This window comes from Balaenoptera physalus, assembly GCF_965194825.1.
Source record: "Balaenoptera physalus genome assembly, chromosome: 15".
NCBI lineage: Eukaryota > Metazoa > Chordata > Mammalia > Artiodactyla > Balaenopteridae > Balaenoptera > Balaenoptera physalus.
Genome location: NC_138894.1, coordinates 16,433,071 through 16,576,091, shown reverse-complemented (window position 1 = coordinate 16,576,091; position 143,021 = coordinate 16,433,071). Strand labels below are relative to the sequence as shown.

The following is a 143,021-nucleotide window of genomic DNA, read 5'->3' as shown; positions in this document are numbered from 1 at the left end:
TTTTAAACATAAGAATTTTGGAGGGACACAAAGAGTCCATAATAGATACATAGACTCCCTTAGAAACAAATTTACTGAAGGAAAAAATATCAGTTGCTCTAAAGAAAAATCTTAAGTAAACGATAGTACATGTGGTACTCAGATACGGCAAAAAATGCAACGACAGTGCTCAGAGTTTGGGAAATACCAGACTGTGAGTTCTTTACCGTCATATATGGCTTGTCTACATGTCCACTCTACTTGCTGCATCAGCCTCCCTCAGCCCTTCCTTTAGGGGCAGCCAATGCTGAATGAATGAATAAGCAAATCAACCAATGGAAACTTGGACACCCAGAGCTGGAGCCTCTCCTTTGAAATTTTCATTTGCATGACTTATTCTGATTAGTCAACTTGCACAGTATTCATTTCTACACATTTTAGAAAAAATTGCTAAAGAAATTAATTCCTTTAAAATATACAGAGCTTGTTTTGGGATAACCTGCCTGCCTTCCTTTTTTGGGTCTTCTCCATGACCACCAAGTTCAGAAACTTGGTGACATTCACAGCATGATGCAAAGTGCCATGGGCTCCCAGTTACCCTGGAGGCTGTGTCCTGTGTGTGGTCTGAGATGACACTTTGTGATGTGTATTTCCCCGGGAGTTTACCTTGTAGGGATATCAGGACAGAAAAAATGTCAGTTGATACCCTTGGGAGATCCTCAATGAACAAGTGGCCAAAACGTTATCACCAAAAAGTTGTCAGCCCTTAGAGAAATGGTCTCCAGCTTCACCTTTCAACCAAATTTCACCTTATTAAACAGCTACTAAATTTTTTAAAGGACAAAGACTGAAATGTCACTCACAGCAAACATTTTGGAAGCAAGGTTTTCAAAAACAGAGAAAAAGGAGAAACACGTACTTAATGGTTATAGGCCAAAGTCACCACTTGCAGCTTCACTGCTGCAGGTGCTCTCTTTGCCAGGTGGCCTTTTTTTTCCTTGAATAATCATTAATATATGTTTATTTGGGTAATTTTCTGTCTATGTTTAATCAATGACAAAAAAGGACATCGCTGGCATGCTGTTTTCAACCTACTGGAATATATCACTAGTGCTCTTGATTTTTTAATTTTGAAGTTTCGAGGTAAGCATCTTGAGTGAACTGACATATTTCAGGACTTATCACATAAATCAGGAGATGGATTTACATGTTCATTGTGAAAATTCAAACATCACAGATATGGGTGACTTAGAAAGTGAAAGTTCCCCCATAATTATGATTTCTAGATATAATCAGTGTTTCTAGTCCTTGGTGCATTCTTCCAGATATGTCTGTGCTTGTGTGTACACACACACACACACACACACACACACACACACACACACACACTGCAGGATGCTACTACTCACTGTGCTAAGATTTGCCTCTTTCACTTGGCTTGCCTTGGACATCTCTTCACATCAGCTCGTAAAGATCTACCATGTGAGAGGACTTTTTAAAATGATTCATCAGGGGACTTCCCTGGCGGTCCAGTGGTTGGGACTCCGTACTTCCACAGCAGGGGACGAGGGTTCGATGCCTGGTCAGGGAACTAGGACCCTGCGTGCCACGAGCCTTGGTTATATAAATAAATATATAAATAAATAAATAAATAAATAAATAAAATGATTCATCAGACTCATATTTTCGGTCAGACTCAATAGCACGCCATGATTCCGAGGGTCTGCTAAACTTGACTTTCTCCTCATCACCACAGGAGAGAAAAGACGACTTTCACCAACTCTTGGGAAATGGCCAGCTCTTCTCTGAGACCATCCCATGCTCACTGCCCACAACCCACAACCTGTCTGCCCACCCCAGCTGTGGGGTCTGCTGTTGATCCCCATGCGCCTGACCAGGCCCACCCACCTGGCCCAAAAGGTAAGCCCAGGCAGACCCAGTTTATCCACTGACTGCTATCCACACAGGAAAAGTTTGAGTTCCAGGGAAAAAATTAATTTGCTCCAAAATATACAAAGAAAAACTGCATAATCAAAATGAATACATGTTTAATTAAATGTCTACAAAGTGGACCATTATGTCAGTTACATTAATTGGTAAATTTAGTATTTATAATAATTTCGTTACATTTGAAAAATGAATTGAAAGTAACATTTTCTCTTCTGCAAGAGTGCGTGGAGATGGCCCAGAAATAACATGTGTTGTTTGTTCATATCCTATTATTTTAAAAAGCAAAATTATTAAAGCCAGTTAAAAATACTTGGCAATAAAAAAATATATATACACACACATATATGTGAGTATGCTATATGTATATATACATACATCTATCATAGTCAGTGCAGGTTGTGTTTAACGTGTTTGATATGTTGTTGGAATAGAGTCTTTAAAAGTAAGCAGAGGGCCCAGGGCCAACCCAGTTTTTCAGGAGGCCCAGACCACCCCAAGGAGCCCTGCACTCAGCCAGCATCCCCTTCTGCAGGCATGAGATAGGAGTCGTGCTGAGTCCAGAGGAAGTTTTTCTTGAATCATCTCTAAAAATAGTCCCTATCATGTGAGGCAGGATATTAGTGGCCTGGGAACCAGGAGATTCAGAGGCAGAATTTAGAGAGCTGACGAAAATGGAATCCCACAGCCTAGAAGGTGTCTTCAAGGTTCCATTGGCCCTCTAGAAAAATGTAACGTTCTATCATTAGAGCCAATGTCTTTTTTGGCCTAGATCCCCACTGAACTTCAGTGCAAATAACTTCATGAGAAAATTGTTCTTTTTTATTTATTTTATTTTTTTATTTTTATTTTTAAAAATTTTTATTGGAGTATAGTTGCTTTACAATGTTATGTTAGTTTCTACGGTACAGCAAAGTGAATCAGTTATACATATACATATATGTACTCTTCTTTAGATTTCCTTCCCCTTTAGGTCACCACAAATCATTGAGTAGGGTTCCCTGTGCTAAACAGCAGGTTCTCATTAGTTATCTATTTCATACACAGTAGTTTATACAAGTCAATCCCAATCACCCAGTTCATCCCACCCTCCCTTCCCCCCTTGGTAGCCATAAGTTTGTTCTCTACATCCGTGACTCTATTTCTGCTTTGCCAATAAGTTCATCTGTACCATTTTTCTAGATTCCACATATGTGATATTATACGATATTTGTTTTTCTCTTTCTGACTTACTTCACTCTGTATGGCAATCTCTAGGTCCATCCACGTCTCTGCAAGTGGCACTATTTCGTTTCTTCTTATGGCTGAGCAGAAAGTTGCTCTTTTATTGTTTTTTCAAAAAATTCCAATGTAACGTGTAATAAAGAGCACACATCTTAAGAGTATGGCCTAATGACTTATTACATAGATGATGTTAGATAGATGATAGATGATAGATAGATAGATAGATAGATGATAGATAGATAGATGGATAGATAGATAGAGAGATAGATAGATGATAGATATATAGATAGATAGATAGATGGATAGATGGATAGATAGATGATAGATAGATAGATAGATGGATAGATAGATAGATGATAGATAGATGATAGATAGATAGATAGATAGATAGATAGATAGATAGATGATAGATAGATAGATAATAGATAGATAGATAGATAGATAGATAGATAGATAGATAGATGATAGATAGATAGATGGATAGATAGATAGATGATAGATAGATAGATGATAGATAGATAGATAGATAGATAGATAGATAGATAGATAGATGATAGATAGATAGATGATAGATAGATAGATAGATAGATTGATAGATAGATAGATAGATAGATGATAGATAGATAGATAGATTGATAGATAGATAGATAGATGATAGATAGATAGATAGATGATAGATAGATAGATAGATAGATAGATAGATAGATAGATAGATAGATGATAGATAGATAGATAGATGATAGATAGACAGATGATAGATAGACAGATCTCCCCAGGTTAGCGCCATCCAGATCACCACAGACTACTTCTATCTCCCCAGAAGTCTCCCTCTGTTCCCTCCCAGGTCAAATCCTCCCCTCCAAGGTAAGCACCGTTCTGATTTCTGTCACCATAGATTAGTTTTGCCTGTTTTTGAATTGCATATAAATGGAATCATGCAGGATGTATGTACTCTTTTGGCATCTCTTGTTCAACATAGCATCTGCAAGATTCCTCTCTCTGGCTGAGACTCATAGGGCTTTGGGGTGTTCGCAGTCATAGGTTTGCATGTGGCCACGCAAGCCTATTCCTGCTTGTCCCTTCCTAGACCATGCACTTATCTCTCACCTTCCTCCCTCACGACACACAGCTGTATAAATGCACAAATAAAAGTCCATTTTTTACAACGTAAATGTATTTTTTTTTCCTGACTACAAAACTTACACCTACTTGTTTCTTTTTAATAGATCTTTATTGGAGTATAATTGCGTCACAATACTGTGTTAGTTCCTGTCGTACATACTTGTTTTTAAAAAAAGAAAGAAAGAAATTCTAGTTTTGAGAATCTCGCATGGCTTACCCAAACACAGCCAGTCCATGGGCCGGTCAGTGGCCTTTGACCTGTGTATCCTGGCTCCGAAAAACAAACTGGGTCAGTCACATCCTCTGTCTCAGGAATGTGACCTCTGGAACTCAGAGGGAAGTTGCATTTGCTGGAGACATTGGTCCCACTTGGACTGTGTGTAGTGCTGCTCAGACCCTCCTCCAGGACTGAGGGGACTATTTCCCCAGATGCCAGCCTTCTTGTCCCAACTCAGGACAGCTCTCAGAGGCCATCCCAGCTCCAGAGCGCCTTGTGGCTTGGGCTGAGGCACTTGTTGAGACCGCTTGGCCGCCCGATTTCTCCTGTTGCTCACTTCTGCTTCTCCCCACCATGCCTCCACCTCCCTGTCCCAGGGGCATTAACCCCAGGGCACAGCACAATGAACTTCCTGCCCACTAATCTCCACCTCAGAGTCTGTTTCCTGGGGGACCACTCTGCCACCAGTAGAAAGAAAGGATGATGCAGAAGAATCAAGTGTGCCCCCCAGGTCTTTCCCTTCTGACCCTGCTGAGCCCTGTATCTTCTTTAGTGGGGTTGCGGGGGGTGGGGGGGAAAGAAGTTCGCCCACCTCTCATACGTGCCCCCCCCACCACCATGCTCCTGTACATCTGTCCTCCTGGAGAATTGCTTACCTGACACTCAGGGTCTCCAAAGGAAAAAGACAAGTTTTGCAGAGAGGCAAGGCCAGATCTAGTATTACCTATCTGAGTTTTAGTTTCTTCATTTGTAAAAGAGGCCTTTGCCAAGGTTACTGCACCCCCTGTGTCTTTCCTATCACCCTCCATTTCCTTCCACGATCCCTACTTCCACCGTCCCTTATTTGGTCTCCCCTCCCCAATCTGTTACCGAGTCCAAGCTCTGCTTGCCACACAACAGGACAATAAATCAGGAGACAAGGTGTTGAAACAAAGAATAGTGACTTTATTCAGAAAGCCAGTAGACCAAGAAGATGGCGGACTAAGGTCCCCAAATAACCGTCTTATGCGGTCTGGATGCCAGATTCTTTTATAGAACCGGGGGAGGGGGAGGGGAGGAAGTAAAGTAAAAAGGCCATCAGTCTTGCAAAGCATCTCGAATGGCCTGCATGGGGGAGGGGATGTGTTAATTTCTTCTTTCCTACAGCCATTCACACGTGGGCAGGGTCAGAATGCCTCCCTGTGAGCTGAACAAAGGCCCTTTAGTTTAACCTTCAGGCAGAGGGGCAGGGTTCTCTGTGGCAGGCCATTATGTATGATTATAGTAAGAAAAGCAACGAAAAGCAAAGGTTAACCTAAAAGAAACAGATCCAATATGGGGTCAGATTTGTCTCTTCCCTATTACAAATCCACCCTCTACACTTCACCCAACAGCACTCACCAGTGCTGTGAAGGTGATACAGCAGGGCACGGATTCATATGGGGTGGACATTTTACTGGGGAAAATGGGATTGATGATTGCTTTCACAATTAGCCATTTCATGACAATTATGTGAGAGCATTGTTCCTGATCAGAGCTCTTTATCAGAGCGGGCTTTCAGAAGCCCCATTTAAAAAATTTTTTTCATATTGGAGCATAGTTGATTAGAAATGTTGTGTTAGGGGACTTCCCTGACTGTCAGTCCAGTGGTTAAGACTCTGTGCTCCCACTGCAGGGGGCGTGGTTTCAATCCCTGGTCAAGGAACTAAGATCCTGCATGCCACGTAGCCAAAAAAAAAAAAAAAAAAGAAATGTTGTGTTAGTTTCAGGTGTACAGCAAAGTGATTCAGTTATACATATACAGATATCTATTCTTTTTCAAACTCTTTTCCCATTTAGGTTATTACAGAGTATTGAGTAGAGTTCCCTGTGCTATACAGTAGGTCCTTGTTGGTTACCTATTTTAAATATAGCCGTGTGTACATGTCAATCCCAAACTCCTAACCTATCCCTCCCCCCCAACCCTTCCCCCCCTGGTAATCATAAGTTTGTAACCAAGCTGGACCCTATGGGGCCTTCCAGGGACAGGCCTTCCCCCATATCCTCTGCTTTAGCTCCTCTCTGAAGTACATAGATAACAGTATTTGATGCACATTTCCTGAGTTGTTTTACAGATGTGAAAACCCCCCACCAAATGGAAGATGTTAACTACTTGTTGACCATGAGCATGGAGCCCCAGGCCTCCTGGAGCCTAAGGGTTGATAATGTTAACCCCTGTGACACCACCCTGCTACCTCACCATCAGCCAATCAGAGAATTGTGCACGAGCTGATCACATACCCTGCAACCTGCCCCCGCCCCAAACCTGGCTTTTAAAAATGCTTTGCCAGTGCTCACTCGGCAGCACATATACTAAAATCGGAACGATACAGAGAAGACTAGCATGGCCCCTGCACAAGGATGACACGCAAATTCGTGAAGCATTCCATATTTTTTTGAAAAAAAAAAAAGAATATCAATGCATATACAATCAGAATAAAAGTAAATATCAAGTACAATAAAAAAATAATAAATGCTTTGCCAAAACCCTTCAGGGAGCTCGGGATTTTTAGAGCATGAGCCACCCATCTCTTTGCATGGCCCTGCAATAAACCTTTTTCTGTTCCAGACTCTGAAGTTTTGGTTTGTTTGGCCTCACTGTGTATCAGGCACATGAATTTGTGCTAACAAGTTCATTCTCTAAGTTTGTGAGTCTGTTTCTGTTTTGTAAATAAGTTAATTTATATCACTTTTTTAGATTCCACATATAAGCAATATCATATGATATTTGTCCTTCTCTGTCTGACTGACTTCACTTAGTATGCTAATCTCCAGGTCCATCCATGTTGCTGCAAATGGCATTATTTCATTCTTTTTAATGGCTGAGTAATATTCCATTGTAAATATGTACCACATGTTCTTTGTCCATTCACCTGTCGATGGACATTTAGGTTGCTTCCATGTCTTGGCTATTGTAAACAGTGCTGCAATGAACATTGGGTTGCATGTATCCTTTCAAACCATGGTTTTCTCCCATTATATGTCCAGGAGTGGGATTGCTGGATCATATGATAGCTCTATTTTTAGTTTTGTTTTTTGTTTTTGGTTTTTAAAAATATTTATTTACTTATTTATTTATTTTGGCTGAGCCGGGTCTTAGTTGTGGCATGCAGGATCTTCATTGCAGCATGCGGACTTCTTAGCTGCACATGTGGACTCTTAGTTGCGGCATGCATGTGCAATCTAGTTCCCCGACCAGGGATCGAACCTGGGTCCTGTGAATTGGGAGTGTGAAGTCTTACCCACCAACAGGGAAGTCCCTCTATTTTTAGTTTTTTAAGGAAACTCCATACTGTTCTCCATAGTGGCTGCACCAATTTACATTCCCACCAACAGTGCAAGAGGGTTCCCTTTTCTTGACATCCTCTCCAGCATTTATTGTTTGTAGATTTTTTGATGATGGCCTTTCTGACCAGTGTGAGGTGATACCTCATTGTAGTTTTAACTTGTATTTCTCTAATAATTAGCGATGTTGAGCATCCTTTCATGTGCCTCTTGGCCATCTGTATGTCTTCTTTGGAGAAATGTCTATTTAGATCTTCTGCCCATTTTTTGATTGGGTTGTTTGGGGTTTTTTTGATATTGAGCCGCATGAGCTGTGTGTAAATTTTGGAGACTAATCTCTTGTCAGTCACATCGTTTGCAAATATTTTCTCCCATTCTGTGGGTTGTCTTTTCATTTTGTTTATGGTTTCCTTTGCTGTGCAAAAGCTTTTGAGTTTAATTAGGTCCCATTTGTTTATTTTTGTTTTTATTTCCATTACGCTAGGAGACGGCTCAAAAAAGATATTGCTGTGATTTATGTCAAAGTGTGTTCTGCCTATGATTTCCTCTAAGAGTTTTATAGTATCTGGTCTTGCATTTAGGTCTTTAATCCATTTTGAGTTTATTTTTGAGTATGATGTTAAAGAATGTTCTAATTTCATTTTTTTACATGTAGCTGTCCAGTTTTCGCAGCACCATTTATTGAAGAGACTGTCTTTCCTCCATTGTATAGTCTTGCCTCCTTTGTCGTAGATTAACTGACCACAGGTGCATGGGTTTATTTCTGTGAAGACACATTTTTTTTTTTTTTAAGATATTCGCCATGTATTTCTTCTTTTAGGTCTTTTTTTTTTTTTAATTTATTTTTATATTAATTTTTGGCCGTGTTGGGTCTTCGTTTCTGTGCGAGGGCTTTCTCCAGTTGCGGCAAGCGGGGGCCACTCTTCATCGCGGTGCGCGGGCCTCTCACTATTGCGGCCTCTCTCATTGCGGAGCACAGGCTCCAGACACGCAGGCTCAGTAGTTGTGGCTCACGGGCCCAGTTGCTCCGCGGCATGTGGGATCTTCCCAGACCAGGGCTCAAACCCGTGTCCCCTGCATTGGCAGGCAGATTCTCAATGACTGCGCCACCAGAGAAGCCCTGAAGACCCATTCTAATTAAATAGTGTCTCCCCCACCTGCCCAACAAAGTCTAGATTCGTGAGCCCAATCCAGGGTCATGTGATCTGTGGGAACCTCATCTCCCATTACCTGGTACCATGTGCCTGTCAACTAAAAAAATATATGCACAACCTACAAGTTGAGAGTTAAGTTTTAGTTGGTGGGAATTTTTAGGACTTCAAGCCCGGGAGGCAGTATCTCAAGTAACCCTGAGAGAACTGCTCCGAGGAGGCTAGGCGGGGAGCTAGGATATATAGCAGTTTTGCAACAAAGGGCAGGTAGTAGGAAGAAAAGATTACTGTTAAGAAAACTAGATATCTCAGTTAAGGAATTTCGTGCTTTTCTATGTATGGAAAGATGCAAGAATCTGGGCTCACCTAAATCATTCCTTTGATTTGCACCTCAGCTATCTGGGGCCAGCATCCTGTGTTTTCCCATCCTGAGTTTCCTCAGGGCTCACAGTGGGGAGTGGCTGCAGTCTAATGGCTGCTAGATGGCAGGTATTCCTTCCTTCCTGAATTCCCTCAGGGCTCACCAGCTCACCAGCGGTGGCTGCAATGGCTGACGACTGAGACATCCTTTGTTTACTGATATGGTAGGCCATATTCCATTACTCACTCCCATGCCCCGAGATGCCCTAAACATTCCCACCTCTTCACCTTTGCTCCTACTGACTGTACCTGCTGAGGCCCAGCTCCTATACCAGCTCTTCTACAAACCCTTCCTAGAACCTCCAGGCCACCGTGGCAGCATTTTGTTTGTACATTAATGATAGCATTTGCCATTGGCTACCTTGTGCTAAGTCTTAACTAGGTTAACTAGCTACAATGCTTCCTTCTTTAAAAAAAAAAAGAGTGGCATGTCCTCATGGCTTGCTAATTTGTGAAATGCCTCCCATTTCTCCAAACTTGGCACCAAAATTTATCCTTCCTACAGATGAGTCAGTAGAAGGGAGAGTTCATTCATCAGCTTAGGTTTGGGAAAAATGCACAAGAAGGATACGTGTCACCTGGCTGCCCCCTTCCCGGGATGAGCAGGCCTCAGTGGAGACCCCACACAGTCCCCTCCCAGGAAAACCCCCAACATCTTCCCCGTTTTCCTGGGTGGGGGAGACCGGCCCTCTGCACGGCGCTAGGGGCCATTTGCAGGCCTAGGGCGGGTTCTCCCCGCCACTCCCACCCCCCAGAGAGGGGCTGGGAGTCAAGGACTCCCACACAATGTCTCCATTGACACTTGTGTCCAAGTCGGGTCTGGGTGCCATGGAAACCTCTCTTGGGAGCAGAGAGGGAAAGCAACAGCCCAGGCCTCCCACACTAAGCCCATTGTCCCCTGAGCTGGCCCCCCTCAGAAGGCCCTTATCACCGTCCCCCTGCCAGGCCTCAGCTCCAGGCTCCCCACCCCACCAGAGGCACCCGCTTTCCCCCTGCTGGCCCTGCCTAGCTGCAGGAATCCCAGTGCCCGGCAAACAGAGGCCCGAGACCTCTGAGCCCCGTGCCCCTCCCCCTCTCCATCCCCATTTACCATTTTACAGAGAGGAAGCTGAGGCTGGAGAGAGGCCGGGCCCTGCCCACGCCCGTTTCACCACGTGGGCCGCTTAGCCCTTCTGGGAACCAGGGGTTCAACAGATCCCGGAAGCAGCAAAACCCTCCAGGGGCTGGAAGGCCCCAAGCCAACCCAGTCCAAAGTGAGGGTGTCAAAATCAGAAGGCAGGGCTTGTGATTACAGCACCGCCTCTCACCATCTGTCACCCAGGTGTCCCCAGGGCACTCCCTTGACAACAATATAACCAACAAGGACACCGCCTTTAAGCCGAGCCCCTGAAGCCCCCCAAGCTGGGGGAGGGGTGGGATGTCCAGATGGGCAGCAAGAGGAGCCTGGGCTTCGGACCAGCGCTTGGGGGGCTTCAGTCCCAGCTGGGTGACCTGGGAGAAGTTAGGTAACCTCCCCAAGCCTCAGCTTTACCATCTGTAAAAAGGGAGCAGTAAACACTTTTGACACACCTTCCTGGGATGTGGTAAGGACTGGACAGGACAGTAAACGATGAATTCAGCAGGGCACGGAGAGAGCGCTGGATGAACAGAGCAGGTGCGGCTATTACCCATTTGACGACCTTTCCCCACAACTCTGGGCACCAAGTCAGGCTCTCGGGGATAAAGGAACCACAGGGAGCAAAGGGAGAGCCCTCAAGTGACCCCCAGAGAGGCCCGACCCCGCCTGAGGCAGGAGTCCCTGGCCTGAGGGAGAACGAGGCAGCAAATGTTTGAGTTGCAAGGGGGCCCCCCTAACATTCCTGTTGGGGTTTTACACGGGGTGGCCAGTTAGTTCCTGGAATGTCCAAGAAAAACAAACTGGTTATTCTGAGTGAAATTGCAGCCTGGCTAAGGCAGGTGGGTCTGCTTTAAATTTAACACAGTGCTTCTGAGATTCTTTTCATCTCCTGGCCACCGCTGGTCTGTGGAGACATTACCTCACTTCACCTTCCGGCTCTGAGGCGGGGCAGCTGACAGGGAGTGGGCCTGGGTGGGGGGGGATGAGATGGGGGGCTGAGAGCCCCACCCCGGGCTCCTGGGGGCCGGAGTGAGCAGGCCGCCTTCCTCCAACAACTCGGTCTACCTCTGGGGCTGGGGGTTCTGGAATTGGGGGATGCGGGGATGCTCCCATCCTTGGTATTTAGCTGAGGAATTATGGCATTTGCAAATACACTGCTTTCCCAGGAGTACTTGAAAAAAAACTCGGCTGCAGTTTTCCAAGTCCAAGGTTGGTCCCTTTCAAACATTTAGGCGCTGGGTGGCCGTGCCTGCTGGCTCCTCCCAGAATTCCAGCTGCTTTAGCTGGCAAACTGACGGAGAGGCCAGCGTCCCCGCGGGGTGCCTTGGTCAAAGGTGGAGTTCCCTTCTGGTTTTGGAAATTGCTTTTGGCCGGGCTTGCCAGCTTGCGGAGTCCTTGAAAATTCCAGAGCGTTGGAGGCAGACCCGAGTGTGTGAGTCCCTGACCCCTAGACAAAGATTGCCTGATCTGACTCAGACCTTGAATAGCCTATCTTTAAAATGGGGATGAGGGAGGACTTCCCTGGCGGTCCAGTGGTTAGGACTCCGCGCTTTCACTGCCGGGGCCTGGGTTCAGTCCCTGGTCAGGGAACTAAGATCCCGCAAGTCGCGTGGCCAAAAAAGTAGTAATAATAAAAATAAAATAAGATAGAATGGGAATAAGGGGACCTACCTTCCATCAGGGCTGTTACGTGGATTAAATGAAATCGTGTGCTCAAGGTTCCTTTGTTTCAAACGAAGCGGACCTCAAGTCCTTTGGTTGTAACACACAGAAACTTCCTCAAGCTGCTCTTTGTAAAAGGGGAATTTTTTCTATGGAATTAAGGTACTTTCATGAAAACAGGCCACCAGTCCTCTCAGAAAACTGAAACCAGGACCCTGAAAAGGGATTTGCAGTGTCCCTCATCCTGCCCTGTCTCCATGTGCTCTTGGGTGCCTGCTTCTTGGGGCCTCAACTCATCTCCTCTCCCTGCAGACCAGCTTCCAAAGAGAAAGACCCCTTCACTCACCAAGTAAAGCCTTGGCTTTACATCATTTCCTCAAGCTAGGTCCATAGTTTGTGCTCTGTAAAGGATAGGCCAGTTTCTACTGGGTTGCTTTGATTTGTATGTCAATATTAACTTGCTGAATATTCCGTTCATCCCTCCGGATCTGCTCCCCTTTCTCCTCCACCTTGCTCTGTCCCCAGGGGCTGACCTGTGTGAACTGTCCCTGGAGCTCCCCCCCCTTCTGGGTTCTGGCTGACTTCAGCCCATAGTAGACATCAGCAGGAAATAGGAGGGCAGGAGGAAAGAGCCTGCAGGGCGTTGATTGTTCTAGCGCCTTGCCAGTGGGGATGGGCTGGCAGCAGTGTGTCTGGTTCCTACACTGAAGGCCACAGCAGCTTTAGAGCGACCCCATCCTTCAGCTACAGGCCTCTCTGGGTTCTCGTAACCACTTCCTCTCCTGGTCCCTTCAAGCTGACCATGCTGATGGTTCTCCACATTACTATCCCGGAGGTGCTCTACCATCTTGGTTGGTTTCCTTTCATCTTGTCCACAGCTCTGTAAAAGTCTCTACACGTGGTCCATTTATTATGTTCTTTCAGGTAACAAGGCTGTAACTTTGTTGCCATCTCTCTCCTGACGGGACTCTGGTGATTCAATGAGATCAAGGGAGAAGTTTGTCTCCCTGCTCCACCTCCCACTCTGGCTCCCGCAGGAAGTGGATAAAGAGCTAGAAGGCCATTGAGATAAAAATTATAAATAAGATACCCAGAACCGAGAAGATAGCCGGGTTTCTTTTGGTAGGGAAAAATAACACATGTGCACTGCAGGGGGAGTTACTTCTCTTGAAAGAAACTCTCCATTTTCCTGGGAGAGTGTGACCCACATAAAAGAGTTGGAAATAGGAATATGCTACCAATTCACTTAGGGCCCTCTCTCTTTCTTAGGGCACAGCTGTCTACGAGCAAGCATCATACAGGTTGTGAACAGAGGATATTTTTAATTTGTCAACTTCTCTGTATTTTTCACTCCCAAGTTCATTGGATTGGTCACCAGAATCTCTGTCTTTTCCTTTCCTTTTCCAGTTTGGCCCATGCACATCTCACTTTGGGCTTTGACCATGACCATAGCCTAGGTCAGACCTCCCTGTCTCCAGTCCCTCTTGCCCAGTGTGTTCCACAGCTCACTGTCAGATTTGTCTTGGTTTCATGCAGGCCTGTGCATGTCGTCGAGTCCCACATCAGAAGCATTCCACGGCTTCCTGGTGAAACATCTGAAAGCTTCAGCCCGACGACATTCAAGGCCTCTACAGTTGGTCCCCGACTCAACTTTCTGGCCTAACTCCCTTTCCAGGAACTTCCCGCTCCTGATGAATCAGCTTCCTCACTGACCTGCCAATCCTCCTTCCCCACCCGCTCCATCTTTTCATCAACGTGCAGCCCAGGAACTTCCCTGCTGGTCCAGTGGTAAAGAATCCACCTTATAGCGCAGGGGACGTCGGTTTGATCCCTGGTCAGGGAACTAAGATCCCACATGCCGTGGGGCAACTAAGCCTGCGTGTGCCACAAACTACAGAGCCCACGCACTCTGGAGACGGTGTGCCACAACTAGAGAGAGAATAAAAATAAAAAAAAACCCTGCACGCCACAACTAGAGAGAAGCCCGTGCTCCACAACGAAGGGCCCGCGTGCCGCAACTAAAGACCCGATGCAGCCAAAAATAACAATAATAATAATTAATAAAAATAAATGTGCAGTCCAAATCCCACTTCCAGGTAAGGCCTGCCCTGCCCTCTCAGCCACAGGTGACTGCTCACGTTGAACTCCTACCATTCCGAAGAGGACTGCTGAGGGTCCAGGAGGAAGGGTTGAGGGAAGGATAGCTGAGTTCAGGCCAGTTAAAGAGTCTGTGCTTGCCCACTTGGATATCACTCGTGGTCACTCAGGGGACCTTGTGTGTGCCTCCCCGTGAGCTAACTCCATCCCAGAGGAGCTGAGGGGATGACCCTTTGGTGTCATCTCCTCTTCAGGCCTCTCCATTCTCTGATTTCACTCTCTGGTTTCATCAGGTGGTGGTGCTAGTTGCTTCTCTCTTCACAGACAGTCCTGGGACCCCTGGTTGTCTCATTTAAATGCTTGGGTCAAAGGTTACATCAGAGTCTTGTGGATTCCTGGACACTGGGTTGCTCTTAGCTCCCTGGGAATCTTAAGCACGTACCAGGAAGGGCTTCCCCCGGGAGGTGCATTCACGGCACATTCTGCTTATCTTCAGATGGCGTGTCCCAGCCTGGCCTGTCAATGCCAGGACACCCCATGTCTTCTTAGAAAACCCAAGTCTTCTGTTGCATTTGAGGTTAAGCCTCAGTTGGTTTCAACCATCTTTGGTTACACACACACAGGGCTTTGAGGATCCATACTACTTTTGATCATTCATTCCAGACTTTGTAATTGCCTTGACTGTATAAAAAAAAGGCCTTTACGACACTGTAACAATGAATATCATGCAATTACTTTTTCGGCAATTGATTATGCATGACTTAAGAAACCATAGATTTGTAAGTTTCGTTTATCCCTGAGAGAATGTCAGAACAATTAGCTACACATTAGATTGTCATCACTTAGAACAGGGTCTGCAGCCTGTTCGGAACCGGGCTGCACGGCAGGAGGTGAGCGGTGGGAGAGTGAGCGCAGCTTCATCTGCCGCTCCCCATGGCTCCCCATCGCTCGCACTACCGCCTGAACCAACCCCCCACCACCCCATCCGTGGAAAAATCGTCTCCCATGAAACCGGTCCCTGGTGCCAGAAAGGTTGGTGATGGCTGACTTAGAATATTGATTGGAAACAAAAAGAATTTAAATATCGTCACTACTCGCCTATTAGAATGGCCAAAACACAGAACAAGACAATGTCAAATGCTGGTGAGGGTGTTCTATGAATGAGCAGACGTTCTCATTCATCGCTGGTGGGAATGCAAAACGTACAACACTTTGGAAGACAAGTTGACAGTTTCTGGATTTTCGTTACAGGGAACTGCTCCATGTGTAGCTGTATATTCGGTGTGTCCATGAGAGGAGGGAAATTCAAGAGCCTCCTATGTCCTTATCCTGGTGACATTGTGCATTAGCTTTTTTTAAGAGCATTATGCTTATTCATTAGTGGTCTCGTGTCATCACCAGGCATTACTAATCCTAGATCTGTGATCTTCAAAATAACATATTCAGGATAAAGATAAAAATTAAGCAGGACTAAATAATTTATATCATCAAAAAAAAAAGAATTTAAATTGGAATATTTTTTAAGTTTAAAAAAAAAGATAGAGAAAATACTGGTCTTTGGAGCCAGTGTGAGCTTTTCTTCTTTTTTTTTTTTTTTTTTTTTGGCCATGCACCATGTGGGATCTTTGTTCCCCGACCGGGGTTTGAACCTGCATTCCTGCATTGGAAGCATGGCATCTTAACCACTGGACCACCAGGGAAGTCCCATGAGCCAGTGTAAGTTTACTAGGAATAAATCGTGCCAAACTAATTTCATATTCTTTCTTTGTAGAGTCACCAGGCTGATAGATGAGAGAGCTACTAAAGAGATAAGAGTCAAAGAATGCTAGGTGAAGTGCATTGGTTTCCACTGGCAGATAATGAAGCCCCTCATAGTAGCTGGGATAGTCATTAGCTCTGTGCACAAAGATTCTATCTATCTCTCCTCCTCTCACTCACATAGTGGAGCTGAATCCGGCCTCTGTATCCCAACACCGAATTAAATCTCGGAGACAGAGTTTTGGGTGAAGTAGAAAAGAATAGCTTCATTGCTTTGTCAGGCAAAGGGGGCCACAGAGGGCTAGTGCCCCATTCTTCTGATTGGTTGGTGGTGACGTAAGTGGGAGTCAGCATCATCAACCTTCTGGTTCCAACTGGTCTAGTGTCTAGTGCTTGTGGGCAGCATACCATCATTAACCTTTAACTTCTCCCACCTGGTGAGGGTTTCAGTCTCTGCAAAACAGCTCAAAGATATTGTTGTCTGTATCCCTTGATGGGGAACCAGGACGTTGCCCCAAGGCTGCACTATTGTTTCTTTTGACTGTTCCTCCCCTGTCTCTGCATCCCCTCCCTTCCCTAATTAGCAACTATTTGAACCTGCTCAAGGAACTCAGGGAAGGTATGGAGGCTGAAGGAAGCCTATTTCCTGTAATCAAGAAATGGGGGACACAGAAAGGGTTTTGTGCCCAGGAGCCCCACAGGGTCCTGCTCGGTATTAATAGCAGGGCTGCATTGTCTTGTCTTCTTTGAAGTTAGGTGTTGTCATGTAAACAGCTTCGGCCAATGAAACGTGAGTGGGAGGACACTCCATGATGAGTCCTTGGATGAGCACTCACAGACAGTAGACACCTTGACTGCAGCCTTGTGGCACCTTGAGCAGAAGACTCAGCTTAGTCACACCCAGACTCTTGACCCATGGAAACTGTGAGATTATACATGTGTGTTCTTTTAAGTTATTAAGTTTGTGGTAATTTTGTTATGCAGCCAAAAGGAATTAATATACCATGCTATGGATTTAAGATCTTATCCTGTGTCCAAGGAGAATCTATGGGTTGCTTTAAGGATGGGAGTGCCAGGATCATATGTATATTTTTTAGAGATCACTCTGGCTGGTTCAAGAGGATGAGTGTGGGAGCAGCGAGACCATTTGGGAGGCTACTGAGGTGACATAGCAGAGGCAGGAGGTGACATAATTGCTGGGATTCCACTAATGGCAAAGAATAGAAAGAGATGGGCTGATTCAAAATATACTTGGGAAGTAGGTGATAGATTGGGAGGGTGGAGGGTAGTGAAGGAAAGATCAACAACGTCTTCCAGGCTTTGGGTGTGAGTAGCTGTGACAGGGAACCCTAGAAGGGAAAACTTGTCTGCAGGAAACACCTCCTTGGAATCCTTCCTGCAAATTCTCTGTGCTAGTCAGGAATGCAATGGCTGCTAGTGACAGAAAACCCAAATGCCTGGGCTTTAATGATAAAGATGTTTAATTACATGACATAAAAAGGGCCTGGAGGTAGGAGTTCCAAGTTGGTTCAGGAGTTTGTGTAAACAGGAAACTATATGAGCCACATATTCTTTAATTCAGCCCAGGCTAGAAAAGTCTAATCCAAGTTCAAGGCTGCAAGCCTGAGGTTAATGAAGAAATTTGACAGAATGGGAGTCAATGACACAGCTGCCTAAGGAAGAAAGGTCCTGAGGTAGCCATTATATCTCATCAGATAAAGAAAAAGCAAATATTTAAATACCTATTACCATACAATGTAAGTTAAAACTATACTTTTTTGGTATAGTTTCATCATAAAATTCAGTTTCTGCCTATTCACTTATTAATAAAGAAGGACAAAGAGTTTTCCTGAAATAGTGAAAGTTTGCTATCATAGTTCTAAGAATCATTGACTTACAAAATCTTGAGACCAGGGACTTCCTTGGTGGTCCAGAGGTTAAGAATCCACCTTCCAACGCAGGGGACACTGGTTCGATCCCTGGCAGGGGAACTAAGATCCCACATGCCGCGGGGCAACTAAGCCCACGTGCTGCAACTACTGAGCACGCTCGGGCCAGAAGCTGAGAGCCCACGCTCCTCAACAAAAGCTCCCGCGTGCTGCAACTAAGACCCGACCAGCCAAATTAATTAATTAATTAATTAAAATAAAAAAAAAAAAAACCTTGAGACCAGAATATGTCTGTTCCAAAAAAAAAAAAAAAGAATATGTCTGTTCCAGTAACATTTACCAGAACGTTTGTTGTAGAAAACTGAGTTTGTTCACATAAAGTTGAAAATTCTATTTGAATAGGCCTTTGATCTTATCCACCGGTCCAGGTGACAGTGAACTTCCCTTGACCTCATTGATCTCATTCTCATTTACTCAACTTACATAGGAAGACTGTGCAGATTTTCTTAAAATTAGGAAAACAGTGAAAGGCATGGTCCTCTTTGTAAAATGTAAGACTGATGACAATAGGTGAACTTTAAAATACAATGCAGAATTGAAATTGGTCACAGTGTTACTGAACCAAACTTGGGTCCACTTGCTTTCATGTAGTAAAGCCAATCTACTGACACCGGGTTGTGGTGAAGGAAAGTGCAGCGTTTATTGTAAGGTGTCAAGCAAGGAGAACGGGTGGCTCATGCTCAAAAATCCTAAACTCCCTGAAGGATTTCAGCAAAGCATTTTTAAAGGCCAGGTGAGGGAGGGGCCTCCCAGGGTCTGTGATCAGCTCGTGCACAATTCTCTGATTGGCTGATGGTGAGGTCACAGGGTGGTGTCACAGGGGTTAACATTATCCACCCTTAGGCACCAGTAGGTCCGGGCCTACGTGCTCATGGTCATCAATTAGTTAATTTCTTCCATTTGATTGGGGTTTTAGCATCTGTAAAGCAACTCTGAAAATGTGCATCAGATACGACTATCTAGGGACTTCAGAGAGGAGCTACAGTAGAGGATATGGGGGAGGGGTCTGTCCCAGGAAGGCCCAATAGGGTCCTGCTCGGTTACGACAACAGGCTCTGCCATGTCAGCCGGAAGTGGCCCTCTGGCCACTTCCCAGGGGTTCCCTGGTCTTCCCAGTGGCAGCAGGACGTCTGTCTCAGCTCTGCACCCTCGCAGGACCATGCACAGCAGGAAGGGAAGGACGAGGACAGCCCTCCTCCGTATGGAAAACATGGATCTTCCCAGAAGCCACTTACTTGTCATTGTCGGCCAGGGTCAAGAGCAAAGGGGGTGGGGTTACTCTTGGCTTAGACTAATCAGAGGCTGGGTGTACTGCAGCCTGGTTGAAAGTGGGGCTCTCTTAGTAAGGGAAGCAGGGGCCGAGGGTGCACAGCCCTGACCCCCTTCTGGGGGCCCACAGTAGAAGACACAAAATGCGCAGAAAATGGCTGTGAAAAGATTCTATTTTTACAATGCAATAAACATCAAACAACTTTGCTGGGGAGTAAGGAGCCTCGTAGAGAGTGAGCCACCCAGGATTCTTGTCATGGGACTCGGGTTTGTCCACAGGCGGGCTTCGAACAGAGACCTTCTCAAAGTGCTTCTAAGGGCGCCGAGCATTTAGCAGGGAGGTCGCTCCCCCAGAGCACAGATGCCTCACCTTCTCCCTGTGACTCCACCCCCAGGGACTCGACTGCCTTCTTGGCTGGACTCGTGGGACCTCCAGGAAGATGCTGAGGAAGTGGAAAGGTCAGCGCCCTCTGGGTGGGTCTCCTGGGAAGGCCTGTGAGGGGCCTGGGAAATGATCACAGGCTTTATCCAGCCTTGGGAAACTCACTGGAGGCCAGGTCCTGGTTGAGAGCTGGGCCCTGGGCCCCCCTTGGGCCCTAAGCAGAGCTGGGCTTGGCTTCCTTCTCTCCCAGAAGTAAATACATGAGACAGTGGCCACGGTGAGGAGACAGAACCCGGAGTGAACCAGCTGCAGGAAGTCCTGGCTTTGTTCTCGAGGCTGTGAGGCCCAGAGAGCAGGCGCTGGTGCTAGCTCTTCGCTGTCCGGTGTGGCTCCAGCAATCCCTCCTGATATGGTCTCCTCTCCTCAGCCCCGTGCTCCCCCCTTCGACTGCAGGCAAACAGGGGGATGCACTGGCCTAAACACGCCCACCCAGCCCTGTGCCTGCTCACCTGCCTTCCCCAGCCAACGAGAAGGGGGCACGGCCTCTGGCCTTCCCAACACATGGCTCAGGGTGGTCCTGCTGCTGAGACGGGCCACGAACTCCTCACGGGCTGGAGCACGTTTCACAGGGCTAAGCACGGCGCTGGCTGAGAACTAGTGCTCAGTGGGGAGAGGCCACAGCAGACAGAGCAGGAGCAGTGCCAGGGCAGTAGGTCCATCTGCAGCCCTCAAGGGGCTCAAGCACGTGGCACATGGCAGGGGCAGCACAGCTGAGCCTGGGAACAGGGGTGACAGGCAGGGGAGAGGCAGCCCCCCAACACACACACACTCAGACACACGTTCACAATTACATGAGCTGCGTTCTAACAGGTATACTGGAGACTTGAATCCATTTCCCCTTTAACCGTGGCAACCTCTCCCCATCACATACACCCTTACCTGCTCTTGATTGCCTGTGTCACAGAAATGGTTAACACGTGCCCCTTGTCTCCCATCAGAAGACAAATCAATCCCTCCCTTGCTCTACCGGGCTTGGAGGCCACAGAATGTATTTGCTTCTCATTCAAAGTGACGTCAGCCAGAGGATGGGGTTGGCAGTGCTGGGATAAGTGGAGGTGCAAGGGTGGTGGGGCAGAAGGAAGGGCAAAGGCCTCAGCAGCTCTAGGAGACAATGGCAGCAAGAGCCACCTTGTGATCTGGACAGACCCTGGTCCAGGCATCCATGTAGCCTCTAGGAAAAATGCAGCATCTCCAGTAAAGATGTAGCATCTCCAGTATGGGGTAAGAGAGAGAGGGGTGAACACTTTCAAGGAGATTTCCAAGCATCTTTGATCGTTCTGCCGTACCTCACAGCCGGCTGTGAAACTTCAATGAGATCATAGATGTGAAATGCGCTTTGAGACAACTACTCACTTGTTGACTCATTCATCGAAAATGTGTTGAGAGCCTAGAATGTGTCAGGCATTGTGCTTGAGCCAAGATAGAGGGTAGAAAAGATAAACACATAAAACAGAGAAATAAAATATACAGTACATGAGCCACCACAGTCCCTCCTTTCTAAGCCCCAGGCAGACATGACTAATCAAGCATAGCTCTCTTTATCACAGAACCTGGGAAGGACCTCAGAATTCTTCTCAACACAGTTCTCTAGGCATCTACTCCTAATTGAATGTTATGGATTGAATATTTGTTTCCCTCCTAAATTCATATGTTGAAGCCCTAACCTCCAGCGTGGCTGTATTTAGAGATTGGGCCCCTATGGAGCAATTATGATTAAATGCAGTCTTAAGGGTGGGGTCCTGATCTTATAGGATTAGTGTCCTTATAAGAAGAGATGCCAGAGAGCTCACTCCCTCTCTCCCTGTTCTCACATGTGAGGACATGTGAGCACATAGCAAGATTGCAGCTGCCTATAAGCCAAGAAAATAAGCCTCAGAATGAAACCTACCTTGCAGGCACCTTGATCTTGGACTTCCAGCCTCCAGAACTGTGAAAATAAATTTCTGTTGTTCAAACTACCCAGTCTGTGGTATTCTGTTATAGCAGCCTGAGCAGACCAAGACACTGAGTCAACATGAAGGTTGAAGTTTGTCATTCCTGGGGCAAAGACATGGAGGTATTGATAGGTGAAGTTGGTATCAGAAACAGGGAGCAGCATGGTATGTCCAGGGCCCATGATGTTTAGAGAGGGGAGTGGACAGAGATGGGACTGGAGAGCGAGGCAGCCACTATAGCACATGTGGATGTGTAGGCCATGCCAGGGCCTTGGGACTTACCCTAAAAGCATTGGGGGATGATCTTCAGGTCCGCATTTAGAAAGATCAATCTGGGACTTCCCTGGTGGCGCAGTGGTTGGGAATCCACCTGCCAATGCAGGGGACATGGGTTCGTTCCCTGGTCTTGGGGGTGGGTCCCACATGCCATGGAGTAGCTAAACCCGTGAGCCACAACTACTGAGCCTGCGTGTTGCAACTACTGAAGCCCGTGTGCCTAGAGCCGGTGCTCTGCAACAAGAGAAGCCACCTCAATGTTGTGTGCCATGCCTGTGCACCGCAACAAAGAGTAGCCCCCACTCGCCGCAACTAGAGAAAGCCCGCGTGCAGCAACGAAGACCCAATGCAGCAAAAAATCAATCAATCAATCAATCAATCAATCAATCAATCTGACGACAATCCATCTATGTGCAGGCTTGATAGCAGGCAGGCAGGGATGGAGGCGGGAGGTCGGTAGATAGCTGCCCCATGGATCAAGCCTGGGATGGACCTGAGCCATGTGAGAGGACAGGCTTGGTGACCATTTGGCTGCAGATTAAGAGGAAGAGGTGAGGTGAGTCCCGGGTTTCAGGTTTGGACGATGGGTTGGATGGATGTCCCTCCCTTTGACAGGAATGTGGTCTCCTATGGGGAGAGCTCCTGTAGGCAGGCCCCAGGTTGAGAGCAGAAGTCCCTGAACCTCACTGCAGCCACATGCTATTGGTCAGAGTTAGGCTCAGGCCAGCCCAGATTCAACGTGGGTGGGGATTGCCCGAGAGTGTGAATAGAGGGAGGTGTGATTCCTTGGAGCCACTGGGTAACAATGTGCCACCATATCCAAGTAACAGGCAAGAAGGAAGGGGAAGGACAAGTCCCAAAGCCAGAGACACCTGCCGCCTGGGCCTGTGGCCTTTGACGAGCTCTCCCTGAAGCCCCGCTCTGACTTCCTCTGGGCCAGAAAAGAACCAGGTCACGTGAACACCCTTAGCTGCAAGGGAGTCTGGGAAACTGAATGTTTTCACCTGAGCACATTCTCATCCCCTCAAAAACCTGAATTCTCAGTAGGGAGAAGGGGAGCACGGCTTTGAGTAGGCCACTAGCAGAGTCTTCTGTGGAAGTCTCAGGGGTGGGGGGGGGGAAATAACAGCCACTGAACACCTTTACGGGAGAGAAGCCATGCTTAGCGCTTTACACAGAATTTGGTTCAGTAGGTCGAGGGTGGGGCCCAAGAATTTGCATCTCTAACCAGCGCCCAGGGGATGTCAAGGCTGCGGAAGTGAAACCACGCTTTGAGTGGCCCTGAGCTGGGTAACACAGAGGAAACAAGCAACTCCCAAATCTCAGAAGCTTAAGTGACAAAGGCTTGTTTCTTACTCATGTGATCTGTCCACTGTGAGTTGCTGGGGCTTTGCTCCCAGGAACCAGGTGGCCAGAGCAGGGGGAGAGAAGTCACGGCAAAGCACCATCTGGCTCCTTCGAGTTGCATGGCTGTGCCCGATATCAGACGTCAGACAGGGAGGAGGAGCTGCTTTGGTGAATGGTCCTGTGGGCTACCACAGGCTTCATAGAAGCAGTGGGATTTGAGCTGGCTGGGCTTTGAAGGATGAACAGGAGCTTACCCTGCAGAGAAGGGGGAAAACATTCCAGGCTGAGGAAACACCAAAAATTAACTACCACTGATGGAGCACTGGTTATGTGCTAGAAGCTTTCAGATCGCTTCCTTCTTAGCCCTCACAAGAACCCCGAGATAGTACTGGTCCCTTTCATGAAAGAGGAGACTGCGAGTTTGAGATCAAGTCACAGCTCCAGAACATGGGAGCCCAGGAAATTGAACCCAATGTCCAAGGCTTTCTTACCCTTGTCACCATGGTGTCAGGGAGGTGGTATGGCTGTGTAGGAGATTTGCAGAATGATCTGTGTGATGATGTTTCCTGGAACTTGGTTCCAACATCCAGAGGATTTGGGGGGTGGGGACAGTGGGACTCATTAACGGATAGCAATTTTTATTGTGGTTAAATATATATGACATGAAATTTACCATTTTTAAGTGTACAGTTCAGTGGCATTAAGTACATTCACATTGTTGGGCACCATCACCACCATCCATCTCCAGAGCTTTCTCATCTTGCAAAACTGAAACTCTGTACCCATTAAACACTAACTCCCCAATACCCCTCCCACCAGCCTCTGGCAACAACCGTTCTACTTTCTGTCTCTATGACACTGACAATTCTATTCCATATAAGTGGAATCATACAGTATTTGTCCTTGTGTGTCTGGCTTATTTCACTTAGCATAATGTCTTCACTGTTCATCCATTTTGTACCATGTATTGAAACATCATTCCTTTTTACAGCTCAGTAATATTCCATTGCATGCATGAACCCCATTTTGTTTATTCATTCATCCATTGATGGATATTTGGGTTGTCTCCACCTTTTGGCTATTGTGACTAATGCTGCTATGAACATGGGTATGCAAATATCTCTTGGAGTCCCTGCTCTGAATTCTTTTGTGTATATACCCAGAAGTGGGACTGCTGTGTCCAGAGGAATTTTTAACATAAAGGACTTTATATGGGTCAGAGGTGCTGGTGGGCTTCGTTGGGGTCCAGGGGAAAATGCTGCCCACCAGCAAAGTAGGAGGAGGCCCAAGACCCCCCAGGTTCCTCACTGCTCTCCCCTCCCCACCAGGATGTCCTGGTTAGGCACCCCTCACCTGCTGTGGGGGGAGGTGGGGCTGTGGGAGCCCCGACCCACCACCCAGGTGCAGAAAGTCTCTCTGCCCGGTTATTTAACTGTTTATCAGGCATAGATCTTGCCCCCCAAGGAGTTGGGAATTTCTCCAGGGAGAACAGCCCTTCACCTCTCTAAGCCTCTCTTTTCCTGGCTATAAAACTGAGGTGCTGGTACTGGCCCGCCTACCTCACAGATTGTCAGGAGGTTCAAGTGAACTAATGGACGTGAGGGACACGGAGATGCTGCTTCCTGCTGGAGACCCACCCCCCATTCCCGGGCTGCCCTCCACGCACCCCTCTTGGTGGGTCAAACAGGGGCACTGCTGGGGTGACGGTCTGCAAAGGCTGAGGCTGCTTCCACAAGGCCGGAAGAGCCCCCGGGGCTGAAATAGCTAAAAAGAGGACAGCTCAGTAAGATCACTTCCTCAAGACAGTTCTGGGGCAGTGGTTTGCAAATTAGAACATGACTGAGAATCCTCCAGAGGGCTTGTTAGCACAGAGAACGGACCCACCCCAGAGTTTCTGATTCAGGAAGGCTAGGGTGGGCCCCAAGAATTTGCTCTCCTGCAAGTTCTGAGGCTGCTGAGGTGATTCTGAGGCTGCTGGTGTGGGGACTGCATTCTGAGAACCACGGCTCTAGAAAATGGAGGAAAAAAGATGCTTATTTTGAAGACCACGGACACATGAGTTCCCGCCATCCCTCCTTTCCTCTCCCCTCCCTTTCTTGTTTCTTTCCTTCCTCCTTTGTCCAACATTTATTATTAGAGCACAGAGTCTGGCCTGGGTTGACCAGATGATCCTTGGCTGCCCAGGGCCCGAGGCCTGTGCTGTGACCGGATGCAGAGGAGTCTGCATGAGTCAAGCTGCTGGGGGGAGGGAAAATACCATGTTCTGGGCGAGGGCCCAGGCAGCCTTCCAGGCCCTGCAAGAGCCCAGGGCACTGTGCAAGGCCGGGGCAGCCTTCCCCCGGGGTCAGGTGGTGCCCACACAGCAGGACACTGGGTGAGGAGCTGGTCTTGGGAGAGGCATCTGATATGGTGCCGTGCCAGGCCCGGCAGCCCAGCCCTAAGGCGCTTGCCAGGCTAGGTCTTCCGAGGCAGGGCTGGAGGAATCCCCTGGCGGTCCAGTGGTTAGGACTCCATGCTTCCACTGCAGGGGCACAGGTTCAATCCCTGGTTGGGGAACTAAGATCCCGCAGATTGAGGGCTGGAAAGCAGGCTGAGAGGCTCAGTGAATAGGGGCAGAGGTCCACGGGCACTAGGGGCAGGCAGCCCTTGGCCCTTAGATGGCCAGCTTGTGACATTTTTCTTTGAAGGCTCCAGCGTCCTTGTGTCCCACCCCGTGACCCATGGTGGACCCTGCAGTCCACCTTCCCAGAGACCCATCCATCAGGCTTCCCTGGACCTTCCCTCTCCTCCCTAACGGACCAGGGTCTCATTCCTCAGGGCCCCCTTTTCTATTTTCAAAGGAGATCACAAACCAATCCGATCAATGGAACCTAATATGGTCCCCTGTGTCCATCATCAGAACCCAACAAAAGCGCCAGGAGATGAACTGCAGAGGCTCAGCTCCAAGAGGGACGCCAAACCTGGGCGTCTTCCCTGGAATTTGATCTGACCCCAGGGCATTGCTTTCACCTTCTCCAGACCTATTTCTTCAATCAAGAAATGGGGCCAATAGGACGAGTGCCGAAGGGCTGAGGGGATCATACCAGCTAGTATCACGGGAATCCTGGGTAACTGGTACCTCTCTCCTCTGCAGCCAAGGGCTGGCCCCCAGGTTCTGAGATTCTTTCTGGTAACACACATGACATATTTCTCAAACTCTTCAAAATTTACCTCCGCTTTGATTGGGGCCATAGGTTGGGGTTCTTAGTTCCTTAAGGCGGCTGCTTGCTGTTTATTTGTTCCAGTTTCATCTCGTGAGCTGCCAGCTCCCTAGCCAGGCAAAACACAGGACCCCCTCCCGTCACCTGGCTGTCCCATCCTGTACCTCTGGAAGGCACACTCGGAAGGGATGCTCCCTGGCCGGGGGAGACATTTGGTACCCTCCCGTCTGCCAGCCATGCTCCACATAGGCGGCCTCTGATGCGAAAGCCCCTTCCCTGGGGTCTGAGCAGAGGGGGTGGGCACAGTGCGGAGACCCAGAGCCCAGGCTCTGGAGCCCACGGTCGGGCTGCAGATCCTCGCTCGTGCCTCCACATGTTGACTGTGTCCACGCGTTCCCGGGGAAGGAGGAGTGTAACCGTATCCCCCGCTGCCCTGGGTGAGCCGCAGGGGAGGGTGGGTGTCTGCACCTGGGACCCAGCTAAGAACAGCTGTGCAGGAGCGCAGGGCTCCTCTCCGTGCTCTGCTGCTGACTTCGGGAACTTTCTGCTGTTACCACGGTCCCTGCAGCACTATGGAGATGCAGTGTGCAGACCTCCTGTTGGTCCCTCACAAGGGGGAGCTTGCTCTGTCAGTCAATCTCCGGACCTCAGAAGATGCCCAGCTGCCCTAACTAGAGTCTAGGGGTGAGCAGGGCCAGCAGCGAACCTCCTTAGCCACAGTGTGGGCTCTGCACTGAATTTTTGGCCTGTATTATCTCATTTAATTTGGGAAGGGATGGAAGTATTTAATGCGGATGACACAAGGTTATCTATATCTGTAAGAAATAAGAGCTCTTAAAAATTGACAGTAAAGGTCAATAGAAACCAACCAATAGAAAATGGGCAAAGGATACAAATAGACAATTCTCGTTTAAGTGCAAATCAGACTAGCCAATACACGTCTGAAAAGAGGCTCAGAAGTATGAATAGGGAATTGCAAATTAAAGTAACAATGAGAGGCGTTGTTTACCTCTCAGAGTGGCTAAAATTTCGATGATTCCATTTTGTAAAAGAAACAATGTTCCTCCCCCCTCCCCCCGCCCCCATAGATGTGTATGTGGCAGGGTTTTCTCAACTCCGGCACTACTGACATTTAGGGCCAGATAATTCTTTTTTTTTTTTTTTTCTTAATGAATAAGGCAGCTTATTAACCCAGCATCATTTGTCGTAATGCTTCTTGTTGGCAGCTGCCACCTGTCCAGTGATTCTGTCCAGATCTCTCTGTCCCGAACATGTCAGTTTGCAGCCCCCATCTTGGTCCTTTCCCACCACCTTCAGCCCCTCTGGGGCTCAGAGGACCTGGCGGGCCCCGCTCTTGGAGCCCGTGCTGAAATGGCTGGGCAGGACACTTTCTCTGCCGTCCCCCCAGAGATCTCGGTCATGGAGCCGCCCCAGCGCCACGCCGGAGGGACAGGTGCAGTGCTGTGGAGCAGCTCGTGTGTAGAGCCACAGGGCGTGAGCTCTTTGTGCTTGGCCAGCTTGACTGTGTCCACCCATTCAGGGCCTTTCAAGCTTCCCGGACTTTCTGAGGAAGGCTGCCAGAACTCTGACGAACTCCCGCTGGTTCACGTCTTTTACAGTAACTCCAGGCGTCGTGGGCCCTCCACACTGCCAGCCAGGGGAAAGGAGGGGACAATTCTTGATTGCAGGGGCTGTCCTTGTATTGTAGGGTATGTAGCAGCATCTCTGGCCTCTACCCACTAGATGACAGTCGCACACCCCCTGCTCTCCAGTTGTGATGACCAAGGACGACACTGCCAAATGTCCAGGGGGCAAAACTGTCCCCCACCTCTGCTTGAAAACCACTTGGTATATAGGTAAACATTTATAGCTGCGTATGCTTTAATGAACACTTATTTAATTTTAATCACTATTTTACAGATAAGGAAACTGAGGCACACAGAGGCCAAGTAACTGTCAGCTGAGGACCTGAGATTCCAAGAGGAGTCTGATTTCATAGCTCAGTTTCTTGCCTGAATTGCAGCCACGCTGCTCAACTACATTTTTGAGGTTCGACTGGTTGAATGTACCGGGACTTCAGATTCACGTTTCCAGGCAAGAACCACGGGTCAGGGAAGGGGAACCCAGGCCTGTGGTGTCTGAAACTGTCACATATGAGGCCACAGCCCCAGGGCTGGCTTGGCTCCCTGAGATGACAGTGCTGGGCGGCCAGTCCAAAAAGCATCAGCCAGCAGGGCCGCCTGACCTCTGAGCAGGGCTGACCACCATTTGCAGAGAAAGGCCTAGAGGCTGAACCCCGGGGCTGGGGGGGAGAAGGTGGAGGAGCTTGGATGGGGCAGGTGCAGGAGGTGGGTGCTGATGACTGGACTCCTGATTCTTTCTCATTTCCCTCCCTTCTGGCCTCTGAGCACCCAAGTGCCTCCTCACTGTCCTTCCCACACTGCCCTCTCCCCAGAGCCCCGCTACAGCCAGCTGGGTGGGTAACAGCCCTACCGGGAGCGGCAGGGGAGGTGGGCGGGTGCATGTTCACATGATGCCTGGTGGCTTCCTCAACCTGTGGCCGGGTCACAGTGGGCTGAATTTCCCGTTGGCTCGTCTGTTTGGGGCCCTAGACCATGAGCTCTGTGAAGGCAGAGCCTGGGTAGTTCTTGCATCCTTGGGGGTCTGGTGCAGTGGGCATCAAGATTGGGTGGGTGCAGGATGAGGGAAGGAGGTGGGAGAGGGGCAATTGCTCAAGGGCTGAGCAGCTCCAGTGACACCCAAGCCCAGCCCTGGTGAGCTGAGGTGCTCAGCTCTGCCCCCTGGGACTAGGTTCTGGCCTTTCCCTGGATCTGTGAACAAAGCAGAGCTGTGAGGAGTTTTCAACTGAACAGGGCTCCTGATTACCTCTCCTGGGAGGAGACAAGAGCTGCTTAAAGAACTTGAGGCATGGTCCTCATTCAGTAATTCAAGCTTAGCTTCTTAAATGGAAACTTCTCTTGGAGCTGCTTCTAGAAACACTTGCTGGTTGTGTCCCCTCCTCCTGCCCCTGCAGGTCCCCTGCTGGTAGGAACGTGTAAGTTGAAAAAGCCGTTGCCCCTGATGTTCTGGGCTGGGAAGCAGCATCACCACCTCTTTCTTTGCTGAGCCCCCAGGTAGAGCTGATCAAGGCGTCCTTTGAACCCCACTGTATTCTTGGCACCATGAGAACTTTAGCACACACACGCACTCCTGCTTTCTGAAGACAGGGATCAGACCTTAAGATCTCTGTGGAGAAACCTGGCGTCCATGACTCACTTGTCGAGAAGTCAACACACCAATAGGAGGGGATAGTGGCCGTGACTCGGCACAACTTAGGGCTTATTCTAAGTCGGTGATTCTTAACCCTGCTCACATTAGACTCATGCCCCAGGCTCGTTAAATCAGAATCTCTGGGACAGTGGTCCTGTAATCACAGGTTTTATAAGCTCTCCAGGTGTTTCCAATGCGCAGAGTTGAGGACCTCCGTTCTAAGTGGACTTTGGCAAAAGGGGGGCTTGATGGTGTAGAAATATTGAAATTTTAGACTGTAGCTATTTTGGCGCTTGTGACTGAACTAAGAGCCCTATGTAAGCGAGGCAGGAGAAAGAAGATCACACCAGGTTTGGGATACCTGCCGAGTCCAGCAAATCCATCACCTGAACTGCGTGGCCGCAAACACGAGAGGCAACTGGTTCGCTCATGCTGCGGTCCAGCGCCACCCACTCATGAGTGGGTGAAGTCACAGAGCAGAGAAGTCACTGATGGATGACTTGTCACCTAGCCAGCTTTTGAGGACCAGTCTTTCCTATTTCAAGAGCATTCTCTGGACTCCTACAGCCCCCAAATCAATCGTAAACTCAAAATTTTAGGGTTGGCAAGCAACAAAGAGACACTTCTTAAGTGGTTCCTAATTCTCTGTAGGTGCAGACCACCTAAGGGCCCCAACATCTTATTGGGTCCTGCAACCCAAATCAAATCCACGATGAAATGCCACCTCACACCCATCAGGATGGCCAATATATATATATATGGTATTTCATCATGGATTTTATTATGTATATAAAACATATAAAACAAAACAGGAAATAACAAGTATTGGCAAGGGTGTGGAGAACCCTTGCGCACTGTTGGTAGGAATGTGAAACGGTTCAGTCACTGTGGAAAATAGTATGGCAGCTCTTCAAAACATTAAAATAGAACTGCTGTGTGATTCAACAATTCTACTTCTGGGTCTAAACCCAAAATAATTGAAAGCAGGTGCTTCAACAGATATTTGTACACCTATGTTCATAGCAGCATCATTCATAGGAGCCAAAAGGTGGAAGCAACCCCAAAGTCCACTGACAGGTAAACGGATAAACAAAATATGGTACATACATACAATGGAGTATTATTCAGCCTTAAAAACAGGGAAATTCTGACACATGCTACAACATAGATGAACATTGTGGATATTATGTTAAGTAAGCCAATCACAGAAGGACAAATACTGTATCATTCCACCTATATCAGGCAGTAGTCAGATTCAGAGACAGAAAGTAGGATGGTGGTTATCAAGGGCTGGTGGGAGGGAGGAATGGGGAGTTATCGTTGAATGGGTACAGTTTTAGTTTTGCGATGAAGGTAACTGTGATGGTTATGCAACAATGCAACTACTTAATGTCACTGCACTGCACACTTAAAAATGGTTAAGATGGTAAATTTTATGTTATTTTTACCAAAGTTAAAAAAAAACAAAAAACCCCACAGCCTAGTTCTGGGGTGGGCACACATGAAGGAGCCCACATTTTCACCAGAAGTGGTTTATCAGAGTAATGGCCTGTACCAGCTCTGAAAGGCCCAGGGAGGCCCATGGGAACCTACATGTATTTTGGCACCTGTATTTTGGGGGAAGGGGACAGACTGGGAATGGGACAGGGGGCTTTATCCATTCCTTGGTTTTCTTCTCGATTCAGGTAGAAAATGTCTCAAAGACTCACTGGGGTACCTGTGGGGATGCTGGTAGTGTTTTTGATGAGAATCTAGAGAGGGGAGATTTTTTAAAAATTTAACTGTTGTTAGAAGCAAGCAAGTAGGTAGAAATTGATACACGAAGGGGCAGGGTGGGGAGGGCATCCAGGAGCAGCGTCTGGTCCAGCACCTTGGGGTTCTGCAAGAACTCGTAGCTTCTGTGGAGTTTGGTAACCCCGCCAATCACAATCCATTCCACTTTGATTAAAAAAAAAAAAAAAAAGATCATTCAGGGGAATTCCCTGGCGGGCCAGTGGTTAGGACTCCGTGCTTTCACTGCTGAGGGTGTGGGCGCACTAAGATCCCATAAGCCACGTGGCACAGCCAAAATAATAAAAAAATTAAAAAAATAATAAAGAAATGAAGTTGGTAAATATTAAAAAAAAAAAAATCATGCAGCTTGATCTATTCTCTTCATCAGATTTGACTTGGACCTACTTGTGGCTCTCTCCAAAAATCAACTTTGCCCTCAGAGAGGAGCCTTTACAATACTGAGAATATTCCAAAGGACATGCCATCTTAAATGGCAAAGGAGGCCACCCCCAGAGGCTCTGAACAAAGAGTGGCACTGAAGTGAGCATGTAAATCCCATAGGGGAGAAAGGGAGTCCTGGTCTGCCAAGATGTGCAAGCCTGGAACGTCTGCTTACAAACCAGGGGTAGGTCTCCCAGGAGAGAAACACGCATAGAACGGAGCTGCCCAGGACACGCATGGATGCTCGGGCAGGAAGGGCAGGGGGCCGTCACCCACCTCCCAACGCAGGTCAGGGGTCTGATTTCAGCAAGCACGTCAGCCCTGCCCACGTCTGGGGCTCGCTTCTTCACCTCCGCACCCTCAGCTCCCAGGTGGGGCTGAGCCATGACACTCAAGTGCTTATGCCGAGCCCTAGGGCCAGGTAACCACATGCTTATTTGTCCAATGGGTACCTTGTGACCTCCTCTGAAGACCCTCTCCCACAGTCCAGTATGAGTGGAAATCATCAGGTTATACATTGGGCCTTTAACACCCAGAGTGCACATCTTCACCTGTGGTGCGGATTCCATCCTGACCCTTCTTCCTGCGCCCCTCAGAAGCTGTCCATAATCCTCTGTCCCCAAGCCCTGGTTGAACCCTATTTCTTCTTTTTTTTTTTTTGGCCACGCTGTGCAGCACGCGGGATCTTAGTTCACCAACCAGGGAGCGAACCTGCGCCCCCTGCAGTGGAAGCACGGAGTCCTAACCACTGGACCACCAGGGAAGTCCCAGGTGAACCCTGTTTCTGCCAGGTTTTCTCCAGTGTGGGCACAGGACACACAGGCTGGGTCCCGTCGTCACGTACCTGGAGCGAGCTGCATGGTGACTCTCCCCAGGCGAGGCCTCCCTTCCCAGCCCAGACACACATAGCTAGCTCCTTCCCACTGGCTTCTGCTCTCCTGGCCTCAGGGCCAGAAGCTGGCTGTGGAAGGGGGACACCACAGGGCCAGGCTGGGGTCAGAGTGGGAGGTTGCCAGGGCTGAGCTCTCTCCCTCCACGTCCTCTGCCAAAAAAACAGGAAGAGGAATCCGAGATGTGACTGCGCTGAGTAATTCCAGTCCCAGGCTCTCAAGTCACAGGCGTAGAAACCACAAACCAAAGAGTAAAGAACAAAACCAAAAAGCCCGCAGTCTTGTAGATTTTTTGCCTCCCAACAGCTAGTTCCAGTGATGTTTATTACTCAGCCTGAGTTGGAATAACATTAGACAAAAATAGAAACAGCCTCTGGTTTTACAAAGCCTCGGTACAAGTCCTCTGACTTTTCTGTCCATGCCAAGGCCCCTTGCTGCGGGTACCAGAGGTCAAGGGAGCCCGGATGACCCCGGATGGGGCAGAGCCTGCACAGGGACGCAGGCCTCAGTGCTGGCTTGAGAGCAGAGCTAGGGAAAGACAGCCGGGCAACTTGCTCAAGCGGTACAGCCCGGCTGGGGATCCAGGGTTTTATGTCTGGGGGTGAGCTGCTGGGGCCCTGAAGAGACCAGCCCCGGACTCAGGGCTGATCCGGTTCAGAAGGACACGCAGCCACATGCCAGCAGGGCCAGGGCTCTGCCCCAGGCACAGAAGCTGGGTGGGTGGAGGTCTCCACCATCCTGTGCTTGTTCCAGAGAAAGGGCCTTAGCGGGGGACTCTTTGGGGACTCTGTCCCCAGGGGCTGGCGTAGCCAGAAGGAGCAGGTCACGGAGCAGCAGGAAGCCTGCCTGCAGTCACTGGCTGCTCGCAGCACTGAGACCTCGCGCCCCTACCCTGGGGGCGCCAGGGGTTCCACCTCCAAGGCCTCCTGCAGCACAGGGGGAGGTCCGGCCGCCTCGGAGGGGCTCGGGGGACTTGGTGAACCTCGTGTGCATCCTGAGATGGGAGGGGCGAGGATGAGCAATGTGGCCACTTTCCAGGTGAAGCCGGTCCAGCCCAGAGGCCGGCTGCTTTTTGGACCCCCCAAAGTCACTGCCGGGCTCTGCACCGTCACCACGAACCGCCCGGGACTCCGGTCTCCCGGTCCTCTCCTGTGACGGGCAGGCCAGGTGGCCAGTGCGCAGGGGCTGCTATCTCAGGGGCTGCTTGAGCTCGAAGAGGCCTGTCCCGCCCTTGACGACCTTCCCGACCACAAGGCAGGCTGACGGGGACCTCAGCTCATCGCGGGATCCTGGGAGAGACACAAAAGTGCTCGTTAGGTGGCTGAGGGAGAAGTCGGGGGTGGTGGAAGGTGATGGGGGGCGGCACTCAACACTGAGGCTGGGCGGATGGGGCACCTCCGAGGCCACGACGGGTGGTGCTGAGGCTCGGGGGCTGACGGGAATGAGGCCGCGCTGCTCCTGCGTTTCAAAGAGAGGAAGACCCTCTCCCTCTCCTCCAAAAGGCAGAGGCAGCTCTCCCATCTGCTGCCCGCCCCTGCCAGCTGCTTCCCGCAGTGAGATGCCAAGATCTCCCCTGCATGCGAGGCGTGTGGAGAGGTGCCTGAGGGACGAGCCCGTCTGCCCAGAGCAGACTCAGGAGAGGGGGGGCCAAGGGCACGTGTCCACGACTGACCCATCATGGTGGCCTGCTTCAGAAACTGGAAGCTGGTCTCAAACGTCATCTGCTGCAGCGGGGAGGAGTTCGACCGGATCCCAAAGCGGTTCAGTGGCTTGTAAACACCCTCGAAGCACATGTAGTCAGCGACCAGGGAGAGATGGCGGGGGTCGACGGCGATGCCTGTCACACGGGCGGCGACCGAAGGGAGGGTTAAGCAGTGACGAGGGGACGGTGGGAGCAGCGCCACCCGACACAAGGGCGCCCCCTCCAGCTCCGTCACCTGCTCACTCAGCTCCCCAACCCCTGACCTCGGCGGGCAGCCCTCCCTCCCCGGTCACCAGTACTACGTCTCTCTCCACTTCCATCCGGCAGCGCGGGAAGCAGCCTCGCAGGACGCGAGACCCTAAAGCACTGTTTGCACTTGGGAATTGAAACCCTGAAGGCAGGATGAGGAAGCAGACTCTCCCTCAGAGGCCAGCAGACGAGAAACACGCTAGGAGGCCTCGGGGACGGGACTGACAAGACTGACCCACAAGGGACTCCCTCTGCACGGTGGCCCTGAGGATCCCCTACGGGCTCCACGCTCACCGTGTCCCTATTTCAGTTCCCTGCGGAGCGGGACTGACACCCCGGGATCTCCCGAGCGCCGCCCACAGCCCCTCTTACCGTACACGGCGAACACATCCTTGATCTCCTTCTCGATCACCCGCAGCGCGGCCTCGATGCCGTACGTGCTGGCCATGGCATGGATGTCATTGGAATAGAGGCGGCGCAAATCCAGGACCTGGGGGAGGCGGGAGGGGTTGGTTAGGAGGGCCTGGCCTTCTGCCCCTTCCTGCGGACACATCGCGCCCAGGCCGCCCTCCCTCCTTGGCTGGCGCTCAAGCGCAGCTGATGACAAAGTGGTCGCGAGGTGGCCCAGGACTAGCGAAAGGAAACAGTGTAGGCAGAGCTGCCAACAAGCATGCTGGCCGGGCCCCAAGGTCTGTCTCATCATCACCAGGGCCAGAGAAAGACTTGGTACCCGCTTTAGAGTCAACAGGAAGAAAGGTGTTTGTTTATTTAACAGAGAGACCTGTTTCCTAGGATGGAGGCTTCCCCTGGTAGGCGAGGCAAGTTCCCCAGCAGAGACCCAAACGCCTCCCCCAGGCACGGGGAGCAGGGCTGGGCCCGCTGCATGGGGGTCAGCCGGGCCCCATCAGGGGCCTGGGGCTCCAGGTCGGCTGCCCCGGGGGGCCCACGGTGGCTCTGCACCGTGGCAGGTCACCCCCAGAGGCAACAGCAGAGACCCTGGCGGCCTGCCTGGCCTCGTCTGGACAAATCCCACGAGCACGACGCGGAGCTTGGCCTGTCAGTGGCTGGCTCTCGGGAGGCCTGAGCCCGGCCTGCTCCGTCCTCTGGGAAAGCAGCCTGTGAGAGGCTCCGGGGCACAAGGGGGCCTTTGTGGGGCGGTGCTGTGCGGGGTGGGGGGGTGGGGTGGGCATGTGAGGCCGGAGAGCCTCGCCAGCTTGGTGCGCGCGGACTAGGGAAGAGTGAGCTGGTCCCGGCAACTCAGAATTCTGTGGGGAAAACTCGCGCCCACGGGTCGAGAGCACCTCGGAAGGTTCTGGGAGGCTCAGTGAAGCGGGTGGGAAGCAGGAGAGAGCCCAGAGGAGAGGTGGGTGAGCTGGTGGAGCAGGCGGAACAGGGCGCACAGGCCTCTGCCGGGCGTGGGGGGTGGGGCGGGGCCCCCTCTGCACCCAGGGCCTCCTTCACCCGGTGAAGTGAGCAGCCCCCAGGCCAGCGACTCAGAAAACTACTTCTTACAAGTCTACTTCGGGAAGGTTTTAATTTCAAGGAGAAGAAACTGTACTCAAAGTAATTTGGGAAACTCTGGGTTCCGTAAAATTAAGCAGGTTCTGTACTGCAAGCCTTACCAGGCTCACGTGCATCGGGGATCCCTGAGAGGTGGGCCGGGAGATGCAGACTCGGTTTGGGGACCCTGGGCTAGGAGCGCGAATGGCCCAGGAGGGAGCCTGAGCCGGCGTGAGGACCCGGAGGGGCCAGCAGACGACCCGGAGGGGCCACGCACCTCGGCGTACTTGAACAGCTCCGGGAGGTTGATGCCTTCTGTGTTTAAGACGAGCTCCTTCTCGTTCTTACTGTTGGTGGTTTCGTTCAGGAGGCACCTCGTGATGCCCTTGGTCGCGTAGACGACGGCGCCTTGGGCCAGGGACACTACCAGGGAGCTCATGTCAAAGTTGACCTTGATGAGAGGGAGTTTCACCATCACCTGCAAGAGAAGGGAGAGCTGGGGCGGGGGAGAGGGCCGCCCCAGACCCACCACCCGGGCTCCCCGGGAGACGCCTCTGGAGCCCCACTAGGGAACACCACGGCCATGCTGGGGCGAGCGGGTGGCGGGCCGGGCCTGTGAACGCTGGGTGCCTTCGTGGCCACACAGCAGCCATTTCCAGTCACACAGGCTGAGGTGAAAACAGCAGAGCAACGTTTTCACGGATGTCGGTGAGAACAGTGAAAATCACATCCACTCACATCACCCTTGATATCCTTTCAATTACCACAAAGCATAACACGTGTCCTTTCATGTGTGTAATCCCGGTCAAGGCTTCGTACCCACACTACCATTTAGGAACCAATGAATCGGATCAAAGGAAAGGACTAAAAAGCCAGTCTGTGTGTAGACGTCCAGGCATTCAAGCCACCGAGCCTCTCAGGGAACACTGCAATGCTGAGGTTGGGGACCAGGAACAAAGACGGTGTGAGGAGTGAAGTGTCTCTGCTGGTCTCTATGACAACTGATACACGTTAACGCACGTGTTGTATCGAGGCCTGAAGTACAACGTGAAAGCGCCCGTAGGGTCTGGTGGCTCAGATCCCCGCGCAGCGAGAGGACTGGCCCACGAGGGTGTGAAAGTCGAATGTGCGAGGCCATGACCGGGGGCAGCAGGTGCGCAGCTGTCACCAGCCTCTTTAAGGGACCTGGGGTTGAGACGAGAGCAGCCGGCGGCCACCCCGGCACTGACCTGGCACCACAGGCCGCCCTGGGTGTCGTACTGGTAGTCCTCTATGAACGGGTGGCACTCGCGCACCGCCTGCACCCGGCGCTCCACCGCCTCGGCGCCCTGGGGCTCCCGGCTGTGGGCGGGCTTCCACGGCTGCGTCAGGGGGGCGGCGGGGAGCGAGTCCTCCTCGGGGCCTGAGCCCCCCTCCTCCTCCTGCGCCGGGGCCTGGGGAACGCCTTCCCCGAGGACGGTCCCTTCCTCCTGCAGGTCGTCGTCGTCCTTGTCCTTCTCCTCCTCCTCCTCCTCACTCTCATAATCGACCTGGAGGGGGGCGGAGCGCAGGCCGTGTCACTCGGGCCCCACCAGCCGTTTGGGCCTGGCCTGCACAACAGGCACCCCTGCAGAGGCCTCAGCCGCTGGCTGATCCCAGCCCCGCCTGCTCCGTCGGCCCGGCCGCCGTCCTCCCCTCTTCCCCTGGGGATGCCAGCCCCTCAGTCCCAGGGCCCCCTCCTCTGAGCTGAACCCCGCCCCCCGCCTCTAGCTCTCTCACCCGTGAACCCACTCAGCCCTGCCTCACCGCCCTCTGTCCTGGCAGCAATTGTGGCAGTGGAGGACCAGTAACGGGGAGGAGAAGGAGGTATTTTCATGGCAAAGACAGGAGGCGGCCTGACTTCCTCTCCCTGCCCAAGGCCTCTGGGTCCTCGAATCTGATTCAGACGCAGGGACAGCCAGCCCTTGCCCACTCGCCACCCCATGAACAGCGCCTTGTCAATCGAGTGGTGCGCTGGGCAGACTGCCTTGCTTCAAGGCCCCTGATGGTTCCAGCACGACACAGAGGTGTGGCCTTATGCACCAGGGGGTGAGCCCTCATGTGTGACGAAAGTGTCACCTCAGAGTCCCCTCACCTCCTCCTCTTGCTTCTCCTTGCGTTTGGCGTCCGAGGCATCAGCGTCTCCCTCCTCAGCTTCGGCGTCCACAATGTGCCCCTCCTCTTCCTCATCTCCTTCCTGCTCTCCCTGGGGTTTGGGGACAAGAAAGAGAAAAATGAGCTCTAATACCCAGTGCTTGGTGAATCCATCTCTCCACCCCCCACACTCGCCCATCCACCTGCCTTTCTCCTTACTCACCCAGCCACCCACCTGCCCACCCACCCATCCACTCATCGTTCAGCCACCTATCACCTTCCCAACTATCCATCGACCTACCTTCCACCCCCCTACCCACCCCTGGATTCCACGCTTCCTTCTCTGCAGCCTAAATCTTTACACGTACCACCCGCAAAATCTTGCATTTAAAAAAAAAAAAAAAGAAAGAAAGTGCCAAGGCTTTTCAAGTCATTAAAAGAAAATGGTGCTAGTGTCATTCCAAGTATTTTTGTTATGGGTGGAGATGAAGAGAAAGAGTTGTCTTGGTATTTTAAAAACCAAATATTTATACCTTTCTCCTGGCCTTGGCTCTTAGTTCCTTATAGTCTCCTTCTGGGTGATTTGAGAATTAAGACTGGGCAGCCTTTCAAAGACATCCGGTGCCCATTTGTGCTTGAGTTAGCCAACTGGTAGACCCCGGGGCAGGAGACCTGGCACTCTGTCTGTCTAGGTAGGCCAGGCCCTCATCTTAGGGATGAGGAGACAGGCCCAGAGAGAGGAGGTGACATAGCTGAGGTCACCGAGCCAGGAAGGGACAGGACCAGTCTTCGTTGTGGCCCTGTCCAAGCACAGCACAGCCCTACCAACTGCCGGCTCAGATGACACCCAGGGACCTGCCCCACACTGCTCCTGGGCCTCTTGGCAGATGAGGTACCATCATTCCTGGACTGTTTTGCCTCCAGTGGTTTTTCCCTGGCTCTATCCTTTTTCGTCACTGTAGCCCAACTTCCCTGCTTCAAAATGCCTCTCTGGTCCTTTCCTAGTACTCTGTGGGCCTCAATTCATCTGGCCTAGGGAAGTCAAAGGCAGACTGAACAAAACCAGAAAAAGAACTTCCAAGACCTCGGTGGGTACCATTACTTTGAGTCTAACCTCAGGATAAAAAAAATCACTGACAGAGGGGTCCCTGAGAGCAGAGAGATGGATGACCTGGGGCCCTCACCCAGGGCCAGGCAGACTATGCTGCCCGACATGGCCTGCCACACTCAAGAAGAAGAAAATGTTGCTTTTTGGCTCTCTCAGAACAGTGGATAAATGCTAAGGTAAGCGGAGAGATGGGCCAACAGCAGGAAGGGGCTCGAGGAGCACCGAGGATAGTCACAGAGCCGTCCTAGGAGAACTGACTCAGTGAGCCGCCACCCGATGTGCTTCCCAGCCCTGGACCCTCCCCAAGGGGCCCTCAGGGGACTCGCTCACCCGACTCCTCTCCAACTCGCCTGCGTTGTCTAGATCCCGCTGGGTAGCTCTCCGCGTGTTTACGCTTCTGAAAGCTGATGCTTTACTATTCTTCTTTCTGATGGATTCCATCAGAATTTTAAAGAATCTGAAACGAGAAGAAAGCCACGCAGCCCCGTTCAGTACCAGCACCTCCATTCTCCCCTCCCTGTGGGGACAGGATGCTGTAAGGATCTCACACCACCGAAGGTGATGTCGGGGATTTCTACAGGAGACGGAGACCCTGCCTCTCCCTTCAGCTCACTTTTCCCCCTCCTGCTGTTTCTGGGTGGTATATGGCGCATCAGAAGGAACACTGCTCCACGCCCAACAGGCCCGGACTGAACACGTGCCCTGCCACTCCCAGGGTGCGTGGCCTCGATCACCACAGATGGTCTCCTGAGCTTTACCTCTGTCTTCCGGAAAACGCGGGTATTAATAGATACCATGCAGTCTTGCTTTAGGGATTAGAAACAACACCACATCCGATACCTGTCATGGGGCCTGGCAGGCTGGCTGCTCAGCAAGTGACAGTTTTTGGTGCTGTGTGGTGGCCGTCTAACTGGGGTGGCAGGGCCTGCAGCGGGAGAGGGGAGGCCAGGCCGGGACGAGGGCCGCCCCCAGCCCGCCGCCTACCACATCTCCAGGAAGTGGCACTGCTCAGGGCTGGCAACTCCTGTCTCCTCGGTGTGGGACCCCCGACAATTTGATGAGAGAAATAAGATGTGGAAGAGCTTATCGGGATCTCCAAGGCGGTGACAACTTACTTTGTGGCAGTAAATCATGTCGACAGGTTAGAACGAAAGCAATTTAAAAGGACCAACTTGAGGCAGAGCCCAGAGGACCTTTCCTGGCCCCTGGGCCCTTCCTCCTAAGTTATCTATTTAATTCTTCCTCTGGGCCTCACTCTGTCTCCCGCCCCCTGCTCCTTTCTTCATATAACCTCTCGCCTGTCTTCTGCATCAGGCCATAGCAGCACACCAGACAGCCTTCTTTTAATTATATAAAGTATCAGTTCCTCATCTGCCCAGCCAGCCATCCTGTGTTCTCCGAGCGCCTATGACGGGCCCACCATGTGCCAGCCCTGAGGGCAAAGCAAGGCTGAAAAGACAGGCACTTAAGAGCTTTAACTGGAGAAACAGGCAGGTCAGATGTTTACTATTTTGTTCATTAAAAACAAAAGACTGCTACTCTCCCTCCCTACCATTTTTTTTTCCCCCAACTTTTTAAAGTTGTACAGGGTTTTGGCTGAGTTTCTGCCCTTGGCAGAAAAAAGCCTCCTCACCACCGATCCAAGGAAGAGCCTGGTCACCAGGTGCTGTGGACAGGGACCAGAGGGCCAGACAGGGGGGAAGCCTGGCTTGACTTTAGAAAGACACAGTCCACCCGGGAGGAGGGGGCGGAAGAGATGTTTCCGAAAGGACAGGCTCTGGTTCAAGTCTCTGTTCTGCCAGAGTCTGGAGACAGAGACAGACGAGGGCCTTGACCCCGTCTGTAAGTCTTGGGACCGCCCCTGCCCCATGCCTGAGCCTGCAGCGCAGACTGCAGGGCGTGAAATGACACGGACGGGGTGTGAAGCTGGGCCGCCCCGCACACACAAGCTGCTTGTCGCCTCCCTCTGCGGTGGGGCTGCTGCCCTGGCCTGTCCCTTCAGGTGACATCACCCCTCTGAGGCTCCCCCACCAGCACTTCAATCCCCGCAACTGGCCTCAACCCGTCACCCACCTGCTCTCACCCCCTGCACGAGCATCGCTGGGCTTCTGTTCGGGCCATGTGCACCGCCATCAATTTCCCCAGCCTCCCATTGACCTGTCGGAGCCGCGCCCACGCCCACGGTGGGGTCTAAGCGCAGATGGAACCCCCCAAGAGACCTTCCCTAATCCCCCCGGTGCAAATCCTTTCTACCCTGCCTGCCTCTTCTGGTGAACAGGACCAGTGCAGAACGTGACAGAAGGTGAGAAAGGAGAATAACACCCTGAACGGTAAGTGGCAGGCATGTCACCTGTGTGCCAGAAGTTCTCCCGGGGGTACAAAGAGTCTGCCCTTCTGTGATTTTGCCCAGAGCCAGGAAACCGGAGGCCCACAGTGACTGCTCTGTGAAGGTCGTGCTGTTTGTCAGAATGTGGCAACTGAGGGGGAACTGGAGGGGGGCAGCTGCAGAGAAACCTCCGTCCCACATAAATAATTACCAACAGGGAACATGACCCCCGGCTGTTTCCAAAAGTGCCTGCCAACAGCTCCACCACCTGCTGTTTGCAGAGTCAGACTCACAGAAGCTCTCGCTGCAGACTGCCGACTCGGGTGGTACACGGCTGGGGACCGGAGGCCCGAACTCACACCCCTGCCTCCTAGCTCAGTACTCCTGCCACCTCACCACCCCGGCCCACCTTCCAGATCATTTACACACATATCCAAAGGGATGGGCACCAGGACAGATATTTAGGGGAGCTTCACGGCTTATACACCTCCATCTAGGGAAGTGCCTCTGTGTGTCTGTTTTTTTTTTCTCCAATCTGTGTCAAAAGAGTCTCAAGATCCCACAGCTGGGAAAGAAGAAGGGAAGAAAGGGAGGGAAAAGGGGAAGAGAGAGAAAAGGGGGCGGAGATGAGAGAGGAGAGAGGGGAAAAGGGAGAAAGGAAAAAGAAAACGCTCCCGGTGTGGGGGGGGGGGTCCCCTCTTCTGAAGGCACACACCCATCCCCGTGCGGTCTCCAGGGGGCCTGCGTGAGGCTGCTTCGCTGCCCAGGCCTGGCAAAGGCAGCCCGACCACAACCCCTTCCACGAGCTGCTCCCTCTCTGGCCCCCCTGCCCAAGTCACAGGGCAGCTCCACCAAGCGCGACTACACATGGCTTTGTTCATCACAGCTTTTCAAGTGCACAAGCCAAATACAAAGAAGGAGTTGACTAAGTCTTTCACCACTGGGAAAAAGCCAGGGCTCTTCCTTACCAAGAAGAAATTTTTAAAAAGTGATGAATTCTCAATTCCCCAAGGCAATGTAAAGAGGAAGAACTCTGAGCACAGCCTGGGGCACGCCTCATGCGACCTACCTGCTTGGCAGGCCCACACCTGAGATGCATAGAAATGGGGCAGATCGCCGACCCCGCCTGCTCTCGGTAATTCTCAGGAGGCCACGTGATCCGAATTCCTATTTCTCAGAAAAGGGCCGCCTGGCCAGCACCAACAGCAGCACGCTTGGGAGTGACGTTCCTCCCGGTTAATTAATGAGCTGGCAGCTGGGACACAGACAGGTCTCCTGTGACGTGACCCAGCACCCCGACAGCACTGGGCCTGCCTGATAAAACGAGCCTCCTCCACCCAGGCGAAGAGCGACATAGGTGCTTCCGAGGCCCAGCAAGCTCCCCCGTCCAAAGGGCTGAGTTCACGTCCAAGCTCATCTACCACAGCACCCGCCATCCTACGTGCCACCTGCTCAGGGGGCCAGGCTGCAGCCAGTCCACATCTTCAGGTGAGGGCAGGACAGTCACTCCCTCCCAGCCACACTGCCCTGGGGCCCAGCCTGTCAGTGGGCATCACTCAGTGAATATTTGTGGGATGACTGAGTGCACGGACGTCCTGCCTCAACTCTGCCATCAGTTCTCTACTTCCAAGCAGCTCCGGAAGACCTGAGGGCTGTTCTAGACTGAAGACAGTGGTTGGTGGTCCGTGGCCAAATCCTGCTGACATATGGGATCTATTTCAGCCTCACCAGGCTTTTTTTTTTTTTTTTTTTAATTAATTTAGTTAGTTAGTTAGTTTTTTGGCTGTGCTGCGTGGCATGTGGGATCTTAGTTCCCTGACCAGGGATCGAACCTGTGCCCCCTGCATTGGAAGCGGAGAGTCTTAACCACTGGACCACCAGGAAGTCCCCTCACCAGGCTTTTAAAAAGATATGAATTAGTTGCCAATGCTTACAAATTAGAGGAGATTTATCTATAAAAAGTAAAAGCAAGCAAACAGCCAAAGAAAGAAAAAAGACAGGCGGTTTTCTTCTTATTTTTCTGAATCAGAAGGTCTGGCCACCCTGGCCCACACCCCCGCCCGCTTGAGGCCGGTGGCGTGCTCTCCAGCCGGACGGGGGCCCCCAACCTGCCTCACCGGCCTTCTCACCTGCCGGCCCCGCAGCCATCTGAGTCTGCGCACCACGATCCAGGGTCAGGTGGCCGGTCAGAAGTGCCTCGCTGGCTCTTCCTGGCTTCCCCAGCCCCAGTATGACCACCCTCCTACTCCTGTGCACTCAGCACTGTGGGCCGTGCTTTCCAATGTCCAACAGTGACTTGAACTGGAGAGAAAATGGACGTTCCTTCTCCCCACCAGAAGGGAACCCGAATTTCTCTAAGCAGCTGAAGGTAACCCCAGTTATAGACCTGTGTTTAGGAGCAGCATGCTGGCAGTACACTGCTCCTTCCTCACAGAATATAAACGTATCAGGAACCACATCATGACAGGAATTAACACCACGTGTCTGACGTCACAGCAGCACCACTGCGACGGAGCACTGTTCTCTTTACGGTACATGAACTCCTCCATCTCAAAGCCTACAAACCCGAGTACACGAGACTCATGGGCCAGAGAGAAGAATAGGGGGCAGAGGTGGGAATGTAGTTAACGCAGTCATACCCACAAGCCAGATTAGGCTGCAGGACCTGTTCTTTTTCTAAACACCTCCTTTGAAGGAATCATTCGGGCAAAAGCACCCAGTCTCTGGGAGTCCTGTGGCCAGAAGCCCTCAAGGTCCATGACAAAGTCAAGCAATAAGCACAGCCTGAGTCCTGACCTTGTTTCCATGAAATGCAGGATGTCCTCGGGTCTCAGGCACTTTTCCTGCTGGTAGTACGCGTGTGGCAGGAACTGAAACCGCAGCTGGTACACCCGGAACTTGTTCTGTCTCTCCCCCATAGAGAAGGACTCCTGGACATCAATTTTCTCCAACACCTAGAACCAGATTGACAGACAGAAACTAATTTTGCCCAAAGCCTGGGACTGAGCATTACAAGTGGGTTATGGGAAAACTGAGAGTTTGCAGGGACAGGGGCTGGGACCACAGGCCAAAATCCCAAAGAAACTCCAACAAGCTCTGCTGCTGTAGATCCCTGGAGGGGTGGGGAGAGAGACCCCCCCACCCTGTAGGCACACCTCCAGAGAACGGCCTGAGGCTGTAGGGCGCAGGCTCCAGCGGGGCCGGTAAGCTGACCCAGAAAGTGCCCTTATTCTTAAGGCACGGAAGAATGCTGCAGACCAGTGATTACCTTTAAAGCTTCCTGATCCATCCCTGCTTAGCAGCTGCAGAGAAAGCCTCCCTCTCGCTGGGTGGAGTTGAGCAGGGTCTGAACAGCTGGCAAAGGCTGTTCTGCCCGGATGGGAGGACAGGTGGGAGGATGGGTGGGAGGATGCAGGAAAACGCCTGCAGCCAGCCTGCACTGGGTCCCAGGGAGACAATTACCTCCCCGAGGCACACCCTGGTGAGCTGCTTCTTCAGGCTTTTCACTTTCTTCAGCGCTTTCTTGGTGCTGAATACAGGCACGCTCATCATGGGCGTCTTGATGTTGGCGCTGGCCACCATGAGAATCTCCCTCAGCCTGGCACAGAACAAGGGCGCATCTGATCGTAAGAGGCACCCGGATTCTGTATTGTTGCGAGGCCTTTCTCATAAAGATGTCACAGTTCTTTCAGGATCTGCCAGAGACCACAGGATCTCGTGGGGGAGATATGCTGATCAGGGAGTCCCAGCTCTGGCCCCGCGTGTGACAGCAAGGGACTCTTCTGTCAGCTTCCTCCACCGGAGCACGAGCTCCTCAAGGACAGGGCTGTGTCTTCTTCCTGTTTCCTACCACCTGTGCCTCGCATTACAGCATGGGTGCTTACTGAACCAATGAGAGATGCAGGGAAGGGAAGCAGCGTCTGCGGCGCTCCCACTGGGCACAGGGACCACGGCTAGACCTCGGCCATGGCTCAGTCAGCCTGCAGGGCCCGACTGCACGGTGCCCCCCGCCCTCCTCCCCACCACGGGAAGCTGAGGTGCCTGAGTCACTCTGCTAGAAAGTAGCCGGGCCAGGCAGGTGAGCCTGATCTCTGTTCTTTCCCCTCGCCCAGCGGCCATCGTCCTGCAAGGTGCATACTTTTACCTGAAGGGCCAGGGCCCCTTTGGGTCATGTTCTAGGTGAGTGGTGCCCCCGAAGGTGGGCAACCAGACGGCCTGACCCCAGGAGTATGTAGTTTCACAAGCATCCCGGGTAACTTGGATACAGGAGTTGGTGGAGAGATAATGGAGATGCTAAGAGGCCTGGGCTTGGATCCAACCACTGCAGCCACTGGGCTCTGGAGACTCCAACCCTGACCCCCGCTTTGATGAGACCCTGCCCCCCCCGCCCCCCCCCCAACACACACTCTCTCTCTCTCTCTCTCTCTCTCTCTAATGAAATGACCTCCTCCCCAGGAGCAGGCTAGGACAGACCTAGCCCCTGCCCCCTCGCAGTGCCCCACCTGGGAATGCCCAGGGTGACATTCATCTCGCCTCTGCCGGCAAAGTGGAAGGTGTTCAGGGTCATCTGTGTGGAGGGCTCCCCGATGCTCTGTGCGGCCAGCAGGCCCACGGCCTCTCCCGGGTCACACAGCGAGCGCTGCCACTTCAGCTGCAGAAGAGTCCTCAGCCTGGAGATGGGGCAGGGGAAAGCAGGAGTCGGGGGCACAGACACTACCTGCCCGTCAGGAGCTGTCGATGTCACCCGCAAGCAGGGTACATGGACCTGTTACCTCTCCCTCTTTCTAGGCTTGTTTTTTCCTAAGCAAATGGTCCTTCTAAGCCTTAAATTCCAGCCAGTGACCCTGAAATGTCCTAAATGACACAGCACAGAGCCCAGCTGGGTAGCTGAAGCTCTAGATGTCCATGCTCGGACTGTTCACGTTCACCCTGAGAATGTCATGGAACTAGTGAGCTCACTATTCACGTTTCCCTTTGTTAATTCTTTTTTGCCCACTGGTTGTGACAGCTTGGAGAGGGCTTACACCTCCCTCTGTACAAACTAGGAAGAGGTTCACTGAGCACTTATGGGGATATTGGGGGGGAGGCGGGAAGGGGTGCTTACTTTCCTAATTAGTGCAAATGGCTACAGGCCACATTGGAAATGTGCGCACTCTACAATTCCGTAATTTACTAACCCTTCTTCCTATGAATGCCGGCCCTTTTAGAACAGCCAAGGAACACTGTATTACCCCGGAACATAGGACAAGGAAGTGGCGCAACAAACAGAGACTAAACGGGACATTACGTTTGAACACAGAGGAAGGTAATAAAACTACGTTTCTATGCAAGTTCTTTTCAAAAGTCAGACTTTCTGTGGCCCTGATGTGTCTTCTCTCCCTATCACTTCAAACCAGTGAGGTTTGACTGCCTATCAGTATTCCCGACAGGAAAAACCTTTAAATACTTCCAGAACTTTGGAGTTGCACCCAGAGCTTGCTGCTTGCTAACAGGTCCCCTGTGAGAGCCACTGCAGCATACGCTGCCTCCCTATCTCGGCCCTCTGAACCCAAGAGATGCTCCCCAGGGCCAAGCTTGCCCCACTCCGGATGCAGCACAGCTGGAGGGAGGACCCACATGGTCCTTCTGAAGGTAAAGGGCAGCATCCTGAGCTGTAGGGAGGCAGGCGAAGGGGGCTGGGGAGCAGGGTCTTGCTCTTTCAGGGAAAGCCCGGCTGGTAGCTAAATCACAACCCAGCATGATTTACTCCATCTTCGGATCTCTGAGGCCTGGCTGGAGAAAGTACTTCAAAGGATAAAAAGTAAGAGCCCTGTCTCTGCCCTCCAGGTCCTCCACCCAAGTGTTCTTCTTTGCTCATCCCCCTGCTGCAGTCCTACTCCCTGGACCCTCAGCCTCTCCGTGCACCTGGCTGGGTTCCACCGGGTGCAGCACAAGCAGCCAGGCTACAGCGGATGATCTCAGGCTTCCGGCTCTGCAGGCCAGGCTTAGTGAGCGGAGTGGGAAGGATCCCTGGATGACTGCTCTGAGACCGACGCCCCAGCAGGCATTCCCTGGGGGCAGTTTTGATGTTTTAACTCACTGTGGCTCAGTGCTGGTCCAAGCCTGGCTTCCCACTTGCCTAGGCCACGAGATTTCTTTTTCCTGTCTTATTTCTTTGTGAATAAGTCTAAGCTCAGGACTCCATGGGGTCCTTCTTCCTTGACGCTTCGAAACCCAAAACTCAAAGGATCGCTGGACTATTCAGACCAAACTCCTTAGGAAAGGCTAGACTGTGGTGTCACAGGGGAGAGAATGGTCTGTCCCGGGTCACAGGGTTGGCAGCTGCTGACCATATTCCCCGATTCTCACATAACCGTGCCCACCACACCACACTCAAGAGAGGCGCCACCTGTGCAGGGCTCTGTCCCCACAGAGCGCTCTTCTCTGTCGTGGCCCAGGTGGGGGGTGCACTCCTGCCTACCTGCTCTCATCCGTCCCACAACCCTCAGGGCCTGCAAGGTGCCCTCTGTTTCACTTCCCTCCTTCTTGCTGGAGTCTTGAACCCAGGAGGCTGCCAGAGTGGGCAGGGAAGGGCCTGAGAAGCAGATTCTCCCTCTGCCTGTGCTGTGCAATAAATCAATGTCATTACCTGTCCAGAGAGAGCTCCGATTTCTCGTAACTCTTCTCTGCTTGAGCTGCCCACTCGCGACTGTAGCCATCCACCTTCTTTTCAAACGTTTCTGACACTGATGCAAGGTAGATGTCTGGGCGCCAGACAGACAGACTGGGGTCAGGACAAGGAGCCGCCTTCTTCTGGTATTTCCTCCGGCTTTGCTCGTCTAACTCAGCCCACATCCTCAACATCTGAAAGGAAGGATGGGCCTCAGCTACGCTGGAGGACACCAGGAATAGGCTTCTCTTCCTGGGAGGTCCAGTAGGATAAGGAGGATCAAAGGCACTGGCTTCAAATGAGAATAGGGGAAAGAGACAGAAACCTGACGGCAATGAGAAAGCCATCTCGACATCTGAAACACGGAGAAACCGAACCCATCCCAGGGCGCACTGCGTGACCGTGACTCTACAAGCGATTCGTCCTGGCCCTTCAAGCACGGGCAGGGTGACCACGTAAGTTACTGTCCAAACTGAGTGTCTTCTAGCGTAAAATGGGGCACTATTAATAATAATACTGGGATGAGAGGCAAAGCCAGGGCTGTCTCAGGTCAACAAGGACACAGTCACCACAAGCCAGGTGACTGGGCCGGATCCCTGTTTGTCCCCCACCCAGGCTTTCACACGCTCGATGCCCCAAAGCGGTCCCACAGCAACTGCTTCAAAGCGCTCCCCTGCCTCCCGGCTCCCAGCTGTGCTGGGCTGATGGGAGGTCCCAGAAGCAGAAGGGCATGTGGGAGGAGAGTGAGGCTGGGCATTCATCCCCCGCCCTCTCTAACGGACCTCGGAGCCCAGAACTCTTTGCTGAGGGCTCCTGTCAGCTGGCCTCTGCCCACGGCCACCCTCTCCACTCCTGGTGACTGTTCATGCCTGTGGGGGGCGGGTGGAAACCCAACTTACCAGCCCTAGTTCGTTTCCTGGAACCCTGTCCACACCTCTGTAAAGATTCCCTTCCTTAAATCCCTATTTGAGCGCCATGTTTCCTGACCAGCACCGAATGAAGCCAGATTTCATGACTGCACCTTCCACCGGGAAAACAACTCCTCATCCCCTCAACCCCTGACTGATCGCCCACCCCCACCCCACCCCCCCGCCCCAACCCCAGCACTACCTGGTGAGTCTCAGGGCTGCGGCCGTTCTGGTTTGTGCCCTCGAGGTTCAAGGCTTTCACAGCTGCTTGAATTTTCTGGGAATAATTCAAGAAGGCGCCTTTTCTCAGCAGGGTGTTGGAATGCTTGCTTTGCCATTTTTTGATGGCTTTGAAGTGGCGGAGAGCTTTCTGGGGATCTGCTCTGGATAAAACTTCATGGAGGTGCTTCGACTTCATTATCACCTAAACAAACAGACCACACAGACAAAACCGAAGAGATGAGGGCGTAACACAAGGGCCATGTCACACAACTTCACAGGACGGAGGTGGCCCGTGTGGAGCCCTCACGATGCCCCTGGGGGGTCTGAGCACCCACTGCTAACCAGGGCCCTCACTCTGTGCCAGTCAGACTTGGCAGCTGGCGGTCTCAGGAGCTGAGGTCACGAGGGAGAGACCGTGACACTCAGAGTCCCTCCCGAACATGGCGCCAGGATGGGAAGGAGCCAACCCCAGAGCACAACCTTCGATTCGACCACCTGCTTCATGACCTTGGACAGGCCATGTCAGTGTCAGTTTCCCAATCTGCAAAACAGGGTGACTGCTGAGCCAACGGTGACGATCGCTCTCGGGGCAGTAAGGTGTGGTATGAAAACCGCGGGCTAGTGTGTCAGAGGGCCTGGGTGCAGACACAAGCCCTGCCACTCACCAGCTCGTCACTTAAACCCTGACACTCAGCTGCCTTGGCTGTAAAATGGGCAGAGGGCCACCTGTGTCCCCAGGCTGCAGGGAGGAGGAAGGGAGACAGCAGCCATGGTGCGCTCTAGTTTAGGGCCCAGCACAAGGCAAATGCCCCACGGTGCAGTTTTCCTAGACGTATGCGTGCCTCTCTGCCATCTCACGGGACGAAGCACGCAGAGGGAGGGGCTCTGACATTGTCAGGCGTTCCAAGGCACCGCCTGGTGCTTTTGCACTCTTCCCACTCTAGTTTTCAGCGGCCACTCTGAGTGGCAAGGCTCAGGGCGGGAGGCCCACCGCACGGCCCCCGCCCCACGACCCACAGGCGCCGGGGGCCGGCACACTACCTCATAGTTGCTGGCGAGGAAGGGGAACTGCTTGGGCTGCAGGAACTGTGTCTTGGGGATGTCCAGGCCGTCCTCCCCGTACAGGAACTGCACCACGCTGCCGTCGCTGTCGCGGACCGTCAGGTCGTACTGGACGACCAGCCCCTCCAGGTGCTTGATGATGCACCTGTACAGAGACCACTGGCTCAGCGCCCACCGCGCTTACCACCTCCCAGGGCAGCCTCTGATGGAGCGGATGGAGGGCAGAAAAGGGGACTGCTGTTCTGCAGCCAGGCAAGCCCCCAGCACAGGCTGGCTCCCATGCCCAGGCTCTGAGCTACAGCACCTCGAGGCCAGGGGCTGCAGCCACGTGTCTGAGGAGGTTGGCTGCCCCGCTCGACCCTGGCTCCCATCTCCAGCCCCAGCTGCTGGGACCACTGCCTGCTTTGTCGCTCCCTGGCATGGCAGAGCTCCCCAGGGACCAGTGTCCTTAGACCCAGGAGGCAGGCAAAGCAGCGGGGCTGTCTCCCCACCCAATGCTTCTCTCACGCCATTAGTCCAGAGACTGTCAGGGACAAAGGGGACCTTAGGAACTACATGCTGATGTGATAGCCCTAACCCGGTGCCTTTTTTCCTCAGTGCTCCCAGCAGTCAGCTGCCTCCCTCAACCTGCCCCCTCTGCTGCCTTGGTGTTGGCCTTAGCTTACTTCTCTGGCCACCCTGCCTTGGTTTCTCCTCCTGCCACCTTCAGAGGGGGTTTCCTAGGAGCCACTGTTCCCCTGAGCTCCAAGGACAGAGCTCGGCACTATCTTCTTGGCACCCAGCCCAGGGCCTGGCAAGGCTGGAGCTGAGCACTCATGTCCCTTTGCTGAAGATGCTGAGGTGCCACTCACCTCACAGGGCCGCAGCTCTCAGCACCAGCCACGGCCCCGGAGGCTGCATCTCCAGGCCTCTCCCGAGCTTCAGGCCCCCTCCCTGGAACGTGTCCCCTTGATTATCCTGCCGCTGCCCCCTCACGCCAGCCACACTTTCTCTCTCCCCTCTGCAGCGTCTTTCTTTCTGTCCACCGTGCCACTGTGCTGCCACTCAGGCCTGACGCCTCCTGCCTCTTGTGCATTTCAGCAGGTTGCCCCACGTCTTTGCCGCGTCGGCTTCTCCCTTTCCGTCGCCACCCACAAGAGGCAGCCTTCCATCCAGCCTACAGCCCCTGCTGTCTGAAGGAAGGCACGCGCCCTTTCTGCCATGACCCTCCACGGGCAGAGGGGTCCTGCGGACCTTTGTGCCCTTTGCCCCAGCGGCCGCCGCTCTTCACTCCAGCCGGGATCCCTGACACCCTCCTCTTCCCTGCCCTGCATTCAGATGGCTCCACACAGATCCCCCCACCCCAAGACTTGCGTGATCACTCGTTTCCTAGCTTTTTCTACACTCCACAGGTATCCTTGAATGATTTAAGAGGATGGAGGTGGCGTGTAACCCCTGCTCACAGGTGGATCTGGCCCTGTAATCCATGCCGGATGCAGGAACTCAGGGCGCCCCAGCCCAGACCTGCTTGTGTAATCTCCTCTCTGGGAGGAAAGGGAACACGTAGCTTCTCTGACTGACCTGTTTGGGCAGGTGGAAGGTTGAAGCTTAAAACTGAGACCGGCCTGGCTCCGAGTGCCAGACTCAGGGGGCCTGGAATCCTCTCTGCCCCAACCGCAGAGCCCTCCCGGGGCGGGGCGGGGGACCAACTCATCACCACCCAGGACCTTTCCCCCTGGGAAAGGCGCACACGCCGACGCACGGGCCCTTCCTATAAACCTCTGAGCTCACACTTTACCAGTCCTCTAGGAGGGGAAGAATATCTGCTATTTTCTGTCTTGGGCCACCCATGGGCATTTTTTTCTAGCAGTTTTTTCATCCAAAGGGATCTTAAGTGAATTGTCAATGAAAATGTGAAAAAAATGACAGAGGTGAATGGACCTGCGACGCTGATGCCACCTAAAGGTGGCAGAGCAGGTGCTCTTTACCTTTGGAGGTAGCCGGAGCGGCTGGTCTTCACAGCGGTGTCCACCAGACCCTCTCGCCCGGCCATGCAGTGGAAGAAGAACTCCTGTGGGAGAAGCGGGGACCCAGGTCCCAGGGGTGGCAGTGAGGACAGTGTGCTTCCTAAAGGGTGGCTCAAGCCAGTGCCCCTGGCAGCTGTGACGTCTCCCACGGCCCCAGGGACTTCTGCCCTCCCCTGGGGTTGCCTCTGTCTTATTCTGCCCGAGCGCAGAGGGACAAGTGGAACAGAAGTGCCAGCTCCCATTCCCAGGAGTCCGTCCTCAGTGCCATGTCCCACACTCCACACGCACCCCACTTTCCAAACAGAAATGGCACTGGTGCCTTCATCATGTAGTAGTGTTTTCCAAAATTCCACAACGAGAAATGGGTTTATCACAGTAATCAGCAAACACGTACATACATACACACACGTGCCGATAAAGATAACATGACTCGAGCTAAAACTCTATGAAATGACCCCATCCCTCACCCTGATGCTTTCTTTACCACCCTACTCTGTTTCATCCCATGACGTCAATCACTGCCTATTACAATGATTTCATGGTTCACTAAGGGGTCGCAACCAGAGTTCAGAACTCTCTGGTCTACGCCAGCTCTCCACCACCCTCTGCCAGAGGCCACGGATGACCACTGGAGGGTCCGCGTGGGACTGAGGGAGGAGCCCTGGGAGCAGCTGGTGGCCCTGACACGAAGGGTCGCTCCCGTTCACAACCTGGACTTAGTTGTCTGACCACAAGAGGCGTCCTCGCAGAGACGCACTAGACCAGGGAACAGGAGGTACTAACAGTCGAAAAGCCATTTCTGCCAAGTGTGAGGAGAAAAACCTCTCTCTTAAGGGAGAGTTTTGTCGCTGACCGAGGAAAAACTAGACATTCGCTACAGCTGGTCAATTTCCCCAAGGTCAGGGAGGAGGCGGGGAGGCTCTCTTAGGGAAGCGGGGAGGCTCTCTTAGGGAAGCGGTACAGCTGGTCAATTTCCCCAAGGTCAGGGAGGAGGCGGGGAGGCTCTCTTAGGGAAGCGGGGAGGCTCTCTTAGGGAAGCGGTACAGCTGGTCAATTTCCCCAAGGTCAGGGAGGAGGCGGGGAGGCTCTCTTAGGGAGGCGGGGAGGCTCTCTTAGGGAAGCGGTACAGCTGGTCAATTTCCCCAAGGTCAGGGAGGAGGCGGGGAGGCTCTCTTAGGGAGGCGGGGAGGCTCTCTTAGGGAAGCGGTACAGCTGGTCAATTTCCCCAAGGTCAGGGAGGAGGCGGGGAGGCTCTCTTAGGGAGGCGGGGAGGCTCTCTTAGGGAAGCGGTACAGCTGGTCAATTTCCCCAAGGTCAGGGAGGAGGCGGGGAGGCTCTCTTAGGGAGGCGGGGAGGCTCTCTTAGGGAAGCGGTACAGCTGGTCAATTTCCCCAAGGTCAGGGAGGAGGCGGGGAGGCTCTCTTAGGGAGGCGGGGAGGCTCTCTTAGGGAAGCGGTACAGCTGGTCAATTTCCCCAAGGTCAGGGAGGAGGCGGGGAGGCTCTCTTAGGGAGGCGGGGAGGCTCTCTTAGGGAAGCGGTACAGCTGGTCAATTTCCCCAAGGTCAGGGAGGAGGCGGGGAGGCTCTCTTAGGGAGGCGGGGAGGCTCTCTTAGGGAAGCGGTACAGCTGGTCAATTTCCCCAAGGTCAGGGAGGAGGCGGGGAGGCTCTCTTAGGGAGGCGGGGAGGCTCTCTTAGGGAAGCGGTACAGCTGGTCAATTTCCCCAAGGTCAGGGAGGAGGCGGGGAGGCTCTCTTAGGGAGGCGGGGAGGCTCTCTTAGGGAAGCGGTACAGCTGGTCAATTTCCCCAAGGTCAGGGAGGAGGCGGGGAGGCTCTCTTAGGGAGGCGGGGAGGCTCTCTTAGGGAAGCGGTACAGCTGGTCAATTTCCCCAAGGTCAGGGAGGAGGCGGGGAGGCTCTCTTAGGGAGGCGGGGAGGCTCTCTTAGGGAAGCGGTACAGCTGGTCAATTTCCCCAAGGTCAGGGAGGAGGCGGGGAGGCTCTCTTAGGGAGGCGGGGAGGCTCTCTTAGGGAAGCGGTACAGCTGGTCAATTTCCCCAAGGTCAGGGAGGAGGCGGGGAGGCTCTCTTAGGGAGGCGGGGAGGCTCTCTTAGGGAAGCGGTACAGCTGGTCAATTTCCCCAAGGTCAGGGAGGAGGCGGGGAGGCTCTCTTAGGGAGGCGGGGAGGCTCTCTTAGGGAAGCGGTACAGCTGGTCAATTTCCCCAAGGTCAGGGAGGAGGCGGGGAGGCTCTCTTAGGGAAGCGGTACAGCTGGTCAATTTCCCCAAGGTCAGGGAGGAGGCGGGGAGGCTCTCTTAGGGAAGCTTTGCGAAGTAACTCTCTGTGATGCTCCTTCCGGCGACACAGTACCCTGGTGAGGGGCCTCCCCGTCCCCAGCTGCCCTCAGGTGCGGGGAGAACCGGCTGAGGAAGGGCACACAGCAGGAAGAGGCAGAGCTGGGGCTGCTCTTATTCATCTTGCCATTCATCAGCAATCCTCCCCGAGCACCCACGATGCGCCAGGCACCGTGCTGGGCTCTGGCATTATGATGGTAAGCACGACATGGCTGCGTCCTTCTGGTCCTTGCAGGCCCCAGGGTCTAGTGGGTAAGCAGGGATAGCCTGGCACTTATTACTTGGCTGTCTTTGCTTAAAGCTGCTGGTGAAGGTCATAGGCCTCTTACTGTTGAGCCTAAGAGATGAGGAGAACAGCCCTAAGGGAAAACCAAAGTACATACAGGAGGCTTGATGCCGGTGAGGAATCTGCCAGTGACGAAGCCGCCAGCCCTGGGGGTGAACTCATAAGCCTCGAAGCAGGGCAGTGACTTGCCAGATGCCATCAGCGGGGGTCTCCGACCTTCCAGTTCGATCTGGCCCAGCAGGCACGAGATCTGGGAGAAAGGAAACCCAAAGGCAACTGAAGACCCACATGCTCGTTAAATGATGCTCTGTCCCAGCAGGGGATGGGGGGCCTGCTCTTCCAGAAAAACTGCATGGGATCCAAGTTCCTGAAGGCCAACCCAGATTGCTGAACGAGCCAAGACAGCTGACCTTTCAGGAAGATAACTACGTCTTCCTTTCCATGACGGCAATTTTCGCATTTGGACTCAGTTGAAATGGACGGTGTTTGTAAAAGCAGCCATGTTTCAGAAGCATCACGTGTTATACTTGGACAGGGCCCCCAGGTCCTAACAGGGAAACTGAGACTAGCAGAAAAAGTAGTTTACTGTGATCTTTAACATTCTCAGGTCAAAAGAGAATAAAACTGCCTATTAATGTTCTTGGGGGGAAAAGAGCAGCGGGTCTGGATTTTACTTAGTCAAAAGGGCTTTCTGATGGCCTCCAGCCTTTTAAGCCCATTCCTATTGCTCTCTACTCACCAGAGAATGAGATGGTCCTTAAGACCCACTCAAGGTCATCAAGATTTTTTTAAAAAGTTGCTAAAATTTGTGAAAATGCTGTGATAGCACTGCAGTAATTGGAGGAGATAACGAGCCAAAAATTAAAGGTTAAGAAACCTCTAGGACAATGCCTACAATGTAATACTAAATGAAAAAAGCAGATCATGCAAAATTTCAGGATCTCAGCTAAGATTATAAATACACACACACCGTGTTTATATATAATATGACTATGTATAATAATACAGTATGTAAGTTTACAATATGTATCTGTTTGATACAGATCAGTATCTGGATACTAATATCGGTATCTGCCTATAACACTTAACAGTGGTTAGCACCTGCACTGATTTCTACATACTTTAGTATTTTTCATTACTTGCCACATTTTGTACGGAATGTGGATCCTTTTAAAAATAGAAACAAATCTGAAAAGTGCCTCCTGCAACTACCTCACCCTTCTGCAAACCAGCCAGCACCCGCCTTTGCTCACACCTGCATGGTATTCACAGTTGAACCTTTGGCTCCAGACTGTACCATCATCTGCAAGTTGTTCTCTGGGAACTGTCTGTGCAGGCCGAAAGGCATGCATGCCTGCGGATAGAACACACGCACTGGTCAGTGACTCACCCTCTTGGGAATCCCAGGTTCAGAAGGTAAATCCAGGATGCAGGAGCCAACACAGACTATTTATCTAGAGAGAAGCGCCAGATCCCACGCGAGGTAAGAAATCTCATCCGGCATCAACCCTTTAGCTAGAAGCCCTAGAGAGAAGTCTAAAGGATGGCCCAGTACAGCAGAAACTTACACATTTTAAATCAACTATACTCCAATAGAAACTAAAAAAAAAGAAAAAAAAGAGGATGGCCCAGGGCGCTGCGTTCTCTTGACACCTCTGCCAGGAAGCTGGAAAGGAGATGCAGAGGGGCCAGCATCTCCAGTTCGTGATTCTGAAAAGCAGCTGGTTAAAAATAAAACCTAAGGTGGTGCCCTTGGGAACCTGTCCAGCAGAGCATGGCCTGGCCCTGGACAGTAGCCATGATGACCAACGTCTGTGTCACATTCACGTTTCCCAACATGCTGCCCAAGTACCAAGCAGGAGGCTCACCTTGGCTCCTGGGCCAGCGGAAGCGGGCAAAGCCCCCAGGGGGACCAGGGAGATGCTGAGGTGGGGGGAGCTCTGAGTCTGTCTAAGCTTCTGCGTAGGGTTGCAGAGACCCAGCCCCACACAGGAGAGGCAGAGTGGATGGGAAGAGATGGAGGAACAAGAAATAACCCTAAGATGCTTCTGAGACAACGCCCCACCCAGTATCCCCACGCAGCATCCCCAGTCAGCCCTAGAAGCTGAGCCTCCTGGTTTTCATGCGGTGCTGGAGGGCTCCTCTGAATCACGCCTCTCAAGGACGGAACTGTACCAACAGGGTCTGCATTCTTGGCAGCTGAGGGGATGCTGACAGCCAGTCAGAGGGCTCCACGAGCAAACACTGACTTCTGCTGGGCACCGGCCACGCCTCCCTTTCTCCTCCTCAGGTGGGGCCTCAAGGCCCAGGAGGCAGGGTGAGGGCCAGGTGGGCTCCTTCAAGCCGCAGGACTGGGAGCCCCAGCTCTGGGCTGAGAAGGCGAGAGAACCGGGCTGCCATCCTGGCTTGTGCGGGGACGTCCCTCTCCTTTCTCAGCTGCGCAGGAAGGGGCTTTGGAGGACTGGCAGGGCGCTCACCTCACCCAGGGCACTGTGCAGATTCGCTCCTGAATCCTCCCTGCAAGCCCACGAGGCCGGTGCTCTTCCCATCCCCGCGCCCCTGGGGGAGGACACCTGGCTCAGACCGCTCACATCACACAAGGCCCGAGATCTCAGAGCAAGTCCGCAACGGAGCCGGGATTCGAGCCCAGGCCTTCACCCCTGGGTCCCCCATACAAGCAGCACTGGTGGTTTTTGATCCTTCATTCTGCCCCTCCACCCTGCAGTGGCCCCTGGGAAAGATTTTCTTCTGTCCCCTTTAATGCAGTTACCCCAAAATACAAACATTTAAAATGAAAACTAGTGGGGAATTCCCTGGAGGTCCAGTGGTTAGGACTCGGCGTTTTCACTGCCAAGGACCTGGGTTCAATCCCTGGTCGGGGAACTAAGATCCTACAAGCTGTGTGTGGTCAAAAAAAAAACAAAAAAGGAAAAAAGAAAAATAGTGCAATGCCTTCTTTCTCAGCATTAATCAAAGACCTTTCCAGACTCCAACCGGGTGAGGGAATGAAGTCCTTGGCTTTTCAAAACGATCAATTCTACTCGCCCCACCTCACATCTCACCTAGTCAGCTATTAAACAGCCAAATTGCTCCAAAGGGCCCAGAGTGAGAATCAAAATGTAATTTTTTAAAAAACCAGCATTCAAAATGGTGGTGGTTAAGTGCACACACTGCTGGACTAACCTTGTTAATTTCATTGCTGTAATGGTTCACTTCCTCCTTGAACTTCAGATCAATCATGTTAAAATCCCTCTGGTCTTTGCCCAGATGGGCATCCTGCCACTTCCCTCGGACCTCATCACACGATGCCGCTTCTGGAAGGTTTAACGCAGCCCTGACAGCCTAGAATGAGAAAAGGAAAACGTCGGAGGCTGCAGCCAAGTGAGGAGGGTGTGGGCTTCATCTCGTTGGAGCCCGGCCAACCCCCTGCGGCAGGCAGTAGCCGCCCAGGCCCTCCTCACCCGGGGCCCACAGTGGGTGGACTCTTCAATGACCCTGTGTCTCCTGACATCTGCCTTCGGCTTGACCAAAATGTCTTCCACGCCTGTGAAGTGAAATAGACAAGCTTGGATGCAACCGGGCCTGACTTCTCACCAGGCCGTGAACTTGGTGAGGTCAGGGCACGGAGCACGGTGCCACGCATGCAGGGAGCAGCTGAATAATGATGGTGACATTCGTACCATCTCTTAAGGGCTTACCATTTTACAAATGACAAAACTAAGGCTCGAACTTGAGCCCAGAGTTACAGAGGCAGAAAGTAAATCCAAGCCCACGTCCCAAACTTGTGCTCTTAGCCACCAGCTATACTCCCTCTGTTCAATAAAAACATGTTGGATGGATGGGCTAGAGGTGAAGATGACGTTTTGGGTGAAAAACTGAGTTTGAGGAAAGAAGAGAGGGAGGGAGAGGACATCCTAGTTTTGACTCCCAGAAGTCACACGTCATAGGGACCAGCCTATATGGTTGTGAGAATGCGTGTGCAGGCACACACACAGACATGCTCAAGCCTGGGCGACAGGGACCACCACCGCAGGGTCCCCTTTATTGCCCTGGAAGGAGGAAAGCCTGGGTCACTTCAGTTAAGCCTGTCCTTCTGGCTTCAAAGGGCTGAGGAATTCCTCACCTTGGGCAAGAAGTCTTCCCACTTTCTCTTTCAATGAACTATTTTCTGTCTACATCTGAGAGCTACTGGACTCCAAAGTCCCTCGGCCAAGGTCTGAGTGGGAAGGGAGACAAAGGTTGCACTGTTCCAAAGCTGGGCTAAGATGGCTGGGACTCCCATATGCAACGTCCTGGAAGCTTGAGAGCCTCTAAAGAACTTGTACGAGCGGGAGGGGAAAGAAACTGTCCCTCTGTGAGGAAGCCACAACCATGAAAGTGGGCCCTTCCATGGGGTCAGCTCCAGACCGCCTTGCTGTCCCTCCAGTGACCTCCAGCTGCGAGGGCTAGAAGGCACCGTGGCTAGCCCGGCCTTCCCTCCGAGCTCGACGCCCAGCTTGGCCCTGCGCCCTCTCAGTCTCTCGGCACCAGATGGTCTTTGCACTTTGGTCAGTTTCTCCTCGTACCATGTGCTAAGCAGAGCTGCTTGTTCGGTTTGGTCCTCGTCACTGTCTGGGTGTGGGATCTTCCTCTACTTTCCGTTTTTAAAGATATTTGTTCAAGGGTGTTCATCCCAGCAGTATCGTGAAAACCAGGCAAGAGCTTAAATGTCTAATAACAGGAACTGGTTAAATAAGCTACGGTACATCTACACAAGTAGAAGAGTCTGTAGCCACAGACCTGAGGATGTCGGTTTATATTTGCTCACCCAAGAGGACATTTATAAAACACATCTGCAAATGGAGGGAGGGGAGATTACAAAACACTAGGTAGTGTAGGATCCCCTTTTTTCTGAATGTGTTTGCACTTGGAAAGTCTAGAAAGACACACATCAAATCGACATTGGTGGTTATCTCTGGCAGTGGAATGCTGGGTGATTTTAAATTATTTTCACACCTGTACTACATTATTTTGACTTTTCCACACTTAATATAAATTATACAGTTATGCAGGCCCCGCTGCAGGCCGACGAGCAAACTCCAGCTGCGGCAGGCCCACCGGCCCTGTGTCTGCATGCCAGCCAGACCACGGACACACAGTCTCAGTCCCACCGCTGCTGGTCTTGTCGGCTGGACGATTCCCACGCTCACTGGGGCCCCTGCTCAGCACGCAGCCCATCACCCATTCCTCACAGGGAACTGCCGAAGGGCTCGGGCTCCGCTCTGCGCACCTGGAGACGCGCTGCCCTGAATGAGCTCAGGGCACGGAAAGTATCTGCACACTTGTTTCCTTTACCAAAGCCCACTTCTTAAAACAGCGGGCTCTCATTTCCAGGGAGGAAACCAGAGAGTTCCTCCTTCTATCTTAGGATCACCTGACAGGTCGGCCCCAACATGGTGTTTCCAACCTCACCTGCTGCGTCGGGAGGTGTAGGCAGTTCTGACAACAGGGAGGACCCTAGATGGAGTGCGGAGTGCCTGGAAGATTCTGCAAGGGCACTTGCAAGAGAGAATGGAGGCGAGTGTGAGTGTGAGAACATCGGTCTCAGGGACCGAAAACCAGAAAGGGTGGGGTTGAGAAAGGGACAGAATGGAAATGGAGATGAAGGTGCAGGGGGGTGTCATTCTGTGCTGTGTGAAGAAACAGGGGGTTGGGGGGCGGGGGAAGCACTGAGAAGGAGCAAGGCTGTGAAATGTCGCTGGTGGCCGAGTGAGGCTGCCTTTGTAGAAGGAGCCCGCTGTTCCCCTGGAGGCTGCTAGTAGAGCCGGGGAGACATGCCGGTGGGCGTGCTGGCCAGGGGAGGGGGCCCCAGGGCCACCTGCCCACACTCACCCAAAGTGAAGCCTCTGTAGAGCTGCAGGTAGGCGGTGAAGAGGCGGGCCAGGCAGGTGAGAACCTTGCCGCTGGTCTCCCCGCCGTAGATCTCGTAGCAGCAGTGGACCAGGCCGTAGGCGGAGCTCCCGTAATGCGCCTTGTCCAGCACCCCGCAGAGCAGCTCCCCTTCCCTGATGATCACCTGCAGAGGGACGGCCACCAACGCTGGGCTGGAGGCAACGCCTCCTGTGTGAGGCCCCCAACCCCACCCCATCTTGTGTCTTGTTAACCTTATTGTAACCTGCCTCAAGCCCTTGATGCAAAGTACACACACACACAAATATTTCAGTGTGTTCTTATGCCCCCCTGCTCCCTCCACCCATCCGTACTGACTTAAAGTCAAGGATCCTTGACAAAAGCCTTGTGACTGGAAATGAGAACACCTAGCGTCTAAACTTCATAACCGTGACCTTGGCTTAGGTACTCCCTTCCTTGTACCCTGGGAATAAGAAAAACACAACCTTTTTAATATCATTTAAGGCCTGAATTTGTACTTCCATAAAGTTGGGTTCAAGCATTAGAAGCTAATTCAAGGAAGGACTTCCAGTTGCACAGTGCCACACACATTAAGCATATAATCTACGAAGGGAAAGAAGAGGGGCAGCTTGGGTTCCAAATGCAATGTGTGTTAGACCCTGTGACAAAGCACTTGTGAGCTGGGGCCTTGGGGATACTCCCCCACCAAGAGCACACAGAGGCCTTGGCAATCTTTAGTGTGTCGCTCTCCCGCAGCAGCACTGTGTCCCCCGGGTTGGGCTGCCCTGGGGCTGCCCCCGAGGCCTGGTTCCTAAGCACAGAGCTGGGGGGTGTGAAACCTCACAGCAGCGTAATGATCTTCACCCTCTCAGGGGTCTCAGGGGAAAACACAGGGTCTGCATTTCCAAGCTCTGCTGAGTCAAGTTCAGAGGCCTTCTGCCAGAGAAGTCTTTCCGTGCTGGTTATGAGTTTTATACTGAGAGTCAAATGCTACTGGTCAACTCTTACTCTTTCCAAAACCGAAGTCGACACAGTTTGGGTACAACTCCTTCCCTTCAGGCACGACTCCTCTTTCTGTGCACGTGTCTCCATCTCTCTGTCCTGGTTTTAAATCAAGCTGCCTAAACCCAGCACTAGGAGTCTCCAACCCGCACAGCTGGGCAGCCACACCTGGGACTCGCACATGGAGTCGGGGTTAAAGCCGGGAACGGGCCGAGGAGACTCCTTCACCCAGGCCTTCCCGCCAATCTTCGCCTTCCCTGACAAGTTCAGTGGGACGTGATCCTCTGGGATTATGTTGATGAGCAGCGTGGACACAACCTGGAAAGAAAAAGAAGACAAAGCGGATGGCGGGAAGGGAAGCTGAGACGTTCCCTTTTAGGACCTCCTGTCCCTGTTCATCCTGAAAGGCAGACAACTCCATTCTGACGAGCTGGAGGTGAAGCAGAAAACAACGAACAAAAAAACCCACCACCACCAAAAAAGGGACAGTTTCTTGTCTGTGGGACAAGATCTCAGTTTTTACTTTTCTGCTTACATGACTTAGGAGGCAGTTTAGGATTGGAAACAAACACATACCACTAAGAACTCCACTTCTTCTTAGAGTGAACAATCCCCTAGACTTGAAATTAAGTTCTTGAATAGACCAAAGGAAGAAAAGGAAAATAAATTGCTGTGGGATCACAGGAGAGGAAGATTTAAATTTGTATGTGGTTAAAAAAAAAAAAAAAAAAAAAGGAAAACAAAGACAGCAGGGTTGAGAGAGATGGCGGGGCTCGTAACACTGCCCAGGGAAAGGCAGCCCTGATGCGTGAGCCCCAGGACTGAGGCAAAGCGTGAGCCCCAGGACTGAGGCAAAGGTCCAGGAACACTCGTCAGAGGCATCCTTCTCTCATTTTCAGGCCACATCAAAACAGATGACAATTATCACATACAGTTAGTAATGTCCTCCCACAGAGCAGTGCTGACATTCTGGTGGGCACCAAGGAGGAAAAGATGTACAGACTAAGAATCCAGTGTTTTCCCTCTGAAGAGCTTCACAGAGGAGGCCCGAGGTATGTGACCGAGAAGCGGGCTGCAGTGAAGCTTCGGGGATAGGGGGGTGCCCCAGGGTCCACTCCATCACTGACTGGTCGTGGGCTGGGGGGCAAAGGGTTACGTTCTCTTAGCCTTAGCATTGCTCATGTGTAGCATACAGATGAGATCCGTTCATTCATTCAGCAATTATATACCGAGTGCTTACTTTGAGCCAGGCGCTGGGGGAGTCATGAATAAAACAGTCTCTGCCCTCAGTGGAGCCTCCAATCCCGAGGGGATCCACGCTTTGGAGGAAAATAAAGCGGGGAAGGAGGACCCAGAGTAGAGCAGGGGGAGAGAGTATCTGGGACTTTACATAAGATAGGCAGGGAAAGGCTCACCACGAAGGAGAAGGGAGCCCTGCAGAGATCAGATCACGCGTTTTGGGCAGAAGGCTTTTCGTTTGAGTGAGAAGGAAAGGTAATTGGAAAGTTGTGATCAAAGGAGTGACAGGCTCGGATTTAACTTTCAGCAGGATCACTTGTTCCAAATACATTCCTGGTCTGGACTTTGAAGCTAAGTAAATGCTGCAAAGACTAAGCCTCCCAAGTGACACTGACAAGAAGGACTGGCACTTTAGAAGCAGTTATTAAGGCGTCCTGAGTGGGGAGCACGTGGGACGCTGTCTCTGTGTGAGGTCTATCACAGGGCGCGCCGGGGATGTGATTGCTCGGCCACCCAACGGCTCCCACACAATTCACTTTACATAGCTAATACCAGAAATAAATGTATTTGACTGGGATTAATTATGGCTACTGAAAGGCTGGGGAGTCCTTCCCCTGCCCACGTGGGCCCATCAGTATGGCCATCCACTCAATACACGGCTGCCAGCAGGAGGCCAAGAGAGGCGATTTCACAAACAGCTGCTCCACAGAGAAGCCACATGGGGGCAGCCATACCTGGGGACGACCACGGGTCAGCTCCACAGAGGCCAAGAGCACGCATTCCCAAAGACACGGCAGGCTGGGGGCAGGCAGACCGGTCTGACAGGCCCAGGGCCGAGGAGGGGCTGGGAGCCATCAGCTGGCATCAACAGCTCTTTGTGTGCCTGTGCCCCACAAAGAAGCATCTGTATGTGCACAATGGGGTCGGGGCAGCTACGAGAGCAGCTGTCTTTTCACGCAAGTGCTCCGGGAACCAGGGACAACTGGCAACGGCATCGTTAAAGAGAGCAGACAAAAGTCCTTGTCATCCCTCAGAAAATGACCAGGAAGGTCACGGCCCCCGTTCTTCACAAGGCTGGCACCGCCAGGAGAGGGGGTGAGGAGTACAGGCAGGAGGGTGACTTCCCCGGGATGCTGACCACAAGCTGCACTTCAACCACAGTGCCACATGCCCGTGGGGACCGCCAGCTGGGCACAGTCAGGGTGGGAAGTCTGAGAGAAAGGTAACATACGTATCCAACCATCTAAGGACAGGGAGATGTGACCCGCCACCTCATCCGTAAAATCAAGGGCGCAGTAAAAGCATTTGACAATCTCAATACCCCTTCATGATAAAAACACACTCAACAGACTAGGAATAGGAAGGAACATCATCAACCTAATAAAGGGGAGGCATCAATGAAAAACCTACATCTACCATTCTCAGTGAGCAAAGACGACGCTTTCTGCCTAAGATCAGGAACAAGAAAAGAATGTGTGCTCTTGCCACTCTATTCAACAATGTTCTAGAGGTTCTAGCCAGGGCAATCAGGCATGGAAAGAATAAAGCTGCTTTCAGATTGGAGAGTAAGAATGAAAACTACCTCTAATTGCAGATGACATAACCTTATGTAGAGAGAACCCGAAGGAATCCACAAAAAATTATTAGAGCTACTAAATGACTTCAGCAAAGTTAAAGGATATAAGATCAACATTCAAAAATCAACCGTAGGGCTTCTCTGGTGGTGCAGTGGTTAAGAATCCGCCTGCCAATGCAGGGGACATGGGTTCGAGCCCTGGTCCGGGAAGATCCCACATGCCGCAGAGCAACTAAGCCGGTGTGCCACAACTACTGAGCCTGTGCTCTAGAACCCGCGAGCCATAACTACTGAGCCTGCGTGCCACAACTACTGAAGCCTGCATGCCTAGAGCCCGTGCTCTGCAACAAGAGAAGCCACTGCAATGCGAAGCCCGCGCACCGCAACGAAGAGTAGCCCCCGCTCACTGCAACTAGAGGAAGCCCGTGCACAGCAACAAAGACCCAACTCAGCCATAAATAAATAAACAAATAAATTTGTTTTTAAAAAAATCAACCATATTTCTACACATTAACAATGAACAATCTGAAAATGAAATTAGGAAAACAATTCCATGTACAATAACATCACGAAGAATAAAATACTCAGGAATAAATTTAACCAAAGAAGTCTAAAACTTGTAAGTGGAAAACAATAACACACTATTTAAAGAAATTAAAGAAGATCTAAGTAAATGGAGAGACATCATGGATTGGAAGACTTCACACCGTTAAGATGGCAACACTCCCCAAACTGATTTACAGATTCAATGCAATCCCTATTAAAATTCCAACTGCCAGTTCTACGTAAGTGAAAAGCTGACCCTACAATTCATGTGGAAATGCAAGGAACCCCAAATAGCCAAAACAATCTTGAAAAAGAACAAAGCTGGAGGACTCACATTTCCAGATTTTAAAACTTATTTCAGGGGGCTTCCCTGGTGGCACAGTGGTTGAGAGTCTGCCTGCCAATGCAGGGGACACGGGTTCGAGCCCTGGTCTGGGAAGACCCCACGTGCCGTGGAGCAATTGGGCCCGTGAGCCACAACTACTGAGCCTGCGCGTCTGGAGCCTGTGCCCTGCAACAGGAGAGGCCGCGATGGTGAAAGGCCTGCGCACCGCGATGAAGAGTGGCCCCCGCTCGCCGCAACTAGAGAAAGTCCTCGCACAGAAACGAAGACCCAACACAGCCAAAAATAAATAAATTAATTAAAAAAAAAAACTTATTTCAAAGCTACAGTAATTAGGACATGATACTGGCATAAAAATAGACATATTGATTAATAGACTAGAAATGAGAGTCTAAAAATAAACCCATACACCTGTGGTTAACTGATTTTTAACAAGGGTGCTAAGAACATTCAATGGAGAAAGAATAGTCTTGTCAACAAATGGTGCTGAGACAACTGCATATCTACTGGCAAAAGAATGAAGCTGGACCCCTACCTCACACCACATAGAAAAATTAACTCAAAATGGATCAAAGACCTACATGTAAGGGCTAAAACCATAAAACTCTTAGATGGAAACACAGCTGTAAATCTGTGTACCCTTGGATTAGGCAACAGATTCTCAGATGTGACACCAAAAGCACAGGCAATGAAAGAAAAAGTCAATAAATAGGACTTCATCAAAATTAATATTTGTGTGTTAAAGGGCACTATCAAGAAAGTGAAAAAACAACCCATACAATGGTATAAAATATTTGTGTGTCATATATGTGATACAGATCTAATAGCCACAATATATAAAGAACTGTTAGAACTCAACAATTAAAAAGACGAACAACCCAATTAATAAATGGGCAGAGGGCTTGAATAGACGTATCTCCAAAGAAGATGTTATAAATGGCCAGTAAGCATATGAAAAGATGCTCAATATTATTAATCATTAGGGAAAGGCAAATGAAAACCACAATGAAACACCACTTTGCACCCACTAAGATGGTTATTTAAAAAACAAAAGACAAATAAGTGTTAGTGTGGATATGGAGAAATTGGAACCCTCGTACATTGCTGGTGGAAATGTAAAATTGTATAGCTGCTTTGGAAAAATGTTTGGTAGTTCCTCAAAAAAGTTAAACATAGAATTACCATATGACCCAGCAATTTCACTCTTAGCTATATATTCAAGAGAATTCAAAGTACACATTCACATAAAAACTGGTGCACGAATACTCAATGCAGCCTTGTTTATAACAGCCAAGAAGTGGAAACGAGCCAAATATTCCATTTATCAACTGACAAATGAATAAACAAAATGTGGTATAACCATACAATGGAATATTATTCAGCCATGAAAAGGAATGAGGTACTGTTCATGCTACGACACGGATGAATCTTGAAGACATTATGTTAAGTAAAAGTAACAAGCCACAAAAGCGTACCTAACTTGTATGATACCATGTATATGAAATGTCCAAAATAGGCAAATCAATAGAGACAGAAAGTGATTGCCAGGGAATGGGGGAAGGAGGAATCAGGGCTGACTGCCAATAGGTACTGAGTTTCTTTTGGGGGTTATGGAAATGTTCTGGAATTAGTGGTGATGATTGTACAACATAAAGAATACACCGAAAAAAAAAATCACTGAATTATATACTTACCAAAAATGGTAACTTTTCTGGTAAGTATGAATTACATTTCAATAAAAAAAACAAGGATGCCAGACAAGATGATTTGAGGTCCTTACCTACAGTAATATTCTAGAAGTGCATAATTTACTTTCTGGTCATAAACTATGCTATGAAGGAAAGATCATACCTGCAACATTCTTTTAAACTGTTAAGGGAGGCAAAATCTACAAGAATTATAATTATTTATTATTTAAATTATTTATATGAAGCCTGTATTGAACTTTAAAAAATGCTCTAAAAATTAAATGGACTTCTTTTTTAAAAATGTTTTGAAATGTGTATACCCTTTAAGCCAGCAATCACAATTCTAGGAATTCATTTAAAATATATACCAACGAAAAGTACACTAGTATAGATATAAGTGGGTGTCCACCACAGCACTGTTCAGAATAGTAAAAAAACAGGTAACAATCTACATGTCTGCCAATAGGAAATTCCCTGGCAGTCCAGAGGTTAGGACTCAGCGCTCTCACTGCCGGGGCCCTGGATTCGATCCCTGGTCAGGGAACTAAGATCCCACAAGCCACTCAGCGTGGCCAAAAACAAAACAAAAAAACCACAACAACAAAAAAACTGGACACTCATTAAATGTCTGCCAATAGAGAGACAGTTAAATCAATTATATATATCCATGTTATTGGGTACAACACAGAATGGGTTAAGAAGAATGAAGTCAATCTACACGTACAGACACAGAATGGACCCCATGATACAGCATTAAGTGAACTAAATATGTCACAAAGCAATTACAAGAAAGGTTCTGTCAACCTAGCACATGAAAACAGTTAAATAAACTTCATGTTATATTTGGAGTGTGTTAGGGTGGTTCAAATTAAAAATACAAACTGCCTGAAATAATGGGATTCCCTTTGGAGGACCTGGTGGCTCAATTAAAGTAAGCCATCTTACAGACCAGTTAAAACTGAGGTCGACGTGCCTGAGGATGAGGTAAGTGCATGCCTCAGGCACCAGAATATCATGGATAAAGAAGTGGTCTTAAATACAAGCTCAAAATTGAATGTCAAATTTAATCATGGTTCACGCTTCTCCTGAGTAGGTATAATATGATTCCATTTTTATTTCTTTTCTATGAGAGTATGCACGTACATGAAGAATGGGATTGGACAGAGAGGAAAGTTTTCCTTTTTCCTTTCATATTACTGTCTCTTTATTTATTTATTTTTATAAATTTATTTATTTTATTTATTTATTATTTTTAGTTGCATTGGGTCTTCGTTGCTGCCGCGGGCTTTCTCTGGTTGCGGAGAGCGGGAGCTACCCTTTGTTGCGGCGTGCGGGCTTCTCATTGCAGTGGCTTCTCTTGTTGCGGAGCACAGGCTCTAGGCGTGTGCGCTTCAGTAGCTGTGGCTCGCAGGCTCTAGAGCGCAGGCTCAGTAGTTGTGGCGAACAGGCTTAGCTGCTCCGCGGCATGTGGGATCTTCCCGGACCAGGGCTCGAAGCCGTGTCCCCTGCATTGGCAGGTGGATTCTTAACCACTGCGCCACCAAGGAAGCCCTACTGTCTCTTTATTTCACGAAAAACTTACGTTACTTCTATAGTTAAAAATAATTTAAAGGGCAGAGATCTAATAAATGAAATCAGCAAGGTTGCTGAATCAAGGACAATATACAAAAATTAATTGTATTTCTATATACCAACCATAAACAATTAGGAAATTTAAAACATAATATCATCTGTAATAGCAATACCTAGGAATGAATCTAATGAAAGATGAACAAGACTTTTATGTCATTGAAAGACATACTGTGTTCATAATTTGGAAGATTCAACACTGGAATGTAATCCCAAAAAAACTCCTTGCAGGTACTTTTTTGCAGAAATATACAAGATGACTTTGAAATTTATATGGAAATTCACAGGGCCAAGAATATTCAAGATAGTCATGAAGAAGAACAAGGCTGGAAACTTTTACTATCGAAAATCAAAACTTACTATAAAGCTACAATAATTAAGACAGTGTGGTATTGGTGCAATGGAATCAAACTAATCAATGGAAGTGAAATGAGTCCAGGAGTAGACCTACACACATACAATTAGTTGATTTACAACACAGGAGATACTAAAGAGCAGAGGAAAAACAATGGTCTTTTCATCAATGATGCTGTATCAACTGGATAGTCCTATGGGAAGGAAATGAATCCTGACCCCTTCCTCACATCAACAACATCCACAAAATTCAACTCCAGGCAGACAGTAGACCTAAGCATGAATGGGGAAACAATAAAGCTGCTTAACAATGATACAGGGAAATACCTTCATGACCCTGGGGCAGCCCAGTAATTTTTATACAGGACTAGCCATAAAAGGCAAAGCCTGGTGAATTATATTACATAAAGAACTTCTGATCATTAGAAAACAGCATTAAGTGAAAGGGCAAAAAGGCCAGCCATCAAGTAGAAGGTATTTGTAATACATATATCTGGCAATGGACTTACACTAGAATATATTTCTAAAACTCTTACCTATTAATAAGAGAATGGCATAGACTAAAAAAAAGGCAAAAGACTTGAACAGGCACGTCACAAAAGATGAGATCCCAGTGGCCATAAGCATATAAAGAGGTGCTCAACCTCACTTGTCATTAAGGAAATGTAAATTAAAACCACAATAAGACACCACTACACACCCATTTCAATGGCTAAATTTACACAGATGGGGGAAAAAACAAAAAATAAAAAACACCCAAACGAAATGGGACAATAATATGAAGTTCTGCTGAGAATAAGGAGTAACTGGAACTCTCATGCCCTGCTGGTGGAGGTGTAAATTGCTACAAGCACTTTGGAAAACTGTTTATTAAACTATTTATTAGAGTTGAAGGTAGATCTTATGATTCAGCAATTTGATTGCTTGGCATTTACCCATCAAAATGCATACATACGCTCAACAAAAGACATGTACAAGAATGTCATAGTAGCCCTATTTGTAATAGCCAAATGAAGACGATCGAAGGCAACCCAAATGTCCATCAACGGTAAAATGGACAAATATATAATGGTATATTCATATAATACCACACATCAACAAAAGTGAATAAACTACCACCATATGTGATGACATGAGTGACTCACACAAAGATATGATTTACTCTATGATCCTATTTATGTAAAGTTCAAGAAAAGACAAAACTTACCTATAGTGTTAGAAGTCAGGTGAGTGGCTACTTTTGGGGAGGGGCAGAAATTGAGGGGGGCCTGGAAGGGTCTTCTGGGGGTGTTGGTGATATTCTACTTTCTGATCTAGGTGACGACTTATGTATTCACTTTGTGAACACTCATTGAGCTATATGCTCGAGATCTGCAGTGACGGGCAAATCTTCTTCCTTTGCATGCTCTCTCATTTTCAACAAATGGTGAGAGACCTCCGATTCTTAGGTGGAAAGAAAACCACTCAAGAGGCTGTATAAAACGCCCTGGAGAAGTAGCCTAAGACTTAATTTTCTAGGGCAGTACAAATAAATTTCCCAAGCTAAGTTCCTTATTTCCTGATTCAAAACATGGCTTTTCTCTGTAGAATCACACTGAGTCACTAACAAATTCTTGTGCAGTGCAGTCACTCTTCCCCTTTTCATCTATTTGCAAAGAAATACCAGCCTGTACCAACCTCTCAAAAAACACTGAAAAATCTCAACTGCAACAGAAATAAAACCTGGGCCTATTTTCCAATTCTATTTCATTATAAAATAAGCATAGCCCAGAAATGTTGAACAGTGAAAAAGAAATTATTCCTAACACAAACCAAATTACTCTATCATTTTGATCTTTTTTATGTCAAAGTTTTTGCTCATATACGTTTTTAACATGTTCCAACTGTGATTACACATAGAACTGTGTAGTCTGTTTCTTCTTTCAACATTATGTCAGAGAATTTTCCAGACTGGTACATAACCTTTTAAAACCACTATTTTAAAAAACTACATAATATCTTAGCAAATGGATGTCCCACAATTTACTTAGCCCCAGTGCTGAGTATCTAGGTTTTTCTAATTTCCACCACTATAAACCACGATGTCATGGACTGCTTTTTTCAAGTATCTTTTACTATACTTCAGATGATTTCCTTAGTCTGGATTCTCAGATTGAAGGGAATGAACATATTTGTAGCTCTAGATATACAGTCTTTGTCCACTACTTGGTTCTATTTTGAACTCACTGCTTATGTTTAAACAAAATCCTAATAAATTCTGGACACTTACTTAAGAATTAAAATCCCTTTATGTCCAAGATAACTTGAGATGACTTACAAAATACAGACATAAAAAAGAAATAATAAAAAGAATATAAATAGGAATAATAAGTGGACAAATACATATAACCAGCTAAACTGGGGGCTAGCAAACTACAGCCTATAGGCCAAATCTGGCCCACCATCTGCTTTTGTAGATAAAGTTAAATTGAATCGCAGTCATGCTCATTCATTTAAGCCTTGTCTATGTCTGCTTTCACGTTACAATGGCAGAGCTGTATGACCAACAAAGCCTAAAATATTTTCTATCTGGATTTTACAGAAAAAGCTCACCAATCCCTGAACTAAACTTAACTGCAAAATTCCCCATCTATTCTGTTAAATCAACTTCTGTTTCTGGCCAGGATAGAACAACGGTGATCTGATTTCACATCCACTAGAAACAAAACAATAACGACAAAAGCAGACATGAACATGAAACATGAATATAAAACAAAGGTTTTCAATACAGTGACCTTAGGAAATGAAGGAAAGGGATCAGCAAGGATATAGTACACTTGAACTATCTATCACCTGAACCTAACTGACATTTACAGAGCACTCCATCCAACAACAGCGGAATACATATTATTTTTAAGGACACACAGATCATTTACCAAGACAGACTGTATTTGAAGTCATAAAACAAATCTCAATAAATTGAAAAGGATTCAAGTTATCCAAGGTATGTTCTCTGGCCACAGTGGAATTAAATTTGCAATCAGTAATACAGATATCTGGAAAACCCCTAAATATTTGGAAACTAAATCATATACTTCTAAATAACTCAGGGGTCAAAAAAAGAGAAATTAGCAAGTATTCTGAAGTAAATGTAAATGAAACTACAACATGCTTAGGGGAAATTTTATATATAAAATGCCAATATTAAAAAAGGAAAAAAGTTTCAAATCAGTGACTTCTGTTTCAACCTTAAGTAACTAGAAAAAGAAAAGCAAATCAAACCCAAAGTAAACAGAAGGAAATAAAAAAGATCAAAGTGAAATCAATGAAACAGAAAATAGAAAAATAGGGAAAGTCAATAAAAGCTGGTTCTCTGTGAACAATAAAACTGACAGACCTCTAAGCAAACTGAGCAGGAAAAAGAGAGAAGACACAAATTACCACTATCAGAAATGAGACAGGGGACCCACCTTCAGATTCTACAAATAGAAAAGGAAAGTAAAGGAATATGATGAATAACTTTATGCCTATAAATTCAATAAGTTAGATGAAATTCCTTGAAAAAACAAAGCAGTAAAGTTCCTCCAAGAAGAAAGAGATAACCTAAATAGCCCGATACGTATTAGAGAAATAAAAATTTTAGTTAAACAAACTTTCCTAAAGAGAAAACTCCAGGTCCAGATGGCTTCACTGGTGAAGTCCACCAAACATTTAAGGAAAAAATAATATCAATACTACACAAACTCTGGGGACTTCCCTGGTGGCACAGTGGTTAAGAATCCACCTGCCAATGCAGGGGACACGGCTTCGAGCCCTGGTCCGGGAAGCAACTAAGCCCGCAAGCCACAACTACTGAGCCTGCACTCTAGAGCCCGCGAGCCACAACTACTGAGCCTATGTGCCACAACTACTGAAGCCCGCGTGCCTAGAGCCTGTGCTCCACAGCAAGAGAAGCCACTGCAATGAGAAGCCCGCACACTGCAATGAAGAGTAGCCCTCGATCGCCGCAACTAGAGAAAGCCCGTGCGCAGCAATGAAGACCCAACGCAGCCAAAAATAAATAAATTTATTAAAAAAAAAATACTATACAAACTCTTACAGAAAACTGAAGAAGAGTAAATACTTCCCAACTCATCCTATGAAGCCAATGTTACCCTGATACCAAAACCAGGCAAACATATGACAAGAAAAGAAAACCACCGATCAAAATCCCTCATGTACACAGATACAAAAAATTCTACACAAAAGTTTAGCAAATACTACCTCATAACCAAGTAAGGTTGATCTCAGGAATACAAGTTGGCTTAGTAACTAAAAAGCAGTCAAGTCCCAGGTCCACAGATTTAAAGAACTGCAGAGCTGGGAGAGACCTTAGAGCTCATCAACCTGAACCCTTTTGTTTTATAAATGAAGAACTGAGGCTGACAGAGCCAAGATCACATAACTGATTAAGTACAGTAGGATGGTCTGGGTGTTAGAAAGTCCTGGGTTTGAATCCCAACTCTGCCTCCTATGGACATGGGCATGTAACAGCTTCTCCAAACTTCATTACCCTCATCTGCTAAATGGTGATAATGATGGTTTCTGCATCGCAGGTTGGTTGTGAGGGTTAAGTAAGGTAACATATTTGAAGCACTCCCAACAAACCTTAACTACTGCTACCATCAGCACCACTGCCTATTACCACCATATCTGGATTATGAGGACACTGAGTTTAAGTTAGAAGCAAAGGACAGAAACTCTGCAGCTTACGCTTAGCAGACACTCCCTTGAAACCATCTACACCCAAAAACCCCAGCAAAGAGAGAGTCAGACTATTGTTTAATTTGCCATTTCTGTTTCTGGCCTGGGCTCTCCTGGGAACAAAAACCTCTTTACTGAGTGGCCCGGTTTCCCTTTTTTATAGCCACCATTTGTTTTCTCCCAATTACCTGCTTTCCTGTCCACAGCGGACAGGGCTTCAGGATGGCAGGAGGAAAGAGCCTCACGCGCCCCACTCTGTCGGTGAGTCCTCGGTACACCAGCTCCATATACTGCTCCCGGCTGAAAAAGCAGCCTCGAATGGTCATGTTTGCACCCGAAACCATGTGATCTTGGATCAGCCCTGCCAACGGCTGGCCATCCTACAAACCAAAACAGATAAGAGAAGAGCAAAGAAAAAACTGAAGTGGCATTCTAATTCCTAACCCTGTGCTTGGGAGCTGCCCGCTAGCAACAGCCCTCCTTTACATCCCCATACTGTCCTGTCTCTGAGCCGCACCAGGCCGGTGCTTGGGCTTCCCATCTTGAGAGCAAACTGCCTACCAGAGCACATGACCAGGGCTTCCTGACCAGCTCCCACCTTTGCCTTTTGCCCACTGTTCTGTATCAAAACTGCTGCAAATTCATCCAGGCCCCCTAGCCTTCTCTCCATAATCCTATCTGTTTCTAGTTACTCCAGCATATTTCTGGCACTTATGCATAAATTTGGTCTGGCTGCTGTTAGCTGTGTCCTTGTTTTTATATTTTGGTTTTACGCTTTGGTATTTTTCACACATTTCTGGCCTGGTTCTCCTCTAAATCAGTCATCCATTCAACAAATATTTATTGAGAGCCTACTGTATGCCTAGGCACTAGGTTAGACCTTCAATCTACTCCAGTGGCTCAAGCAGACACGATCCTTCATGATGAGAAAGAGCTAGACAGTAAACAAATGATTGGACAGATACATTATCACAAAGAGTTTTAAATACTGGAGGAAAATAACAGGATGGGTCATCACATAGATTTGGGGTGGGGAGGATGGTCAGGAATGGTCTCTCTGAGGGGCAGTACTGCATCTTGGCCTGAGGAGTGACTTGGAGTGGGCCAGCGCAGGGAGGGTGGGGTTTGGGCAGAGGTTCCTCAAGAGGGTTGTGGAGGGCTTTGACGTGTGTGACTGCAGAAGGAAAGAATGCCTGCTGTCAGCGTCTCTTCATAATGGAGCACGTATTCATGGTAGGCTGTTATTTACCAGATGTCAAAACAAGGGCCTTTATACAAGCCCCAGTTGGGTGGGTACATTCATCTTTCCACAGCCTTTCTGATCCCCAGTCTCCTGAACCCTATCTGCAGGTCTGCATTCACGGCAACATAAGGCACACCAAAGTAAAAATAGCTGTGCCCACTGACATTCTCTAAGAAGCAGTTTTTGCAACCTTTTCAATGGGTATGGGAACTTGAGAAAAATCTGTGCCTTGGATCTACAGATTGTTATCATTTGCTTATTTGTTAAATACTGTCCAATATCATGGCCATGTTTCATAACTAAGCAACTCACAAATGCAGCCATGGAGAAGCGCCAGGAATTTAACCACATGCACTAATTCAAAGGCTAAAAAGGATGCTTGTCAAACAGTCTCAATACTGTGGCAACGGGCTTTACGTAAACTCAAAGATAATTATTACAGATGAGCTGAATAGGTGGTGCAGATGGAAGGCAAGATCAGATGGGGCACGCAGCCCTTCTTACGAAGGCTCTGAGTTATGAACATGAATAAAAAATTACACTCTGTGTCTTATTCCAAAGACAAGGTTTTATTTTGCTTAGAGGAAAAACCCAAAACAGTATTAGGCATTTGACTCATCCCACAGTCTTTGGGGGCAGATATAGATTTTCCCTTTTGTTTTTTTCCTTTAAAGAACATAATTATAAGTTATGGGATCTAGTCAGTGCCTTCTCTCTCCATCCAGATTTTTCCATGACTAGAAAATTACCTTAATGGCTAAATTGCTTTCAATGCAATAATCATGAATTCTAGGGAGGAATACTGATTAAAGCAATTTACTAAGGGTCTACTTACAGTTCTGAATTTCCTAAATCTGCTTAGGATCAGAAAGACCATCTCTGAATCAAAAACCCAGATAATTGTCAGCTATCCTATTCCACTTAATATCACAGCAAAATGACATTACAATTGATGTCTTTGGTCAGGATGCTTTGAGAATTAGGGTATTCTGTGACTTGAATTTCGCAGCTAAGTCAAAGTCTGGAAACTATGTCTCAAGCTTTGTTAAAAAAAACTTCCACGAAGCATTGGCCCTCAATAGATACAACAAACAGAAGAAAAAAAAAGAATCCACAAAGAAACATGTAAATGAAAAGTGTAACTGTTTTCTTGGAAAAGAAACAGCTAAAGTTCCATTCATCTCCTATTTTAAGTAAGAAGACAACCTCCAACCCTATTAAACACATATAACCAACAATAAAATGAACTTAAATCTGGTACTATGGTTAGTCAAGGAAGAGAACCTAGAAATAGAGAAGAAATAGAATAATGAACAAAGGGAAACAGAAACAAAGGGAAATAAAGACACACCAAGAAAAATTACCCAAAAATGGCTTAGGGAAACCAGCTCTTGTCCTTTTAGGACTTTGCCACCAAAGTACATGTTTCATTTTTATAATGATTAGCAAAAAAATAAGGAGTCCACCTCTCGGCAATTGCACTGAGGACTAAACAAAATGTATCAAGAATCAAAAGCTCTTTACCTCTGACAAAAGAAATTGTCTGAGGGAATTCCCTGGCGGTCCCGTGGTTAGGACTCTGCATTTTCACTGCTGAGGACGTGGGTTCAATCCCTGGTTGGGGAACTGAGATCCCAACAAACTGCGCAGGGTGGCCAAAAAAAAAAAAAAAAACCTGTCTGAAAGTAAAGTGAACCCTCAGGTCATCCCCTAGAAGTGGTTTTTTTTTGTTGTTTTTTGTTTTTACTTTTTAAGAATTCAGTTTATTGATGTAAGCTTATTTATCTGTGTCCTCCCTGTCTCTGGACCTAAAACTCACAGGCAGGTGAGCATATGATGAGGCACATCTGGATTTTAAATAGTCCAGCCCTTCGCAGGACATGCTGTAAGCAATGAGGTCCCCTACGCTACCTTATTCAATCAAAATCAAGTATAGCACATTCAAATTCACTGGCCTGAGAACTTCGGGCACCCCCAACTCCCCATGAGGCTGAAGTCCAGAGGTCACTCTGCCGGCAAAGAATGAACCACCTGCTGCTCGCTGGTAGTATCCCCCCGGGGTGAAATGTGACACTTCCTTTAGAGAGCCAGACGGCTGGTTCAGTCCTGGGAGCCACTCACTGCCACGTGCCCTCACCCAGGCCCAGCCTCGCCTGTCAACGGGGCTGATCACACACGACGCTGAGCACACAGGCTTGGGGGTCAACGGCGCTGGGTTCAAGTCCCAGCTTCGTCACTGGCTGGCAAGTCACTCACCGGTGTTTCCTCATCTGAAAATTGCACCCACCTCCTAAGGCTGTTGTGAGGACTAAGAATGTTTGCAAACTGCTCAGAGCAGTGCCTGAGGCACAGGGAGCGCTCAGCAGCCGGCGGCTTTTATTGCCACCACCATCAGAGCTACCACGGATATTATTTACTTAAAAAGACAAAAAGCCAATTTTCAAATTAGTCTAATTATTTCTTCTTTTTCTTCTAATTATTAGCAAAATTATTACTAATTACTAGTAACATTATTAGTAAAAATTAATCAAATTATTTCTTCTAATTTCTGGGGGACCTGAGTGGGCCCTTAAACCCCTCCTGCCTATTGTCAGCCCCTTCACTAATCAACAGCCAGCTAAGGTGGGTGGAGAAGGGAAAGAAAGTTATATTCAAATAACTGAGTCCAGGACGAAGCCACAGTGGTGTGTCTGGTAGGCAACGAGGCTGGGACGCTAGGACCCTGGCCACGTGCCTGACTCCCCAGGTGGGACTGACGGGGGAAGAGAAGTTCCCAGGAGGAGAGGTTACTAATCGATGAGGGACATGTCCGAGCAGCCTCTGGTGCTTCCTGGGTGTGGAGGTCTCCCTCTCTTCTGTGGCAGGGCAGCAGGGCCCGCACAGCGGAAAAGAACAAGCCACAAGGATCTAGGAGTTCCTGGCCCTTCCTCCTCCTCCTCAGCTCTGTGTCCTTCGGTAAGTTACACCATTTTTTTTTTGCTGCGCCGCGCTGCATGTGGGATCTTAGTTCCCTGACCAGAGATGCAACTTGCGCCTGTTGCAATGGAAGCAAGGAGTCTTCACCACTGGACCGACAGGGAATTCCCTACACCGTTTCTTCATGTGTAAATGTGGACGTTAGTAGTGCCTACCCCAAGGACTGTGGGGAGGAAGAAAGGAGAGGCCTCCAACGTGCTCTGTAGTGTCTGACACTGAAAAAGTGTTTGGCAAACGGTAGCCATAATTCTTTATTATTATTACTATTCCACACTGCAGCCCAAATGAATGATGTGTCATTGTGAATCACTGTGACGCAAACGGCTTATAAAGGAAGGGATTCACAGAGGAGATTCCTCATGGGCTGGAGGGGAATTTCAACTGGACCCTTGGGGTTAAGTTGTCTCTTAAAACTCCTGCTTGTCTAGACTCAAAGGATCAGAGTCATCTGTGGACCTTGGGGACCCTCACAGCTGGGATGCTAATGCTTGCCAGAGGCTAATAAGTTGTAGAATCCAAACAGACTGGAAGACAAGACCTGTTATGCAGCTACTAAACTCAGCGTTCTGGGATGACTGTTACAACTTCTCTCCTGCCACCTTAAGGGGCAGCAAGAGAGAACCCTTTCCCTGCCTCTAGCCACTAGAGAGCTGAAGACCCCACCCGGAAGAAGCCAAGACCTTCTGTTCCACATGCCCCTGCCCTAGAGCCACCCACTGACTCCAGGAGCTGGCAAGGGCCCGGACCTGGACTGCCAAGTTGTGCTGGCGATGACCATGGAACGGCCTCAAGGTCAGACCTACCTTGGGAACAAGGTACTGCTGATCCGTGCAGGCCAGGACGTAGGCCTCGGCCCGGCCCAGTTCACTCTGAGGGAAGTGGGCGTTCATCTCATCTCCATCAAAGTCGGCGTTGTAGGCCTTGCAGTTGGCATAGTGGAGCCGCAGGACCTTCTCCTCAGGCAGGATGCGGGCGCGATGCGCCTGGATGGAGGGCCTGTGCAGGGTGGGCTGCCGGTTCAGGAGGAGAATGTCCCCATTCTTCACGTGCCGGCATACCTGGGGGCAGAGGAGAGAACAGGGTGAGCGGCGGCAACTTCGGCAACGTCGCTACTATTCCAAGGGCTCACCTTGGCCCGGGCTGAGTGTGCCTTCTGTCTGTCTCAGGTTTTATTCAACTAAATAAAAGGAGGACTTTTAGTCTGGAGTGAAACCCTAGAAATCTTTGAGAAATAGCTACTAAGCCCCTCTGGTACTCTGAGAAATAGCTGCTAGCCCAGCATAGTCGTGTCCTGGCTCTGGGCACAGAGGCATAAGCCAATGAGGCTACAGGCCCCTGTCCAGTAATCTCTGTCTTCTTCAGAGATGCATGACCTTTCTGGAGTTTGAATTCTTCTGCGAATTAATCTGAAGAAAGAAATAGACACATCTGAAGACAGCATACCTACATATAACCCTAAAACTCCTGGTCTGCCAGATCTAGAAGGATCTGGCAGACCTCTAGAATCCCCGCCGTGGCCACATCTGAGTTCGTTATTCGAAATGTGAATTCCACGTTTTAGAAATACTTGCCCAACCTCATCCAGCAGAGCCAGGACTGAAACACAGGGTTCCTGATTCCCAGTTCAATGCTCTCTGCAAATGTTTTATTGCACTTAAAAATTAATAATAAGTTTAAATTGCATGGTCTTCTGGCAAAGCAATTTCACAATAGATTTTAAAACATTTAAAACTCATTTCCTTTTGGCCTTTCAGAACAAAACAGGTGTCAACGCGAGGTTCTAAGAACGTGTATGTTTATGCAGCAGTGTTAACAGTGGCAAGAACTGGGAAAAACCTGGCTGGCCCACAGAAGGGGCATTGGTGGCTAAATCATGGTATGTACTATGGAATACTATGTAATGATGAAAAAGGATGACTTAACCCTATAACAGCCCTGAAGCGATGGCAATAATGTATTCCAGTAAAAGAAAAACAATCCAGGTGCCATCTAAGGTGACAGGATGAGGCAATTTAAAACCCAACCCAGGGGACTCCACTGGCGGTCCAGTGGTTAAAAGACTCCAGGCTTCCACTGCAGGGTGCGTGGGTTCTTAGGGAACTAAGATCCCACATGCCACGCAGCACGGCCAAAAAATAAAAAAAAAATAAATAAAACCCAACCCAACTCTACGGGTTTATATACACAAGGGAAAAGGGTACTTAGATCCTCAATGAGCTGTTTCTATGCTCTCCTTGAGGCAGGGACACAGGGGAGGAAGAGTAAGGCACAGATCATCACCTTTATCTTTATACGTCTTAGTGACGTTCATGTTACGACGAGCGTGTATTACTTCTATGAAATTTCTTTAAAAGATCTTCGACTGTTTCTAAAGAAAGCAAGAAAAACTGCACAAGTGATGCTTACTGTGGGGGAAAACACAGAAAATACAGACAAACTTAAAGAAGAGAATGAAAACCACAAGTAACTTTACTCCTTAAAGACAACCAACGCTCACGCTTTCTCGTTCCTTACCAATATCAACATGCCACTGGTCACGTCCTCCTGACAGAACACCTCCGCCCACAAAGCTGACTTTAGTATAAGGCCCTGAATCTTACGCTATATTAATTACTGGGCTTCCCAAATTATGAACAGAGACGCCACTTTAAAAAACAAATGCATGGGAATTCCCTGGCGGTCCAGTGGTTAGGACTCCGTGCTCTCACTGTGGGGGTCTGGGTTCAATCTCTGGTCAGGGAACTAAGACCCCACAAGCCTTGCAGCATGGCCAAAAAATTTTTTAAATAATAAAATAAAAATAAATAAATAAATATAAAAAAACAGATGCATGAGGCAACTGCTACCCCAATCATTCTGCAGGCTGCCCTTAGCAGCCCAGAGGAATTATGGAGACTCAGTGAGGCCTCCCCCCACCCCAAGTCTCCCCTAAATTATCCAGCAGATAATGGGTTGGGGGGAAACAAATTACTCCAGGTCTAGTTTCTTCTTATGTCATCCACATTATGAAGTTGTATCAGAAAGCTGGCTACAGAAAGAGGCTAGAGGTCAACAAGAGATGCTCCCCACCCACCTCCCCCCATCCCTGTTCGGCTGGGCTGAAAGTGTCCTCCAACTCAGGGAAGCAGGGAGCAAACCCCTCAAATTCTAAAAGGCAGTCCTAAAAGCAGCTAGCGGGGAGGCAGTCTTTCTGTTCCCCAAGGAATTCAAACCCGTCCTCCCCCCACCCCCATGTCCGTGTTTCCAAGGAGACCTGGATTCTGAGGATTCCCATGAGTGGCTGCCTAGGGCACGTCACGAAGCCTGAACTGACTTTCAAGGTCTATTTCTTTAGCTTCTCAAGGAAGAAACTGCCGGGACCTGTGGCTTGGGTCCCAAACCCCGGGCTCGCCTCGGGTCTGAGTCTCGAAAATTCGAGACATCCTCCGGCGTAAGCAAACCCCACAGCTGGGAAGGCTCGCAGGCCTGGCCAGCAGGCACCAGCCAATCCAAACAGAAGCCCTGGAGCACAGCGTGCTCTCCTCGCCAACCCAAACCTGAGGCCCTTCCTTTCTCTTGTCTCTAAATAAATACCGCAGCGAAAATTAGTGTGCCCCAGTGCCCGGGTCAGAGTTCCCAGAGGCAGAGCCGGAGCCAAAGAGCTGCTCCTGGCTGACTGCTGGGCCGGGAAATGAGGCCTGGCCGTCCTGGCCACTTCCTACTCCATTTACAAGGCCCAGGAGAAGGGGCAGAGACTTCACCGCTCCCAGGGGAAATGGCTTCTTCCACTCACCCCTCCCCCTTCTCATCTAACCTGCAGTTCGTCCCTTCCTGGACCTGGGTCTCTCCCTCCCAGTCACGTCACCCATCCCTTTGGCCCAGGTCCTGATCTATACGGAACACATTAACCAAAAAATTACTTTACAAATTACAAATGAATTGTAAATGCACACATATCTGACTATATATATAAACATTACACACGACATCACCGAGATTTTGGAAACTAAAGATAATCACCTTTAGGCCCCAGGTCCCGATATAAGGACCACTTTTGTCTCATAAGTGCCCTTCCTGTCTCTGCCCCAGGGCCACATCCTCAGGTCACATGTGGCCCTCACACCTCAGAGCCTCCTGCACCTCATCCTGGACCGGTCCAGTCCACAGGGGTTTCCCGAGCGCCTCCTACACGCTGGGTGCTGGGGAGGGTGGAGAGCCAAACACCCTGCCCTGTCCTCATGGGTTTTAGGAACTCGAGGTCAGACAGATGGGGGTACCTGGAGTGACAACATAATGCAATGCGGGTGGGGGGGTGAGGTGGGACACACGGGGGGGACCCCATTCATGTTGTAAAAGTGGCAAACTGCAGGCCACCTGCTTTTGTAACTAGAGTTTTTTGGAACACGGCCGTACTCATTCACTTTGTACTGCCGTGGCGGCTTTCACACTACATAGGCGGGGCTGAGCAGCTGCAACAGAGACCGTACGGCCTGCAAAGCCTAAGATATTTACTATCTGGCCCTAGGCTGAAAAAGGCTGTGGACCCCTGCCCTAGAGGAACGAAGGCTTTGCAGAAGGACGAGTGGGCCACGGCTGGGGAGTGTCGGGGAGGACAGAGTATTGACGGCAGGGACAGCAAGTTCAAGGCCTGACGGAGAGAAAGAGGCCCATATCGATGGGACGCCAAGAGGTGGGGCTGGGAGACAAGGCAGGGACAGCGTGCTCGGGATGTGAACTTAGGCTGGGGAACAGGTGACTGGGCCAGCCTCACTCAATCTGCCGGCTGCTGAGAACTCATTTCCGTTGCTTCCCATGAGCTGACATGAGTGTGCAGTGAGGCCAACCTGCCCTCTCCTAAGCCCACCCCCAGCCCCACAGACGTAACAAGGCCACGGGAAGGAAGCTCCCCTGCGCGTCTGCCCACCCTCACTCCCCAATAATGTCAGAAACCCCCATATCCTTTTGCTTTTGCTCCAGTCATAGATGAAGCTACTGCTTCGCTGCCTCACCACGAAGGCCCTGAAGCCCAGCTCCCCCCACTTTGTTCAAACGGCTCTCCTGGGTCACACGTGACCTTCATGTGGACAAATCTGCATCTTCCTTCCGTTTCCTCACTCTTCTTAAACTTCATATTTAACTCCACAAACACCTACTAAGTGCCTCTGGGAGAAGCAAAGATACTCCGGGGCTGGTCCTGACCGGGAAGAACCCCCCCCAGCGCAGGTGGGAGACAGATGCAGATACCGAGAGCGAGCCCAGCCGGCCCCTCTCCCTCGGCCTCCTCCCCTACCTGCCTCCTGCTTCCACAGGCCCCCCCCCCACCCCCCGCATTTTCTCTCTGTTGTACTTTGTGCTCAAAGAGTTTAACTCTGATAATTTCATTTCTTTTTTTTTTTTTTTGGCTGCGCCACGTGACTTGCGGGATCTTAGTTTCCAGACCAGGGATGGAACCCGTGCCCCCGCTGCAGTAGAAGCTCGGAGTCCTAACCACTGGACTGGCAGGGAATTCCTGATAATTTCATTTCTTAACTCTATGCCCCCTAACCTAAGTGCCACATTTCTACCTTTTACAGGAGACTAGCTAGCCCTTAGATTCTCCACCATGACCTCAGTTCAGAAGGGTCCAGACACACCTCCTTCCAGGGCAATGGAAACCACGCTTTTTTCTCACCTTCGCTCTTTTACAGCCCTGACACCCAGCCTACAGCCAAGCCCCCCTACTTCAAGGTCCCCTTGAAACATACCCTGCTTTCACCCTCGGTTCCCCTGCAGCCCCCAGGCTGGCCCTCAACTGCCTCCTGATGACTCCAAACTCGCCCTGCACGCCCACCCTGCCCATAGCCCTCTTTTCTTCTCCAGCTTCATGTGGGTAAAGTCACCATCCCCCGTCGCTGTTCCCTTGTGTCCACCATGCCACTCAGCAGTGGTGACACATTTATGCTCTCATTCCCTGGGGGTGCCCCTACCAGGCCGTCCACTCCGAGACAGCAGGATCTCATCCACGGTGCCTGGCAAAGTGCAGCATGGCACCACCTGACCCCACTCTGCTCTCTTCTCTCAATTTTTTTCTCAAAATGTCCTACTGTGAGACTGTTCCACATGCTCAACTTGAGTTAGTATGAAGATTACCAGTGTCTGCCTTGCTTCACCATAAGTTATGAAAAACACACCTTGATTTCTCCTGCATCTTTCTCACAGCTGCTAGCAAAACACTAGGCACTTAAAAATGGCAGAATAAACCCATGGGCCTGAACACAAATCTCAGTTAATGCACGAGAAAAAAAACAAAACAGGTGACTAGATTTGTATCTCCATGTGCCCCCTGCCACCAAAGCAGAAAACGCATGGCCTGTTACTGCTTGACCTCGGGACAGCGGTGAGATGGAGAGGAAGCAAGAGGACAGGCCGCGGTGAAGAGCAGTGGGGACCAATGGTCACCGTGACAAGGCTTCCTCTCCCCGTCTGTCCTCCAACCAAAGTTCCTTCAAGGACCAATGGTGCTCTGTAGAGCTCAAACCCACTAAAAAGAAGACCTAGTCAGCCACTGGGTCTGGATGTGTCAGAGGGCAAGAGGAGGTCTAACGAATGTGCAAGAGGGTGCAGAAGACACACTCAGTCATCCCCTGACTCTGGGCAGTCACCACAAATTAATCCCAAATCTAGTCCATTTCACTCTAGCAACTTCCGCCACTGTTGCCTGGTTAGGCGTTATTTGCTATACCCCTCCCAGCAGGAATGGTTATTATTTGACACAGACACAAGTGATGTCACCCACCCATCTGTCCTCAGCAGACATTGCTAATCGATCATGTACTCTTTCTGGTGAAGCCCAGATAAAGCCTCCGGATCCCTTAACACAGTACTACAGGCAAGAACTAGCAGTCCCCCGAAAGTGAAGTATCAGATGAAACCTGTCAGTTTGCAGTTATCAGACACAGAATGTTCCCTTCCTTTAGGGCAGTTCTCAAACTTTAGCACGCAGAGGAACCCTCTGCAGAGCTTATCAATATACAGATTCCTAGGTTCCATTCCCAGAGAGACTAATTCAGGGGTGGGGGGAGGGAGAGGGGAAGGAACGAATGTGCATTTCCTACCAGCTCCAGAGATGGTGCTGTTCTGAGGACCACCCTGTGAGCAGCCCTGTTCAAGGGCAGCAAACCACAACGGAGTTATAATTAAAGAGCGTTCTTCAAGCCCCGACATGTACCCAGAATTGCGCTGCATGCGTGGGATGGCCAAATGAAGTTTTATTCATGGTGTTCAGGCCCTAGGGAACACCCACGTCTGGGGGCAGCTTCCTCTGGGCGGGGGGCGGGGAGAGGGAAGGGGAGGCAGGAACTGCTCTCACAGCATTCCTGCATGGCACTCACTGAAGCCACAGCCGACAGCCGGCAGCCACGGGGAGCCAACAGGAGCTGGCCGAGCCCCTGACCAAATCTGCCCATTACTCACAATTTTTGTCCCCTGAGGCTTAGGTGCCCCCATGGCTGGTGTCAGGAGCTGTTTGGCCACGGCTTCCCGCTGGGTTAGGTTCGAGGCGCTCAGGGCCGTGCGGCTGCCATCCTCGTTGATGACCATGGAGGCTCCTGGGTGCACACTGGGGCCGTTGATGACTGCCTGCCTCAGTTCCTGAACGTTCCAGGGGGTGACTGGCTGAGGGTAGGTCAGCTTTGTGGCAAACACCTGGAAACAAGGAGTGGATGTGAAAATTCAGGGGGGGCAGAAAGGTTACATGGACCCCCAGATCCGACAACAGGCTGTGTTACTTTTTCCCTAAGATGCAGAGGTTCTCTCTGAGCCAAGAAGGTCGTCCTTCAGCAAGTAAAGCAGCATCCTCCCTGTCTTTTCCACATTTTTCCAGACTCACTCCCTTAAGGAAAGAGACTGGGTCTTCTTTTCTAGCAGAGTCTGCTCGAAGAGAGTAATCTGAGTGTTGCAGTTTATACAGTAGAATTTTTTTTAACCCATTTAAAAATTTCACCATTTCCTGGTCTGCCAATACACTCATTTAGTCCCAAAAGACGGAAAATAGCATGGAACGCTAGCTTGAGAGAGACAGCAGATACCCGCCCTCAAGTACCACCTTCTCCCGCCAACACTTCCCCCACGCCCCCAGCAGCCATCACTAATTGATGGTGGCCCATGCCCTGAGACCAGACATGCCATCCAAATCTCTTTACTTGGCCTGAGATGAAACTGATTTGGTCTCCTGATACATGAGAAAACTCAGTGCTCCATTTGACACACCAGACCTGCACCACACTCCAAGAAAAATGAATTCCCTGGTTAAGCAAGTTCTGAGCTACTGAATATTAAAACCCTTTGATGCTTCAAAAGGCACGTATAACTACATTAGCGACTCTGAGAAGACCCAGGTAAAGAAACTTGCTAAATGCTGGCCAGGTCTCGAAGTGAGTGGTTCTATGTGAGAGGCCCTCCCCGCCCCGTGGCCCACTCCACTTCTGCCAATGCACTGGCCACTGCCTGACAGACTGTATATGTACAGACAGTGCCCGACTTAGGATTCTGGGGGCTTTACGATGGTGCAAAAGCAATACGTGTTCAGTAGAAACTGTACTCCCCATTTTGAATTTAGGTCTCTTCCTGGGCTACTGAAACGTTGTATGATACTCTCCTGAAGCAGGGCGGGGCAGCAAGCTGCAGCTGGCAGTCCGCCCCGTGGTCACGAGGGTAAATAACCCACACACTCAGAGCCGTCCTGTTGTTCACTTCCAGGACAGTATTCAACAACTTAACAAGAGATAGTCAACACTTCATTATAAAATAGGCTTTGAATTAGATGATTTTGCCCAACTGTAGGCTAACATAAGTGTTCTGAGCACATTTAAGGTAGGTTAGACCTAAGCTGTGCTGCTCAGTAGGTTAGGTCTGTTAAATGCATTTTCGACCCATGGCATTTTCAACTTACAATGGGTTTACAGGGATATAACCCCATCATAAGTCGAGGAAGATCTATACTTGTGTATCTGTTGATGCGTCTCCACTGCTGGAATGTAAGCCTCGCAGGGGACATGCTAAGTCTGTCTGGTTCCCTGCTGGGTCTCTAGCTTATTTCCCAGACTTCACCTCCTCTGCTTCTGTTAACACCTGTCCACAATGCTAGATGGGATGGGCATGCCACAAGGGACCAAGAGGCAGCTTCACACACCCTGCTCCTCACGGCTATCCTGCGAGTAACACCCCAGGCCACCATGGCCCTGAGGCTTGGGGCAGGCTGGAGATAGGCAGAGGGGGAAATTCAGAGTCCCCCCATTACCAAATGAACCCGGATCCAAGAGAGGACCTTTGAAGGTGGAAAGAGGAGCAACTCTAAAGGTCTCTCCCACAGCCGGGGACCCTGGAGGCACCATGAGGCCAAAGCCAAAAGGGGCAGCCCCTGCCCTCTGTCCAAAGAGAACAACAAACAGGTCTCCTCCCAGGGCCTCGGACTCCGGAATGTCTCCACTGGGCTTCCCAATGCCTTTCCCTGACACCCGACCCAGCTTCCAGATGCAAAGACTCCTGGTTCCCAGGAGGCCATGGGCACCGGACTGGGCGTTCTCTGACTCTTGTCCCCTCACACAAGAGCCCTTGCCCAGGAAGCCCATATGTGCCCAAGGGAGGAGGCGGCAGGAGGTGGGAGGCCATCGGAACACTTGAGCTCTGCTCTCTGCTTCTCCCCAGTCCTCCCCGGAGAGCGGCAGGGGGACCGTGCACAAGGAAATGAGCCTCTCCGTGGAGGGAATTAAACCACCTTCTATTACGGACCTCAAGGCCCATTAAGGAGGAAGCCGATTAAGGGGCCGCTGCTAACGAGCACCACAGCTTGACGTGGTGGGGGAGTGAGACAAGGAGGCTGGCTCCTCGAGGAAACACTAATGGGCGGATGGGGCAAACCGCCTACCCCTGCGGATCTGGGAGGATGGGCGATGCCTGCTCTCTGGGGCTCCTCCGCGGCCTGACTCCTGATGCCGGCAGGTACACGGGACGGAGACCCCCCCTTCCCTCCTCCTCATCTCTGTCATGTATTCAATCTCACTAGGAAGGCTTAAAGCTTAGGCCAAGACAGGCAGGAAGAAGCCAGGCGGGAGGGATGTGCACCCTGGTGGCCCGGGAGGTGGGTCTTCCCTGTGGCTAGAGGGTATCTGGAGACCTGGCAGGGAGTGAGAGCAACGCTACCCCAGGGCCTCAGGGTCCCCGCCGAACAGCTGGTCCGGGAAGAGGCAGAGGCTGTCCCCACCCAAGCCACTGCAGTCGGCCACATGCCTTCTCCCCAGCCCTCCTCGCCACTCCCATCCGCCACCTAACAGCACGCACCATGGGAATTCCGATTTCATTGGTGTTGATGTACATGTCGGGGCAGATGACTGAGCGAGCTGCGTAGTCTACTCGCTTTCCCATCATGTGCTTCCGGAATAAACCATCCTTCTTCTCCAGGATCTTTATGGGGAAAAAAGTCCACAGAAAGCATTAAAAAAAATCAAGTATGTTTATCATTTTCTTCCTTCAAGACAAACATGTTTATTATTTAACCCCTTTGGCTAGCAATGGGGATCCAACTTACTGCTCACCTGCCTAATGCCAGGGTACTTTTCCATCATTAATTTGTCCATCTCACTATCAAACACAATATTGACGTGGCTCTGAAGGCGAATCCAAATGTTGTAAAGTTTGTCTGTGAGGGACTGGCCTGGAAGTAGACTCAAAAAGGACCGGTCCATAGCGATCGAAGGGTCTTTTTCCTGGCCAAGACACAAGCAAGAAAACAGGTGTGATGGAAGAACCTCAAAAAGGCCAGGCCTGGTTCCATTTTTCTTTCTTACTAGAGCTCTGACAAACGATGAGCTCTGGAGTCTGCCTTTATGTCTTTTGAACTTGACAGATCAGCGGCAAAAGTGCTCCTAAATCTATCTTGTCCATATACAATCTATCTTGTCCAAAACATCAGCCCCACTACCTATTTACCAGCCCGTCTCTTTCTGGGAGTAAAATGAACTCAAATTTCTAATAAGTCTCCTTTCTTTCCTTTTAAATTGACACACAATTATTATCTCACAGTTTCTGAGAGTCAGGAATCTGGGCACAGCTTAACTGGGTTCTCTGCTTCAGTCTCCCCCAGGTCACAATAAAGGAGTCAGCCAGGGCTAGGGTCTCATCTGAAGGTTCAACGGGGGGCGGACCCACTTCTAAGCTGACATGGCTGTTGGCAGGATTCAGTTCCTTGAGGACTACTGGACCAAGGGCCTCAGTTTCTAGTTGGTTGTTCGCCAGAAGCCACCTTCAATTATTTGCTGCATGGGCTTCTCCAACATGGTAGCTTATTCCCTCAAAGTGTGCAAGCCAAGAAGGTAATGGATGTATCTGCTAGGAGCAGCTGAAGTCCCTTAGTTATCTAATTCTTAAGGCAACCCTAGAAATTATTCCCATATCAATACTCTTCTTATGTAGCTCTGTTATCCTGTGAAATAACTGATTCTAATATGGAGTTTCGGCTTTATTTATGTTTTGGAAAAACTTAATCCAAAGCACTCATAAAAATGCAGGTGAAGTAATTTCTTAAAAGGAAAAATGTTTACCTTATGATTTCCTGTGCCATCAATTAAGATCAAGGCTATGTCAAGTTACTGGCTGATCTCCAGGCCTCACTGAAATATTTAACCAATCCTTTCAATATTTCTGTCCCTGGCTCTGCCTCTTCCTCTTCTCCCACACCTGCCCAGGTGACAGGCCTTAAGGCAGTAAGCTGCCCTAGAGCACCACCTACTGACACTGTCTGGTCTCATGGGGCTGGGTACGACACAGGAGAGAGACATATGGTCCTTTGTCCCAGTGTGGGTCAGATGAGAGAAGAAAGCTGCCAGCACTGAGAGGAGGGAAAGCAGAGGGTGGGGGAAGACGCAGTAAATGAGAATGTCTTGGAACCCATTAGTGATAAAGCGGGCTTGTCCTCAATCCTGAGGAATAGAAGGGTCTTCTCAGTTACAGAGAGGACAGGTGTATTTTCTGTTCTGGCAGAGGGAGCCTCACAGGGAGAGATGGTCACCTACATGATGACAGAGGCCCTGTCAGACTAACTCACTTCTCATGGCAGCACCTGACTCAGGGCCATGTGACTACTTGCGAAATGAGTGAGACCCTGTCTCACTTGTACATTCTCAGTGCCTGGAGCGGCACTAGCCCACCCACACAAGGCATTCACGATTCGTGAGAGGGCCGCCATGGGAATGGGATGTTGGGAGCAAGCGTGGGAAGAAACAACACACCCTATTAATCAGATGGAAAGAGGGCACTGTGACTTCAGGTAGCAAGGACCTCAGGAATCAGAGAGGATACTGTTCATTTCTGCAGAGATTTAGCTTTTTCTCTTGGACAAAAGGCTGCCCTAGTTTCAAGGGACATCAACGTAAAATCCTTCGCCCTGGTCACTGGAGCCGGCTATCCTAAGGCCTTCCCTCTGAAACTGAATTAGGACCTGCAGATGGCAGATTTCTCTAATACTGAGGATTTTTCAAAGCACATTTGCCCCAGCAGATCAGAAAACTTAAGCAAAACCAAAGAAATCCCAAGCAGAAAGGCCGAGTAACCCAGAGCATGGGTGTCCGGGACAGACAGTGGCGCCACCTGGTGACGGGCCTGTCCCAGCAGGGGAAGGGAGCCTGGAAGCCCTGACTATCTACTCAAGGCTGAGACGGTCCTTCCTATTTACATCCAGAGAGCATCTTAGAGCTGGGAAGGATGTCAGTGATCTCAGCAAACTTCCTGAGCGCCTGACTCATCTTTATACCCACCGAGGACCTGGCCCACTGAAGGGGCTCGGGAAATGTCTGCTGAAACAGGAAAACTGAATTCAGCTCCACCATTTACTGGAGAGTAAGCTGAGGCCCCAAATCTGACAGTCCTATTCTGGGAAATTCCTACAAATGACAACACTGCCTTCCTGACCCCAATGCTGGAGACCTTCCTGAGCCAAAACCAGAGCTGGGTGGCATGCGCTCTGGTACCATAACCCAGGAGGGACACTCTTAGAGCTGAGGGCAGCAGACTGGTGTTTCTAGAGCTGCCAGGGAGAGCAGGTGGCCCAGAACACACCACATATAAAATCCCACCACAGACCACATGCATTTTATAGTGGAGACAAGACCAAGAAGTTAAAGCAACTCAACCAAGGTCACCCCGGGCGTGATCACAGGGACCACGCTCAGACCCATGCTTTCCCCCAGACATCGCCTGGTCCTCCCAAACCCACGGCTCACACACAGCTGTACAGAACTGCTAACAGGCATCTCCCAGGACCCAGAGTGTAGGGAGTCAGAACTACGACATCAGCTCCAAGGCGGCCCTGACCTCATCTGCGGCAGGTGCTGCCACCTCACTTGGCAGCTCCTGTTCTTGGGCCATCAACGCCAGAAGCTTTCGGATCAGAACCACATCCTTCATGACAGCCTGCAGGTTCACCGTCTGGCCGTTGGTAAACATCTGGTCCCCGAGGCGGCTGACGGGGCGATACCTGTAGGAGGACGCGTGGCATCAGTGGATGCTTAGCATGAAGGGCGTGTTCCTCAGCCTCCCACCCGCCCCTATTTCACCCCCACACTCAGAAAGAAACCCACATCCCTCCTGCACGCAGGAAGAACGGAAAGGAAAATGCTCCTACCACCTGCCACCTGGGAGTGGAACAGATGCGCTACTTCTCAGTGCCCTTGATCCTTCCATCATCCTCTCCCAGAGGTCATTATTCAATTGGTCCAGAAACCTTTGTCAGGTGAAATAAAGCCAATGAAAGGGCATTACCTTGAGGGTGGCACCACCAAGAAATCCAGAAAGAACATACTGGGATTGAATCTGGACTCCATGCCAACATCTTCCAGTCCCAGAAAAAGGTAATTCAGAAAGAATCCTGTGTTTGAAATAAACCAAAAGGATCACTTAAATCTATATGTAAGAGCACGGAAGGATGACCACGGAAATTTTACTGAGTGGAAAAAAAAAAAAAAAATCCCAGAACGTAGGACAATATGTAGAGTAAGATCGCATTTGTCTTTATAAAAACTAATGAGCAAAAAAACATTCTCTGGGTGCTGTGAGCCTACACACAGGGGAGATGATGGGTCTAAAGACGGGTGCTACAGGGATGACAGTGCTCAGCCCAGGGGCTGAGATGGGCAAGGATGGGAAACAAAAACTTTCATGTGCTCCTGGTCACCTTCCTGGATCGTCAGACTCACACGCGCACATGCACACACACACTTATTACTCTGGTATTTATAAGAAAACGTATTTCGGGCTTCCCTGGTGGCGCAGTGGTTAAGAATCCGCCTGCCGATGCAGGGGACACGGGTTCGAGCCCTGGTCTGGGAAGATCCCACATGCCACGGAGCAGCTAAGCCCGTGCGCCACAACTACTGAGCCTGCGCTCTAGAGCTCGCAGGCCACAACTACTGAGCCTGCGTGCTGCAACTACTGAAGCCTGTGCTCTAGAGCTGCGAGCCACAACAGCTGAGCCTGCATGCCACAACTACCCATGCGCCTAGAGCCCGTGCTCTGCCACAAGAGAAGCCACCACAATGAGAAGCCCGCGCACCGCAACAAAGAGTAGCCCCCGCTCACCGCAACTAGAGAAAGCCCACGTGCAGCAGTGGAGACCCAACCCAGCCAAAAATAAATAAATAAAATAAATTTAAAAAAAAAAGAAAAGAAAACGTATTTGAAATAAACAAACAAAAATCAAATCAAAAAATAGTTAGCCTTCTTAAGATGGGTGGGATGGGGAGGGAGGTCCAAGAGGGAGGGGGTATATGTACACATATAGCTGTTTCAATTCATTGTACAGCAGAAACTAACACAACATTGTAAAGCAACTATACCCCAATTAAAACAACAACAACAACAACAACAAAAGGAAACAAAATAAAAAACCCTCCACATAGATGCTACCAAGATCGTCTATGGATCAAAGCTGTGTTTCAAGTGTCTGGTAACCCAAAAAAAAGCTACAGAGAGAATGAATAAAACATGTCAGGGCCAACAACACTCATACTAACTTGAGTGCTATTTTTTTTCTGACATCACTTATCCCTTTAGCAAGATTTTCATTTTTAAGTGTGTGTCATTAGACAGCAGTTACATTCAGTGTTCCAGAACACACTCTCAGAGGGTGGGTGATATGTGGGCTTTTCTCATAAACTCAAAGACTAATGGAAGCCTTTCTTATTTGTAGGGAATTAAAATCTATGAAAATCCTAATTTAAAAAAAACAGAGTTCATTTTTTGATTCACAGAAGGAATTCCCATAGACACCTTAAAAAAAAAAAACCCAACTTTTATTTATGGGCATTTAAAATAAAGTGAGTTACACTGAATCTTCGAGACTTATGTCAAACTGTATTAAGCGATGCCCACCTGCAGCTGTCATTTAACGACCAGGCTCAGTTACAGTAACTGTCAAGTTCATGCCTTCCCCACATTATAAGGCATCAGCAACAATGTACCCTGAAGCCTGCCCCAAACCTACTGTTCGATTTCAGGAGACATCTACAAGAATCACAATTTTGAGAACATAAAAATAAAAAGGCAGGGTAAAGGAGTCCAGGAAAGCAAAGGGCTATTTCTTTAGGCTGGTACAGCACCTTCATTCTTCCAAAGAGCCGTGAGATGTTCTTGAGCGCTGGTGGGTGTCAAGTATCCTCGTTTTCCCATCTGAGCGTCCTCAATTCCTGGAGCCGAAGAGGGGAATCAGAGCACAGTAAGTTAATTACAGGCACTCCCTCCTTAATGGGATTTATCAATTCTTTTCCCCACCCTGCCAAGCCTGCAATCTGACCACAAAAATCAATCTCTAGGACAGCATACTCTCTGCTCTGAATTTTTTCCCCCTTAATCTAATTTCTAAAGTAATGAAAACCATGTAACTAGTGTATGAAATCTAAAAAAGTAGAGCCAAAGGAAAAAAAAAAATCACACACGATTTCATCATGTTAACACAATTACCACTTTTATATATTCTTTTCTGGTCCTTCGGTTTATACAGTTTTAGATCATTATAATCTCAGGTGTGGATTTATTTTGTACTACTTTGCTCATTTAGTGTCATCTTGTGAGCATTTCTGCATGTTGCCCCCTATAGCTTTTGTCTCACCCTCATTTTTTTTTTTTTTACCCAGACTGAAACCTAGTCCTTTATCTCTATTTTGTCTGTTTTCCCAAGAGATGTCACTGTTCCAGAAAATAACTTAAATATTCTTGGAGTGGAGGCAGTCTCTCTCTTGCTAGTGGGATGTCTTCTTGGCTCCTTTCCCAAACTTGGCATCGAGACCGAGACCCAAGAACACAAGCACAGTGCCCACCCACCGCATGGGGCTGATGGGGTTGGCAAAGAGGATAACGGAGGCCAAAATGGTGAAGAACTTTCGAGTTGTGGTGATCATGGAGCAGGTCAGGGGACCAAAATACACAACTGTCATGAAGATGAAGCTCTGGCCCAGGGCACCAGTCAGGCCAATCACCATCATTTTTAATGGCTGCATGATATTCCTCTGAGAGGATGTTTCCTGAGTGACTGAACCACACTGTAATAGTTGGATATCTGAGTTGATCCCAATCTTTTTACTATTATAAGTTACACTGTGATACATAGCTTTATGCACATGGCTTTTACCAGAAAGTTTCACAGTAGAATTATGGAGAAATGAGGATGAACATTTTTATGGGTAAACGTATATTCAATTTCTTCTTACAAATATCTTGCTGGTGTGTAAGAAGTAGATTGATTTTGGTTTCTCAGATTAAGCAAGATGACTCTGGGATACTGTTTATCAGCTATACCCGGAGTAAGACAGAAAAATCACACTTGGGGCTGCCATTCAGGAGGTGTGGCCCCAAGCACTTAGATGATTAACAAAGGTAAGTAAGTAATGTGACCCTCTAGGTTCAAAACTATCAACTTCTTTTGGAATACATTCACTGAAATTAAATATTGCTTGGGAATTCCCTGGAGGCCCAGTGGTTAGGACTCTGCACTCTCACTGCTGAGGGCCCAGGTTCGATCCCTGGTCAGGGAACTAAGATCCCACAACCTGCACGGGGTGGCCAAAAAAATTTTTTTTAATTGCTCAGTATTCTTTTTTTATGTACTTATCAGGACAGGAACTGTGTCTTGTCTGTGTTCCTAACACCTAACAGTATCTAGGACCCAGCAGATACTAAATTTTCACTGGCTTGAAAACACATGTTCGAAATATCGTAAGATAATCTCTATTTAAAAAACCCTACTCTTCTGCTTTTTTCCACATTTGTAAAATCCAGCTTCATTCCACCTCCAATTCTCTAGTTGGTTTCTTTACCAACTGCAGAAGACACGTCACTGAAAGTTTTTAGAGAAATCTGTAACTTGGATAACAATTAATAGATGTACCATAATTTAATTACTTCTATTAACAGGCACTGTAGTCATTTCCAATTTTAAACAACTTCATACTGTGGGCATGCCTAATTCTTAGGATAAAATCATTAAAGTGGAATTGCTCGGTCAAGATGTTACACGTCTAAAATTTTGATTCCTATAAAAGCAAAACATTTCAACCAATTAATGCAATTGAAGGAAGTGTGGGGAATGCAATGAAGAGAGGCTCTGACCTTCAGGGATAAACCACAGAGTTAGAAAGCTACGTGCATTCAGTGGGGAGAAAAGACCCCATTAACCTAAAGAACCACTTTGCGGGCACTTCTGGAAAGAACCCCTCTTACTAAACTGGCTTGATGCGCTGAGGCAGATGAGTTGCATCTGGCAGTGCTCTCCAGCCCCCGACCCAGGGCTGCCAGTGCAGAAAGTGACCCCACCACAGTTTAGTCAGACTAAAGCAGACCGGGGTTGTTCACTCACTGGGTTTGAGTCAGAAGAGACCTGTGGGATGCCACCTCCTCACGGACCGCACCCTTCCTAACGGGACACTTTTGCAGCCTGCAAAAAATGAAATCTGGGGCTTCCCTGGTGGCGCAGTGGTTGAGAATATGCCTGCCAATGCAGGGGACACGGGTTCGAGCCCTGGTCTGGGAGGATCCCACGTGCCGCGGAGCAACTAGGCCCGTGAGCCACAAGTACTGAGCCTGCGTGTCTGGAGCCTGTGCTCCGCAACAAGAGAGGCCGCGATAGTGCGAGGCCTGCGCACCGCGATGAAGAGCGGCCCCCACTCGCCGCAACTAGAGAAAGCCCTCGCACAGAAACGAAGACGCAACAGAACCATAAATAAATAAATAAATAAATAAATCCAAAGTTTAAAAAAAAAAAAAATGAAATCTGCCTCGATGGGACCTCAGAACGGCCCTAATGTGTGTTTCGTTTAGCTCTAAGAGCTGCCGTGTCAAAAACAAACGTCGGGAAGTCAAATAACTTGGGGAAGACTAGATCACAGTGGGTGGAGTACCTTGGCTTTAAGAATTCTCATTTGAAAATGCTAGCATCGTGGGGCTTGAGGAACACTCTGGAGTGAACGTGAATTTCACGAGCTTACGGCGCCCCTCATGGGATCACCAGTACGTGGGGATCACTGAGGCACCGGCCTCACTGCCTGGACCCCTTCGATACCAGGAACGTGGCCAGATCCTTGCTCCTAATGCTCACCTGCCTCCACATCACCTCCCCCTGGAGTTACTGACCTGCGTCACCCGCAGCCTCCCCCAAGAGCAGAGGCCACAAGGTCAGGTCTCCACTTTGGCACTGGACTCGGCCAGAGGCAGGGTGCTGGGCACGAGGCTGAGTGCCCAACAGGTAAATGTCTGCTAAATACTAAAAACCCAATCCAAAAACTATCGAAGACTACGGCTGACTTGTTTCTAATGCACAGAATTTTGGGTGGCACCATCATATTCTCATAGCTGCAGTGAAGATTACTTCAAAGAATGGATTTGACAAAGGCACTGAAAGGCTACCTAACTTTTAGATATTTGCCCCAAAGAAATAGTTATCCTCTAGATTTCTGACCGTCTTTGTTCTCAATCTATGAACATTTTCTAAGGTGCCCTAAAAGGGCTAGAGCAGCAGTTTCCAACCTTAAAAATTATTTTAAGGGCTATATATAGTGTAGAAAAATCCACCCTTGTGGTTGTTTACGGTTAACCATTAAACAGGCTTTCTAAATGCACTGTGGTATACTGGATTGGATCCTAGAACATAAAAAGGGCATTACTGGATAAACTGGTGAAATTCAAATAAAGTCTGTAGTTCAGTTAATAGTGTACCAATGTTAATTTCTTAGTTTTGACAAATGCACCATGGTCATCTGAGATGTTACATTAGGGCAAACTGAGTAAACAGTACACAGTAACTCTCTGTACCATGCCTGCAACCCTTCTATACGTCTAAAATTAGTCTAAAATAGAAGGTTTATTAAAAAGTAATAATAAACACGTTTGCTATTGCTGTGGTCTCAATGTTTGTATTCCCTCAAGTTTCATGTGTTGAAATCCTAACCCCTCAAATGGTGGTGTGTCAGGAGGTCGGACCTTTGGGAGGTGATTAGGTCATGAAGGTGGAACTCTCGTGACTGGGACTGGTGCCCTTATGAAGAGACCCCAATAGAGCTCCCTTGCCTCTTTCCACCATGTGAGGTTACAGGGAGTAGTTGGCTGTCATTGAGGAAGTGGGCCCTCACCAGACACCGAATGTGCCAGCACCACAACCCTGGACTTCCCAGCCTCCAGAACTGTGAGAAATAAATGTCTGTTGTTTATAAACGCCACTCGGTTTATGGTACTTTGGTTATAGTGGCCCAAACGGGTAAGGCAGTTACTTACTCCAGGCCTTGCCATAGTCCTCAGTGCAAAAGACAGATTATGCAACTCCAGGAAGAGAACTTATTTCCTTGCCTATTCTGTGGTTCTTAACTCTGGAATAAGGTTTAGAGACAATATACTACAGACTTTCGCACATGAAATTTCCTCAACTCTGGGCAAAAAGTTCTGTTGCTGCCACTATATAGAGATGGAAACCTAAGGTCCAAGAAGTGACCTTCTCTAAGCCCCTCAGAATAAGAAGCAGAATGAGGTGTCCATCACAGGTGATGCTTTTCCCGCCCTGGTACACTGACTGTATAACAAAAAACAAACGGTCAATATCTACAGAGCACATAAGACATAGCAGGCACTGGTCTCAGTACTTCAAATGGAACACCTTATTTAATCTTCACTTCAAAAGAAAAAACAAAAAGCACCTTTAAACAAACTTACAACTACAAAAATGAAAAAGCAGGAGTACCAAGTCTCTCAAATTTCTTCCCAGGTACCCCCACGGGCAGAGCAGAGCTACTCCAGGGATCTGAGAGGTCAGGAGCAGCCTGCAGGAGGCGCTAACAGTCTTTGGCTGCTCACAGTTTTTCTTTAAAATTCACCTACATTTTACTTCAAAATAAATCCACACTTGTTTGACAACAAAATGGTGTGAAATATTTGCCAGGTAAATTTCTTAACTTCTTCCTCAAGAATCTTTCAGAAAACCAACCACCTGTGGCAAGAGGTGCGTCATTCAGCCTGTGAGGGGCTGCCTCGCCCTGCAGCCCAGCCGTCAGTTCTGCGCGAGAGGTCGAGGCAGGGAGCTCGCCAGGATGCCCACTGGCCCTAAGAGCCTGGACACCTGCCATCTGCTGGCCCACCACAAATGTGCAGCTGAGAAACACGTGGTGCGGAGGACCAGGGATCCCCGAGGCTCGGGACACGTCTGATGGCCACACATGAAAGACAAGCCGAGGGCCTCCTAGGGCCCGGCCTGCTTACCCTGGGGCTTAGTGTCCTTCTGGTCAGCTTTCCTGTGCACCATGGCCGGATACGTGATTGTCAATTTGCTGTTGTGCTCCTTTCGGACAACTGACCGCCCGGTTCTAGACACGAGGACAGTTTTGAGGAGAGAAAAAAAACCGAACAATGTGAAATCTAAAATACGACACATATGAACATATCTATGAAACAGAAACAGACTCACAGATATAGAGAACAGGCTTGTGGTTGCCAAGGGGAATGGCAGGTGGGGGAGGGAAGGATTGGGAGTTTGGGATTAGCAGATGCAAACTATTATATATAGGATGGGTAAACAGCACAGGGAACTATATTCAATATCCTGTGATAAACCATAATGGAAAAAATATGAAAAGGAATATATATATATATATGTATAACTGAATCACTCTGCTATATAGCAGAAGTTTATATAACATTGTAAATCAACTATACTTTAATAAAATTTAAAACAACAACAGAGGGGAAGGCACTCACTTGCAGTGGGGACATCGCTTAGCAGTCATGTGTGTCTTCCAGAAGAAAGCGATGAGCTTGCTCCTGCTCTCACAGACATTTTTTACCTATTAAAAAAAGGCAAGGAAACTCAAGAGTGGCATTCTGAAGAGAATCCAGTAGGTATTCATTTTGTGGTTTTCACCTTTTTTTGAAAAACCAGAGGAAGCCACCCCTTTCTTAAAATTTCCCACAGAACCCTAATATAGCCAAACGCTACCAATCACTGAGCCACTTCTTTCCTTAAGTTCCCTCATTCATAATATGGGAATGAGAATAATAACCACCTTACCAAGCTGTTACTAAGATAAAGACATCATGAATGCAGTGGGGGGGCTTGGAATACAGCAAGGATCAATAAATGCTACCTTAATTTAAAACAAACCTGGACTTCCCTGGTGACGCAGTGGTTGGGAATCTGCCTGCCAGTGCAGGGGACACAGGTTCCAGCCCTGGTCCGGGAGGATCCCACATGCCGCGGAGCAACTAAGCCCGTGCACCACAACTGCTGAGCCTGCGCTCTAGAGCCCGCAAGCCACAACTACTGAGCCCGCATGCCACAACTGCTGAAGCCCGCGTGCCTGGAGCCCATGCTCTGCAGCAGGAGAAGCCACCACAATGAGAAGCCCGCGCACCACAACGAAGAGTGGCCCTCACTCGCCACAACTGGAGGGGGCCCACGCACAGCAACGAAGACCCAATGCAGCCAAAAATAAATAAATTAATTAATTTAAAATAAATAAATAAATAAAACAAACCTCTCTGGGGACTTCCCTGGTGGTCCAGTGGCTAAGGTTCCATGCTCCCAATGCAGGGGGCCCGGGTTTGATTCCTGGTCAGGGATCTAGATCCCACATGCCGTGACTAAGAGTTTGCATGCCACAACTAAGAGTCCACATGCCACAACTAAAGATCCTGCATGCCACAACTAAAGATCCCGCATGCCACTACGATGATCCCACGTGCCGCAACTAAGACCCGGCGCAGCCAAATAAATACATAAATACTAAAAAAAAAAAAAAAAAAAAAAAAAAAAAAAAAAAAAGAAACCTCTCTGGATGCAGCTGCTGCCTCCCTTGAATGGACCTCAAAGTTCCAAGGGAAGGCACATCCACAGTTAAGCTACACTAGTGGTTCTGAACTGGCTGCAAATGAGACCCACCTGGGGGGCTTTTGTACCCTCCCCTGGGGCCCTACCCTAGACCAATTAAATCAGAATCTCTGGTGTGAAACTTGGGCACAAGGTGAATCAGATCTCAAGATTAGCCCTGCAGGTTGATTACCTAGACCACTCATTCCCTGAACAAATTAACACTTACACAGGTGTGATGTGGGGGGACAGGGAGGCAGCAGTCATTCAGCAGTGTTGGAAGGAAAAAGAAGAACAGGGCGTGGGCCTCATTCTCCAAGTGAGACCGTAAGCCAGAGCATAAGCCTCACTGGATGCTGTACCCAAGCCACTAATTTCACCTAACCTTCTCCTCAGTCCTGTAGGCAGGCATCAAAGATGAGGACCTGGTGGCTCAGGGATGGTTATGTAACTTACAAGGTCAGAGGCCTCACGAGAGGCAGAGCTCGGATTCAAACTTTGGGAAGCCAAAGGATATGCAAAAGACAGTGTGGAGGCAACTGTGATAATTATGCTAAAAACCGAGTGTTTGGGAAACAGAGACACAGGATAACTCACATGTGCGCCGTGGGATCCCAGAAGGTTGTTCTGTAGGATTTTGGTTGTATATCGTTCTAACTCTTCCTGAATTTCGAAGGCAGTAGGATCAGCATTTTCTTCCAGAAACTGGAAAACAAAGAAAAAAACTGTATGATCAAAGTAAAGCAAGTGTATGATGCACAGCACCAGGGGGCAGCCTCTCCAAGGATGGGAGAGTTTTGTTTGAGGGGAGAGAAAGAAACTTCATGGCTGCTGCGGTGCATTTCCAAAACAGTTTGGCCACACTGCTGTTAAAAACATAAAATAAAAATAAAAATTTAGACTATTCTGCTTCCAGTAGTGGTCAGCTAGATGATTCAGACCAAACCAAAAAGTGAAAAGAACCAAGACAGGATAAAATATTTTTAAAAATGTAAAGCTCCGAAGAACTGACAGGACAGTGAGGGATAACCGAGGCCAAACTGAAGGGAAAATGGGAATCCAGGTCAAAGAGCACAGGGGCCGAGGCTGCTCTGAGGCAGGGATGCCGCACTGCACGGCTCTCGGGCAACCCTCAGGGTAGTTATGTCCCTCCGGGGAAGATGCTGACAGACTTGTGATGATCCCTGGAGCTGCACAACACGTTAGCCTGGCCTTGGAAACATTCTACAATCCAAAAATTTTGAACTTTTCATTTTGAAGGTCTTAAATGATAAAGCGGAGAGAAATGAAAGCCTAGAGTTAGTGCAAGGACAGGAATCTAACAGGATATCTTCATGCCATATCGCACCCCACAAACACAGGAGGCTGGGGACCCTAAGGGCTATGTCCTTGGGAACTAGACCAGCCCTGGAACAGAACCACCTGGCTTCCCATAGGCTGCAGTTCAGTCCAGCCTTGAACACAGACTACGATGGTCCCAGGCCACCAAGCGTATGGCAAAAGCAATAAGAACCCTCTCTGGAGGAAGGCAGCCAGCATCCCAGACCTCAGATTATTCCTACAAAGAATTTGCTAAGTACAATGACAAACTGTCAAAAATAAGCACACAAGGAGGATAAAGAGAGGGAGTTCCTGGAGACAAGGACAGTATCTTCTTTAAAAAATTTATTTATTTATTTACTTATGGCTGTGTTGGGTCTTCACTGCTGCGCACGGGCTTTCTCTATTTGCGGCGAGCGGGGGCTACTCTTCACTGCGGTGCGTGGGCTTTTCATTGAGGTGGCTTCTCTTGTTGCGGAGCACAGGCTCTAGGCGTGAGGGCTTCAGTAGTGGTGGCACACGGGCTCTAGAGCGCAGGCTCAGTAGTTGTGGCGCACGGGCTTAGTTGCTCCGTGGCATGTGGGATCTTCCCGGACCAGGGCTCGAACCCGTGTCTCCTGCACTGGCAGGCAGATTCTTAACCACTCTGCCACCAGGGAAGTCCTTTAATTATTCTTATGGCTTCATGTTTTCACACCTAGCTATTTGTACTCAGTCACAAGACTTAAAGCTCAAGCATTCTGGTGACTATTCTTAGGGGCCACACACAAATAGCTCTTGTACCCACCACTCTGGCTTGCCTGATTGCCATGACAGCCACTACCCACTTACCCTGTACAGAATTCTCTCCAGCTCGTACACTGCTTGTAGGGCCCCGACTTCCAGAACTCTCAGCTGGCAGAGCAACAGGTGAATCACAGCCCGGGGGCAAGTCAGCATGTGACAGTTTAAACAGGAACCCCGGAGCAGCAGGTAGAGTTTCTGAAGAGAGGGAATAAAAGAGACAGGATATTAGAAAGTGACGCAGCAGTCAAAGTGATTTTCAACGTAATACATACTTACGATTTTTGTTTTTATGTTGTCAGTTTACTCCTTTAAGAATTCCACTTCACCCTATGGACCTGGAAAGCCCTTCTTCACCTTAAGAACTCGATAAATATTCCTCTATGTTTTCTCTTATGATTTCATTTTAATCCATTAATACTAGAAATTTACTTTGGGTCTGAGGTCGGGAACTACCTTTATTTTATTTAAATACTAAATTTAGTACTCATTTAAATACTGAAAACTTTTTCTTTTTAATATTTATTTATTTAGGCTACACCAGGTCTTAGTGGCAGGTGGGATCTTCACTGCTTCTTGTTTAGTTGCAGCATGTGGGATCTAGTTCTTCGACCAGGGTTCAAACCGGGGCCCCCTGCACTGGGAATGCGGAGTCTTACCCACTGGACCACCAGGGAAGTCCTAAATATTGAAAACTTTTAATTAAAATGTTTCATTTAAAATAATGTTTCAAATGTTTAGTATTTAACTAAGACAATTCTCTTCCCCTAATACGATTAACAGACGAAAATCATGTCCACGTACACTATCATCTGTGTTGCTTAAAACAAATCCCGGAGGCTGGGTTAACTGACTTAAGAAGCTGCAAGTGTTGAAGTAGGACTGCACAGTAACTTCATTCTCAGCTCAGTGCTGGGCCTTCTGGAGCTCTGCTCTTCCTGCCACTAAGCAAGAGCCCACAAATCCACCTGAAGGGCTCAGGGAGGCCTGGGGAATTCCGAAGTCCTCTATTGCCAGGGAAGCCCCACCCGCATTTCTGAAAGACATAAAGCCCTTAGAACAAAAGGTCTAGGGATGGATCCAAACGCTCTCCCCTCTGTGTAAACAGGATCCAGCTGTGGCTCTTCTCAATGGGAATCAAACTGAAGTTCCTTTAGGCAGGGCTAGAGGCCAAGTTGAATGTACTGGATTTCGCTCCTCAAGGTTTTAAATCGCCAAGTAAACAGCACTTTCACTCAAAGTGTCGGGCGCTGACCTCCTGAGACACCTGCCCTGGGGAGAGGGGTGGCACTCACAAATCCCACCCGCGCCCTGAGACCCACGCGGCCAGGGTGGCCCAGGCCAGAACGTACCTCGAAGAGGAGAGGGTTGTACACGGTGAGCGGGAGCTCGATGTGGCCCAGGTGCCCGGAGCAGTTGCTGAAGTCCTGCACGCAGGTGGAGCACACCTCTTTGGAGTCTGCGGGGCCCAGAGCCAGATCGTACAGGCCGTTCACCGACGGGTTCCCCAGGCTATCTAGGTACCGAGGGTTTGTAATGGACTTAACGCTTAATTTCCTAGGGAGATAAAAAAGACCAGGTGAGACAAGGTTACCCAACTTCTAGGACATTTCCTCTTCGGCACTTACAAAGGGATGATTTTTTTAAAATAAATTTATTTATTTATTTATGGCTGTGTTGGGTCTTCGTTTCTGTGCGAGGGCTTTCTCTAGTTGCGGCGAGCGGGGGCCGCTCTTCATCGCGGTGCGCGGGCCTCTCACTATCGCGGCCTCTCTTGTTGCAGAACACAGGCTCCAGACACGCAGGCTCAGCAGTTGTGGCTCATGGGCTTAGTTGCTCTGCGGCATGTGGGATCTTCCCAGACCAGGGCTCGAACCCGTGTCCCCTGCACTGGCAGGCAGATTCTTAACCACTGCCCCACCAGGGAAGCCCCAAAGGGATGATTTAATGTTTGTGTCTTCAGATGGGCTGACGGCTCCAGAGGGCAGACTCGGTGTCTGCCTTGCTCCCCACTGCAGCTCAGCACTTAGCCCAGAGCCTGCACTCAACAGGTGCTCAATGAATACGTGCTGAACGAAGAGCAGTGAGTGGTAACATCTTTAAAACCCAGATTTAGTGCAAATCTTGCGCTAACCGAACACACTGGCCAACTTTATACAAAGAAGTACCGACTTACACGCCAAACGCATCATAAGCAGCATTTAGTCTGACTTGAACCCTCTGAGATGGGCATCACTATATGCGTTTTTCAGAGGAGGAAACAGGCTCAGAGTGGTTAGTGATTTAATTCAGGTGACAAAGCCCAGAATGGTGGGGGTGTGGTGAGATATGGACCAGACCTAACCCCAAACCCACAGAGTTCAACAAAGGGAATAATCCCAGTATGTAGGAACAGTGAATTGAGAAAAGTTAAACATAAATATGCAAACCTTTGAGAAGTATAACCTGCTTTACTAAAGGTTTCATTGCAGTATTTTATGTTTGGTTGAAAGCGGGCTCCCACAGGACACCTAACTACTTTTACCAAAATTACGTTCATGCCAAGTTTGCTTTTAAACTTTTTTTTTTTTGTAAATTAGAAAATAAAGATAATGAAATCCAAATCTCACAATGCAGAGAAAACCACTGTTAACAGACTTCTTTCTATGGATACATTTTTAAAAACGGTAACTGGGATCATTTGCTATTTCTAGCATCGCCTTTGTCATTTTCATTATGCATTAAGTGTTTTCAGGTCACTAAAAATTCTTCGGAAAGACTGGGTAATTAAGAATTACCCAATCTTTCATTATATGTCAATTAATATAATTCATTTAGCCAAACTCCACTATAAGTAAGCTCATGCCACCTATCTGCATAAAGATTTTTGCATAGCATAATTCAAACTTTTAACTATTTCCTAAAAATATAATTAGTTCCTTGGTGAAGGGAAATCCTTGAATCAAAGGGGGTGAACTGTTTTGTTTTGTTTTCTGGCCTCCCGTGAGGCTTGCAGGATCTTAGTTCCCCGACAAGGAATTGAACCCGGGGCCCCTGCAGTGGAAGCTTGGAGTCCTAACCACTGGACCGCCAGGGAAGTCCCAGGGCGAACTGCTTTGAAGCTCTTGATATATTCTGCCATCTTGCATTCCAGAAAAGATGGGTTAACAGTAAGTAGATTGCCTGTCTGTCCTAACCAGCACTGAGTCTTAGCACTTAAAAACTTTCCAAATTTAAGGTGAAAAAATGCTACCCACTGTACGTTAAATATTTTTTTTTAACAGAAATTAGGATATATCTTTTTAATTTTTAAAAAGTTTTTATTGGAGTATAGTTGCTTTACAATGTTGCGTTAGTTTCTGCTGTACAGCAAAGTGACTCAGCATCCCACCCACCCCCTTCCCTGTCACGTTAATTAATCTTTTCATTATGTTTTGTTTTAAAGGCCATTTTGGTCCTTTACTTAATTAAAAAAATAAAATTTAACTCATTTTTAAGTTAAAATCTTAACTTTTTTATTATTGTCTACATGAGCTCCTTACATATGAGGACATTAACCTTTTTTGGTGGCAAATATTTTCCTAGCTTGTGATGTCTTTTGTCATTTTTCACAGGCGAAAGTTTATAAATTCTTCCAACAGCTTCGTTGAGCTGTAACTCACGTACCATACAATTCGTCCATTTGAAGTGTACACTCGGTGTTTTTTAGTGTATCCACAGAGTTGTGCAACCATCACCACAATATCATTTTCGTCCCCAGTAAAGGAAACCCTAGCAGTCACTCTCCATCCGTCTCTACCTCCCTCACAGTCCTATGCAATGACTAATCTACTTTTTGCCTCCAGAGACTTGTCCATCTGGACATTTCACATAAATGAAATCATATGCTATGTGGTCTCTTATAGCAGGCTTCTTTTACCTCGCATGTTTTCAAGGTTCATCCATGCTGTAGCCTGTATCTGTATTTCATTTTTTTATAGCCAAAAAAATATTCCATTGCATGGATACACCATATTTTATTGGGTTAGTTTTACATTTTGGCTACTATAAATAATGCTGACAGGAACATTTACATACAAGTTTTTTTGTTTTTATTTTTTTTAAATTACAAATGCATTGGAAATTTCCTGGGTACTCTTTTTTTTTTTTTGAATTAATTAATTAATTAATTTTAATTTTTGTCTGCGTTGGGTCTTCGTTGCTGTGCGCAAGCTTCCTCTACTTGCGGTGAGCAGGGGCTACTCTTCTTTGCAGTGTGCGGGCTTACTGCGGTGGCTTCTCTTGTTGCGGAGCACGGGCTCTAGGCGCGCGGGCTTCAGTAGATGCAGCATGTAGGCTCAGCAGTTGCGGCACGCCGGCTCTAGAGCGCAGGCTCAGTAGTTGTGGCGCATGGGTTTAGTTGCTCCGTGGCGTGTGGGATCTTCCCAGACCAGGGCCTCACCCCGTGTCCCCTGCATTGGCAGGCGGATTCTTAACCACTGCGCCACCAGGGAAGTCCTGTACACAAGTTTCTGTGTGAATATATTTTTTTCATTTCTCATGGATATATATCTAGGAATGAAAGTGCTGAGTCATATGGTAACTCTATGTTTAACTTTTTGAGGAACTGCCAGACTGTTTTCCAAAGCGGCTGCACCATTTTACAGTCCCACCAGCAATACACCAAGGCTCTAACTTCTCCACATTCTTGCCAACACATTTTATGATCTGACTTTTTGATTCCAGCCATCCTAGTGGGTGTGACATAGTATCTCACTGTGGTTTTGATAACTAATGATGTTGAGCACATCTTTGTGTACCTATTGGCCATCTATATATCCTCTTTGGAGAAATGTCTATTCAAATCCTTTACCTGTTTTATAATTGGGTTATTTGCTGTTTTATTATTGAGTTGTAAGAGTGCTTTGTATATTCAGTATACAAGTCCTTTGTCAGATACATGATTTGCAAATATTTCTTCCGACTCATCTTTTCACTTTCTTGATGATATTGTTTGCATAATTTAAAATTTTTTAATGAGTTAAACTCACTGCTGCTTTCTTCCACTACCTTTGGGCTAAGTCTTTCTCCTTCGAAGTTGGATAAATATTCATCTACATTTCTTCTCGTTCATTTTACACTAAGCTCTAAAACTTAACTGGAGTTATAAACAAGGAGAACATTTATTGCATAATGCAAACACAAATTAATTAGGTCTGGGTGCAAAAACTTGTACCACTAGATCCTCTTTCTATCATGTTCTGTAAGTTGGTACTTCACTTCCCTTGCCTGGAGCCTACAGTGATGGAAAAAGAGTAGGCAGGTGGGGCCAGCACACACCTGTGTCAACTGGCAGAAGAACTGTGTCCTGTGCTTGTCAAGGCAACGCAAACAGCTCACATCCAAAACTGAATGTATTTTTTTTTTTTTTGTCTTCATCCTAAGTCTTTCTATGTGGTAAGGAGCAAAGTTCCTCTCTCTAGCTGAGGAGGAGGAGAAAACTCCTCTAATCATTGCAGGAATGGGATGCAATGGGAAGAGCAATCAGCAAGGATTCCACTGCAGAGAAAAGAGTTTAAGACTAGCAAACTTGGGTTTGAGGATGACCTTTGCTGCCTCCTAGAGAGTCATTTTATTCTCTGGACAGGAATTTCCTCTCCTGTAACTGCAGACACCAACACAAATGGTTGCAGTAAGGACTGATAGTACCAAGTGCTGAACAGATAGCTCCCCCATCCACCCGTGAGTGCACTTAACAAATATCTATTGAGTGCTTATTATGTGCCAGACACACCTTTAGATGCTGGGAAAACAGATAAGAATCCCTGTGCTCATGGGCCTTACATCCTATTGAAGGCAGGGAGACAAAAGCCAAGATAAATAAGCACACAGTCTATTGCATGGCAGAAAATCCTATGAAGAAAAGTAAAGCAGAAAAGGGGAAGGACAATAGAGTGGGCCAGTGGCTGGGGGAGCCCATATTGAGAAGGTTATACTGAACAAAAGCCTGAAGGAGATGAGGGAGTGAGCCATGCGGTCACCTTTACAGGAGGAAGAAGCAGGGAGTGCAAAGGCCCTGAGGTGGATGTGTGACTATGGTGCTCCGGGAACAGCAAGGAGGCCAGGGTGAGTACAGAGGTAAGTTCAGAGAAGTAGCAGGGGCCAGAATGACCTTTCCAGGGCATTTTAAGGACTTGGCTTTTACTCCAAGTGACCTAGGAAGCTATTAGAACTTAACACAATAAAAGGTAGCATAATGATTGAAATTTGTCAACCCCAGACTCAAATAGTACTATAATGCTAGTAATGGGTATAAATTTGCTTATGCAGTTCCCTGTCTAAAAACTCTGCGATTAACTTGTAAAAATTCAATTCTTTTGCTTTTGGATGAAATAGTATCTATGTACGGCTAGTGATGATATAATTGAAATTTCTGGGCCAGCATAATGTTGTAGCTCAGTTTATTCATCCAGTCATTCAACCAGAGTTGAGGATAAAAGAAAGGAATGAGGAAGCTCAAGGCTAGTGGAGAGAGGCAGAAATACAAACAAGCAAAAAAAGTAACTGAGGCACCATAATAGACAGCTGTACTAGGTGTGGAAAGACCTCAAAAATGAGGGAGGTTGAGCTGAGCCTTAAGAGGGGGAGAGATGCTCTCCAGGTGTCTGCTGGGGGTCGGGGGCAAGAGCAGAGAAGCAGATCCCTCTGGCAGAGAGGACAATGCATGCAGAGGAAATAGCTTGAGGTAAGGCCCAGACGTTGAAACCTGATGGCACTTTATGGAATGCGCAAGTGAGGGCTAGCGAAGGGATCATGCTTTAGCAAAAACCAGCATTGGCCTGATCATGGGTAAACTTGTAGGCTAAGCTAAGAAAGTATCATTTACCTGAGGGAAATGGAAAGCCTCTGGAGGGTTTTAAGGGTGACAGTAGCATGATCACATCTGCATTTTGGAAGAATAATTTTAACAGCAATGTAGAGCATGCACTGGACTGGTGTAAGGGCGGGGGAGGCGGAAGAAAAAGACAATTCAAACAAGAGATAAGGGTCTGATCTAAGACAGTAACAGTAGTGTTGAAAAGGAGGTTATAGAACGAATAGACATGTAGGTGACACACAGTAAGAGCCCAATAAGTAAATGAGATGTCAGGAGAAATAGATCTAGAATATTTGTCCTGTCACAAAATAGTGACCATTTTGCGCTAGACTAGGTACACCATTTTGGAGGGGCAAGTTCCCTCTCCCTTTAGGGGAAGTAGTTGTTGAGTTTTTGGTATAGGAGTTTAAGAACTCGGTGTGAAATTCAAATAGAGATGTCCAAAAAACAGCTGAAAAAAATGAGTATGAAAAATCAGGAAACGAAAATTGGGCTGGAGATTTGAATTTGAGAGTATCACTCATGAAAGTGGTGAAATTGTCTAGGGAGGACATTTAGGACAAGAAAAGCAGCATGTATGACCAGAATAGAATCTCAAGGAACAGCAAGATTTAAGTAAAAGAAGAATCAGCTAAGGAGCCTGAGACGAATTCGAATATAAACCACGAATGCAAGGACCTTGCTCACCAATGTGTCACGAATGCTTAGCTTAGTGCCTGGCAAAAACTGGATGATGGATAAATGTTTGTGGGTTGACAAAGGGAAGAAAGAAGTAGTACTTGTCACAGAAATAGAAGAACCTGAAAACAATAAATAAGGTGCTGGAAAAGAGAAAGACTGTCAAATGCTACGGTGATCAAAATGAGGACTGAAGAGGGCCCCTTTGATTTAGTAATTAGGCAGAGAATATAAGCGGTCCTAGCAAGGAGAAGTTGTCGCATGAATTGAGTCTCGAACGATCATCATTTTATAGACAAGAGGAGACTAACCATGAGCTTAATAAACCACGTCAGAGACATTATAGTAACTACACAAACGCAGGCTAATTAACGAGGAGACTAGCGGATAATAACGCTGCAATCTGGGTACCCCCACCTTCCCAAGGGCAAACTCTTCCCCAGCCACACTGGGTTCTAGGCAGTGCTCACTAGCCCAGGACGTTCCCGGAACTACGGGTCCCAGCAGGCCATGCGCCAGACAGCCATGGACTCTGAGGAGAAACCGGGCGCCAGACATTCTGGGAACGGTAGTTTGTGGCCCTGACCCCAAGAAGCTCTGCATGCTTCCCACCAACTCCTTACTTGAGCTCTTCGGCCGAATACATCCCGAAGGAAATGCCCTGCAGCCGCCGCCAGGGCATGTTCTTTGAGCCCAACATCCTCCAGGTCAGTTACGAGCTCTGACACCCAGAGAGAAATTCCAGTCACCACGGCTATATTTTTAACGCTGCCTGCGGCCCGCAGCCACCATGTGATTTAAACTGCGCTTGCGCGCGCGAGAAAGGCTCACGGGAAGATTTACGTGGACGATAACATTTCCGATCTAGGGGGGGAAGGAAAATAATTTCACGACTCTCACTCGCCCTTTTATTTTGAAAATAATGGAATACATATAAGACATTAAAATATTATTTTAGGAAATGTCTTTGAGGCAAATGAGGTGTACTGAGCCTTTAACTTCCGAAGCAAAATCTTTCAAACCATGGGACTGTAACCTCCTATGTTGTGATTGCTTTCGTCTTGTTCCGTCTCAGCCAATAGCCGAGCTATTCCCCGCCCATCTCCCCCCACCCCCGCCTTAAGGTGGAGGGCATGCTTTCCCCGCACGCTATGCGAAGACGCCAAAGATGGCGGCCGTATCCTCGGTTCGCTGGCTGAGGGTCCGCCGCGGGCTTTGCCTACCGCTGACGGGTCGGCGGGCAGGTCTATGCGGACGGGCCCCCAGTAGCAGGTAAGAGAAGCTTGGAGAATCCATGAGAAAGACCCCAGGATCACCTGGGCCATATGTATCCCCTTTCCCCCCGGAGAGCTGGGGAACTAGGTACCTTGGAGTGGAATGCGCGTGCGTGCGCTCGCGGCCGCGTGTCCCGGAAAGATGGCACGCGGAGTCCGCGTACTTGAAGAAGGGCTCCGCACGCGCTAGTTAGATATTGATTGCTGGGGCTCGCCTACCCCGGGGTTAGAACTCTTGGCAAGATTTAGGATCCTGCTGTTGTGGAGCCTGCATTCTATAAGTGTGGCTATTGGCAACCCCTACCCAAGTTTTAAAAGAAAGAAAAATTGTATCCACTCTTAACTCGTTTTCACCCACCGGGAGGAAGGGGGGAAAATCAGGTTTTCCCAAATTAAAGGCAGTTTACGAGTTCCACTGTGTGCCGGATGTTGTGGGGATGTTTGGCCAAAGAAATTATCCAGGTGTTCATAAAAACAAGAAAGTCTAAAAGATCTGAACACAATCTGAATAGGATTGCTGTGATTGTTAAAGCTTGGCGCATGTATCATTTGTGTAGTTTTTTTCAGTCGGTACAAACTGGCGTTGTGGAAGTATGAGAGGCAGGAACTTGTTGTGAAAATTTGGGAATAACCTAATTTTGGATTCGATGTTTACCATTTCCTTTGTGAGGTGATAGTAGACAAATTCCCTTATGTGTAAACTGGAGCTAGTAGTAGCCATCAGAAAATTGTGAGTAACAAGTGAGGTGTGTAATTTACAATATACATCTTATATGTAACACCTTCCCTCAATCCTCATAAAAGAGAAAACGCTCCGCCTGGTACTGCAGAAGCCTTAATGCTGCTGTTCAATCCCAGTCCTTTTCCCGGTGGTGCCCAGTGTTGTTGTTTTTCTACCCATTTCCTTTGATCTGGCAGCAGCACCTCTCCCTCAGCATTCACCCACAAGACAAGAGTGGTGTATGTGACATACATGTCACGAGAAACAGCATGATTTGAAAGAATTGATCCCTTTCTGAAGTTGATCCCTAGCAGAGAGGTATTGTTTTAAAATGATGCCCGAGACCAGATACTAGTAGAGGAAGTAATTCTTCATTTAATCACATCTTGACAATTTTCTGAATGGTACCAATGCTATTTAGGAAGGAAATACTTACAGGGTAGTGTACATTATATGTGTGGTATATTGACTCTATTTTTTTTAGCGTTATCAGAACATTTTAAAACTCAATCATGGGTCAGTAATTCTATATTTTAGGTTAAAAAAATAATATAAATTGTTCCAAGTTTAAATTAGGACACATACATTTGGTACATTCCTGATTGTTGAAGGAAGTGCAATGAAAGGCTGTGGTGATCTTAGTTTCATAATTTGTCAAAATTGCTTTAAGTGGGATAATCTTCTATTGTCATCAGGGCGTCATCCATGTAAAATCAGGAGCTCATTACATCATCTCTTTTAGCCTCAGTGTTTTGGGTTCTCAAAGGTGAAAGTTCCTTATATTTCAGATAAGCTGCTCAAATGTTCAAGTGCTACTAAATTTTTCCTTTTTTCCCTGATTTTATTTAATGAGCTGGCCTGATTTAAAAATTTTTTGGCAATATGATGTCTATATGTGGTACATATTTTGTCATCGTTTTCAACTTGCCATTGAGACCATATCTTCTTAGCATACGTTGACATGAATTATCCAGTTTGATCCGTGATAATTGGAAAATTTTGGCTGAGTTGCACATAAGTGGAGGTGAGGTGGGAAGTTCATTAATGAGTATTAGCTTTAGGGCTTTTATTTTTTTGTAGATTTTATTCTGGAAGTGCAGCCGTCCCAGAGGTTGAAGGAGCTGATGCAACAGGTATATAAAAATATATTGAAATAACTCCATTTTTATATTAACGCATTATACTTCTTTATAGTAGTAGTATTGGGAAACTGATTCACTTTGTTTTATTTTTCACATTAAGGGAGTGAAGAAGTGGTCATTCCAAAAAAGAAAACTTGGTGAGTATTCAATCATTGTTCATTCAGCAAGTGGTTAAGTGCTTATTATGAGCGAAACATTGTTAGGTAAGAAGCTGGTGACGGGAATAGCAATGGGAGAGCATTCTTGGGGAGGGAACCATTGCAGAGAGAAAAGCTTAGGGGTCTGAAAGAACATAGAAGAGGAAGGTAGAGAGTAGTGAGTGAAGGGGGAATGAGATTTATTTAAGAGTTAAAAGACCTTCTGAACTAAATTTGGGTTAGTGTTTACGTGGTGATGGTCAATTATGAGCATCATTATTAGAGTAATTTTTTTTTAAAGGAAGTTTTCACGTTGTTGGGAGATTAAAAAAAATATTATCTTTATGGTCTTTACTGAGGTAAAATAAAACAAATGGTGCACACTGCAAAATTAGCTTTTTTAACTCACTTGATAGATCCTTGAACAAATTGCCTTATATAGGAAACATTTGTTGAATATATAAGAACTAAAACTTACAAAAGTTTGTATAGTAATGATATTATTGTATGCATTTAAAGATCCTTCAAAAAGCCAGGTGTTTTTTGAGTATGACCTGAAGATTCAGGCTCATTTAAAAAAAAAAAAAACTTTCTTAAATTACTAAAGTAATTAATGGTTATTGCCATTAATTAGTAAGGTAACTAATGGTTATTGTTCAGTGGGATAAATTGAACATGCAGAAAGGAAGTAAAATTACCAGCAATCACTGTACTCAGAGGCAAGTTACCTAATGTGTCTGTGCCATAGTAGAATGTGGGTAATACAGTACCTGCCTCAGGATTAAATGAGCATTTGAACAGTTCCTGCCACATAATCAGATCTCAATAGGTGATACCTATTATTTTAAAGTTCTGGGATATAACATTTGAAGTTGTACGTATACATTTAGTTTAGCAGAATTGATTTGTTAGATGTACCGTTCTATACTCTGTTTTAAATTTTGAATGATTACATAGTATTTTATTATATGGTTATATTCAGGGTCATTTTTGTCTTCCCTGGACTGAGAATCAGAACCAAGATAAGAGTAGGAATATACATATCGTGAATGAGGCATTTCTTGAATGACATTCCAGTCCAGTGCACTTTACCAACCCATTGTGCCTCTATCCCTGACAAAGGTACCACAGGGAGTACAAGAGAGGGAGTGTATTGAGGGTGTGTTCAGATGGACTACAGTCTAGTTGAGTTGTGTGCATATTTTATACTTTATATCTTACACCCACTTGACACATGTACATAACTGTTTACACATGACTAGGGGCTACACGGGATATGATCAAATCAAGAGTGGTTGTATTGCAATAATCAAGGTGAGTTTTACTGAAAACATAGTTTAGGTGTACCTTAAAATGGGTCAGATGATTTTATTGGCATCAGAATCACCGGGGAATTTTTAAAATACATATTCCTGCAGGTAATTCTTATAAACCCTGAAGTATAAGCCCCACAAATATAGAAAACAGTAAGGTAGGGTGGGACATGATCATGACCTGTCTGGTGGTAGTAGGAGACCATGCAGGCAGGCCTGTGAAAAATGCTCTATTAGAATAAGAGAAATAAGGTAGTTGATAGAGAGCAGACTGAGGCCTATTTATTTATAGCCCATGAGGTAAGAATGGTTTTTACATTTTTTATAGTTGAAAAAAGACTATTTCATGACACATGAAAATTATGTGAAATTCCAATTTCAGCGACAGTTAAATTTTTTTTTGGAACACAGCCTCACTCATTTTTTAACTTACTATCTGTGCCTACTTTTATGCTCCAAAGGCAGAGGTGGGTAGTTGAAACAGTCCTCACGGCCCACAAAGCCAAAAATACCTACTGTCTGTCCCTTTACAGACAAAGCGATTGATAGAGGCTCTCTGATAGAGAGCCTCTGCTTTCCAGGCTCAGGAATTTGCGCTTTTAGACCTAGAAGAAGCCATAAAGACTACAAACTCCTGTTGCCTTATTTGAGAGATGAAGCATCTTTTAAGGCTGTTAAGATGCTTTTAAGGCATCTTTCCCAGATCACAGATGCCGTAGAAGACTAACAAATTGTAGAGAGTCATTGTGAGTTTTCATACAGGAATGTGACAGGATCGAGTGTTCTGAGCACGCTAATCTGGATGGTGTAGTTACTGTAGAGAGGGCAGGGAGCCCAATTATGATCAGCGCATAGGTAACTGGGCTCATTAAAGGAATGGATGTTAAAACTTACCAGATTGGCCAGAAGAGGATGTGGAGAAATGGATGCTCAGATACATTTGTTGCTTGGGCAGTCAGTTGGAACAACACTTTGAAGGGAAAGTTGACAGAACCACAACCTAAAATGTGCACACCTTATCGGTTAGCCATTCTGGAGGAACCCCTGCAAATACGCCCAGGGAGACATGGATGACAGTGTTCTTTACAACTTGGGAATAATAACAAGTTGAAATAGCCAAATGCCCATATGTAAGGGATAATAAAAAGCAGTTATCATACAGTATAACATTTAAGGAATTAATTAGATTTACACGTAGTAACATGGATAATACAGTCAAACTTACGGAAGCACGTATCCAGAATGACAGTATATGTTTTCGTTTTAGTTTTATGGTGGTATGTGTGTAAAAGTACCCTTTAAAGTTCTGGAAGTATAAACACCAAACTTACGGTAGAGTAGGAGGGGGTCACAAAATGATGCCAGATATAATAGTCTAGTTTGTTGTTGTTTTTTTTTAAGTATAATGTATTCATTGAGGTTATTTTTAGTGAGTGATCTGAATGTTCATAATTTTTTCACTTACATTTGTTCAGTATGTTGTAAAGATGTACTCACTTGATACGACTTAAATATGCTAACGTAAGATTTAGTTAGGGAATACTGAGAGATGAAAGAATATCTTTCTCTTGCTGAAATTATGTAAGTGTGATTTTAGAAAATCCAGTAGATGTTGTGTATGTCAGGGAATTAGTCTTGACATAGTATAAAATTTCCTGTGTTTTTTTTCAAATGACTTAAATTATGAGTATATGTTTAAACTTTATTTAGAAAAATACATTTGGTTTATTAAGTTTATTCTTATTTCCCTTTTAGAAATGAAACACATAAAATCTAACACAAGTAAAAATACATTTGGAACCAAATTATTTTGTTTGTCAATTATTCCAGTGAAACCTCCTCTTTTCAGTAGTTAGTGAATGTCTCTACCCATAGTCACAGTGGGTGGCTGGCCTGAACTTCTTATAAAGGTTATATAGTTGAGAGGTTCTAAACTCGAATCATCTGGGAATTCAGTAAGAATGTATGTGACAGTTCTCCATAGAACCTGGGGGTCCTGATTCTAAAGTCCAGAGTGCGGCTTGTGATTTATTCTTATATACAGCTGAATTAAGAGCCACCAGTTTGGATAATAAAGGCAAGAATATTACAGAAAGCTACAGTAAGAATGCATAGAAAAATGGGTAGGAGGAGGTAAGATTCAGGTTAGACAGTTTTATGAGATGAGGGTGAAAATTGCTAGCCCTGGGTGATGGTTATAGGGACCAGGCCAGAGAGTGTAGCATGGAACGTGTACTAACCACCTTTGGGCAAAAGAACTAAACAGTTTTCTCGTTTTCTAACTTATTATTCTAGTGATCTTGAGAGATCAGAACTGGCTTTACTTGAGACCTGAACTTCGTTGTTGGCCAGTCCATTCCGAGAGTAGGATCACTTGTTCGCTTTGTGAGTGTGAAAAGCCCTCATGAGGGTTAACTTGTGATTCTCATTCTTAGGGGTAAAGTGGCTGTCCTTCAGGCACTTGCATCCACGGTACACAGGGTAAGTAGGAATTTTAGGTTTTTGTATCTAACTCAGCTAATAATAAATGTAATGTTCATACCTCTGCATGATTCACAATTAAACTGTTGTAGATCTAGAGAGTTTCTTAGAAATATCTAGTCCAGTCCCTTCATGTGACAAATGAGGAAACTAAAGCTTTTAAAGTGATTGGCCCAGGGCTACCTAGGATATTAAAACCCTGACTTAGTACCATGTCTTTTTTCTCCAAATTCAGTGTTTTTATACTATGCCAGTGATTTTTAAACTTAACCTCCTGAAGAGCTTGTTGAAATGCATGTTCCTGGGGAACGGTTTGGGTGTGATACTCTAATGCAAGTGATCTGTAGACCAACTTTGAGAATAGTGTACCCACCATGCTGGAAGTAATTCAGTGATTAAGAATCTGGGTCCTGGAGCCAAATGTTTTGTTTCATCTTTATCACAAAGTTACCTTTTCTCTTGATGCTTCTGTTTCCTTATCTATAAAATGGGGATTTAATTATAGCACCAAACCTTGAGGTTTGGGTGAGAATTAAATAAGTTAGTGTACTTGAAAGGGTTTAGGACAGTGCCTAACACAAAGGACATGCTCGGTAAGTGCTAGCTATTTCATTATTGCTCCAGCTATCTTGGTGATTTATTTGTGAATAATTTGCTCTCTTGACAGTTCAAGAATAGAGTCTGTAGTCTTGATAGATAAACTGAAACCCTGGTAAATGCCTCAGAAATGGAACTTTCTGATTGAATGTATTTTTCATTAGCTGCAAACTGTACTTTCAATTTCAGCTGTGGGGGAAATGTCTAAAGTAATTAAGTCTTTTCTTTTTGCTGCAACGTCTGTGTGGATTCTGACCATCCCTGAGACCGTTATCACAGATTTCCAGAATTTTTCTTCTATTGTAGATGTTAAACTTATAGGCTGTCAGGCCAAATATGCACTGATACACCCTAGCAGTTTCTGAGGACGGGTTTTAAAATACTGCATCTCCACCCTAGCAAGACATTGAGATTTTCAGCTCACTTATCCATAAATAGTCACCTGAAATGTAAACTCGTGAAATAGGCCTCTGAGACTGTTCTCAGTTTTTTAATGAGAATGGCCCAGGGCCCCTTCAAGTCAAAGAAGTTATAGAATTATGTGTACAGTTGTCTGACTTGTCTGGGTGTGGGCACTTAAAATCCAAGGGATAGTCATTCATTCATTCAGTAACCACACATTCTGCCCTTAACTGTGCTTACCAGGCACTGTGCTGGTTGTAGAATTAAGACAGAGTCCTTGCATAGTTTCTAGAGAGGGAGGCTGAAGGAGCACTGAGGAGAGGGTGCATGACCCAGACTGGGAAAGGACTTCCAGAAGAGCTGATATCGGATCGATGCTTGGACGATGAGAAGCCAGGATGGTGGGAAAGAGCATTCCTAGCAGAGGCAGCACCAGGAGCAGAGGCACAAAGGTATAGAATGAGTAGGTTGTATGGGGGAAGCAAGAGTTTGTGGGGTAGAGCAGTGAGAGGTGAGGCAAGAGCATGAATGCTATGCTAGGGACTTCTGATTTTTATTCAAGTCCACTGAAAGACTTTAAGCAGTGGTGTGACATAATCAGGCAAGTTTTAGAAAAGACAGCAATGTGGATACGGGAAACCTTTCCTCTCAAATGTATAATAATGATCTTAACATGTCCAAAACCCAACCCCTTTCTCTCTAAAACTTACACATTCTTTGCCATCTCATTAATGGCAGCTCCATGCTTCTAGTTGCTTCTCTTTTTCATGTGCTGCACTTCAGTAAATCCTCTGTTTCTTCCATCAAAATATTTGTGTACGGAGTCCCAAAGACCACGCCCAGGTTCAGTGGTTTGCTAGGAGGATTCACAGGACTCAGCATATGGTCCTTCAGCTATGTTTTATTACAACGAAAGGACACAAAGCAAAATCAGTAAAAGAAGAAGGCACGTGGGGTAAAGTCCAAAGGAAACCAGGAGAAAGCTTCCAAGAGTGTTTTCCCAGTGGAGTCACAAAGGACACACTTAATTCCTCCAGCAGAGTTGTGACAACACATGGAAAAGTCTACGAGGAAAGCTCTTTAGAGACTCAGTGCCCGGAGTCTATGCCTGGCACATACCAAAATTCCACACTCCCAGAGGAAAGCAGGAGTTCAGCATAAACCACATAGTACAGTTTAGATCAGTACTGGGAATGGTGGGGACCCTGCAAGATCCAAGTTCCCAGATGCCCACCAGGCCTTGTAAGCAGGCCTTTCCAAGAATAGCAATTTCAAGCCTGGTAACTTTTTTTCCTGCACAGCATCCAAATCCTGAGCACTTGTCATCACCATGATCACCTTGGTCATCCAGGCCACCATCATCTCTTACCGTCTTGGATTAATTACAGCCGTCTCTGTCCTCTTCACCTCCTCTGCCCCCTACAGACTGTTCTCGATTAAGCAGCCATAGTGACCTGCTAAAATGTTGAATCACATCGCTCTTCTACTCAGGACTCATTTGTCTTCTCATTTATCATAAAATGGCCTCTCATTTGTCATAATTCAAATAAAAGCTGAAGTCCATCCGAGGGCACCTGAGGCCCTACGTGTTCAGCCACCACCCCCACTGCCACTCTGACCACATCGCCTACCATCTTCCTTGCTGGCTCTGCTCTACGTGGCCTCCTGGCGGCTAATTCTCAGTTTCTTAGTAGGCCCGGGTCTGCCTCAGGGCTTTAATGTTTGCTGTTTATTCTGCCTGGAGTATTTTTCCCTGAGATATCCACATAAGTTCCTCCTTCATCTCTTTAAGCCTTTTCATTGAGGCCTTCCTCAACCACACCATTTAAAATTGTATGTTTCGGGGACTTCCCTGGTGGCACAGTGGTTAAGAATCCACCTGCCAATGCAGGGGACATGGGTTCGAGCCCTGGTCTGGGAAGATCCCACATGCCGTGGAGCAACTAAGCCCGTGCGCCACAACTATTGAGCCTGTGCTCTAGAGCCTGCAAGCCACAACTACTGAGCCCGTGTGCCACAGCTACTGAAGCCCATGCGCCTAGGGTCTGTGCTCCGCAGCAAGAGAATCCACTGCAATGAGAAGCCCGTGCACCACAACGAAGAGTAGCCTCTGCTCGCCACAACTAGAGAAAGCCTGTGCGCAGCAACGAAGACCCAGCACAGCCAAAAATAAATAAATTAATTAATTTTTTAAAAAAGAATTAAAAAAATAAATGTATGGTTCTTTTCTCTTGATAGTTCGTTCTCCCTCCCTCCCTCCCTCCCTTTCTCATAGCAGTTATTGCCTTTAAAATTACTCTATGTTTTATTTATTTTTGTTTTCTGGAGATTTTTTTCCCCACTAAATTGTGAGCTCTGTGGGGGATAAGATTTTATTGTCTCCTTGGTAGCTGGAATAATGCCTGGCACATACGAGGTGCTCAGTAAATACGGAATGAATGAATAAGGAAGGTACTGAACTAAGGCAGTGGCAGTGGGGATAAGGGACGGTGGAGTAGGTAGGGGATGTTAAGGAGCTAGAGTTGACCACACCTGGTGACAGGTTAGTTGAATGGAAGTAGTAGGAGAGGATCTTTGGCTGGGATTGCAGAGTGCTCGGTACCATTCACTGAGATAGAGAAGATAGGAGGGAGAAGTAGCTCTGTCAGGGAAGTTCAGTTGGGGATAAATCTAGTGTGAGGCATCTGAGCTACAGGGCCAGAGTAGAGAAGTTGTTTCTCAGAAACCATGAAGGGCTTGGAAATCATTGAGGGAGGAAAATGTCGGAAACAAATAGTAAGAGTAAGTCTAGTAAGGGAAGTCCAGCATGTCACAAAGCTAGGGGCCCCAAACAGGTATTGGATAAGGATGGTGGACAGGACAGAGCCAAGCAACAGTTGGCAATCAGGGAGCAATAGTCCAGGGCAGCTACCCTAGAACTGCTCCCTCTGGGTTGCCATTACATACCCACCACATCTTGGTGGAGAGTGGTATAACCAGATGAAAGGAGCCTCAAAGGAGTATAAAGGGAATACAGCATCGGGCGTCAGGAAGCGAGGGCCCCAAAGAGTACTGCCTCCGCGCCCTAGGCATGAGCACGCTTCCTGTGAGAGCCGCAGCGAGGCTCTCCCTGGAGAATCCGGGTCGGTAAGACAAGGCATCAAGGGGACAGAAGACATTCAGGATGTAAGTTGAGTTCTTCCTGTGGAACAAAGTTGCCAGAAGGCCCAGGGAAGGGGGCTCCAAGGGATAGGAGAAGGCTAGAAGAAGTAATTTGAGGGCCGTTCTAAGTGAGCCTCTAGTGGTGCTGGAGAGTTAATTTTGCTCAGGGTTCTACCTAGAACAATTTGAAGAAGTCTAGAACCTTGGGCAACAGTACGCGGGAGAAGCTGCTGCTGTTCCCGCCTCCTGAGAGGGCCCAGGACCTACTGTCCTCCGTTTGCAGGAAACCTTAGTGCAGGAAGCTGGTGCCCAGGCTAGTTAATTCCGAAGCTCTTGACCTTGAGTTTAAAACAGCAATTGTCCCTGGTGATAGCAGCCTTCAATTAAAAAGCAGTCATGGGGGTTTGAGCCATTGTTTGCTTTAAGTTGTGCATAATTACAACCAAGTCTACAGAGCCACGGGTACAGTGTAGGTATTAGTGTCTGCAAACATACATATTTCTGCTTCTGTGATACATGTATAGTTAAAACTTACTTTACAGAGTTTTTAGTCATCACCAAAACCCACAGGGTCCTCTTAATAAAAATCTAGCTAAAGAGACTTCTGTGTCTTCTCCACAGGATGCTACAGCTGCCCCTTACGCATTTCAAGATGACCCTTATCTCATACCAACATCCTCTATGGAATCTGTGAGTATTTTTATGAAACTTTTCTAGTATTGTTTTATCTTGTTGGTTTGGGTACAAGAGTACGTGTATAACTTAGCTTAGTTGTAAAAACTTTTGAAAAGTTTGCAGATGCTGATAGATAAATTGGTAGATTTTCTGAATTTTTTACTACTTTTATCAAAAAGTTTTAGAGATTGGCTGTGGAGAGAGTATTTGGTTTGGGTTTTTAATACTTAGGGCTCTTTCCCACTATAAAGCAATCCACTCGGTTTAAACACATTGCTTTTGTATACCTCAAGCTGTATATAAGATGTGACCTGAAATTATGTCACACTAAGTAGAGGTAGATAAATAATAATTATGTAGTTTAACTTATAATTGGGATTCTGTGTATCACTGTATTCTCTTTTTTTTTTAAGGGGGCAGAATAATTTTGCTGAGGGTGTGACTTTGATCTCTTGAGTTTAAATTACAGGTAATATCAACTTATATCTAAACCTTTTTCTTTATATAGCATTCATTTTTGTTGGCAAAGAAGTCCGGGGAGAATGCAGCAAAATTTGTTATTAATTCATATCCCAAATATTTTCAGAAAGACATAGCTGAACCTCATATACCGGTAAGGAGAAGTAATTGCAATTTTCAGATAATACTATGTAATTGTAACTTAAACTAAGTTTTCATGGCTAATATTTTAGTAGCCATTTGAATGCCTACAGTATTTGGGTGAAAAGTCTTTTAATGTTTACGGTTATCTTTGCTTACAATACTAACCTTTATTATTATTTTTTTTAAACTATATGTCTTTGCTCTTCATTTTATTTTCCCTATTTGGCTTCTGTGACACCAGACTCTTACATCTTTATCTCTGTGACTATTCCTTTTTAGTTTCCCTCAGTAGCTTTTCTATCTACTCCTTAAGCCTTGGTGTCTTTTTCTTAGGGTTCCATGCTCAGTCACTTTCTCTTTTTTCTGTCCAAAATCTTCCTGCTTCAGTGACCCTTATACTCCATTTGGCATTCTTGTATATCTGGCCTAGGTATCTCTACTTTGAACTCCAGATTGTATTTCCAACTGCCTCTGTTCTGTAGTCATGAGGAGTGTGCAGGGCCTGCTCTGTGTTAGGCATTGTGCTTAGCGTGTCATACAGTGGTGAGCGAAACACGGGCTCTGCCCTCCTGAGTTTATTAGTGGAAATAGTAACTCAGACTCATTATGTCTAAAACTGCTCCCTCTCACATCTCCCTACTTTCCAAAGCACGCACACACACACACCCCCAGACACACCGTCTTGTGCTTCTCAAGCAGCGACTCTTGGGGACAAATTAGGTAGTCAGTGTGATTGTGTCCATAAAAATATTAGAATCCTGAACTAAGACAGTGGCAGCAGTGGAATGATCATTTGTTGGCCATCCTTTCCCCGTTATGTTTCTAACAGTTACTCTTCTATGTTTAGCTCACTTCTGCTTAAAGCCGTCCGTGGATCCCCTGCCCCCATGGCGGGCAGCATTCCCATACCTCTGAGACCTCTTACATCATTTATCATTCACGCTGTATCATAATTATTTCCTTATTTGCTTTCTCTATTAGATTGTGAGCATCTTGAGGGTAGAGAATGACTTCCGTCTGTTTATCCCCAGTGTCTAGCTTAGTGCCTGGCATCAAGTAGTAGGCCTTCAATAAATATTTGGGTACATTGGTGAGGAGGTAAAATCAACATACCTTGGTAGTACTAAACGTTTAGAGTAAAAGAAGTATCAAGGATGAAAGGTTTCTGTCTTTGCAAACTGGGTGTACTGTGGCACTTTTAACCAAGATAGGGAGGAAAGTAGGAAGGATGGTTTTAGCAAGGGAAAAATAAGTTCACCTTGAAATTGGAAGTTTAGTTGGAAATTAGATTCTTCAGATATGGATTAAATATTTATGTTTGGGTGCTTTTAAATTCTCTGCCCCAAGCTAGGAGATCGCTAAGTAATCTTGTTTTGGAGACTGGAGAGGTTTTTTGAAATAAGTTATATTCCCTACAGAGGTATTCTTGTTAAAATGATAAATAGTATCTGGTGCATGAAGCATGAATCGGAGCAGTAAAGTTTTATTTTGGTGTGTTGGTGATCAAAATTTTGTCCTACTCAGTTCCCTTTCACGTTGCCCTGTTTGCAATAACTTTAGCCATCTTGTTTTCCTAGTGTTTTATGCCTGAGTACTTTGAACCTCAGATTGAAGGTATAAGTGAGGCTGCTCTGCAGGAACGAATCAAGCTCAGAAAAGTCAAAGCTTCTGTGGACATGTTTGATCAGCTCTTGCAAGCAGGTGACTAAGTTCATTTGAAGCCTCTCTGGGAACATGGGCTTGGAAGTGGGCCACAGTTACGTATGTGATCCAGATAAGTTATGAGTACAAGTTACAAGTGCTATGCTACTTCCTCTGCTCAGTGGCTATATTTGTGTTTTTTATAGTTTAATAAGTCATATTTCATGTTCTGCTTGAGCATCATTTTAAAACTGTGGGTGGGGTAGATTTGCAACTTTGTTAGTATGTTGTCCTCTTGTGCTGTATCACAGGTAGAGAAATTATACAGCCATTCTTCCTTAGCTTCTGTTTTTAACATCAGGTGTGTACATACTCTATTCACATTTCCTATATATTCTTTAAGTATGTTTGGAAGGCATAAAGCAGACAAAAAAGAAATATTTAAAAAGGAAAGAGCGCTAAGCGGCGGGATCAGAGGTTTGGATAGGTTCTGGCACCAATTAGCACTGTGGCCTTGAAAAAGTCACTTCTGTCAAATCCTGCAGCTCTCTGAATTTGATCTGGATGAACCTCCAGGGGTGTAGATCTAGGTGGCAGGGCTTGTAAGCTGTCATGAGAATGTACCTATAGTAACATGGAAGGCAACAGCATTAAGTTTTAGAATCCCGAGTGCTGTTCAGTGATTTAGGAGAGAAATCAGCCAAACATGCAAGAGATAGAAACTGGACTGAATCACTCAATACAGTCTTAAACACAACAAGAAACATTTGCAGAAAGCTGTGTTTGATTTGAGAATTTTGGTGTGTAGCCTGTTAAAGCTTCGGGTGTACAAATGAATTGCTGATGCAGGTTATCATTTAGGAAGGCTTTTCCCTCAGCTTGTTGAGTACGATAAACATCTTAGTACTAAGACTTGTCTTCCTTTGTTTTACACACTGTGTGGTGCAGGCACATGCAGACGCTCAGTAAGCATTACTAAAGATAGTGTGTCAAACCCATAACACTCGACTCATTCAGAGTAATGGAATGAGGCAACATACTGGGAGAGGAAACAAAATTTTATTATCAAGGCCCTAATAAGTGCCAAACATTTTGCTATGCATTTAATTCTACAACACCTTATGAGTTGGTGTGCTTATGGTCATTTTATAAAGGAAACTGATTACAAGTAATCTTTAGGGTTACACAGCTTTGACATGGTAAGACCCAGTCAAGTTACACTCCATCACCGGTGTCCCCTCCACTATGCCAGGCTGTCTTTTCTGGGCTTTTACGTTTCCTGATGGGCATTTGTATTATCAGTATATTTTCTTTAGAAAAACGCAGTTAGTTTTCTTTTAAAGCACTAAGTTATGTTTCATACTTCTTCCTGTTCCCTTTTCTCCCCCTTCATAAGAGTCAAGATGGGAACATAATGTTTTGAGCAATAATTTTTTAAAGGCTACTATAATTAGGCATTTATGCTGGTATTTCTAGGCAAGGATTTCAGTGAGGGCCTGGATCCAAGTGGAATAGTTCTGCTTGCATTTGTAAAAATGGAACTGGGCCCGGGGGACAACGTGGCAATCATTTGCAGAGGGCTCAGTTTGAAGGTGATAGTTAGAACCGTGAGATAATTTCTCTGGGGATATGAGTACATAAAACAAATGAGCACAGGGTCAAACGTGATCTTGTATTTTATCTTTTCTGTCACACAGCAGTGTGAGGGATTGTGTCCTGTCTGCATCACTCCAGGTGTTTAAGCTGATGTGGAGTGCACGCTCATCCATCGCGAAAGTGGTGGATGAGACTGAATATGTAGCCAGGAAGGCCACAGCTCATAGAACAAGTGAAGAATTTTAATCTAATAGGCTTTAGTTCTTTGATGTTTCAAGGTTTCTTTCCCTTTTTTTCTCCTACCCACAGGAACCACCGTATCTCTGGAAACAGCTAACCGTCTCTTGGATTTATTGTGTTACTGTGGTAACCAAGAGCCCTCAACTAATTATAATTTTCAACAACGTGAACAAGCAGAAGAGTTGGTAATGGCTTTGGCAGTGATTTTTAAAGTTTCTTTTGGTAGTAATACCTCCTCAGACTAAGGCAGGTTCTTGTGCCATGTGTTAGGGTCGAAGAGATTTGTTCTGAGGTGTGGTGTGGCATAATACGTAGCCTGGACAAAAAGTAATGTGGAGAAAGAGATGGATTTTAACAATTGTTTTGCCCTGGTTCGCTCCTTAAAAATATTTTGACCTTGCCTGCCACATGCAGCAAACCTTTGACCAGAAATGTTTGGACAGGCCCCTTTGTTGTTGTTACTTAAAGTGATAGTATGATGTGTAAGGGACGGGGGGGAAAAACCCCTGGCCCCAGCCCCCTCAAAGATTCATACGTATGTGGGCAGAGAGGAGTGAGCATACTCTATACTTTAGAAATTAATACTTCTTAATAAACACTGGGGTTCCTTTTTGCCTTCTAGGGGATCTGTATGTCCTTTGCTTTTCTGAAGTTTCCTCAGAGAATGCATTCCATTGTCATATTTTGTTTTATATCTGTTGGTGATGGTTCATTTCAGGAAGAGGCCACAGAGGGAAATAACGAGAAACCTAAGAAGAAGGCTGGTCATCAGCTTGGAGTTACTTGGAGGTACGTTACAGCATGATTAGAACTTTGTGTTATGGCTCTGTACAGTGCGTGGAATGTTCCCCATCAGCCCCTGAAGAAGGTACGATCCTGGAATATTCTAAAATGCAGTTTGTTTTCGGTGTGCAGTATAAATGGCTCAGTTGGTTTTCATATGTGTTTGGACCGTTTTTCATTAGATCTTTACCTCCAACCAGCAGCACAAGGTTGACACCTGACTTCTTTTTTTCCATCTAACTCCATGTAACCTTCATGGTATGGTTCTTTCGGTAGTTTCATCAGTAGTCCTACCTTGCAATATATACCTCTAATTCTAAAAGATTCATAATTTTTTATTATGTTAGAATACACATATGCTAGAGCATAGTTCTAAGTTCAGACTACTGGCCAGCAAATAGAAGTATTGACTTCCAAACAAAAGGCGAATGTCATTTAACATTTCGGAATTAAATTAACTGAGTAGAAGTATCTAAATAAAAGAAAGGTATTTCATATGGATATCTGGAAAAGGGAAGCTACCATTAATATCTAAAGTCTTTTTTGAAGTGATAAAATGAATAGAATCAAAAATAAAGTTTTTCAGTAGATATTAATAATTTCTCATAGTGGTTAAGAGCATTGACTTTGGAGTACCATTTTGGCCCAAATCCTGGTTCTGTCTGATTTCCAAGACATATTGGTAACAGGGAGAATCAAGGTATGGCATGATTTGTATAACATAGCACATTGTTAGGCTAGAACAGGACAAAGGATTCTAGAGACACCGCTTGTCTGTGGTTGCCTCTGGGGAATCGTATCCAATTGAAAGAGGGTGGGGAAACGTCACTATGTACCCTGCTGTGCAGTTTGCTTTTTGTTTAATACCTTGTGTATATATTACACCTTTTAAGTCCTGGTTCTGCCACTTAGCCTGTTAAAGCCTTGGACAGTTTAAGGTCTTTGAGCCTCAGTGTTTCCTGTTTTCAAAATGATGATGACCATGTCTTCCTCTCTGGGTGGCAAGAATTACTTGGAATTATGTGCATAAAATGCTTAGCATGGTGCCTGGAACATGGTAAGTTGGTGGCTATTACTGGTTTTTCCTGTTTCCTCTGGTTCACATTTACTTTCTTGTGTCTAGAGCAAAAAACAACGCTGAGAGAATCTTTGCTCTAATGCCAGAGAAAAACGCACATTCCTACTGCACAATGATCCGAGGAATGGTGAAGGTAACGTTTGTTTTATATATCTTTATCTTCCCCTAAATCAGTGCTTCTCAACCTCAGGACTCTTCACAGTTGGGCCAGATAATCTGTTGTCGTGGAGCTGTCCAGTGCCTTGAAGGACGTTGAGGAGCCGCTTCTATCCACTGCGTGCCGGTGGTCCATCCTTCCCGCCCCAGCTGTGCAACCAAAAATGTCTCCCAAGCATTACTGAACGTCTCCTGGGAAGCAGCATTGCCCCAGTAGAGAACCACTGCACGGAGGATACGTTTCTTGAGAATGAGACCATGTCTGTTTACTGCTGTGTTCCCAAACCCTAGAGCAGTTGATACGCACATATTTCTTAACAAATTTGATGATCCTTAATTTTCATACTTTCCCTTTTCCAGCACCGAGCTCCTACGCAGGCATTAAACTTGTACACTGAATTATTAAACAACAGACTTCGTGGTAAGTGCGTTTGGAGAATTCCCCTCTGTCCTTCCTTTTCTTTCCTTCTCTCAGGCATCTATAAAATCTCAGGATCTTACCTCAATCATTTGTTCATTCTTTTTTTTTTTTTTTTTAATTATTTATTTATTTATTTATGGCTGTGTTGGGTCTTTGTTTCTGTGCGAGGGCTTTCTCTAGTTGTGGCAAGCGGGGGCCACTCTTCATCGCGGTGCACGGGCCTCTCACTATCGCGGCCTCTCTTGTTGCGGAGCACAGGCTCCAGACGCGCAGGCTCAGTGGTTGTGGCTCACGGGCCCAGTTGCTCCGCGGCATGTGGGGTCTTCCCAGACCAGGGCTCGAACCCGTGTCCCCTGCATTGGCAGGCAGATTCTCAACCACTGCGCCACCAGGGAAGCCCATTTGTTCATTCTTAATCTTTTCCTGTGGTATTGGTGATTGAAGCAGGAGTCCAGAGCCGGAGAAAAGAGTAGTTTTCTAGTTTTGTAGACATGTGTGCATGACCACTTTGCCTTTAATCTTCAACCCCAAATTTTGTTAAAGTTGTTTTCTTCTTTTATAGCTGATGTACACACCTTCAATTCACTGATTGAAGCAACAGCATTGGTGGTGAATGAGAAATTTGAAGAAAAATGGAATAATATATTGGTAAGGAGGAACCCTCACTTTGTCTTCTAATGGGCCTAAAATATCCTTTGCTAGGAGTACGTGGGCTGGAGGCAGCATTCACTGAGCATCTTCATGGCAGTCACTGTGCTGGGCGCTCAGCTCATGGTGACCTGTTCACACCCTTCCAGCAACCCTGTAGTTTATGTAGGTGTATCTGACATGTGACCCAAGCATACAGCTCGAATCCAGGAAGACCTGGGTTGCTTTATTTACTTATTTCTCATAATGGTTTTTTCATTAAAATGAGACACATTTATTGAAAAAATTTATTAGCTAAGTTTTAAGAAATTGAGGGGCTTCCCTGGTGGCGCAGTGGTTAAGAATCTGCCTGCCAATGCAGGCGACACAGGTTCGAGCCCTGGTCTGGGAAGATCCCACATGCCGCAGAACAACTAAGCCCGTGCACCACAACTACTGAGCCTGTGCTCTGGAACCCTCAAGCCACAACTACTGAGTCCACGTGCCTAGAGCCTGTGCTCCGCAACAAGAGAAGCCACTGCAATGAGAAACCTGCACACTGCAACGAAGAGTAGCCCCCGCTTTCCAAAACTAAAGAAAGCCCACAGCAGCAACAAAAAGATTGAAATCACTGGATTGAAGTGACAGGAATAGAAACCGTGTTATTACCATACTGCGCATGTAAAAAAGGAAAAAATGCAATCCATTCTAGTCTGCTCTCTTGCTTCAGTCTCAGACTCACTAGGCTGCTAAAGACAGTTGGACACCTTGATCACGTGGGGTCAGGGTAACTGATGGAGGGGCTTCTCTAAGGGGCAGAGTTACTGGTCCTGCTAGTTACTAGATAATTCTGAAATTGGGGATGTATTTATTAATCTACTTTAAACATAGGCACAGAGCCCAAGTCTTTTTTAGTATGTTACGTTAGTTTATTGGATAAATTACCTACCAGGCATAAAAAAGACTTCCTGCTTTTGATTCACCTAGGACCTGCTGAAACAAATGGTTGCACAGAACGTGAAACCCAATCTACAGACTTTTAATACTATTCTGAAATGTCTCCGACGATTTCATGCATTTGGAAAATTGCCAGCCTTACAGACTTTACGGGAAATGAAAGCCATTGGAATAGGTGAGGATGTGTCCTAGTGTCCCTCACTGAAGACAGTGCTGACCAGAGGTTTCAGGTCCAGACAAGCAAAAAAGAGACTGTAAACTCTTTTGCTGTTTACGTAGTGTGTTTGGAATTTCCTTTCCACCATTCGGTACATTTTAATTATGTGTATTTACTATGATGGGAGCTCCTTTATCATCTTTGTGTTGTTTATAGGAAGTTACATTCTTTTAGTATCTTAGGTACTTTTTTACGGATTTCTTGATTCTAGGGAGAATTGTTCTACAGTTGGCTGGTTTTAAACTCGTGACATTTTCTAGCATAATTAAGTATTTGAACCCAATTGTGTGCTAGTGTATTGTATATTTTTCAGTAATTACTTTATTGAAGGATGTTTTGGGAATTAATTCATTTCAGTATGCTTTAGTGTTCTTAAATTAAAATCATTGTGCAGTGGCTGTAATAGGTGTCTGGACTTTCTAAGAGGAATTCAATCTCTGACATCTTTCCACCTTTACATTAATCATATGAGCTAGCAAATGTCTTTGTTCAGAGGAACAGAAATGTATCTTTTACTTAAATACCAACATTAGTATGTTTTTAGTTCAGTGTGCCTCAGTAGGCTGTATTTTGTATAGCTGTGTATGACTTATTTTATTTTTTTCCTCTATGTACCTGGTTACATAAGAACCCTCGCTTGCAACGTATCACTATATTATTCAGCTGTTTTATCAACATGGTATGTATGTCATTATGCTACTAATTTATGTAGAAATTAGGCTAACTTCACTGCTTATGAATTAAGACTAGACAGTTCACAAAATAACCTTGTCTACAGCCTGAGCAAAACGTTATTCTTGAGGGGAGTAACTTCTTGTTTGTGATGTAAAACTTGAGCTGGAGGGGAGGGAGGTCATTAAATATACTAACAAGGATGGTGGGGCTTCCCTGGTGGCACAGTGGTTAAGAATCCGCCTGCCAATGCAGGGGACACGGGTTTAAGCCCTGGTCCGGGAAGGTCCCACATGCCGTGGAGCAACTAAGCCCGTGCACTGCAACTACTGAGCCTGCACTCTAGAGCCCACGAGCCACAACTACTGAACCCATGCACCTAGAGCCCGAGCTCCGCAACAAGAGAAGCCACCGCAATGAGAAGCCCGCGCACCACAATGAAGAGTAACACCTGCTCGCCGCAACTAGAGAAAGCCGCGCGCAGCAACAAAGATCCAATGCAGCCAGAATTAATTAATTAATTAATTAATTAATTTTTTTAAAAAAAGGATGGTGTACAGTTTTGGTCAGGAGAAACTGTAGTTCCTTTTGCTCTCCAGAGCTGTGCTGTCCAATACAGTAGCCACTTAGCCACACGTGGCTATTTAATTAAAATTAAATAAAATTAAAAATTCCTTCATTGTATTAGCGCTCAGTGGCCACTTGTAGCTGCTGGCTACGTGTTCAGCGATGCAGGTACAGAACGTTTCCGTCCCTGTAGGAAGCTGTTGGACAGTGCTGCTCCACAGTGACCTTATTTTGAAACCTCATGGGAGAACCTTGAGGCTCTGTTTGTCACCTAGTTTTAGGTCAGCTGTGCTCTATTGAATGGACTTTGGAGCAGGGCACACCTGAGTTGAAATTTCACCTCCACCATTTACCACCTGTGTCAGAGGGAACTGGATACCTTACTTGAGTGATGCCATCACGGTGTAATGATGAAATGAATTATGCACAATGTCCTGTCCTGTGCTTGGAAGGCAGGTAGTAGGCGCTCACAGTCTGTTGGTTCTTAACCGTTTGCCCCAATCTGAGGAAGGACCTCTGGGTTCAGAAATGACAATTCTAGTCCTTCTCTCCTGTGGTAGACTTTACGTGTGAAAACAACAGAAAACCTTGATTATCTATTTTGGAGGGCTAGTTTTACAAAATTCACATTCTCACCTATCGGGAAGTAAGGGCAGTTAACTGACTTTATCTTGAAAACAGGTAAACAGTTTCCATGGTAATTCTGTCTTCCAAAATTTTACTCAACTTTGGTGTCATTTTGCTGAAACTATTATTTCTGACCCCAAAGCCTATTCCATTTCTCCTCAGCATCACATATCACTTTGGTTCGGTTGCTAACTAAAGTCATTGGTACTTGTGCTTCCTAAGTAACACCCGGGGCCATGGGGGGAGGAGTGTCGGTGTGTCTGAGGGATATAAATTGGCTGCCTGTAATAATAATTTCTAGGAATTTACCCAAAGGAGAAAGCCTAAAATAATGAAGAAATGATACATATAAAATAGGTTATTATAAAACTAATAGAATAATTAGGATCGCTCACAAATGAAAACATGCTTGAACTTCAAAAGTACATCTGGGCTGTCATGTAAAGTATATTACCGCTTGCATATGGATAAGGTGGGGAAGGGATGTGGATTAATAATGTGAAATGTTTAACTGGAATTGTCATAGGTGCGTTTTAATTCTACAGTTTTTCTTTTTCTTGGCTCTCATCCTGGTTATATTTAAAAGGAGCGCAAATGTTTATTAGCAAAAACATGTTTGTGTTCTAAGTATGCAGGCTTAGTGCGGGTCTGTCTGTCTCCCGTTTCAATGCAAGTCGACCTTGTGAGGAGCCTAAGAAGGAAGGGTAGAGCCTCTGCTGGGAGCCCCTGTGACTGCCCCGGCTCTTGGGGAGAGCTGCTCTCTGTGCAGAGGGTGCGCTCGTTCCTCTAGCAGGGATGTGCCCGGCCAGCTCCGTGCCTTGGGTGGAGGAAGGAGAAATGCGGCCTTAGGACTAGTTCTGCACACCCGGTGGTTGTACAGGAAGTGGACTCATGAGGAAACCCAGTTGCCTTCTTGTTCTGCAGAAAGCCCTTCAAAAGGATCGTCCCTCATCATCTATGACATCATGAACGAATTAATGGGAAAGAAATTTTCTCCAAAGGACCCGGATGACGGTATGTACAGAAGTTGCTTGTATAAGACAGAGAGCCCCATTTTCCTGACTGCTAGGTCTTAGAGCCTTGTGATGAGGACAGGGTTTAATTTAGCTTAGTAATTTTTGGAAGCTGTATGCTTCCTCTGCTTCCTCTCCTGAGTTTTTATGCCGTTAGGTTTGTCTTACATGTTACCAGTTTTGTTGCCAGGATTTTTATTAATGTTACTGACTTGAAAATGTTTATCCATAGTAACCAAGGCTCTTGTGAACTTTGATTTTCAGATATGTTTTTTCAGTCAGCCATGAGGGTTGTAAGTACAATTTCTCGCTTAACTTTTGTTTTCCTTTTTTCTTTTATCCATCTCCTAAATTCATCATTGGGGGGGGGGGTGGGGGGATTCTCCCCGATTCTTTCACTTCCTGACTCTTACTTATATTCACGTCTTTAGTTCTAATTTTTTATTCCTCTAAAATCTCTACAAAATCACAACATTCCTGCCCTGTGTTTATTGTATACATTATCTTTTTTCATACCTTTCTTCAGAAAGTAAGGTTTGAAAGTAAGGTTTCAGAGTATTTCATATTTGCCTATTGGTAACTTTTTAAATTGATGGTTTTTAAGTTTGGTTTTTCATCTTATCATGCTAATCATAGGAAAAATTTTCAAGCAGTTTCAGAATGAATTAGCATATCCTATTCCCTAAGGATAATTGCTTTACATTTTAGTGTGTGTCCTTCCAGGTTTTCTCTGTTTGTTATTCAAACATGCATGTCCAGACTCATTTCCATGTTATCTTGTTTGTTGACAGCAGTACAGTTATTTCACAGGAGGGAAGGACTTGTGTGGGTGGGTTTTGGAGTTATTTCATGGGTTTTTTGCCAGGGTAGTGATGCTGGAGTGAGCACTCCAGCTGTCTTGTGCATGGCAACCAGGTGTTTTCATAGAGTTACTAAATATAGGTATAATTACTAGATTAAGGTTATTTTGTTTTAAATTTCACAGAACTTGGTGATTTGTTTTGATTCCTCCCTCCCCCCCCATTTTCTTGTAATTCATTTGCTGTCAACCAATAATAATGTTAAATCAGCATAGATGTTTCTGCAGGTAACTGTACTTTTTTTCTTTATATAATGAGCCACCCTGGCTGAGAAGGATCGCAGAGTGATGCTTATTTACTACTTGTAAATTTTCAGTGCTCATCTCTCAGAGATCTAGAACTTGCTTACCAGGTCCATGACCTTTTAAACACTGGAGACAACCGGAAATTCATTGGACCCGATCATCGGCGTAATTTCTATTAGTAAGTGTATTGGAAACGTATCCTTCTGCATTAACGGAGCACCTGTATGCAACCAGTAGTCAGTTCTGCAAGTGGGAGGCTGTTGGCGGCCTGATTTTAGGCAGCTTGACCCTGACTTAACAATGTAAGTTAATTGAACACTTGAAAGAGTCAAGCAGTGGTAAAACTGATTTGTCAGACTGAGATGTCTGCTGTGTATCTTTTAAGCTGTTTTTATTTGTGACACTTTGGGGTTTTTTGTTGTTGTTTTTGTTTTTTGTTTTTTTCACCGCACAGCGTGCAGGATGTTAGTTCCATGACCAGGGATCTATCCCGCAACCCCTGCAGTGGAAGCGTGGAGTCTTAACCACCAGACTGCCCGGGACGTCCCTGTAACACTTTAAATCCATATATCTTTTCCCTGTAAACCCTCCTATTTTATGTTTTTGAATTCATGGGAGGGTGGGTCCCTAAAGATTTCATCGCAGCCTCATTTGTTTTTGAAGATGAACATGTTGGAGCCCAAAGAGACTCCTTAAATGGGTTTGCTTTTAAGCAGAGAAAAACAAGAACTTAAGGAGGCAGCCTGTTTATAGGTGTGTGATGGTTCTCTTCTATGTGGTCCAAATCCTCGCTTTACGTTGAACGCTTTTAAAATGAATAGGATATCCACTCTCTCTTCACCATGAGCTGAGAGTATAACCAGGAGGTGGCATCAGTGACCGGTTGAGGATTAGAAGGTGTTAACTGGGAAGTCCAGAAAGCACAGTTGGCAGCACCTCCTGGGTCAAGCATTGGCCTGTGTAACTTGAAATTGTGTGTAACTTATTGTCTTTAAATTCTGTGTGATGTCATTATATGACTGTGCTGTAATTTAATCATTCCCCTATTAAGCACGGATTTTAAACTAAACATGCTTTCTTTCTCCATTACAGTTCCAAGTTCTTTGGTTTGCTTTGTCTAATGGAACAAATTGATGTCACCTTGAAGTGGTATAAGGACCTGATACCTTCAGTAAGATGATTCATTACTTACCATTATCACTGTAGATGTTTGTGGGTGTCTTTGCTGAGTAATACTTGAAAATGTATTTTTATTCTTCTGAATCAGGTATTCTTTCCACATTCCCAAACACTGATAGATCTTCTCCAAGCATTAGATGTGGCCAATCGGCTAGAATTGATTCCTCAGATCTGGAAAGGTCAGTTTCAGCTTATGTGTCCTGACACATCTCATTTTATTGTCTTATGTTTTGATTAACAAGCATGTTAACATTGTTAGGGCAGAAAACTTCCTTTTTTTTTTTTTTTTTTATTACTACTCTTTATTTTTTGGCTTTGTTTGGGTCTTCCTTGCTGTGCGCAGGCTTTCTCTAGTTGCGGCGAGCAAGGCTGCTCTTCTTTGCGGTGCACGGTCTTCTCATTGCAGTGGCTTCTCTTGTTGCGGAGCATGGGCTCTAGGCGCGAGGGCTTCAGTAGTTGTGGCACGTGGGCTCTAGAGCGCAGGCTCAGTAGTTGTGGCTCAGGGGCTTAGTTGCTCCGCGGCATTTGAGATCTTCCTGGACCAGGGCTCAAACCCGTGTCCCCTGCATTGGCAGGCGGATTCTCAACCACTGCGCCACCAGGGAAGTCCCAAAAACTTCCATTTTTGACTAAATTGAATGCAATAGTTGAGGTCTACTTCAGGGTCATTTGCTCATGTTACATATTGGATTGCATGAGTGACAGTATAGTGGAAAAGACCTAAATTAGTTCCTTTCTGACAAGAAAAGGCTGGGTTTTGTGCACTTGTGTGACATTAGTGTTAATTACCTGGGACACCCAAAATATCAACCCCCAAAGCCTGTGCCGTTCGTTCCTCTATACCATGTTGCATCACTGTGCTTCAGTAGCTAACCAGGGGCTTCCCTGGTGGCGCAGTGGTTAAGAATCCGCCTGCCAGTGCAGGGGACATGGGTTCAATCCCTGGTCCGGGAAGATCCCACATGCCGCAGAGCAAGTAAGCCAGTGCGCCACAACTGTTGAGCCTGCGCTCTAGAGCCCGCATGCCACAACTGCTGAAGCCCGAGTACCTAGAGCCCATGCTCCGTGATAAGAGAAGCCACTGCAATGAGAAGCCCACACACCGCAAGGAAGAGTAGCCCCCGCTCGCCGCAGCTAGAGGAAGCCCACGCACAGCAACGAAGATCCAATGCAGCCAAAAATTTAAAAATAAATTAAAAAAAAAAAAAAAAAAGCTAACCAATCAGTGATACTCAGGTTTCTAGGAAACAGCCATGACTGTGGGTTTGTGTGTGTGGTTATGTGTGTAAATTGGCTGCAGAAGATGCTGTATCTCATCCACTAGGTGACTGATCATAAAATCAGTTTCTGTCTGCCTCAGTTCCCTTGAGACAGACTACAGCCCTGCCCTCCTACCTTACAAGGCTGCTCTAATGATCGTGTACAAGGACTATTGACGATTCCCACGTGCTGTAAAACCACGTAGAGCTGGTGGCTGCTGGAGAGCGGTGCACGTGCCGTGTTAACGCTTGCCTGGGAGCACGTTACTGGTGCTGGCTTTCACTGCTCATTTGTCCTTTCCTACCATGAATCATCCTGCTAGTTTTCTGGAATCCTGGAATACATGTCAGCAATGTATTTTCACCCCCCCAAAAAAATGTGGGTGGCTGCTGACAGTGGACAGAGGTCAGCCAAAGAGTCTTGGTTTTACATGCCAGTGATCACTTCTCACTCTGTTCTTTTTTGTTTCAAGATAGTAAAGAATACGGTCATACTTTTCGCCGTGACCTTAAAGAAGAGATTCTGATGCTCATGGCAAGGGATCGGCACCCACCAGAGGTAAGCTTGTGTTGACACTCAGGTTTTGCTGTCGTTGTTAGATGTATACTACCCAGTGTATCCTCTAATACTGACGGCCCGGTGAGGGTCATTTCCATGGTTTTGCCTATCACTGTGGAGAACTCTGCCATCTAAAGTCACTCTTATTCCTCTAGTCCAAAGCAAGCCGCATGAAAATGGATCCTATCAATCCTGACAATTAATAGCAGCTTGCCTTCTTCCTTTTTTTAAAATTTCTCTCTAAAAAGAAAACCCATAGTTGGATTTGAAATATGTGGCTGATCCCGTTATTACCCCAGGGCAGAGTGCTTTGCTTTTTTTTTTTTTTTTAAATACTGTATTACTGTGTGCTGTACATGTGATGTGTTCCCACGGTAAAATGCATTGCTTAAAAATTTTAATGGTCCTATGGAGTCTCCTGAACTTAAATTCTCATAAAACCAGTTGGGCATTTCTGCTGACTCTCAGAGCATCTCAGCTGCAGGTGGCGTTTGCTGACTGTGCTGCAGATATCAAATCGACTTATGAAAGCCAGGATGCCAGACAGACGGCTCCCAGTTGGCTGGCCAGCTCTCTGAACTACATAGCCGTCCTCTTCTTAAGGGCCGGGAGAACCCAGGAAGCCTGGTGAGTACAGTACATGCCACACGTGTCACTGGAAGCATCTGTGCTTGGATCTCAGAGAACTTTTACCCTGGTCATTAAGAGTTTCTCTAATTTGGCTGTATACTGTGTAGTTTATCAGGAGACAAACGAGTTTTCTACGTACTGAGTTTTCTATAGGAATTTCCAAATACCAACTAAAAAAGCAAACTTGGGGAAGAGGAACCAGTATACATGATGTGTTTAAGAGAAGATGTGGTTCAGTGGGCTCATTCTCTTTCCATTTTCGTTCTCTGTATTCGTGGGCAAGTCACTTCTCCGTTCGCTTAAGTAGAACAAAGTGATCAGAGAATCTTAATTTTGAAAATGTTTTGGTCATTTGGTTTATTCAAGTCATCTCCTGGATGCTTCTCCGCCCCACCCCCCAGCTTAAAATGTGGGCTGTGTACTGGGACTTCCGGAAACTGGCATTTTACCAGTGTTTACTAAACCTGGCCTTGACTAGAACCCGTCTTTGGTTTGTGCCACTGTATTCTAGTTCTGTGTGTTCTTCAGCACTTTACTCACATACTAATTTCTGGTGTTTAACTGTGAATAGAGACTTTATGCATAGTGGTTTTTCCAAAAGCGGAGAAGTCAGTGGAAGAGTCCTTGCTAGGGTCGGTCACAGTTGGGTGGTTCCGATGTGTATTGTTTTGGATATAACCGTGTGTTGGTGTTAAGAGCCAGTGCCTGGCTGTTCACTAGCGAGGACCTTAATTTGAACCTGATGGTCAGTCCACGGTGTGGGTGTCTGCTCTCTCCAGGAAGGGCTGGTAAAGGCTTTGCTGCCTCCTCTGATCGTAGCTGGTGGTGAATCACACAACCGGCTACACAGCTGCTGACTAACATTTGATGCTTGGACTTGTTGACGAGGGCAGGGTGACACACGCTTGTTATGAACCAGGCTGTGATGATTGGCGCAGGGGTACGGACCTCAGCTGATCATGGGAGCTGAGTGTACGTGTTTCTCCTTTGTCCTGCGTGTGGCAGGATGACGGCAAGCACTTACATGAGACTGATGCCTGAATCTGAGCCTGCTCTTCATAACGTCATCATAGGACACACTGAACTCACGCTGGATTGTAAGAGAAAAGAGATCAAATTGTATTTGCGTCCCTCTCTTCCCACTGCCCACATAATATCATACATTCCCTCCCTGGGGGGACTGAAGTGATCCTCTGGAGGAGGATGTACCCCAGCAATTCTCAACACTGGCAACAAAGCAGATTTGCCTTTGAAATTTGTAACGTAATGTGCATATATAAAGTTTGGGAAGAGGGGGTTGAGGCACCTGGGGTGATTCTGATGGGAAGACAGGGCTGGGAGCTGGTGGAGCTCACAGATGTGTGTCTTCAGGAGCTTCCTCTCTGGTTGTTAGGAAGGACACTTGGTCTCTGAGTCCAGGAGAAAAGCTATGGTCATTCGATTGCCTTCTGTTCTGTTAGTATTCATAATCTTTTTCCTATCTCATCTTGAACAGGAAAATGCTGGGGCTTTTCAGGAAACATAATAAGATCCCTAGGTAAGTTCAAGTTAACAGGGCTGCCTGGGTACATCCTGGATTAGCCACATGCGTTTAACTCTTATTGGGGGAAGGGGGTTGGAATTTCCTCACATACCTCAGCCATGGCAATTGGGCACTTTTCTGTTAGGCAAGTAGGTGATCGGTCACTCCTACCATCTAAGGCATCCTGAGGCAAGCACTGTTTTTTTTTAATCTGTGCTCAGTGATCACAGCACGCTGGGGATACAGTGGCTAGATCCTCAGTGAAGGCATAATGAACCAATCAGTGTTCATTATCTATTTGGCCCTTTAAAGTTAGACTTCATGTAACTGTCTGCAAAGCTACTGTTGAGGATTTTATGACTGATCTTTATAAGATACTAGATTTTGTATGTAAATCTTTGAGGGGTTTAGTTGGGAAATGTTGACATTTTTGCCTTTTACAGGAATGAGTTGCTGAATGAGTTTATGGGCAGTGCAAAAGCATCCGGCAGCCCTGCCCAGGCCATTGAGATAGTGAAGCTGGCAGGTGCCTTCAGCTTACCTATTTGTGAGAGCCTCACCCAGAGATTAATGGCTGACTTCACCCTCAGCCAGGAGCAGAAGTAAGTGGGTCCTGTACCATCACCATCAAGGAAAGTTATGAAAATGGAGCAGACCATTTGTCTGTCTGCCCATTCAGATGTTTGTAGCTTTCTACCCCCTGAATTGCCTTTCCTTGGAGAAAGCCAGGATGTATTGGTTTCATGATATTTTTCGTTTGTCATAAAAGTCAGGGAGGCCTATAGGTTTATTTGCTGGTTGGAACCTTTTCCTTTGTTGCTATAGTGCAGCTGCAGAGTTCCCCAGCCCCAAGCCTGAGTTGCAGTGTAACCCTCCCAATTTATTTTTCTTACAGGGAAGCCCTGGGAGACCTAACTGCATTGACCAGTGACAGCAGCAGTGACAGTGACAGTGACGTCGGCGAAGGCAAATAAAAGTGGTCGAATCAGGAGCTCCTGTGGCCTAGCATGGCTGTTGTGATTACACTTGAGAACTGAGATGTTAGTATTTAATTGTAATGTGAAGAAAACGAGAATACAGATTTGGTGAATCTTGATAACAACGCTTACTTATTTACGTTTAATTCCTGAACTAAACCATCCATGCCAGGGTTACCATGTGAACAGAAGGGGCACTACCATTTTCATTTCTTTGGACACACGTTGTGATGTTCTTAAGCTCCGCACAACTGCAGTGTTTGTCAGCTGATGTCACTGTGGTTTGCCCCTCCCCCATTGGGGACTGTAGCCTTTGTTGGCTGATGCTATGACCTGACACTTCCTCCAACTCAGAAAGCGTCTAAAGGAAGTTTTTGTACAATTACATCACAGTTGGTGCTGGGTCAGTAGTAGCCAAGTTCAGGGATATTTATATGTGGGAAATTATTCATCTTAGAACTGATTAAACAACGTCAGGAGTTTAGGCTGCACAGCTGGGAAGATGAAGACTGTAAATACTGTAACCAAGGTACATATGTATGCATTTCCATTATTTTTATAAAATAGCCCATAGTCTCCCAGTAGGCTTGGGGCTTGCACAGGAGTGTTTCATCTCTCCCTTTCTCTCTGTGTGAGTGCTGGCACCTTCTTCAGTTGTGCTGTAAAGTGGTCTAAATGTATGTGGTGACAAGAGGATTGAAGCGTCTTCTTGACATGATTGTGTATTGCTGATAACCGAGTAGGTCAAGAACCTCTACTCCAGCCTCTCTTACGACTTGCAAGTGGTATGGGAAGCAAACAGGAACTAGTGAGGCTTGCAGGAGCTTCACAGGGGTTTCTAGCGCAGGCTGCTTAGCTCATAATCTGATTGCCAGATTTACCCAGGCATCCCAGGAGTTCTCAGATGAGCAGCTTCATCCTTACCCTGCCGGTGTTGCCATTTATGGGCTGCTGTATTGTACATGTGTCTGTGACATGTGCCTGTCCCCATCTCCATTTGCTATCCTCTGGCCAGGACCCAGTCATACATCCTCAGAAACCTAAGTAAGTATTGACTCATGTTTTCTCCTCGATCACCAGAATTTAAGATATCTAAGTGAGACACAAAGAAAGAGGGCAGGGGAAATGACAGCAACTAGCTACTTAAGTATTCATGTGCATCGCCCCAGTAGCCCCTTGACATAGCAAATGAGCAAAAGGGATAGGTAGGGCAGATTAGCCTCTGATCTTGCCTTAAAACTTGCAAAGAGAGCTTGGCTACCTGGAAGCGTCTGTAAACTCGGCCCCTCCCTTTCCCTCGGGTTCATCAGCACCTGGAAGTGGCTGCTTCTTCTGGGCTGAGTATCCATTCAGTGCAATCCTTAGACGCAGAACACTTCCATTGCCGGGGAATCCTGCCAGAGAACAGTCCTCAGCATCGTGCTTTGCAGCTATGGCGCTGATGGGGAAAAGGTCCATCTGGGCTGACGGCACATGAATTTGTAGTGGACTTTCCAAGTGGGTGATGATGTGGCCATGTGGTCTTAACTCTGTGCTACAGATATTCCAGATTCCGATTCTGGGCAAAATAACTGCTTCCAGCTTTTCAGAAAAAAATTAAGGAAGGCCTGTAGGACTGGTCTCCATTCTCTCTTTAGCCTCTAATAGTATAAGGTGTTCTGTTTTTCTATGCCGAAGTTAATAACCTATCAATTTTGGTTTTGGTCCAGTAGAACATTTGAGTACTCTTAATAAAATGGATTGTCTTACGTCTTTCAAACTGCAGGGTTTGAAATCAATTTTTGCAGATGATGACTAGAATATTTTAATGAAATGGATTAGAAAATTAAGTACATTGCATACGTTAAAGTTTCGTGACATTTTTATAGCACCACAGATGTATGCATAATGATAAACACGTATAAGTGTACCTGATGGTGATGTAAATTATTTTACTGCTGGTAAAAGGACGTGCTGTGAGACAGCAGTCACCAGGAGTGTGGATGGGCAGGGCAAGGTTTACAGAATCACTTAGATTAGATCTCAGTGGTAGAGTGGCAACTTACCCGAGAAATGGGCATATTTTATTCGGTTGATTAAGGCAGTGTGCTAGGACATGGAGTGAGCAAATGTAAGGTACACAAAGGGGGGGTGAAGGAGTCTCCAGCCTGGCCCAGGAAGGAGCCTAACCTGTAGAAGAATGTTGTCTAGGGCCTTTCCTGGACAAAGAAACCATCATCCATATGATCACCTTCAACGTCAAGATATTGTCCTTGGGCTTCCCTGGTGGCG

At 47.5% G+C, this 143,021-nt stretch overlaps 2 protein-coding genes and 1 pseudogene across 5 annotated transcripts; 1 reads left to right on the top strand and 2 right to left on the bottom strand.

Moving 5' to 3' along the window:
- Positions 1 to 27,611: 27,611 nt before the first annotated feature.
- LOC309643489 (small ribosomal subunit protein eS19 pseudogene) lies at positions 27,612 to 32,284 on the bottom strand (annotated as a pseudogene). Its single transcript has 2 exons — positions 32,175 to 32,284; positions 27,612 to 28,293 (listed from the first exon to the last, which is right to left on the bottom strand). The product of its transcript is annotated as a small ribosomal subunit protein eS19 pseudogene (transcript).
- Positions 32,285 to 33,098: 814 nt separating this feature from the next.
- On the bottom strand, positions 33,099 to 111,249 carry POLR1A (RNA polymerase I subunit A). 3 transcript variants are annotated; one of them, XM_082426758.1, is made up of 34 exons: positions 111,062 to 111,249; positions 104,278 to 104,482; positions 102,974 to 103,123; positions 101,420 to 101,527; positions 99,715 to 99,800; positions 99,220 to 99,323; positions 94,083 to 94,169; positions 92,248 to 92,353; positions 91,801 to 91,963; positions 89,028 to 89,198; positions 88,774 to 88,896; positions 85,909 to 86,139; positions 79,281 to 79,535; positions 74,447 to 74,638; positions 62,330 to 62,479; positions 61,142 to 61,325; positions 58,732 to 58,814; positions 58,454 to 58,612; positions 56,526 to 56,624; positions 55,368 to 55,520; positions 52,594 to 52,676; positions 50,606 to 50,771; positions 49,545 to 49,766; positions 48,414 to 48,628; positions 46,288 to 46,455; positions 45,248 to 45,383; positions 44,582 to 44,739; positions 39,790 to 39,916; positions 38,353 to 38,463; positions 37,469 to 37,768; positions 36,517 to 36,717; positions 35,112 to 35,229; positions 34,461 to 34,625; positions 33,099 to 34,077 (listed from the first exon to the last, which is right to left on the bottom strand). In XM_082426758.1, the coding sequence occupies exons 1-34, from the start codon at positions 111,136 to 111,138 to the stop codon at positions 33,977 to 33,979; spliced, it is 5,157 nt and encodes a 1,718-aa protein (XP_082282884.1). In that variant the 5' UTR covers positions 111,139 to 111,249; the 3' UTR covers positions 33,099 to 33,976. The 3 variants fall into 3 exon arrangements, with proteins under 3 accessions (XP_082282884.1, XP_082282886.1, XP_082282885.1); XM_082426760.1 differs by lacking the exon at positions 34,461 to 34,625; XM_082426759.1 differs by lacking the exon at positions 56,526 to 56,624.
- A 304-nt stretch (positions 111,250 to 111,553) lies between these two features.
- On the top strand, positions 111,554 to 142,509 carry PTCD3 (pentatricopeptide repeat domain 3). The gene is made up of 24 exons (XM_082426802.1): positions 111,554 to 111,710; positions 113,514 to 113,566; positions 113,676 to 113,712; positions 117,461 to 117,506; positions 122,268 to 122,336; positions 122,830 to 122,934; positions 124,502 to 124,625; positions 126,471 to 126,586; positions 127,120 to 127,190; positions 128,308 to 128,395; positions 128,779 to 128,839; positions 129,402 to 129,487; positions 130,454 to 130,598; positions 131,269 to 131,319; positions 133,431 to 133,520; positions 133,784 to 133,812; positions 134,696 to 134,802; positions 135,717 to 135,795; positions 135,892 to 135,982; positions 137,536 to 137,621; positions 138,100 to 138,248; positions 139,747 to 139,788; positions 140,217 to 140,375; positions 140,669 to 142,509. The coding sequence occupies exons 1-24, from the start codon at positions 111,607 to 111,609 to the stop codon at positions 140,745 to 140,747; spliced, it is 2,067 nt and encodes a 688-aa protein (XP_082282928.1). The 5' UTR covers positions 111,554 to 111,606; the 3' UTR covers positions 140,748 to 142,509.
- Positions 142,510 to 143,021: the final 512 nt, after the last annotated feature.

Bases quoted from the DNA above. Each gene is read 5' to 3' on its own strand.
- POLR1A (XM_082426758.1), bottom strand. From the start codon at position 111,138: ATGTTGGGCTCAAAGAACATGCCCTGGCGGCGGCTGCAGGGCATTTCC. The intron at 89,199-91,800 runs GTCAGGGCCGCC...TGTCTTGGCCAG, and splicing joins CAGCACCTGCCGCAGATGAG to GAAAAAGACCCTTCGATCGC. The intron at 55,521-56,525 runs GTGTGAGCAAAG...CCTTTCTCCCAG, and splicing joins CAACTGTGAATACCATGCAG to ATCTCGTGCCTGCTGGGCCA.
- PTCD3 (XM_082426802.1), top strand. From the start codon at position 111,607: ATGGCGGCCGTATCCTCGGTTCGCTGGCTGAGGGTCCGCCGCGGGCTT. The intron at 124,626-126,470 runs GTGACTAAGTTC...TCCTACCCACAG, and splicing joins TGATCAGCTCTTGCAAGCAG to GAACCACCGTATCTCTGGAA. The intron at 135,796-135,891 runs GTAAGATGATTC...CTTCTGAATCAG, and splicing joins ATAAGGACCTGATACCTTCA to GTATTCTTTCCACATTCCCA.